This window comes from Pseudophryne corroboree (assembly GCF_028390025.1).
Source record: "Pseudophryne corroboree isolate aPseCor3 chromosome 3 unlocalized genomic scaffold, aPseCor3.hap2 SUPER_3_unloc_80, whole genome shotgun sequence".
Classification (NCBI taxonomy): Eukaryota; Metazoa; Chordata; class Amphibia; order Anura; family Myobatrachidae; genus Pseudophryne; species Pseudophryne corroboree.
Window position 1 is genome coordinate 83,894 of NW_026967575.1, and position 144,179 is coordinate 228,072.

The 144,179-nt window shown below is 45.9% G+C and overlaps 2 protein-coding genes across 2 annotated transcripts; one reads left to right on the forward strand and one right to left on the reverse strand.

Annotated features, from left to right (window-relative positions):
* Window positions 1–28,252: 28,252 nt before the first annotated feature.
* On the reverse strand, window positions 28,253–96,653 carry LOC134984794 (zinc finger protein 271-like). Its single transcript, XM_063950277.1, has 8 exons — window positions 96,577–96,653; window positions 92,152–92,300; window positions 90,728–90,958; window positions 88,849–88,927; window positions 88,629–88,730; window positions 82,553–82,900; window positions 69,617–70,981; window positions 28,253–30,480 (listed from the first exon to the last, which is right to left on the reverse strand). The coding sequence occupies exons 2-8, from the start codon at window positions 92,227–92,229 to the stop codon at window positions 29,423–29,425; spliced, it is 3,261 nt and encodes a 1,086-aa protein (XP_063806347.1). The 5' UTR covers window positions 92,230–92,300; window positions 96,577–96,653; the 3' UTR covers window positions 28,253–29,422.
* A 43,153-nt stretch (window positions 96,654–139,806) lies between these two features.
* LOC134984798 (zinc finger protein OZF-like) lies at window positions 139,807–142,233 on the forward strand. Its single transcript, XM_063950280.1, has one exon. The coding sequence runs from the start codon at window positions 139,845–139,847 to the stop codon at window positions 141,219–141,221; it is 1,377 nt and encodes a 458-aa protein (XP_063806350.1). The 5' UTR covers window positions 139,807–139,844; the 3' UTR covers window positions 141,222–142,233.
* Window positions 142,234–144,179: the final 1,946 nt, after the last annotated feature.

The following is a 144,179-nucleotide window of genomic DNA, read 5'->3' on the forward strand; positions in this document are numbered from 1 at the left end:
GCAGGAAAGGGGGTATTAGGAGAGGATGGGGGCAGTAGTGGGGGTATTAGGAGAGGATGGGGGCAGGAGAGGGGGTATTAGGAGAGGTTGGGGCTGCAGAGAGGGTATTAGGAGAGGTTGGGGGCACGAGAGGGGGTATTAAGAGAGGATGGGGACAGGAGAGGGGGTATTAAGAGAGGATGGGGGCAGGAGAGGGGGTATTAAGAGAGGATGGGGGCAGGAGAGGGGGTATTAAGAGAGGATGGGGGCAGGAGAGGGGGTATTAAGAGAGGATGGGGGCAGGAGAGGGGGTATTAGGAGAGGATGGGGGCAGGAGAGGGGTATTAGGAGAGGATGGGGGCTGGAGAGGGGGTATTAGGAGAGGATGGGGGCAGGAGAGGCGGTATTAAGAGAGGATGGGGGCAGGAGAGGGGGTATTAGGAGAGGATGGGGGCAGGAGAGGGGTATTAGGAGAGGATGGGGGCTGGAGAGGGGGTATTAGGAGAGGATGGGGCAGGAGAGGTGGTATTAGGAGAGGATGGGGCAGGAGAGGGGGTATTAGGAGAGGATGGGGCAGGAGAGGGGGTATTAGGAGAGGTTGGGGCAGGAGAGGGGGTATTAGGAGAGGATGGGGGCTGGAGAGGGGGTATTAGGAGTGGATGGGGGCTGGAGAGGGGGTATTAGGAGAGGATGGGGGCTGGAGAGGGGGTATTAGGAGAGGATGGGGGCTGGAGAGGGGGTATTAGGAGAGGATGGGGACAGGAGATGGGGTATTAGGAGGGGTTGGGGGCAGGAGATGGGGTATTAGGAGGGGTTGGGGGCAGGAGATGGGGTATTAGGAGGGGTTGGGGGCAGGAGATGGGGTATTAGAAGAGGTTGGGGGCAGGAGATGGGGTATTAGGAGAGGTTGTGGGCAGGAGAGGGAGTATTAGGGGAGATTGGGGGCAGGTGAGGGGGTATTAGGAGAGGATGGGGCAGGAAAGGGGGTATTAAGAGAGGATGGGGGCAGGAGAGGGGGTATTAAGAGAGGATGGGGGCAGGAGAGGGGGTATTAGGAGAGGATGGGGGCAGGAGAGGGGGTATTAGGAGAGGTTCGGGGCAGGAGATGGGGTATTAGGAGAGGTTGTGGGCAGGAGAGGGGGTATTAGGTGAGGTTGGGGGCAGGTGAGGGGGTATTAGGAGAGGATGTGGGCAGGAGAGGGGGTATAAGGAGAGGTTCTGGGCAGGAGACGATGGGGCAGGAAAGGGGGTATTAGGAGAGGATGGGGCAGTAGTGGGGGTATTAGGAGAGGATGGGGGCAGGAGAGGGGGTATTAGGAGAGGTTGGGGCTGCAGAGGGGGTATTAGGAGAGGTTGGGGGCAGGAGAGGGGGTATTAGGAGAGGTGGGGGCAGGAGAGGGGGTATTAGGAGAGGATGGGGCAGGATAGGGGGTATTAGGAGAGGTGGGGGCAGGAGTGGGGGTATTAGGAGAGGATGGGGCAGGATAGGGGGTATTAGGAGAGGATGGGGCAGGAGAGGGGGTATTAGGAGAGGATGGGGGCAGGAGAGGGGGTATTAGGAGAGGATGGGGGCAGGAGAGGGGGTATTAGGAGAGGTTGGGGCAGGAGAGGGGGTATTAGGAGAGGTTGGGGCAGGAGAGGGGGTATTAGGAGAGGTTGGGGCAGGAGAGGGGGTATTAGGAGAGGTTGGGGCAGGAGAGGGGGTATTAGGAGAGGTTGGGGCAGGAGAGGGGGTATTAGGAGAGGTGGGGGCAGGAGACAGGAGGGATGATAGGACATTACCTGGAGGATGAGGCGGCAGGAGAGATAACACCGTGGACAGAAGAATGTGTACCGGAAGTGGGCGGGGCGGTATTTCCGTAGGCTCGTCATCCTAGCGCATGGGATTATGGGTAGTGTCTACCACGGTAACTCAGCAACCAGAAGCAGCCCCGCCCACTCACTACCCATTGGGCGCCTCTAGTCACTATCACACTCAGCCACGCCCTCTCTCATTCTCATAGGCTGCAACACTCCGTCACTCATTTACCTCCAGCCCCGCCCTCTCACTGCCCATAGGACGCATCGTCTCGTCATAGAACCACACTGCCCCGCCCATTGGCTTCCGTATTCTATCACTCTCCTGCCTATTCACAGAGGCCACGCCTACTCTTTCAGTCAGTCACACCCAGCCCCGCCCTCTCTCCCTCTCATAGGCCGCAATGCCTCGTCACTCAACTACCTCCAGCTCCGCCCACAGAACGCAGCTTCCCGTCACTCAGCCATCATTAGCCCCGCCTACTCTCTAGCCCCGGCTCCCTGTATACATCTTTATCAGCGCTTGCTCAGACTAAGCCAACATGGCGGCGCCCATATGGAGCCGGGAACATGGCGCCTGCCCCGTCCTGATGCTGTGATGTGTATAATAATAATAATGGGTGATGTGTGGTCACAGCTGCTGTGTTACTGACCGGGCTGCAGCCACCTAGTCTTCATATCCCAGCACACACAGTGCCAGCCATGGTGGAGAGCCAGTGTGGGACTGGGGGGTGATGGGCCCAGTGGGGGGGATGTGGTGACAGGGGCCTATGGGAGGGGGGGGGGGGGGATGTAGTGACAGGGGTGCATGGGGTGAGTAGAGGCCCATGGGGGGAATGTAGCTATATTGGCCCTTGTATTGGCTGTCTAGTAACAACAAAGCACTGGAAGAGAGTGCCTAATGCTCAGCTTATTTATAGGAAGTGAAGCCACGGGATTGGCTAACCACTTACCCCAGTGGTACAGCATAAACTGGTCTCCAACATGGCCGCCTCCTGTGCTGCAAACACACAGAAACACTGCAGCCTACCTGATTCTCAATATTCCTGGTCTCCCAGAAGTCACAACATCCTCACTGCTGACCGCCCCGCCCCCTCCCTGCAGCCACACTAGCACCACAGCAGCCATACCGACAGTGGCCGGACCCCGGACCTCGCGGTGGTGAGTTCCCGCGCAATGTCCCCCTGCGGTCGCACAGCGGGCAGACCCCGGACTCGGCGGCAGTGAGTACTCACCTCATGACACATAGCAACCAAACCGGGGTCTAGCTTTTATCCTCTAATACAGGCATTCCCAACCACGGCCCTCAAGGCACACTAAGGGGCCCTACACATTCGGCGATGCGCCGCCGAGGTGCCCGACGGCCGATTCGGCCGACAAGCGAATCGGCGGCGGGAGGGCAGTGACGGGGGGAGTGAAGTTTCTTCACTCCCCCCGTCACCCGGCTCCGTAGACTTGCAGGCAAATATGGACGATCTCGTCTATATTGACCTGCATGCACAGCCGACATGGCCCCAGCGATGAACGAGCACGGGGCCACGCATCGTTCATCGCTGGGGACTCCACACTGCACGATATGAACGATATCTCGTTCATTAATGAACGAGATCGTTCATATCGTGCAGTGAAATCGCCTATAACAGTCCTGGTTTTAGTGATATCCAGGCTTGAACACAGGTGACTTAATTAGTAGCTCAGTTATTTTGATTTAACCATCTGTGCTGCAGCCTGGATATCACTACAACCTGCACTGTTGGTGTGCCTTGAGGACCGTTTGAATGCCTGCCCTAATAGGTGCTAGATAAATGGTAAGTAGAATCTGAATGGTTGCTATGGGCAACATCTCTACTTCTAAAAAGCCACACCTTAGTAAATATACCCCTTACTCATTACTCTGACAAGGTGAGACTACTTCTCTGACATCCTCCCATGAAGGGGCCAGGTGCAGTGAAACGCGTAATGTGAGTCACACACTACACAGCTGCTGCATATATGAAATACACTTCCATTTTACCGCTAAGATCTCTAAGAAACCACTTCTTGCACCCCGGTATCTGTGGTGGACTGACACCATACCTGTGCAAACTGCAGAAGTCTGCCTCCCACCCTGGTGTCCCACAGGTGGAGGCCCGCGTGGTCAGGTGGAGGGTATGTCTTCTGATTTGGAAATCGGACGTCTGGCTGCCCAGGCATGTAACGGTTTTGATTGAAACAGTTGATTGAAACTGTCTGGAATAAGCTTGTCCTTTTGCTTTGACCTGGGTCTGAAAGGACCGGAAAGCAGAGGATTTCGGTTTAGAAGTTGATGTTGAGAGCAGAAACACTGATTTAGAAGCTACTAAGATGGACACTATTTTCTCCAATTCCATTCCAAACAGAATATCTTCAGCAAAGGGAGGGATTCCAACGTCTTCTTGGATTCTGAAGCCCTCTTCCAGGGCCGTAGCCACACTGCTCGGCTGGCTACTACTGAGGTAGCTGAAGCTTGGGAAGCTTGTAGGCCTGTATCTAAGGCTGCTTATTCCAACTAGGCAGCTGCTTGCCTTATATTTGTTATATAGGATAGCTGTTCTCTTGTGGCGTTGACCGAAAGACTATCCTCTAAATGTGTCCACCCAGCCTGCAACAGCCTTGGCCACCCATGCTAAGGCCATAGCTGGTCTTGTAATTGCCCCCGTAAGGGAAAAATGGATTTAAGACAGGTTTCAACTTTTCTGTCTGTCAGGTCTTTCAAAGAAGACTTTTATGGAATAGGCCAGTGATGGGGAACCTTTGGCACTCCAGCTGTTGTTGAACTACACATCCCAGCATGCCTTGCTACAGTTTTGCTATTTGGCCATGCTAACACTGTAGTAGGGCATGCTGGGATGTGTAGTTCAACAACAGCTGGAGTGCCAAAGATTCCCCATCACTGGTATAGAAATGTGGAAGTGCGCACTAGACGTGCCACATGAGCATCAACTGTGGGAGGTAGTTCCCATTAAGCACATTCTACCGGTGGAAGAGGGTAAAAAGAAGCCATTTTCTTTGGCAGTGTAAACCTCTTATTTGGTGTACCCCATGCTTCCTGCATGATTTCAGTAAGCTGATCTGATTGCGGGTATTCAGCTAAGACTGGAGTCTTAGACTTTGATGGTGGCTCCTGTTCTTCTATTGTCAATATGGACTTTACCACGTGAATCAATGCGGGCACATCCACTGAGACAATCTTCTTCACCTGAGGGGGACTCAGGGAGAGAGGAGACAGCCTCATCTTCTGATGACATCTCACATCCTGAAAGCTGTGTAGACTGAGGACGGTGTCAGACGTCTACGTGCTTTCCCTTCCACAGACTTGTCATCCTGTAACATCTGCTGAAAGGCCGGTCTGAGCCAAATCCTGGACTGAATGTGAGAACACATCTCCCCATGGAGGCTGTGGAGGAAACCCTGTAGCTGGAGGTATAGCAGGTGTAGCCAAGTGATCCGCTATACGCGTCAAAACCTGCGCAAAAGAAGCCACCCAAGGTGGTTGTTGTACTGGTGCTGATTCTAGGCGAGAAGCAAGTTGGTCAGCTTGATTTAGTTTAGGAACATAACAATCCAAAGGTTTGAGAGGGACAGAAAAGAGATATAATACGTATATATAACAACATAGTATTAAAGTCAGACAGCAGAACTAAGCACAAGTCACAAACAATGCGATAAACTATACAACTGCAATGGGCACTTACTCAACTACTCAGCACCACAGGGGTAGGTAGGAGTCAGAGCTGTATAACCTGGCCCTTAGGAATGGTATGCAGGGAGGCTAAACCCAGCGTTCCTGAAGACATGCTGTAACAAATTTCACCTAGAGTATATTGTCGCCCAGTGAATATCTGCAACAGATGCGTCATCTGCATGTGACACCCATCACTGGTATAGTAATGTAGAAGTGCGCACTAGACGTGGGCAGGACGCATAATTATATACACGGGGCAGGACGCATAATTATATACACGGGGCAGGACACATAATTATATACACGGGGCAGTACGCATAATTATATACTCGGGGAAGGACGCATAATTATATACTCGGGCAGGACACATAATTATATACTCGGGGCAGGACACATAATTATATACACGGGGCAGGACACATAATTATATACACGGGGCAGGACACATAATTATATACACGGGGCAGGACGCATAATTATATACTCGGGGCAGGACACATATTTATATACACGGGGCAGGACACATAATTATATACACGGGGCAGGACACATAATTATATACACGGGGCAGGACACATGATTATATACACGGGGCAGGACACATGATTATATACACGGGGCAGGACACATGATTATATACACGGGGCAGGACACATGATTATATACACGGGGCAGGACACATAATTATATACACGGGGCAGGACACATAATTATATACACGGGGCAGGACACATGATTATATACACGGGGCAGGACACATAATTATATACACGGGGCAGGACACATAATTATATACACGGGGCAGGACACATAATTATATACACGGGGCAGGACACATAATTATATACACGGGGCAGGACACATAATTATATACACGGGGCAGGACACATAATTATATACACGGGGCAGGACACATAATTATATACACGGGGCAGGACACATAATTATATACACGGGGCAGGACGCATATTTATATACACGGGGCAGGACGCATATTTATATACACGGGGCAGGACGCATAATTATATACACGGGGCAGGACACATAATTATATACACGGGGCAGGACACATAATTATATACACGGGGCAGGACACATAATTATATACACGGGGCAGGACACATAGTTATATACACGGGGCAGGACACATAATTATATACACGGGGCAGGACGCATAATTATATACACGGGGCAGGACGCATATTTATATACACGGGGCAGGACGCATATTTATATACACGGGGCAGGACGCATAATTATATACACGGGGCAGGACACATAATTATATACACGGGGCAGGACACATAATTATATACACGGGGCAGGACACATAATTATATACACGGGGCAGGACACATAATTATATACACGGGGCAGGACACATATTTATATACACGGGGCAGGACGCATAATTATATACACGGGGCAGGACACATAATTATATACACGGGGCAGGACACATAATTATATACACGGGGTAGGACACATAATTATATACTCGGGGCAGGACGCATAATTATATACACGGGGCAGGACGCATAATTATATACACGGGGCAGGACGCATAATTATATACACGGGGCAGGATGCATAATTATATACACGGGGCAGGACGCATAATTATATACACGGGGCAGGACACATAATTATATACACGGGGCAGGACACATAATTATATACACGGGGCAGGACGCATAATTATATACACGGGGCAGGACACATAATTATATACACGAGGCAGGACACATAATTATATACACGGGGCAGGACGCATAATTATATACACGGGGCAGGACGCATAATTATATACACGGGGCAGGACGCATAATTATATACACGGGGCAGGACGCATAATTATATACACGGGGCAGGACGCATAATTATATACACGGGGCAGGACGCATAATTATATACACGGGGCAGGACACATAATTATATACTCGGGGCAGGACACATAATTATATACTCGGGGCAGGACACATAATTATATACACGGGGCAGGACACATAATTATATACACGGGGCAGGACACATAATTATATACACGGGGCAGGACACATAATTATATACACGGGGCAGGACACATAATTATATACACGGGGCAGGACACATAATTATATACTCGGGGCAGGACACATAATTATATACTCGGGGCAGGACACATAATTATATACACGGGGCAGGACACATAATTATATACACGAGACAGGACACATAATTATATACACGGGGCAGGACACATAATTATATACTCGGGGCAGGACACATAATTATATACTCGGGGCAGGACACATAATTATATACACGGGGCAGGACACATAATTATATACACGAGGCAGGACACATAATTATATACACGGGGCAGGACACATAATTATATACTCGGGGCAGGACACATAATTATATACTCGGGGCAGGACACATAATTATATACTCGGGGCAGGACACATAATTATATACACGGGGCAGGACACATAATTATATACACGGGGCAGGACACATAATTATATACACGGGGCAGGACGCATAATTATATACACGGGGCAGGACGCATAATTATATACTCGGGGCAGGACGCATAATTATATACACGGGGCAGGACGCATAATTATATACACGGGGCAGGACGCATAATTATATACTCGGGGCAGGACGCATAATTATATACACGGGGCAGGACACATAATTATATACACGGGGCAGGACACATAATTATATACACGGGGCAGGACACATAATTATATACACGGGGCAGGACACATAATTATATACACGGGGCAGGACACATAATTATATACTCGGGGCAGGACACATAATTATATACTCGGGGCAGGACACATAATTATATACACGGGGCAGGACACATAATTATATACACGGGGCAGGACACATAATTATATACACGGGGCAGGACACATAATTATATACTCGGGGCAGGACACATAATTATATACTCGGGGCAGGACACATAATTATATACACGGGGCAGGACACATAATTATATACACGAGGCAGGACACATAATTATATACACGGGGCAGGACACATAATTATATACTCGGGGCAGGACACATAATTATATACTCGGGGCAGGACACATCATTATATACACGGGGCAGGACACATCATTATATACACGGGGCAGGACGCATCATTATATACACGGGGCAGGACGCATAATTATATACACGGGGCAGGACGCATAATTATATACACGGGGCAGGACACATAATTATATACACGGGGCAGGACACATAATTATATACACGGGGCAGGACACATAATTATATACACGGGGCAGGACGCATAATTATATACACGGGGCAGGACGCATAATTATATACACGGGGCAGGACGCATAATTATATACACGGGGCAGGACACATAATTATACACACGGGGCAGGACGCATAATTATACACACGGGGCAGGACACATAATTATATACACGGGGCAGGACACATAATTATATCCTCGGGGCAGGACACATAATTATATACACGGGGCAGGACACATAATTATATACACGGGGCAGGGCACATAATTATATACACGGGGCAGGACGCATAATTATATACACGGGGCAGGACGCATAATTATATACACGGGGCAGGACACATAATTATATACACGGGGCAGGACACATAGTTATATACACGGGGCAGGACGCATAATTATATACATGGGCAGGACGCATAATTATATACACGGGGCAGGACACATAATTATATACACGGGGCAGGACACATAATTATATACACGGGGCAGGACACATAATTATACACACGGGGCAGGACGCATAATTATATACACGGGGCAGGACGCATAATTATATACACGGGGCAGGACGCATAATTATATACACGGGGCAGGACACATAATTATATCCTCGGGGCAGGACACATAATTATATACACTGGGCAGGACACATAATTATATACACGGGGCAGGGCACATAATTATATACACGGGGCAGGACACATAATTATATACACGGGGCAGGACACATAATTATATACACGGGGCAGGACACATAATTATATACACGGGGCAGGACACATAATTATATACTCGGGGCAGGACACATAATTATATACACGGGGCAGGACACATAATTATATACACGGGGCAGGACACATAGTTATATACACGGGGCAGGACACATAATTATATACACGGGGCAGGACGCATAATTATATACACGGGGCAGGACACATAATTATATACACGGGGCAGGACACATAATTATATACACGGGGCAGGACACATAATTATACACACGGGGCAGGACGCATAATTATACACACGGGGCAGGACACATAATTATATACACGGGGCAGGACACATAATTATATACACGGGGCAGGACACATAATTATATACACGGGGCAGGACACATAATTATATACACGGGGCAGGACACATAATTATATACACGGGGCAGGGCACATAATTATATACACGGGGCAGGACGCATAATTATATACACGGGGCAGGACACATAATTATATACACGGGGCAGGACACATAATTATATACACGGGGCAGGACACATAGTTATATACACGGGGCAGGACGCATAATTATATACACGGGGCAGGACGCATAATTATATACACGGGGCAGGACACATAATTATATACACGGGGCAGGACACATAATTATATACACGGGGCAGGACACATAATTATACACACGGGGCAGGACGCATAATTATATACACGGGGCAGGACGCATAATTATATACACGGGGCAGGGCACATAATTATATACACGGGGCAGGACACATAATTATATACACGGGGCAGGACACATAATTATATACACGGGGCAGGACACATAATTATATACACGGGGCAGGACACATAATTATATCCTCGGGGCAGGACACATAATTATATACACGGGGCAGGGCACATAATTATATACACGGGGCAGGGCACATAATTATATACACGGGGCAGGACACATAATTATATACACGGGGCAGGACACATAATTATATACACGGGGCAGGACACATAATTATATACACGGGGCAGGACACATAATTATATACACGGGGCAGGACACATCATTATATACACGGGGCAGGACACATAATTATATACTCGGGGCAGGACGCATAATTATATACACGGGGCAGGACGCATAATTATATACACGGGGCAGGACGCATCATTATATACACGGGGCAGGACACATAATTATATACTCGGGGCAGGACACATAATTATATACACGGGGCAGGACACATAATTATATATACGGGGCAGGACCCATAATTATATATACGGGGCAGGACGCATAATTATATACACGGGGCAGGACGCATAATTATATACACGGGGCAGGACACATAATTATATACACGGGGCAGGACACATAATTATATACACGGGGCAGGACACATAATTATATACACGGGGCAGGACACATAATTATATACACGGGGCAGGACACATAATTATATACACAGGGCAGGACACATCATTATATACACGGGGCAGGACACATCATTATATACACGGGGCAGGACACATAATTATATACACGGGGCAGGACACATAATTATATACACGGGGCAGGACACATAATTATATACACAGGGCAGGACACATCATTATATACACGGGGCAGGACACATCATTATATACACGGGGCAGGACACATAATTATATACACGGGGCAGGACACATAATTATATACACGGGGCAGGACACATAGTTATATACACGGGGCAGGACGCATAATTATATACACGGGGCAGGACGCATAATTATATACACGGGGCAGGACACATAATTATATACACGGGGCAGGACACATAATTATACACACGGGGCAGGACACATAATTATATACACGGGGCAGGACGCATAATTATATACACGGGGCAGGACACATAATTATATACACGGGGCAGGACACATAATTATATACACGGGGCAGGACACATAATTATATCCTCGGGGCAGGACACATAATTATATACACGGGGCAGGACACATAATTATATACACGGGGCAGGGCACATAATTATATACACGGGGCAGGACACATAATTATATACACGGGGCAGGACACATAATTATATACACGGGGCAGGACACATAATTATATACACGGGGCAGGACACATAATTATATACACGGGGCAGGACACATAATTATATACACGGGGCAGGACACATAATTATATCCTCGGGGCAGGACACATAATTATATACACGGGGCAGGACACATAATTATATACACGGGGCAGGACACATAATTATATACACGGGGCAGGACACATAATTATATACACGGGGCAGGACACATCATTATATACACGGGGCAGGACACATCATTATATACACGGGGCAGGACGCATAATTATATACTCGGGGCAGGATGCATAATTATATACACGGGGCAGGACACATCATTATATACACGGGGCAGGACACATAATTATATACTCGGGGCAGGACACATAATTATATACACGGGGCAGGACACATAATTATATATACGGGGCAGGACACATAATTATATATACGGGGCAGGACACATAATTATATACACGGGGCAGGACGCATAATTATATACACGGGGCAGGACGCATAATTATATACACGGGGCAGGACACATAATTATATACACGGGGCAGGACGCATAATTATATACACAGGGCAGGACACATAATTATATACACGGGGCAGGACACATAATTATATACACGGGGATGGACGCATAATTATATACACGGGGCAGGACACATAATTATATACACGGGGCAGGACACATAATTATATACTCGGGGCAGGACACATAGTTATATACACGGGGCAGGACACATAATTATATATACGGGGCAGGACACATAATTATATACACGGGGCAGGACGCATAATTATATACACGGGGCAGGACGCATAATTATATACACGGGGCAGGACGCATAATTATATACACGGGGCAGGACGCATAATTATATACACGGGGCAGGACGCATAATTATATACACGGGGCAGGACACATAATTATATACACGGGGCAGGACACATAATGATATACACGGGGCAGGACACATAATGATATACACGGGGCAGGACACATAATGATATACACGGGGCAGGACACATAATTATATACACGGGGCAGGACACATAATTATATACACGGGGCAGGACACATAATTATATACACAGGGCAGGACACATAATTATATACTCGGGGCAGGACACATAATTATATACACGGGGCAGGACACATAATTATATACACGGGGCAGGACACACAGTTATATACACGGGGCAGGACACATAATTATATACACGGGGCAGGACACATAATTATATACACGGGGCAGGACACATAATTATATACTCGGGGCAGGACACATAATTATATACACGGGGCAGGACACAATTATATACACGGGGCAGGACACATAATTATATACACGGGGCAGGACACATAATTATATACACGGGGCAGGACACATAATTATATACACGGGGCAGGACACATAATTATATACACGGGGCAGGACACATAATTATATACACGGGGCAGGACACATAATTATATACTCGGGGCAGGACACATAATTATATACACGGGGCAGGACACAATTATATACACGGGGCAGGACACATAATTATATACACGGGGCAGGACACATAATTATATACACGGGGCAGGACACATAATTATATACACGGGGCAGGACACATAATTATATACACGGGGCAGGACACACAGTTATATACACGGGGCAGGACACATAATTATATACACGGGGCAGGACACATAATTATATACACGAGGCATGACACATAATTATATACACGGGGCAGGACACATAATTATATACACGGGGCAGGACACATAATTATATACTCGGGGCAGGACACATAATTATATTCACGAGGCATGACACATAATTATATACACGGGGCAGGACGCATAATTATATACACGGGGCAGGACGCATAATTATATACACGGGGCAGGACGCATAATTATATACACGGGGCAGGACGCATAATTATATACACGGGGCAGGACACATAATTATATACACGGGGCAGGACGCATAATTATATACACGGGGCAGGACACATAATTATATACACGGTTCAGGACACATAATTATATACACGGGGCAGGACACATAATTATATACACGGGGCAGGACGCATAATTATATACACGGGGCAGGACACATAATTATATACACGATTCAGGACACAATTATATACACGGGGCAGGACACATAATTATATACACGGGGCAGGACGCATAATTATATACACGGGGCAGGACACATAATTATATACACGGGGCAGGACACATAATTATATACACGGGGCAGGACGCATAATTATATACACGGGGCAGGACACATAATTATATACACGGGGCAGGACACATAATTATATACACGGGGCAGGACACATATTTATATACACGGGGCAGGACACATAATGATATACACGGGGCAGGACACATAATGATATACACGGGGCAGGACACATAGTTATATACACGGGGCAGGACACATCATTATATACACGGGGCAGGACACATCATTATATACACGGGGCAGGACGCATAATTATATACACGGGGCAGGACACATAATTATATACACGGGGCAGGACACATAATTATATACACGGGGCAGGACACATAATTATATACACGGTTCAGGACACATAATTATATACACGGGGCAGGACACATAATTATATACACGGGGCAGGACACATCATTATATACACGGGGCAGGACACATCATTATATACTCGGGGCAGGACACATAATTATATACACGGGGCAGGACGCATAATTATATACACGGGGCAGGACGCATAATTATATACACGGGGCAGGACACACAGTTATATACACGGGGCAGGACACATAATTATATACACGGGGCAGGACACATAATGATATACACGGGGCAGGACACATCATTATATACACGGGGCAGGACACATAATTATATACACGGGGCAGGACACACAGTTATATACACGGGGCAGGACACATAATTATATACACGGGGCAGGACACATAATTATATACACGGGGCAGGACACATAGTGATATACACGGGGCAGGACACATCATTATATACACGGGGCAGGACACATAATTATATACACGGGGCAGGACACATAATTATATACACGGGGCAGGACGCATAATTATATACACGGGGCAGGACACATAATTACATACACGGGGCAGGACACATAATTATATACACGGGGCAGGACGCATAGTTATATACACGGGGCAGGACACATAATTATATACACGGGGCAGGGCGCATAATTATATACACGGGGCAGGACACATAATTATATACACGGGGCAGGACACATAATTATATACACGGGGCAGGACGCATAATTATATACACGGGGCAGGACACATAATTATATACACGGGGCAGGACGCATAATTATATACACGGGGCAGGACACATAATTATATACACGGGGCAGGACACATAATTACATACACGGGGCAGGACGCATAATGATATACACGGGGCAGGACACATAATTATATACACGGGGCAGGACGCATCATTATATACACGGGGCAGGACACATCATTATATACACGGGGCAGGACACATAGTTATATACACGGGGCAGGACACATAATTATATACACGGGGCAGGACACATCATTATATACATGGGGCAGGACACATAATTATATACACGGCGCAGGACACATAGTTATATACACGGGGCAGGACACATAATTATATACACGGGGCAGGACACATCATTATATACATGGGGCAGGACACATAATTATATACACGGGGCAGGACACATAATTATATACACGGGGCAGGACACATAATTATATACACGGGGCAGGACACATAATTATATACACGGGGCAGGACCCAAAATTATATACACGGGGCAGGACACATAATTATATACACGGGGCAGGACACATAATTATATACACGGGGCAGGACACATAATTATATACACGGGGCAGGACACATAATTATATACACGGGGCAGGACGCATAATTATATACACGGGGCAGGACACATAATTATATACACGGGGCAGGACGCCATGTCAAGCTTACATATCAAATGGATGAAAGTAGCATTGACTTTTTGGATGTAAGGATTTCTATCAACAATGCTCTGATTGGTACCACAGTATTCTCCAAACCCACAGATAGGAATACGTTCCTGCATGCCTCCAGTTGTCATCCAAGAGGGTTAAAATTTGGACTGCCATATTCACAAATGATCAGAATTCATAGGATCCAACAATAATATCAAGATGACCGAAACACAGATCGATGATTTGATTCAATGACTGGTTATGCGAGGGTATATCAAGCGGCTGATTGAGACCAAATATAAAAAGTGTTACAGATGGACCGTACCAAATTACTACATAAGAGCGCTACATAAGAGGCTAAATCAAAATTTCCATGGAAGAGTGAATTTAATGCCACTTCAGTAATAACAAACAGAGTGACTAAGAAAAACTGGCACGTGATTCAAACGGACAATAAGTTAGATCTACAATCTACAGACATCATGCCTTGCTACAAGCGAGCCAGGAATTTGAGGGACATCTTGGTCAAGACAGACATCTCCAATAAAAATCATCCCTATGATACTCGCCTGTTAGCTCCACTAAAAGCAGGATGCTTCAGATGCTCATGTACCACCTGTAGGCATCTCATCATAGGTGACACATTCTGTCATCCGCATTTGGGCTACAAAATTAGGATACAACATCACTTGACTTGCCAATCCACCTACGTGGTATATCAGATAGTTTGCCCCTGTGGCTTGTGTTACATAGGCAATACGATAAGAAAATTCAAGGAGAGGATGACCACTCATCGCTCTACTATTAGAGCAGCCTTAACCAATGGAACCAGCGACCAGCCGGTGGCACGCCACTTTGTGGAAGCACGGCACTCGCTTGCTAGCCTCAAATATCGAATGATCGATCATGTAGCCCCCAGAATTAGGAGAGGGGACAGACATCGAGCATTGTTAAGATGTGAGACAAGATGGATCAAGAAATTGGACGTCATCACCACTCGGGGTGTGAATGAGGCCGTGTCACTAGCATGTTTTCAATAGCCTGCACTATTATGTAGCACCTGATTCATTGACCCATTAGCTATCCAGTCATGAATCTGTTTTGCCAGTGTGTTTTCCCTCTAGTCCACTCATTATTAGTACATATAATTATATAACCTTATCCCACAACCTTTGGTCACTATAAGGCATCTACTATAGGCTCACATAGTTATATAGCTGCATTATTGAGCCATCCCCCATATATAGTATTTATTTTCTAGCCATTTAGCTGCCGTGAGACTTTTTGTCCATAGGCATGTATATCATGTGTTATAATGTGACTCCTATCTGCTGTCCTGTGTTACATTACTGTTATTTGTATCAGGGTCACTATCTCAGGTTTCCATGGTGACGGGTCTGCGGGATGACGAGTATAACGCATGAAGTATTTACGTCATCTCCCAGCGCCTCGGCCGTTGGGTGGGTCCTGCCAGACGGGCGCCGCTGCTGTTCACAATGGTGGGGATATAATGTGAATACATTGTTTGTTCTTGATTATCCTGATGACAATTTTCATAAATTAGAAACGTTGATACCTGCAAGTTTCATATACCTGAGGGCCGCACATCTGCTAGAATATATATATATATATATATATATATATATATATATATATATATAATCTGCCCTGTGTGTGATGGCTGGCCTATACGCCGTATATAATTATATATACCTGAGTGCTGTACATCTGCTAGATTATATATACACTGCTCAAAAAAATAAAGGGAACACTAAAATAACACATCCTAGATCTGAATGAATGAAATATTCTTATTAAATACTTTGTTCTTTATATAGTTGAATGTGCTGACAACAAACTCACACACAAATTATCAATGGAAATCAAATTTATTAACCCATGGAGGTCTGGATCTGGAGTCACACTCAAAATTAAAGTGGAAAAACACACTACAGGCTGATCCAACTTTGATGTAATGTCCTTAAAACAAGTCAAAATGAGGCTCAGTAGTGTGTGTGGCCTCCATGTGCCTGTATGACCTCCCTACAACGCCTGGGCATGCTCCTGATTAGGGAAGCCAATCCTGGGCCTTTTTTTCAATCCCGGGGATCGGGATTGAAAAATGGCCAATCCCGGGATTCCCGGGATTGGCTTTTAGATATGTGGCCGCCCCCTCGCCCCGCCCACCCGCACATATAACTTACCATATACCGAGGGCGGGTGGGGATCATCCTTTCATCGCTGCTGATGGCTTCTGACAGCGCAGCGTGACCTCTCACGCTGCGCTGGGGACCCGGAAGGAGGAAGCTGGGCAGCGTCTGAGCGTCCTGTGGACGCTCAACGCTGATCCCTCAATCCCCGGGATTGGAGCTTCCAATCCCGGGATTGAATCCCGGCCATTTTTGGGCCTAAATCCCGGGATCCCGCCGATCCCGGGATTGGCCTCCTTCTCCTACCAGACCTGGACTAAAGCATCCACCAACTCCTGGACAGTCTGTGCTACAACGTGGCATTGGTGGATGAAGCGAGACATGATGTCCCAGATGTGCTCAATTGGATTCAGGTCTGGGGAACGGGCGGGCCAGTCCATAGCATCAATGCCTTTTATCTTGCAGGAACTGCTGACACACTCCAGCCACATGTGGTCTAGCATTGTCTTGCATTAGGAGGAACCCAGGGCCAACCGCACCAGCATATGGTCTCACAAGGTGTCTGAGGATCTCATCTCGGTACCTAATGGCAGTCAGGCTACCTCTGGCGAGCACATGGAGGGCTGTGCAGCCCCCCAAAGAAATGCCACCCCACACCATTACTGACCCACTGCCAAACCGGTAATGCTGGAGGATGTTGCAGGCAGCAGAACGTTCTCCTTGGCGTTTCCAGACTCTGTCACGTCTGTCACATGTGCTCAGTAAGAACCTGCTTTCATCTGTGAAGAGCACAGGGCGCCAGTGGCGCATTTGCCAATCTTGGTGTTCTCTGGCAAATGCCAAACTTCCTGCACGGTGTTGGGCGGTAAGCACAACGACCACCTGTGGACGTTGGGCCCTCATACCACCCTCATGGAGTCTGTTTCTTATCGTTTGAGTAGACACATGCACATTTATGGCTTGCTGGAGGTAATTTTGCAGGGCTCTGGCAGTGCTCCTCCTTGTACAAAGGCGGAGGTAGCGGTCCTGCTGCTGGGTTGTTGCCCTCCTACGGCCTTCTCCACATCTCCTGATGTACTGGCCTGTCTCCTGGTAGCGCCTCCATGCTCTGGACACTATGATGACAGACACAGCAAACCTTCTTGCGACAGCTCGCATTGATGTGCCATCCTGGATGAGCTGCACTACCTGAACCACTTGTGTGGGTTGTAGACTCCGTCTCATGCTACCACTAGAGTGAAAGCACCGCCAGCTTTCAAAAGTGACCAAAACATCAGCCAGAAAGCATAGGAGCTGAGAAGTGGTCTGTGGTCACCACCTGCAGAACAACTCCTTTATTGGGGGTGTCTTGCTAATTGCCTATAATTTCTACCTGTTGTCTATTCCATTTGCACAACAGCATGGGAAATTGATTGTCAATTAGTGTTGCTTCCTAAGTGGACAGTTTGAGTTCACAGAAGTGTGACTGACATGGAGTTACATTGTGTTGTTTAAGTGTTCCCTTTATTTTTTTGAGCAGTGTATTATACACACACACACACACACACACACACACACGCACACACACACCACCCCCCCCCCCCAGAGGGGAATATGGAAACCAGAGGAAGTCACATGATGTAATTGCAGCTTCCTGACAGGCCACTGTATGGAAACCAGAGGAAGTCACATGATGTAATTGCAGCTTCCTGACAGGCCACTGCCCTCACTCCACTAAATGCACTGATATAAAATGTCTACCACTATTTACTTACACAGAGACCCCCCCCCCCCCCCCTGTAATGTCACCCCACTATTCACATGAGCTGTCACAATCACACATAGCCACAATCACAAGTACATACAGTCACTATTGGTGGTTCTGGGCTCCGGCCAGTTCAAGGGAAATCGCATAGTCACAATGGCAGCGTGTGTACCCACCTTTACACACCAGACGGGATATTTATACACAGCAACACTGATATTATGTGGACACAAAAGTAACAATACAAGTGACACAGTAACAGGAAATTGTTTCTGTCACCATAGCGACAATTATCTGGAAATAAGATAATACACAGACACATAAAAAGACTCAATGGAAATCTTTTGTTTTTAAACAACTTTATTTCATATCTTTAAAATATAGAGAAAAATCTGTGTATTAAACATTAAAAATACTTTACTCTGCACAACAGTCTATGGGGGTCATTCAGACCCAGTCGCAACAGCGGGCCGCAGCAGTTTGCTGGTGGTGGCAATATGCACATGCGCAGCGGCCGCGCAGACACAATCATTGCGGTCACATCCCTGAGGGGTGAACGCGGGAGGGCCGGTACCATTTTCCAGGGGCTGCATGATGTCACATCTGCGTTCATCTCTGATTAACACCCTATAAGCTTCCAGAGTGCACCTCATATCTCATCTTTTCCAAGTTACTACAAACGATATGAGATCGGCAGCAGCACTACTTTCAGGATTATTACACAGAACACACATAAAGGCTGACACAGCAAATAACAGTAACACACACAAGGGATTCATTAGAAATAAGGAAGCAGAATCATCATTATGTCTAATTATCAACTGGTTCTGTGCGGAACCCATACTGCCTCCAGCAGCCCCTGGTACTGCACTGTGACCACCCGCCCTGTCTCCCCCCACTACTGCCTCCGACCATCTCACCCACTACTGCCATCCACCCTGTCTCCCTGCACTACTGCCACCCGCCCTGTCTCCCTATACTACTGCCGCCCACCCAGTCTCCCCCCACTACTGCCACCCACCGTCTCCCCCCACTACTGCCACCCGTCTCCCCACCACTATTGCCACACGCCCTGTCTCATCCCCCTACTGCCACCACCCTGTCTACACCCACTACTGCCACTGTCATGTCTCCCCACACAACTGCCACCCACCCCATCTCCCCCCACTACTGCCACCACCCTGTTTCCCCATCACTATTGCCACCCGCCCAGTCTCCCCCCACTATTGCCACTCACCCTGTCTTCCTCCACTACTGCCACCGCACTCTCTCCCCCAATACTGCCATGCCCTGTCTCCCCCCCTACTACTGCATCCGCTCTGTCTCCCCCCACTATTGCCACCCATCTCCCCACCACTATTGCCACCCGCCCTGTCTCCCCAGACTGCCACCGCCCTGTCTTCCCCCACTACTGCCACCACCCTGTCTCCCCACACAACTGCCACCCGCCCCATCTCCCCCCAATACTGCCACCACCCTGTCTCCCACCACTATTGACACCCACCCTGTCTCCCCCCACTACTGCCACCCACCCTGTATTTCCCCACTACTGCCACCACACTCTCTCCCCAATACTGCCACGCCCTGTTCCCCCCACTACTGCCACCCACCATCGCCCCACCACTACTGCCACCGCCCGGTCTCCCCCTCGGACACCTTAGTGCTGCTTGGGGATAATAATAGGATTTTGGTTCTTACCAGATAAATTATTTTCTTTGAATCCAAAGGGGGCACTGGAGTACTCTTGGGATATGGACGGTGCATTAGCAGGGACAGGCACATTTAAATATTTAAATTATTAACCCTCCACCTCCTCCATACACCAAGGTACCTCAGTGTTTTTACTGAGCCAAACAGGAGCAATAGATAGGATGAACATTAGAGAATTACATATAACATTATAACATAACGGACAACGATAAAGTTGACACATAATGAAATGGACAACTGAACAGTTGACGCGACAATAGATAACAATCACCTTAACAATTGAGCAAGTTGGTGAGAATCCGTTACCATAAGATCTACTGAACTTACCACAAGACAGGTGAAACTGCCCTGGGTGGGCGTCCAGTGCCCCCTGTGGATTCAAAGTAAAGGATTTATCTGGTAAGTACCAATATCCTATTTTTTCATCCACTATGGGTCACTGGAGTACTCTTGGGACATACCAAAGTTTCCCCCTTGGGCGGGAGAGCTGTTTGGCACCTGTAACACTAGACAGCCAAAGCTAGATGCTGATGCCGCAAACGTATTAAACTTGTAAAAGCGCACAAACGTGTGCACTGATGACCATGTAGCCGCACGGCAAAGTTGCGTCATAAAAGCTCCATGACCTGCTCCCATGACGTTCCCACAGAACGCAAGGAATGTGCTGACACATGCAGTCGGTGTTAGACTAGCATGAAAGTGCACCTGACGAATGGTCAAGTTAATCTATCTGGCCAAGGTCTGTTTGGAAGCTGGCCAACCTATCTTGACTGCATCATAGAGAACAAACAACGTATCCGTCTTACGTACTGTTGATGTTTGGGCTACATAAATGCGGGGTACGCGTACCACATCCAATGTAGCTGGAGTTCATGCACCCTCTGATAATACCGGAACTATGATTGGTTGATTGATTTGAAAAGAAGATACTACCTTTGGTAGGAAAGCGGGATTCGTCCGAAGTTCCGCTCTATCATCATGAAACACCAGATACGGTGGCTTGCAGGACAAGGGAACCCAATTCTGAAACACGCTTTGCTGAAGCTAAGGCTAGGAGAAAAACTGTATTCCAAGTCAGAAACTTAACATCCACTTGTTGCAAGGGTTCAAAATTTGAAGACTGTAAAAAATCTAAAACCAGATTCAAATCCCATGGCGCTGTAGGTGGTATAAATGGAGGTTGTACTCTGAGGACACCTTGCAGGAAAGTGTGAACAGTTGGCAAAAGGGCCAAACGCCTTTGAAAGTAAATTGACAAGGCAGAGACCTGCACCTTTAGTGTAGATAAACGCAGTTCTCCATCTAACCCAGTCTGTAAAAATAGCAAAAGACGGGATAACTTGAAAGGATAACTTGAGGTCGGAAAATTCCGAGCTTCACACCACCCTATACAGGCATGCCAAATCCTGTGATAATGAGCTTCCATTACTGGCTTTCTCTTTCTAGCATGTAACATGGTTGGTATAACTGATTCTGGAATGCCCTCTCATCTGAAGAGAGTGGTTTCAACAGCCACCCCATCAAACGCAGCAGTGCTAAATCGAGGTACAGGAATGGATCCTGTTGTAGCAGGGCTGGACGTAGCGGGAGTGTCCACGGATTGTCTGCGAGTAGACCTCTGAGATCCGAGAACCACGCTCTCCAAGGCCAATGAGGCGCCACTAATATGACTATCATGGACTGTCATTTGATCCGCTTTAGCAACCGAGGAAGCAGTGGAAAAGGTGGAAACCGATACACGAGGCTGTACGGACACGTGATTGTGAGAGTATCCACTGCCACTGCCTTTGGATCTCTTGTTCTGGACACATACTGGGGTGTTTGATGATTTTGGCAAGATGCCATTAGATCCACCTGTGGGTAAACCCACCTCTGGAGTTAGGGCCCATTCCCCTTGATGAAAATCCTGACAGCTGAGATAATCCGCCTCCCAGTTGTCCACTCCTGGAATAAACACTGCCAACAATATCACTTGAGGATTCGAGCAACTTCCCGCATGGCCATGCGACTTTGAGTTCCTCCTTGTTTGTTGCTGTATGTGACGTCACGTTGTCTGACTGAACCTGTCGCAGCGTGTTGTAAATTGCCCTGAGTTCCAGGACATTTATTGACAGTAAACTTTCTTGTGAAAATTAAAATTAACTGCGCTTGTTATGTACCGTGCTGCACCTGGAGCCAGGAAAGAAACTACAGAGCGCACAGTCCCGCTGGACGCAGCGGGATCTGAAACGCTGCCAGCCCCGCCGGCCGCCGTGCGGCAAGAAACATCAAAGCCGCTAGCCTCGCCGGCCGCCGCACGGCAACACACATCAGAGCCACAGCGGCTTGTGAACATCCTAAGCGCAGGGAAAGGTAGGACACCTGCAAACCAGGTTAATAAAAACTCACTGTGCTGGCTACTCCACTACATATTCACTCAAAAGAGTGTAAACATTCTCGATTTAACCAAACTATTTCATTTACAGGTACCGCATATCTCTGTTAACATTTTTTCCTTTATACATAATTATTTATTTTTCATAGCGCTTTCCATTTTTTCATTTTAAAAGTAAACTTTCTTGGTCTGACCAGAGACCCTGAAACTGACAATTTTGGACCACTGCTCCCCAACCTCTGAGACTTGCGTCTGTCATCAGAATAATCCAATTCCAGACTCCAAATATTTTTCTTGCTGTGAGATTGTGTACTTGGAGCCACCAGAGTAGTGGTATTCTGGCCCTTGGAGACAGCCTCACCATCTGATGAATTTGTAAATGCGAGCCTGTCCACTGTGCGAGAACATCTAGTTGAAAAGGACGTGAGTGAAATCTTCCGAACTGGAGTGATTTGAAAGACGTCACCATCTTTCCTAACTAACTAATCCATAAAACCTTTTAGTCCGTGGACGCACGGCCAAAATACGGGTTATATTAAGTGTCATTTCACTATTTATTTTTTAATTCAGGTGATACATTGCAGCTGTATTTAATACAGTATTTTATTAAATAAATGTGTATACTTTTTACTAGGCTATATTGTGATTCATGTGGCATTTGAAACACTGTTTCATTAATAAATGTAATATTAGACTCTCCTAGCGCTCCCTTCTTTTGCTTTTTTTGATCTTATTGATAATCTGTTGGGACAGCCCGTCCACAACTGGTGAGCAGCTATCAGAGTTTAATTGGGTTTGTGTGTGCTGTGGAGCGCCGATTCAAAACCAATTTCTATGTTGAAGGAGTATCTGTTGAGACGGAGCTTTGATGAGAAGTACAGAACTATTATCACTCCCAGGGATCTGAGATGAGCTATCATCAGAGACATCCCCTTCGTGAACACCCGAGGTACTGACGAGAGGCCAAATGGTAGTGCCTGAAATTGATAATGGTTTTGTTGTACTGCAAACCTTAAGTACACCTGATGTGGTGGCCAAATTGGAATGTGTAAGTACGCATCCCTGAGATCCAGAGAAATCATGAATTTATGTGGCTCTAAACCTGCAATCACTGAATGCAGGGATTCCATCTTGAATCTGTAGTAAGCGATGTAGTGATTGAGCCCCTTTAGGTTCAATATCGGTCTGACAGAGACATCCAGCTTTGGTACTACAAAAAGACTGGAATAGTAACCTTGACCCTGTTGGTGATCTGGGACCGGAATCAAAACTGCTGACTCTACGAGAGACTGAATCATGGTCTACAGAACCGCCTTCTTGTCTCCTGATACAGGCAGACATGTCTTGAAAAATCGCATTGGTGAAAGACAATCAAACTCTAATTTGTAACATTTGGACACTAAATTGCGGATCCACCCATCTATGGATGTCTGAAACCACGCCAAATGAAACGTCTGAAGGCGTGCTCCCACTGTCACGATCCGGGTTATTACCCCCATTATTTACCTGCTAAGTGCCTTCTGAGACTGGCCCGGCGTTCCAGGCCTGGATTCCACCTGCGCTGTCTGCGGGCAGCGCACTGCATATCTGTGTCTCAAGGTTCTCCTCTCTGATTGCCGCAGCGCTGGCATGGCAATATTACACAAAACATCCATTTGTTTAAAGTTTGGCATCTCCTGCCCTCCGCGGCCATTACTGCCGATTCCCACATGTAAAATACAGACAGACTTTCCTTCCAGTTTCAAACATGGGCGCAGCCATGTTTGTTTTTTATCACGTTGTTTTCAGCCTATCCGCTGCAGTCTGGACTCTGCCTATATTATCCAGCCAATCCAGGCTCACCAGCTGGTATAAATATCCTGCTCCAGGGTTGGGTAAGGGTCAGTGCTTTGGTTGTCAATCCTTGCATACATGTCTCTCCTGTTTGGTGAATTCTCAGCTTGACTTTCCAGGTACTCCAGCTCCTGTGATTCAGCTTCTCCAAGAGACCGGCACCAATTACCTCCCTGCGGTGCAGCCTGACTCCTGCAGTGTTCCAGCTCTGCTTCCTGGCTATCTACTTCGATCCTGACATTGGCTTCCAGCTGTGGACCTGCTCTGCTTCCAGCGGTGTCTTGGTATTGTTGCTACTTCCATTATCTACAGCATCGCTCACTAGCCTCTGTGGTAAAGTGTCACTGGCTTCCAGCGCGTCACTTACATCACCCTCAGCTTCCAGCAGTGCTTGGTGTTACCATCTGCCTACAGCGGTGCTTCACGTCATCTCTAGCGGTATTCATATATCACTCTGCATCTCCTTCTACACAACATCGGACCACAGTATCCATCAATGTTCACCATCAAACTGTTGCTCCAGTGGTGAGTTCAGCACATCTTTCCTCACACCGGTTCCGTTCGGCAGTCTCTGGCAACTCTATCTACTTCACTTCAACCTCAGTGTATCAGTGCCTATCCCAGTCTCCTGTCTGCCACCTACTGGGCGGTACTTGCTGGTTCCTCATTACAGCGGTTAGCTGTGGCCACAGACTTTTCAACTCCGGATTTTGGCAAGGACTTTTGTCATCTTGTTCTGCATAGCCACAGTCTCAAATACCAGCTGCATTCCCAGGAACTGTACTGCATTTCATTCTGCACTCACTGTTGAAGATATCTCATTGCCAAGATATATACTGTGTGTTCAATAAATTGACTTTTATATTTTACTCCATTGTTGTGGTCACGCCTTTGGGTTGATGGTGTTCAAACATCCTGCATTTCTAGGAACCTAATCTTACCTCCACGGTTCACCTACACGCCAGCCCCTACATCTGAAGCTTCCCTAAGTCAGCCTCAGTTGTCACACCCACAACTGAAGATACGAGATGGGCTGGAAGCCCGTCATGCCACTGGCTTGTCGGTCGTCTTAGTGTCATGACGGTTAGTGGTTTATTGAAAACCACGTCATCTACCATGTCTACTGTGTATGGTTGTTTTTCTAGCATGGCCTCGAAAGGACTGAGGTCTATAGGATTTGAATGCTGATCCAGATAATTTACATTTAGGAACCTGTAAAGGCAATGGTAGGAAAACAGACTTTCTCCCCGTGGCCTGAGAAATCCATTTGTCCAATTCAGGACCAAACAACATCTCGCCAGCATAAGGCAATGCATCTATTCCTCATTTGGACTCTGCCTCCGCCTGCCAAGAATGCAGCCAAAGTGCACGTTGTGCTGCAACTTGTGAAGCTGAAAGGTGAGAACTAACCAGGCCGACGTCCATAAAAGCCATACCTAGATACTCAGCAGATTCACAGATGTTCTTCTTGTAGGCCCAACTTAAGCTGTGTTGCCCATGCAACTACAGCCTTGTTAATCCAAACTCCAACCAAAGCAGGTCTAAGCAACACCCCTACTGCTGTATACACTGACTTTAGCATAGCGTCTAGCTTACACTCTGATGGGCCTTTAAGCGTCATAGCAGCTGGAACTGGAATGGTTAACTTCTTAGAAAGTTTTGACACCAAGGAATCCACAGCCGGCCAATTTCACCATTTAGACGTCATAGACTCTGGGAACGGGTAACTTGACAGAAACCGTTGAGGCATAGAAAACCGTTTATCCGGATTCTTCCATGCTTCTGTTAACTGCTTATTCAGAGAATCTGAATAAGGAAAACACACCGGTGTTCTCCGTCTTTTAGCAAATAACACTTCATCATTTGAAAGAGGTTCTTCAATCTCCGTAAAATTTAGAACCTGATGTACTGACCGATGAGATTATCAATGGCCAGACTATCAGTAACCTCATTATCTGACTTCTGGCCCAATTCACCTTCCTCATGTTCCTCTTGAGCTATCAGGTCTGGCATTGAATCGTCAGAATGCAACATCGCTGAAACTGGTAAGTTATAAAACAAATGCTAACTATCTTTCGGAACTGAGCTAGACTTGGACTTTTGTAACCCTTGCAAAGCCCTAGACATCTCCTGAGCCCCTTCTGGTATTACCCTAGCCTCAGATCTATCCGTCTCACGCTCCTATCGCGCAGCTTCCAATTTTGATTGTAACCCAGACATTACCCAAGGAGGATCTGGGTATGGGTTCGTATTTGCAGTCGTATTTGCAAGACATACTGTGCATGCAGCAGTTCCGTCAGGTAACACACTCTCACAGACCTTGCAGCTAAGCTGCTTTTTTGATTTTGCATTTACCTTACTCATTATGTACACAGACAAGTAGACAAAAAACAGACAAGTCCCACGACTCAGTAAAAATGTAACTAAAGTGTGTATAACCCAGAAGTGCAGTGTACGTGGGACACACTATAATCAGTGAAACCTGTGCTGTACCGAATTCCTACTAACACCCCAACTCCTCCAGTGGCCGAGTGTTGTAGGACAGCAGCAAACTTCCTGCAAGAAGAACCAGGAAGTAAGGTTAAAATGGCATCCTGCCATGTGCATGCCTATACTCAAGTATAATAAAGCATGCAAGATGAAACTTATTACCATATTAACCGATATATATTGTGCTCAGCCTCCCCCCTCTCCTCCTTCTAAAGACAGACTCGCGGCAGCCGCCGTACTCGTGCTCCTCTCCTGAGCACCGACAAGCCAATTGCTGCAGCAGCAGCACAAACAATCCCGGACCAAAGCTTCTTAATAATCTGGCAAGGGATTGAGTGTAAAAAAGAAAAAATCTATGAAAAATAGAAAAACTGTGGAGAACTCCCCACGTGAGGTACCTTTGGGAGTATGGAGGGGAAGGAAGGTTACTAATTTAAATGTGCCTGTTCCTGCTAACTCTCCGTTCATATCTCGAGTACTCCAGTGACCCCAAGTGGATGAAAAATAAATTACCCATAGTGCATCTGGCAACCCAATTACAGCACTAGTGCCACCCACCCTGTCTCTCCCCTCTGACACCTCAGCACCGCTTGGGGATACTAGCCACAGATAGTGCCTCCGGCAGTCCCCACCACAGCAATAGTGCCATCCAACATGTCTCCACTCTGACATCTCAGAACTTCTTGAGGATTCTTGGAACTGCTGGTAACAGTCCATCTGCAGATGGAAGCAAGCTGGGCAGTAAGGAGGAAGACGCTGCTTCTGGTACCTTGGACCCCGGTCATGTAGGGCTGGGAGAGTCAGTAAGATTAATAGTCCCCATCTTACTGGCAGCCGGTGAAGGGAGTAGAGAATGGGTGTTATGTGGCAGGAACGGGCTGGTTAGGTAACAGCCTGGCTGCTGCATTCTGTACAAGCTACAAGCGGTGCAATTCTTTTGCTGGGAGACCCAGTTAGAGGACATTGAAGTAGTCTATGCGTGATTATACAAGTGTATGTATGACTGTAGGTAGATCTTCTGAGGGAAATAAGTGGTGGAGTCTGGCTATGTTCCTCAGATGACAATCTGATTGTGGCAGATACCTGATATCTAAGTGTCACTCCAACATCCAGGATACCAAGATTCCGCACATGATCAGCATTTTGTAACTCTGAATCCCCAAGCGTAAGTCTGGTTGCTTTGCAAAGCTGAGCTGTAGCCCTGCCCTTTGGTGGTGAGCTTCTATCATAAAGACCTGTTTCCCCAGGACTGAGTCACAGCCAACTGGCATCACCAACACCTGGAGCTCAGCTAGACAACCATTTAGGATTGGTACTGGGTACCTGGAGCAAAAGACAGGTCATCTGCATAGCAGTGGTAGATGAGGGCATGACATCTGAATATTTCACCCAGTGGTAGCATGTATACTGCAAAAAGCATAGAAGATAGGATAAGAACCTTGAAGAAAAACGCATGGCAATGATGAGTATACTCCAGAAGATTAAAATGGTTCCTCACCTAAGTGATGTCTGTTGTGTGCAACAAGAGCTGATTTATTTCTCAGAGTATGGAAATGGCTTCTCACCCGTGTGACTTCTCTGATGTATAATAAGACTTGATTTCTGGGTAAAACATTTCCCACACACAGAGCAATAAAATGGCTTCTCACCTGTGTGACTTCTCTGATGTGTAACAAGACTTGATTTCTGGGTAAAACATTTCCCACACTCAGAGCAATAAAATGGCTTCTCACCTGTGTGACTTCTCTGATGTGTAACAAGATGTGATTTCTGTGCAAAACATTTCCCGCACTCAGAGCAAGAAAATGGCTTCTCACCTGTGTGACTTCTGTGATGAATAACAAGATCTGATTTGTGTGCAAAACATTTCCCACACTCAGAACATGGAAATGGCTTCTCACCTGTGTGACTTCTCTGATGTATAACAAGACATGATTTCTGGGTAAAACATTTCCCACACTCAGAGCAATAAAATGGCTTCTCACCTGTGTGACTTCTCTGATGTGTAACAAGATGTGATTTGTGTGCAAAACATTTCCCACACTCAGAACATAGATATGGATTCTCACCTCTGTGACTTCTCTGATGTATAACAAGATCTGATTTGTGTGCAAAACATTCCCCACACTCAGAACATGGAAATGGATTCTTATCTGTGTGACTTCTCTGATGTGTAACAAGATCTGATTTGCGTCCAAAACATTTCCCACACTCAGAGCAAGAAAATGGCTTCTCACCTGTGTGACTTCTCTGATGTGTAACAAGATTGGATTTCTGTGCAAAACATTTTCCACACTCAGAACATGGAAAAGGCTTCTCACCTGTGTGGCTTCTCTGATGTGTAACAAGATGTGATTTCTGTGCAAAACATTGCCCACACTCAGAACATGGAAATGGTCTCTCACCTGTATGACTACTCTTATGTTTAACAAGATTTGATTTCCGTGTAAAACATTTCTCGCACTCAGAGCAAGAAAATGGCCTCTCACCTGTGTGACTACTCTGATGTTTAACAAGATTTGATTTCCGTGCAAAACATTTCCCACACTCAGAACATGGAAATGGTTTCTCACCTGTGTGATATCTCTGATGTGTAACAAAAGCTGATTTGTATGTAAAATATTTCCCACACTCAGAACATGGAAATGGCCTCTCGCTTGCTTTAACTGGCTGATGGGTTATAAGCTTTGTGTTCTGTGTAAAATAGTTGGCATCTATAGAACAGGGAAACACTGTATCTACTGTCAGAGCTGTAACAGATGCACCAATATCAGAGTGATCAGGAGAACATTTCCCAGGATCAGAGGGCTCAGCTGATAGAGCTGGATGTATAATTGGGGTAATGGGGTTATCTCCTGGAGAATCCTGTCTACTGTCATTATCTTTTATGTCACAATCCGGGGATAACATTAGATGTCCTTCTGAGATATTCCTGCTTGTGTGTCCATCTGCTGGAAATAAAATACATTATGGAAATGTGACATTTTCTGTAACAATATTAATCCTGTAAACAATAGGAGAAGACGACTCTCTGGGACACTTAATTGTAAATGTGTGTGTATAATAAAACATAACTTTTAATGAAGGCTTTATAATATTGTGTCTCAGACTATCATTGTGTCCACCCTCCTGAGAACACTCACAATAACAAATGTAATATTATAATAAGACTTAGATATAGCTCTCTCTTGTACTGGTAACTAACCATGAAGTATAAATGGAGATGTAGTCACTCGCCAAGTCCTATGTCACCACCAATGTAAAACAATGGATGGGAAACATATCGTATGAATTGGAGATTCTAGATGAACAATAACATCAGTCATATGAGCTGATGGATCAGAGAAATGTCTCCTAACGTTACTCCTGGAAGCATTGGTAAGGTAGCATTCCTTTATGTGTGTGCTCATACGCTGGTAAGCTTGTACATGTGTTACTCACCCTTATATAAGGTATATTGCTACAGCAGAGTAGATGTGGAACAAGGTACTTTACATGCAATACACCATATAATACCCTGTAATCATCATCTGCTAGGTTATAATACACTGTTACACCCCCATCATCAGTGTCTTACTTCTATACACTCAATAGTAATAAGGATGATGTGTGTACGGTAAGTATGATAGAGCATTACATATCAGAATCTATACCGCTGCCGCCATACTTCTGCTTCTCATACGTGTGCTACTGGCAGCAGTGAACATCTGAGTAAGAGTGCAGGGAAGACAGCTGAGTCTGATGAGAAAGAGATTGGATCTGCCTTTGCAAGGATGTACCACACCTGTCACCCCTGTTAGTATATAAAAGAATAAATAAGAGGGGCGTGGCCTGAGTTCATCCACATGTGATTTCTGGAGCTCTCCTCACTAAGTGGCTTCTTATCTACCCTACATGATAGCCCTCAGCCGCCGCTGGGACCAAGACCCAATCTATTAAGTCCCCCACTCCTGCTACCCTAAAGCTGATTGCTCTGCACACTCCAGTCACTGTTCACTGCCACAGACTAGCAACGCCGCTGAAGCCATGGGCTGAATTCTGGGGCTAAGTGTGCCCAGTGTTTCCTGTATTCTCTGTCCACCTGACTTGGAGTCGCTTTTGCCTTAGGTGGGAGCAAATGCTCTCCCGCTACTGCTAGGGACAGAACAGGCTGCCCACAGTCACCAGAACCCGGCAGAGATATTGGGAAGTGACGTGGCTGCCATTTTGGATCCTGGTGCCCGGCCATCGCATACTTTGCCTTCAATAAGGTTTAAAATTGATATAAGCTGCTACCTAACGGCTGGACCGGGGTCACTACACTAAATTGAAGCATTTGCCTGGAGGTGAAACTACCTTCTATTTATATGCTATCACTATAATTTACTTCCTCTCAGTCTAAATGCAGAGCCCAGTATCACGTATCGGCTGAGTACAGCTCATTACACTCTGATTACAACCTCACAGTATATTATTTTGTGGATTTATCCACTGAATATATTTTGGGGTATATGCAATTGCGGTCGAATTCCCGAAATTGTCGAATTTCGGGTCATTTTCGACCCCAAAAAAAAATCGCCTATGCAATTCAGTGCTTTCCGACCAAAAAATGGACTTTCACAATTCGACTTTTTGAAATTCGAATTTTTGCAAATTCGACTTTTCTGCAATGACACAAGTGCTGCAATTCGACCAAAGCATATTCAATTCAAGTTTGGAAATTCGACAGCAGTGCTTTTAGACAGCAAATTCGTCATTTTCAATCCGCCACACTTTGGAGGGTATCCGGTCGATGGATCGGCAGACGCTTGATCGACAATGCGAACATCGACCACGCAACATAGACAACATCTACATCGACAGTGTTCGAACATCTACAAACACAAGATCGACATCACACTAACATCGGCACACACTACATCGACAAACACTCACCATCGACAATACGTATACTCGATAAACAAAACATCGACACACAAATGATCGATCATGCACAACATCAAAACAACGTCAGGTCGACCAACAAATCATCGACATGTAATTGTTCTACAAACAAATGCATCGACCTACTGAAGATCGACCAACCATAGACAGACAAAACATAGATCGACATGTAATTGTGCAACAAACAAATACATCGACTTACTGAAGATCGACAAACCTTAGATTGACAAGTAATTGTTCGACAAACAAATACATCGACCTACAGAAGATCGACATACTATAGACCGACAATTTATCGATCGACATGAAATTGTTCGTCAAACAAATACATCGACATACATAAGATCGACAAACCATAGACCGACCACACATAGATCGACATGTAATTGTTCGACAAACAAATACATCGACTTACTGAAGATCGACAAACCATAGACCGACACTACATTTAATATATCGACATATAAATAGGCCAAGTATAGAAAAACACTCTACAGCGCTATCCCTGCCTAGCCCTTACATCCACCACCTACACAATACCCTGACCTGCTGCACATCTGCAACACCCTCCCCCCACACGCTATTCCCCACGATACCCTTCCAAAGTTAGACGCCGCCTCCATCCCCCCTAGTCACCCCGCTGCCCGTCTACATTTACACGCCTAGCTAGACACCCCACTACATTACGCGCCCCATGTTTCACCGTGGCACTACAAGTAACACAACGCCCTGGCACTGCTCCCCGCTCTGGTAGCACAGTCACACCCTTTAAGAAACACCCCACCCATGTCTGCCAGCACACCTGGGCACCCGGCTGCACATCTGCAACGCTGACACCCTCCCCCCCCCCCCCCGCGCTATTCCCCACGATACCCGTCCAAAGTTAGACGCCGCCTCCATCCCCCCTAGTCACCCCGCTGCCCGTCTACATTTACACGCCTAGCTAGACACCCCACTACATTACGCGCCCCATGTTTCACCGTGGCACTACAAGTAACACAACGCCCTGGCACTGCTCCCCGCTCTGGTAGCACAGTCACACCTTTTAAGAAACACCCCACCCATGTCTGCCAGCACACCTGGGCACCCGGCTGCACATCTGCAACGCTGACACCCCCGCTATTCCCCACGATACCCTTCCAAAGTTAGACGCCGCCTCCATCCCCCCTAGTCACCCCGCTGCCCGTCTACATTTACACGCCTAGCTAGACACCCCACTACATTACGCGCCCCATGTTTCACCGTGGCACTACAAGTAACACAACGCCCTGGCACTGCTCCCCGCTCTGGTAGCACAGTCACACCTTTTAAGAAACACCCCACCCATGTCTGCCAGCACACCTGGGCACCCGGCTGCACATCTGCAACGCTGACACCCTCCCACCTCCCCCCCCCCACACCCCCCCCCCCCCCCCCCGGCTATCACATTTTACAAACTCACAGTTACAGATTTAACATTTTTTTAAAGTATTCTCTCCTAAACTTTTCCATGATATCACCACTATCACCTTGGCATCATGTCCCAGACTTGCTATTCAGAATTCATTGTAAACTAATCCATTTAAGTTATAGCCAAACAAAGCTATTATTATGAACCTGTCTTTATTCTTTTTTTCCACTCTCATTAGTCTATTCTAAACAGGTTCATTAAATCACCACTATCACCTTGGCGTCAGGTCCAACATTTTTTTCCACCAATCTTTTCAAAATAATCGAATTAAGTTCCATCTAGACAAAGCCATTCTTCTGAACTTCTTTCAATTGTTTTTGGCCATTTTTTCCAAACGACTTAACTCATGGAACACATACGTCTCCAGTTACCCTTTTAGCATAGATAAGAAAAAGTCTGATTTTTATTATCCCAAATATATGCGCTGCCCTACTAAATTAAATACCAATTCCAATACAATCAATTATATATGCTTTCACATAAATATAATAACTCGTTTTACCCCCCAAAAAATCTGGTACAGTGCCCAGCTTTTCTTTTAATCGCAGAATATGCCGATATGATTGCCAGGCCAAACAACCATGCTTCTGCCCATTTATTGAAGAACTGTTCACCAGAGATTACGGACCCCATACACCTAGATATCTCTACACCCTGTCAACTTATAGACGTCTCCCGCTAATAGAGCTACAGCTGTCTCTGATTCTAACAGTGGAACTACAGCTCCCAGCCATCCCTTACAGCCACAAACTACACAAGCCCCTCTGTCCTCACCTGAACTGCTGCGCACACCTTTTTCCAAACACTATCACATCCATGTCCTCCCCGCGATAATGTGTCGCTTACACCTAGCCTCCTCCACACCCTGTCTACTCCCATGCGACCACCCGCTAATAGCGCTACCCCTGTCGAAAATTCTACCCATGGAACTCCAGCTCCCATCAAGTACTTATCACCACCTACACAATCCCCTCTGTCCTTAATCAGAACTGCTGCTCACCTCTTTTTCCCACCACTACTCCCTACCTTTCATCATCTTGATTATGGTTCCACTCCACCTGTTCGCAACTTCACCACGTCTACCTCCATACTCCAATAGTGCTACCCCTGCTGCTGCTGTCACACGTGTAAATATAGTAAAAAAACTAACCATTTCATACATACATGTGCCTCCTATTAAAACAAGCCCGAATAGCCATCCATTCACACTTTGCCCGAATATTTTTGAAAGTACAACTTCTGTAGCGCAGCGCAACGCCGTCCTTCCCCTACAAAGATTCTAAAATCGGTTTCTGTTGTCAGTGTATTTGTCCCATAAATATTATTTATATAAACTAAAAAGAATAAACTTTGTTTTTAACCAATGGTAGTAAAATATTTTATATCTAAAAACTGATTAACCATCCCTCTTTTTTTCTTTAAAACGTAGTCATCCAATAGGCAACCACTGTGTCTTAACTCCACCTACTTAAAATGGTTTAAAAGTCTAATTTTAAAGATACCTGCTACCATTATACGGAAAAAGTATTCTGTGGTGTATCCTTATACTATAGAGATTGATTCTACAATGGCAGCTCAACCGTCAATTCGTTTTGTTCCTTCACGGAGAGGAATGCTCTTGAATATAGATGGATATCTACTTGCCAAAAACAAGCAGCGCGGGGACGTGGTCTACTGGCACTGTACTGAGAAGGTTACAGGGCCTTGTTCTTGCTATGCCAAGACAACCATCGTGGCCGGAGAGCATCAACTCAACACACACGGAGAACATAATCATGCTCCTAAACCCGAGAAAACAGATGTGGCTATTGCTAAGGATGCTATAAAGCGACGTGCTCGGGACACCAATGACTCACCATCTCAAATAATTCAATCTGTTACCGGTGATATGCCTTCTACAAGTGCACCCTGTTTGCCTAACCGCGAATCTCTCCGTCAGTTAGTGAAAAGAGCCCGGAGAGAAGATTGTCCTCCAGAACCCACTTCCTTGGATGATATAGATGTCCCAGAACATTTGGCTAATATAGATGACATCAAGTTTTTGGGAAAGGACAGTGCTTTCCACAATGAAAGAACTCTTTTATTTTCAACAGAAGCTAACTTAAAAAAACTCCACGAAGCTTGTTGCTGGGTTATGGATGGCACATTCAAGACTTGCCCCACATTATTTCGTCAGATATATTCAATACATGCCATGGTTGGAACTGATGAAACAACACAACGTTTTGTTCCACTTGTATACGGATTGCTCAGTAGCAAAAGTGAAGATTGCTATACCCGTTTTTTCGAAGATCTTCAGGATTATGCACTTGAGTATGATATACAGTTTGCTCCGCTGTTCATTTTAACAGATTTTGAAAATGCTGCAATCCAAGCCGCAAAAAGAGTTTTTCCTGGCAGTACCCATAAATGTTGTTTATTTCATTTAGGACAAAACATTTGGCGTAAAATCCAGTCCTTTGGACTTGCCACACAATATGGACATGACCATGCTTTTTCAATGAAATTGAGGCACCTTCAAGCACTGGCTTTTCTTCCCTCAGATGAAATTCCACCTGCATTTGAGTCTTTAAAATCAGAGATGCCCACTAATGCAGCCCCATTAATGAACTATTTTGAGGAGACATATGTATTGGGACATATTCGAGACCGTACTAGAAGTCAAACAAGATCTCCGCCTATATTTCCCCCAAACATGTGGTCTGTTCACGAGAGCATGCGTGGTGGTTTTCAAAGGACACAAAACAAGTTGGAGGGCTGGCATAGGAGATGGAATATTGTCCTTGGAGAGAAAAAGCTTGGAGTTTACAAGCTTATTTTGTGCATGCACAAGGAACAAAAAGTGACTTCCAGTCTCTTAGAAAAAGTGACTTGCAATATTGCCAGAACACCCCCAAAAAGAGAATCCAAAGCTCGTGAAGACGCATTACAAAGATGTGTCTTACAACTTGGTACAGTGGATTTAATGGAATATCTACGTGCCATAGCTTTTAACCTTCAATTTGAATAATTTATTCTCTACTTGGCAATTGTAATATTTTCCTCCAGTTTTTTTACGTTTTTCAGTTATATAATTTATTTTTAAATTGTTAAATTTTTCTATAGTTTTTTTTGTATAATAAACATGTTATGGATCCAGACTACTGGTAAGTACCAAATTATAAATTAAATGTGTACTATGTAAATTATAATTAGCATGTACTAGCATAAAATGATATTATAATATTTTCCATAGCTGTTTAGTTTTTTCATATGTATTTTTTTAATGTTAACCAATTAATTTTAGCAACAAGGTTATTTTGATCAGTGAGAAGGGTTTATAAAAATTTGCAATATCATAGGTTTACTATGTAAATCAATCAGCTGTTTCCTTTAAATTCATATAATCTACCTGATAAAGGTTAGTTTCAATATAGTTTTTCCCCCCATGTTAAAATCCAAACTGCTAACTTTGTTACACTATTTTAACTTATTCAGCACAAAACCCCAAAGAGTAATAGTAGGAGATTGTCTACCCTACATATCAGACTGTATTTTTAAATCTTGATAATTTATAAAAAAATATAACTAAAACTGAAAAAAATTACACACCTATTTTACTAATTATTTTCTCCAGTTACGACTAATGAAACCGGACGGAATCATCTGCCACCAAACAGGAAGAAGAACGCTAAGCTCAACAACAGAGTCCTATGCGGTGATATCATTTTAATTTATTTCATGTTTCAATGTTAATGTTAATGTTTTTACAATTAATTTAACACGTTTTATCAACATAATCTTATACGTTTAAAAGAGTTATTAATTACAATATAGTTTTTAATCAATGTATGCTTCATTTCAGTTATCCAACATTTATGTTCTACAACATTTTACATTGTTGACGCTGTGTTTTGGGAATACATGCGCGTGTATGTATTTACAGTTTTTGGGCAATGATGATAGCGTCATTTGGCCAGATAGTTAAATCTATCAAAGAGGCAAATACTAGCTATTCTGAGCCCAAGCCCATACCCTATCTAAAATCATGCAATAAAATCTTTCTTTTTAATTTTAAAATGATATTTTTAAAATACAAACAATAATATATTCCAATAATTTTAGAAAATAATAATGTTGATTAACAATTACTAATAAAATTTATATAAAATAGATACACTATTTTAAATACTAGATTATTGTCCCTAACACAGGCACATAGTTAAAAATCTTGCGTCATACTTTATAGGTCACCATAACCTAACCGATATTTCCTGGCAAGGCGTGTTGTATATAGTTGAAGGAACATATAATTGTTAGCCATTGTAAATATTGAAATATCTTGTTATTTCTATGCAATCCAGAGTGCTGTACCACTATTTTCAACACAACTATACATACCTTGTACCAAAAACTACCCATTTGTGGTAATTCCAAGTAGATGGCAGCAGGAATTATGTTAGCAACTGGGCCAAAACATGTGTACTGCAGGGGAGGCAGAGAGAGTTAGATTTCGGTGTGTTGTGTTCAATCTGCAATCTAATTTGCATTGTAAAAATAAAGCTGCCAGGATTTACCCTGCACTTAACTAAAATAAAATAACCCACCCAAATATAACTCTCTATGCAAATGTTATATCTGCCTCCCCTGCAGTGCACATGGTTTTTACCAACTCCTTACAAATTTCCTGCTGCAATTAACTTGTAATTACCCCCCTTACCCAAAGATTTGCAATTCTCATCCCATTACATACCTCTATCTAATTATTACACATATTTTTATAAATAAATTGTATTAAAATACAAATATTGATATTAATACAAGTCAAAAATTATATTCTACAAAGCTTGGACTATCTATGTTAACATTTATCAAATTATTTGATAAATAATTAAGAATGAACATGCTGCTGTGTGACCACTAGACTTGTTTTTTATTTCAATTTTATGTACAATCCTGTCCAAAATTTCCCTTATTTTTCTAGATGAAATCACCCTATTGCAAATCGACGTTTTGTGATAAACAACATCCGTCATCTACGTGTGCAGACTGAGTGATTAACTGGGGAAGGTGCACGTGTCTCAAGTCCAGCGACGACAATATTTAAAGACATTGTACATTTAGTTCCACAGAGGAAATTCACTATTCCTGTTAATGCTTTCATCCCAATTGTATTATATATATATATATATATATATACACACACACACACACACACACACACACATATACATATATATATATATATATATATATATCATTCACAAATGGGTGGCACTCACGAGGACCTGTCACAGCGGAAAGAACTAACGAGAGAGACTGAGCTCTGGTAACGTTTCAGCTATATTCTAGCTTTCGTCAGACCCGTTCTGACGAAAGCTAGAATATAGCTGAAACGTTCCCAGAGCTCAGTCTCTCTCGTTATTTATTTCCGCTGTGACAAGTCCTCGTGAGTGCCACCTATTTGTGAATGATTTATACTGGCATGCAGCCATGAAAGGCACCGAGGCAGCTGCTAATAACACAGAGTGCCGTTCTTTTTGGATTATGTATATATATAATCCAAAAAGAACGGCACTCTGTGTTATTAGCAGCTGCCTCGGTGCCTTTCATGGCTGCATGCCAGTATAAATTATTCACAAATAGGTGGCACTCACGAGGACTTGTCACAGCGGAAATAAATAACGAGAGAGACTGAGCTCTGGGAACGTTTCAGCTATATTCTAGCTTTCGTCAGAACGGGTCTGACGAAAGCTAGAATATAGCTGAAACGTTACCAGAGCTCAGTCTCTCTCGTTAGTTCTTTCCGCTGTGACAGGTCCTCGTGAGTGCCACCCATTTGTGAATGATTTATACTGGCATGCAGCCATGAAAGGCACCGAGGCAGCTGCTAATAACACAGAGTGCCGTTTTTTTTTGGATTATATATATATATTAGTATTATTTTATTTTATAAATTCAGTTTTATGCACTCTGAAATAAATAATCAACATCACAGTGGTCCCCTTTGTCATTCCTTCTGTAAATTTCTAATTAATATTGTATTTTAAAATGCCATGCTCCAACATTGTGAAAATTAAATTTTAAATACAAAAGCCCTATAGGCAGTATATGTTAAATACAACAGAGATGAGATGATTTGCCATAGTTTAAAACCAAAAGATACTTTCAATGCCCCAGAAGTATACCTGGTTTTGTTGTATCCATGCTTTGCTACTGTCCACGTAATTTTATCATCCTGTCATCTTTACATAAGCGTCATTTCCAAGGCATGGCTAAGATGTATACTTTTACCGTTGTTGTGCCTTGAACACCGCATTGGTGAATGCCTTATATATTCCCAAATTCAAGATGTGTTAAGATTGTCAGTCATGTTAATTAAATGTGTATTATATGACAATATTAGATACACAAATTGAAATATTCCAAAAAATGTATTTAAAGTACAACAAATAAAACTACAACCACTTTGTAATAACACATAACATTAAGTTATACAAACATTTAAACAATTTATTTAAAGTTCTACAACAATTTTTTATTAAGACATAACAGAAAGTTAAACAAACTTACCAAAAATGTATTTAAATTATAACAACAACCACTTGGGAATAACACAATATAAAGTTATACAAATATTTAACATATCAAAAAATATAGCAAGTGCAGTCTGTCACATTAAAAAAATCTTTATTCTATTCAGATTAACTGTAAAGAGAAACTTAATTCTATACACGTTGTTTCTTGATAGTACCTAAAATCAAACAATGCTTAGAAATGTTTAACTCTATTTCTTAAGATATTATCCCTTTATTAACAGTAAATTATATAGTGTGTATGTGGTCATTGTCTTATATTTTCCAAAATCCCCTTACCAAACATTATTTTTTCATTCCCACAAATGGGTATCAACCCATGTTTTTTATCTGAGGTGGAAATGGTACAATGAACGGGCTCAGTACCAGCTTTGGAATTGATTTATTTTGAATCCAAATTTTAATTTTTAGAAGGTGGTAAGCCTGTTTTGAAAACTAAGTGAGGTAAGAATCATTGAAAGAACTGTCCTTCTACCCCTGTGCAGTACGATCTTTTACCAATGGATGTAGGACAGATGTCGGCCATATGTTATCCGTAAAATTAAAAACGTGGTCCCACCTGCCTATTGCTCAGGCAGTTGGGTCCACCGGTAGTCTGAAGGCTTTGAGTAAGCAGATTTTGAGTTTTGTTCCTGAAAACCAGTCGCAGCATTTTTCATATACTCCCCTCTCAAGGTAATAGAGGATGCAGTGTTTTTCTTTTATTATTTATTCATCCAAAATGAATGCAATATAGGGGCAGTATACGATTTCGTAGCCAGTATAGCTGTGGAAGGAAGATATGTATACTTACCCACCATTGCCTTAGTTACTCACTTATCGCTTTCAACCAAAAACATGGACTCACCTGTGAAGGGCAGGATGTACACGTTTCTCCTGTAGTCTGCTTCCGCAGTCTATTGTCTGTGGTAGTCTGTAGATGGTATCCTTGTGCCGCCATATACATAGTCTACAAGCTAATTGTTACGCCGGAACTGTACTCACCACTCTTCATATCTTCATGCTCTGTTAGGGGTGTTGTTTGTTCTTGTGAATAACTCCATCATGTGCTCCTTGTGTCAAGTCCAACGAAGCAGGCATACTGGTCCAACCCATTCTCCGGTCAAATACTAACCTTAAACTAATAAAAATCTGCTAAAATCCTCAGGAGCTCTCACACTTGTGAATTTCTCCTCCAGGCAGATTTTCTAAACAGTCTACTAGGAGCGACATAGAGGGATTAGCTAGTCAACACTACTAAAAAGCACATGGCTCCTAGTGGACCTGTCTATTGTCCATGGTACTAATGTTTACCCCAGTTTCCTCTAGGATGCAAGATAAAGTACTTTATTTTGAATCCTGAGGAATACAGGTAACCGAATGAGCCACTAACAGAGTGCATCTGCATGCTATGAGCATCTAGCGTGTTCATATAGCCTCACTGCTGCATACATAATGGATTTTTGTGGTTAATACTCTCAATTTTTTTTAAAACAGTTCCAACAATCAATGCTGGTGATCATGCGAGCATTGGATTACAGTTTTTGAAGTCCTAGTTTAGCTATGCCCCCATTTTTCCGCTTCTTTATTTGATGCCTGGAACAATGACTTTAGGGTTGATGTTTTTGGTTTTGACTGTAGAAGGCTTCTGTGCCGCAATGATCTTTTAGTTCCAAATTCTTCGGTTCTTCCATCATGGACGTTCTGCAAAAGGAGATTAAAATAGTAAATTTAGAGTTATTTTTCAATACAGCCATATCAATGTATAACCATGTCCCCTCATACCTCAACTTTTCACAACTTAGTTTTCTGCAAATACAGCATTTGACCATTTTGATGCTGTAATAGTAAACATGATTTTTTTATTAAATTGAAATAAGACTCCATGTCCTCCATATTTTTTCAGTAATTTGTATAATGTTGCTTATTGTTTAGATCACAGATTTTAGCCCTTGTAATAAAGATACAGACCCCCACCAAAAACATTACCATACTCTGCGTAAGACACTTCATCATCATTGTCAGCTTGCATCATATATGCCACAGTACGCATTGTTGGACTAATGGTAAGGGTCTCTGACTCTGGCTCTGGTATTGTCACTTAATCTCTATTCATCATGTCACCCATAGACTGAGTTAACTTTTTCATCTCTTTCTCAGTATGCTAAAATTTGATATAAATATTTGATATGATCCCTTTAATGGCATCTTTTTGATTAGTCCCTCTCGCCTGAGAATGTCTAATAGTTTTGTTACATTTACTATATTAACCCGAGGAATATAGACACTCTGCTGTGCATCAAACACATGAACATGACATTGTAATGTGAAGGGACACACGCACACACATGAAAATTGAAAAACACAATTTATCACAGAGCCAACATGGAACCACAGAACATGGATACCGCAACACCAACTTTTTAAAAATTACAAATCAGCAGGGTTGCTAAATCAAGTTAATTATATTTTTATTTCTATTCTACAATGCTCCCCCCCCCCATCCTTACTAAGAAGTATTGGTACCGCTGTGGAGCCAAATTTAGTTCAGGAGATGCGCTTCCCTGTGATGCCTGTTAGTGTAATCTGCCAAAATAACATTGCGCTTGCGAGATCAGTCACCTATCAGCGTGGAACAGTACCAGTAAGCCCATATGAGGTTGGCCTGTTCCACACAACCCTAAGTCCCACTAAGCATGCAGGCTTGTGTCAACCAGTCCTGCATGAAAAATGTGAAAAACAAAAGCAGATAATTAACAATCTTGCACAAGTGTGCCCGGCTCCTACGGTCAAATAAATAAAATTGCGTCTGTTAGTATGGGAATACAACAGGCATCCACCATACACTATTTACTAAAGTGCACAAGGCAAATATAGAACTGGTCCATACCCCGTAAAACTAATGTGTATCCATTATCTTCTGTGACTTAAGAAAAATCAGACTTATACGATGCAGCATACCTTGGTAGCTCTATGCCTGCATCATTATTCTGTTGTCTTCTCGGACTGGACCCTTCTCCGATTAGGTCTTGCCAGTTGTCGGTATGCTGTAAAGAAAAAAAGACACAGTCAGTTTATAAAAAAAACTACCTTTGCTTGTCACTAACTGTCCCTGACACCATTGCTGATCTCCTTTCCCAAACTTAGCACACCGCTACGGACAAATACCTAACTTGTTGGGGAAAAGAAAGAGGAAAAAGCTAGATGACTTACCCTTGGCAAGTCCTCCGCCAAGCTCTATGCCAGCCTCTGTGCTTGATTAGCGGACTGGACCCTTCTCCGGTTAGGTCTTGCCAGTTGTCGGTATGCTGTAAAGAAAAAAAGACACAGTCAGTTTATAAAAAAAACTACCTTTGCTTGTCACTAACTGTCCCTGACACCATTGCTGATCTCCTTTCCCAAACTTAGCACACCGCTACGGACAAATACCTAACTTGTTGGGGAAAAGAAAGAGGAAAAAGCTAGATGACTTACCCTTGGCAAGTCCTCCGCCAAGCTCTATGCCAGCCTCTGTGCTTGATTAGCGGACTGGACCCTTCTCCGATTAGGTCTTGCCAGTTGTCGGTATGCTGTAAAGAAAAAAAGACACAGTCAGTTTATAAAAAAAAACTACCTTTGCTTGTCACTAACTGTCCCTGACACCATTGCTGATCTCCTTTCCCTAACTTAGCACACCGCTACGGACAAATACCTAGCTTGTTGGGGAAAAGAAAGAGGAAAAAGCTAGATGACTTACCCTTGGCAAGTCCTCCGCCAAGCTCTATGCCAGCCTCTGTGCTTGATTAGCGGACTGGACCCTTCTCCGATTAGGTCTTGCCAGTTGTCGGTATGCTGTAAAGAAAAAAAGACACAGTCAGTTTATAAAAAAAACTACCTTTGCTTGTCACTAACTGTCCCTGACACCATTGCTGATCTCCTTTCCCTAATTTAGCACACCGCTATGGACAAATACCTAGCTTGTTGGGGAAAAGAAAGAGGAAAAAGCTAGATGACTTACCCTTGGCAAGTCCTCCGCCAAGCTCTATGCCAGCCTCTGTGCTTGATTAGCGGACTGGTCCCTGTGTCCGGCTAGTTTGCTGTTGTGGACGGCTCCTCCTGGGCTCCTGACGGCTCCTCCGGGGCTGTGGCATGCTCCTCCGGTGCTGTGGCATGCTCATCCTGGGCTCGGGCATGCTCCTCCTGGGCTCGGGCATGTTCCTCCTGGGCTCGGGCATGCTCCTCCTGTGCTCTGTTCCACATAACCGTCTGTGCTTGTTCCAACATCTCCTGCTGTGCTCTGTTCCACATCTCTTGCTGTATTATGGACTGCTCCAATTCTTCTGACCTTTGACGCTGCAGTCTCAAAACTGACAATGCTCTTTGGTAAGCCAGATCTCCTCTCTCTTCTTGAGCATACATTTCTTGATCAATTGATGTTCTGTTTGATGGTGTTGTGACTTCCGAACTTCGTTCTGCCTGCTGTGGTTGTGCGCTGTGCAATCTTCTTCCTTCGTCTGTCATCAGCTGCAGGCTTGTTGAAATCATGCTTGTGTTTAGGTTGCACTGTTGTTGCCACAGTAGCATGCTTTGAAGGCCTGTTCCAATCTGTTGGCATTGCAATGAAATATGTTCCAGAGAATCATTGTGTTGTCGACAGAGTTGTTCCTGATGCGATTCTCCATCCCGCTGTTCATTTTGTTGGGTGCTGATCTGTTCAATCTTCTGCTCCATGCTCTTGCAATGTCCAACCACCGACATATGTGCTGACACAAGTTGATCGTAGTATCGGGCCAGCGATATCATTGCGTCATTTTGTTGAACAACAGCTGTCTTGATATGGTCGATGTTCTGTTCCATGTTGTCCAAACGATTATTAATCCTTTGGCTTTCTTCAGCTCTACATTGGTCCATGTTCTTTAAAGCTTCCAGTATTAGATTGAGTGATGACTCTGTAATACAAGTAAATAATTTAGTTTAACAAATTACAGTTGAACACAATTAAACACTCCTAAATTGTAAATAAATATAAAATTGCTACCTCGTGGCGTAGTTTCCGGTGTTTTTGATTCAAGGACTTCTGGTACACTGCCTGAAGTTTCCATGTCCGGAATTTGCTCTGTTCTTTCAACAAGATTATGGTCTCCAATTGCAGGGTAGCTCTGTGAAAAGGACTCTTCTGGCAGTGTCTGTGGGTGCCCCTGTGATGAATTTTCTTCTGGAAGTGGCTGTTGGGATGATGTTTCTTCCTGCACCGTGGGTGGGTGCATCTGGGCTGATTCTGCTTGAAGTGTCGCTGCTTGCAGTGTTGAATCAATCGGCAATATTGTATGCTGTATCTGGGTTTCTAAAATGTCAATATAGATATATACAATAATTATAACCCAAAAATATGCAGTGCCAGAAATACAGACAGCTAAAGATACGCAAACAGTACAAGCTAGAGGTATATACCCATTGATAGATATACATGTACCAAAATTTATAATTTCATGTACAAAAACTATGCCTTACCGGTATCCTCAGCACCTCCTCCAGTTGTCGGATATCCAAAAGAAAGTCTTCTCTTTGCCTTAACTGTGGAATCTGTAATATTTATATAAAGAACATACTGTAGTTATTAGTTTTGTTTCCATACAAAATATTTTTTGAATATATATATATATATATATATATATATATGAAAATACGATATGTCCCTAACCTTTCTGCGATTTTGTTTTCTTCTTTGGCGTTGTTTCCATTTGTGGCGTGCTATGTTTTGTTGGCGTAGAATATTTTGTGGCTCCTTTTGAAAGAAATACGAAATTTAAATTTTTGTTGAAATAATTAGTTTTTTAAAAAGAATATTAAAAAATTAATTTTATAGAATTTTTAAAAATAATACCTTCGGCACTGGTTCCTGCCATTTCTTCCTGCACAAGTACGAAGTAGTTCTCCATCTTCTTTTCCCAATCCTTGTGTAATTTTTGCCCTTTTTGGATCTTGAGATTGACGGATCTTCTACAGTCGCGTAACCTTTTCTTGCAACTTTCGTTGCTTCGCTTGAACCCACCTCCCAAAGAAACTGATTCAGAGATTTCATTCCACGTCGTTCCCTTGAATCGGTGATGAACATTTCTTGCCGGCGATCCGAAAAGTTGAAAGGAGTGATGAACAACTTGATTGATTAGGGTGTCCGTTTCTTCATCTGTGAAGTTGGGTACCCTGCTGCTGGATTCTTCTCCCGAGTCCGCTTCTTCATGCGAAACTCTGCCATGGTCGGTTGGTGATGTTTGTTGCTGTCTTTCCGAGGATTCTTCTTCCTGTGCGGATAGAGAAAGCCTCCTTGCTTCTTCCTCGGACATCTCTGGAAAAAAAACTTAAAAAAAAAATAAAATCATACTAATATTAATAATAATAATAATAATAATAATAATAATTAGTATACTAGCAGTGCAACATACCCAAATTTTGCCAACCAGCTGTTACAAATATACACAAGTAATGAACCCCAGCAGTGCCAAATACAGAAATTATGCCACCCAGCAGTGCCAGATACTCAAATTATGCCACCCAGCAGTGCCAAATACATAAATTATGCCACCCAGCAGTGCCAGATACTCAAATTATGCCACCCAGCAGTGCCAAATACAGAAATTATGCCACCCAGCAGTGCCAGATACCCAAATTATGCCACCCAGCAGTGCCAGATACCCAAATTATGCCACCCAGCAGTGCCAGATACCCAAATTATGCCATCCAGCAGTGCCAAATACAGAAATTATGCCACCCAGCAGTGCCAAATACATAAACTATGCAACCCAGCAGTGCCAAATATAGAAATTATGCCACCCAGCAGTGCCAGATACCCAAAATATGCCACCCAGCAGTGCCAAATACATAAATTATGCCACCCAGCAGTGCCAGATACCCAAATTATGCCACCCAGCAATGCCAAATATAGAAATTATGCCACCCAGCAGTGCCAAATACAGAAATTATGCCACCCAGCAGTGCCAGATACTCAAATTATGCCACCCAGCAGTGCCAAATACAGAAATTATGCCACCCAGCAGTGCCAGATACTCAAATTATGCCACCCAGCAGTGCCAAATACAGAAATTATGCCACCCAGCAGTGCCAGATACCCAAATTATGCCATCCAGCAGTGCCAGATACCCAAATTATGCCACCCAGCAGTGCCAGATACCCAAATTATGCCATCCAGCAGTGCCAAATACAGAAATTATGCCACCCAGCAGTGCCAAATACATAAACTATGCAACCCAGCAGTGCCAAATATAGAAATTATGCCACCCAGCAGTGCCAGATACCCAAATTATGCCATCCAGCAGTGCCAAATACAGGAATTATGCCACCCAGCAGTGCCAAATACATAAACTATGCAACCCAGCAGTGCCAAATATAGAAATTATGCCACCCAGCAGTGCCAGATACCCAAATTATGCCACCCAGCAGTGCCAAATATAGAAATTATGCCACCCAGCAGTGCCAAATACAGAAATTATGCCACCCAGCAGTGCCAGATACTCAAATTATGCCACCCAGCAGTGCCAAATACAGAAATTATGCCACCCAGCAGTGCCAGATACCCAAATTATGCCACCCAGCAGTGCCAGATACCCAAATTATGCCACCCAGCAGTGCCAGATACACAAATTATGCCATCCAGCAGTGCCAAATACAGAAATTATGCCACCCAGCAGTGCCAAATACATAAACTATGCAACCCAGCAGTGCCAAATATAGAAATTATGCCACCCAGCAGTGCCAGATACCCAAAATATGCCACCCAGCAGTGCCAAATACATAAATTATGCCACCCAGCAGTGCCAGATACCCAAATTATGCCACCCAGCAGTGCCAAATATAGAAATTATGCCACCCAGCAGTGCCAGATACCCAAAATATGCCACCCAGCAGTGCCAAATACAGAAATTATGCCACCCAGCAGTGCCAGATACTCAAATTATGCCACCCAGCAGTGCCAAATACAGAAATTATGCCACCCAGCAGTGCCAGATACCCAAATTATGCAACCCAGCAGTGCCAAATATAGAAATTATGCCACCCAGCAGTGCCAAATACAGAAATTATGCCACCCAGCAGTGCCAGATACTCAAATTATGCCACCCAGCAGTGCCAAATACAGAAATTATGCCACCCAGCAGTGCCAGATACTCAAATTATGCCACCCAGCAGTGCCAAATACAGAAATTATGCCACCCAGCAGTGCCAGATACCCAAATTATGCCACCCAGCAGTGGCAGATACCCAAATTATGCCACCCAGCAGTGCCAAATACAGAAATTATGCCACCCAGCAGTGTCAAATACAGAAATTATGCCACCCAGCAGTGCCAGATACCCAAATTATGCCACCCAGCAGTGCCAGATACCCAAATTATGCCACCCAGCAGTGCCAAATACAGAAATTATGCCATCCAGCAGGGCCAGATACCAAAATTATGCCACCCAGCAGTGCCAAATACATAAATTATGCCACCCAGCAGTGCCAAATACATAAATTATGCCAAACAGCTGTGACATATACACAAATAATGAACCCAAGCAGTGACAGATATACACATTTGGCAAACAAACGGTGAAAAATACACACATTATGCCAGAAAGCAGTGCCAGATACCGACATCTCACACACTGCAGTAACAGATATACAAATAATGCCAATCAGCAGTGGCAGGGATAGCAGTTGGAAGAGATAATAAGAAACATGGGACAGTTTATTTAGCATGATAGTGTAATAGAAAGACAGAGTACATTTAGCTCAGCGCTTACCTATTAAGATGAGAAAAAAAAACTGGATTGGTCTTCTCCTCTTCGTATGAAGAATTCTTGTAACGGTCACTTCTCCAGAAAAGCTCTGATATGTAAATCAGAATCGCTAGAAGCCAATCACAAGACGCTAACAGACCGTATACAGCCAGTTAGCAGTCTCAAGCAAATGGCGCCTATGCAAGGGAGGGACAGAGTTTATATTCTGTGTAAAAGTGCGGGAACATCGCTCCTCCTTCAAATAGGAATCATGTAGTATTATTGGCTAATTTAGTGGCACCACTATACGTCAGGTTATACTGAACTGTTGATTTGTCTTATGTAGGAGTATATTTTATTGGTTGGATTTCAGCGCGAACGGACATGTTATGTTTTGATTGGTGTCATCAGTGATAGCATTATTTAAATCAAATTTAAAAAAACAAAACAGTAACCGGAATGTATCTTGGAACGTTGTCCGTGAACGGTTAATTTAAGCAAACTCTGCCATTATGGAGCTTGCAGTACTTATCGACGGGGATTATGTAGCTGGAGTGTTGGTGTAATTTTGGCACATATAGTGCAATGGGGAATGCTGGCTGCACCTCAGCACGAGAACGGGGTGACGTTCCGGTGTGCTGGGGCGTATAGGGGCAGTACACGGCTGTGGGGGAGCTTATGGTGGGAGAGGGGTAGATGGCTAGAGAGAGCGGTGTGCGTCTTGGGGTACATGGCTGGTGATAGCTGGTGTTCGGGGGACAGTTGGAGGGAGGCGTTGTGTTACTTGTAGTGCCACGGTGAAACATGGGGCGCGTAATGTAGTGGGGTGTCTAGCTAGGCGTGTAAATGTAGACAGGCCGCTGGGTGACTTGGGGGGATGGAGGCGGCGTCTAACTTTGGACGGGTATCGTGGGGAATAGCGGGGGGGGGGGAGAGGGTGTCAGCGTTGCAGATGTGCAGCCGGGTGCCCAGGTGTGCTGGCAGACATGAGTGGGGTGTTTCTTAAAGGGTGTGACTGTGCTACCAGAGCGGGGAGCAGTGCCAGGGCGTTGTGTTACTTGTAGTGCCACGGTGAAACATGGGGCGCGTAATGTAGTGGGGTGTCTAGCTAGGCGTGTAAATGTAGACGGGCAGCGGGGTGACTAGGGGGGATGGAGGCGGCGTCTAACTTTGGACGGGTATCGTGGGGAATAGCGGGGGGGGGGGAGGGTGTCAGCGTTGCAGATGTGCAGCCGGGTGCCCAGGTGTGCTGGCAGACATGAGTGGGGTGTTTCTTAAAGGGTGTGACTGTGCTACCAGAGCGGGGAGCAGTGCCAGGGCGTTGTGCCACGGTGAAACATGGGGCGCGTAATGTAGTGGGGTGTCTAGCTAGGCGTGTAAATGTAGACGGGCCGCTGGGTGACTTGGGGGGATGGAGGCGGCGTCTAACTTTGGACGGGTATCGTGGGGAATAGCGGGGGGGGGGGGGGAGGGTGTCAGCGTTGCAGATGTGCAGCCGGGTGCCCAGGTGTGCTGGCAGACATGAGTGGGGTGTTTCTTAAAGGGTGTGACTGTGCTACCAGAGCGGGGAGCAGTGCCAGGGCGTTGTGTTACTTGTAGTGCCACGGTGAAACATGGGGCGCGTAATGTAGTGGGGTGTCTAGCTAGGCGTGTAAATGTAGACGGGCAGCGGGGTGACTAGGGGGGATGGAGGCGGCGTCTAACTTTGGACGGGTATCGTGGGGAATAGCGGGGGGGGGGGGGTGTCAGCGTTGCAGATGTGCAGCCGGGTGCCCAGGTGTGCTGGCAGACATGAGTGGGGTGTTTCTTAAAGGGTGTGACTGTGCTACCAGAGCGGGGAGCAGTGCCAGGGCGTTGTGTTACTTGTAGTGCCACGGTGAAACATGGGGCGCGTAATGTAGTGGGGTGTCTAGCTAGGCGTGTAAATGTAGACGGGCAGCGGGGTGACTAGGGGGGATGTAGGCGGCGTCTAACTTTGGACGGGTATCGTGGGGAATAGCGGGGGGGGGGAGGGTGTCAGCGTTGCAGATGTGCAGCCGGGTGCCCAGGTGTGCTGGCAGACATGAGTGGGGTGTTTCTTAAAGGGTGTGACTGTGCTACCAGAGCGGGGAGCAGTGCCAGGGCGTTGTGTTACTTGTAGTGCCACGGTGAAACATGGGGCGCGTAATGTAGTGGGGTGTCTAGCTAGGCGTGTAAATGTAGACGGGCAGCGGGGTGACTAGGGGGGATGGAGGCGGCGTCTAACTTTGGACGGGTATCGTGGGGAATAGCGGGGGGGGGGGAGGGTGTCAGCGTTGCAGATGTGCAGCCGGGTGCCCAGGTGTGCTGGCAGACATGAGTGGGGTGTTTCTTAAAGGGTGTGACTGTGCTACCAGAGCGGGGAGCAGTGCCAGGGCGTTGTGTTACTTGTAGTGCCACGGTGAAACATGGGGCGCGTAATGTAGTGGGGTGTCTAGCTAGGCGTGTAAATGTAGACGGGCCGCTGGGTGACTTGGGGGGATGGAGGCGGCGTCTAACTTTGGACGGGTATCGTGGGGAATAGCGGGGGGGGGGGGAGAGGGTGTCAGCGTTGCAGATGTGCAGCCGGGTGCCCAGGTGTGCTGGCAGACATGAGTGGGGTGTTTCTTAAAGGGTGTGACTGTGCTACCAGAGCGGGGAGCAGTGCCAGGGCGTTGTGTTACTTGTAGTGCCACGGTGAAACATGGGGCGCGTAATGTAGTGGGGTGTCTAGCTAGGCGTGTAAATGTAGACGGGCAGCGGGGTGACTAGGGGGGATGGAGGCGGCGTCTAACTTTGGACGGGTATCGTGGGGAATAGCGGGGGGGGGGGAGGGTGTCAGCGTTGCAGATGTGCAGCCGGGTGCCCAGGTGTGCTGGCAGACATGAGTGGGGTGTTTCTTAAAGGGTGTGACTGTGCTACCAGAGCGGGGAGCAGTGCCAGGGCGTTGTGTTACTTGTAGTGCCACGGTGAAACATGGGGCGCGTAATGTAGTGGGGTGTCTAGCTAGGCGTGTAAATGTAGACGGGCAGCGGGGTGACTAGGGGGGATGGAGGCGGCGTCTAACTTTGGACGGGTATCGTGGGGAATAGCGGGGGGGGGGGGGGAGGGTGTCAGCGTTGCAGATGTGCAGCCGGGTGCCCAGGTGTGCTGGCAGACATGAGTGGGGTGTTTCTTAAAGGGTGTGACTGTGCTACCAGAGCGGGGAGCAGTGCCAGGGCGTTGTGTTACTTGTAGTGCCACGGTGAAACATGGGGCGCGTAATGTAGTGGGGTGTCTAGCTAGGCGTGTAAATGTAGACGGGCAGCGGGGTGACTAGGGGGGATGGAGGCGGCGTCTAACTTTGGACGGGTATCGTGGGGAATAGCGGGGGGGGGGGGAGGGTGTCAGCGTTGCAGATGTGCAGCCGGGTGCCCAGGTGTGCTGGCAGACATGAGTGGGGTGTTTCTTAAAGGGTGTGACTGTGCTACCAGAGCGGGGAGCAGTGCCAGGGCGTTGTGTTACTTGTAGTGCCACGGTGAAACATGGGGCGCGTAATGTAGTGGGGTGTCTAGCTAGGCGTGTAAATGTGGACGGGCAGCGGGGTGACTAGGGGGGATGGAGGCGGCGTCTAACTTTGGACGGGTATCGTGGGGAATAGCGGGGGGGGGGGTGTCAGCGTTGCAGATGTGCAGCCGGGTGCCCAGGTGTGCTGGCAGACATGAGTGGGGTGTTTCTTAAAGGGTGTGACTGTGCTACCAGAGCGGGGAGCAGTGCCAGGGCGTTGTGTTACTTGTAGTGCCACGGTGAAACATGGGGCGCGTAATGTAGTGGGGTGTCTAGCTAGGCGTGTAAATGTAGACGGGCAGCGGGGTGACTAGGGGGGATGGAGGCGGCGTCTAACTTTGGACGGGTATCGTGGGGAATAGCGGGGGGGGGGAGGGTGTCAGCGTTGCAGATGTGCAGCCGGGTGCCCAGGTGTGCTGGCAGACATGAGTGGGGTGTTTCTTAAAGGGTGTGACTGTGCTACCAGAGCGGGGAGCAGTGCCAGGGCGTTGTGTTACTTGTAGTGCCACGGTGAAACATGGGGCGCGTAATGTAGTGGGGTGTCTAGCTAGGCGTGTAAATGTAGACGGGCAGCGGGGTGACTAGGGGGGATTGAGGCGGCGTCTAACTTTGGACGGGTATCGTGGGGAATAGCGGGGGGGGGGGGGTGTCAGCGTTGCAGATGTGCAGCCGGGTGCCCAGGTGTGCTGGCAGACATGAGTGGGGTGTTTCTTAAAGGGTGTGACTGTGCTACCAGAGCGGGGAGCAGTGCCAGGGCGTTGTGTTACTTGTAGTGCCACGGTGAAACATGGGGCGCGTAATGTAGTGGGGTGTCTAGCTAGGCGTGTAAATGTAGACGGGCAGCGGGGTGACTAGGGGGGATGTAGGCGGCGTCTAACTTTGGACGGGTATCGTGGGGAATAGCGGGGGGGGGGGGGGAGGGTGTCAGCGTTGCAGATGTGCAGCCGGGTGCCCAGGTGTGCTGGCAGACATGAGTGGGGTGTTTCTTAAAGGGTGTGACTGTGCTACCAGAGCGGGGAGCAGTGCCAGGGCGTTGTGTTACTTGTAGTGCCACGGTGAAACATGGGGCGCGTAATGTAGTGGGGTGTCTAGCTAGGCGTGTAAATGTAGACGGGCAGCGGGGTGACTAGGGGGGATGGAGGCGGCGTCTAACTTTGGACGGGTATCGTGGGGAATAGCGGGGGGGGGGAGGGTGTCAGCGTTGCAGATGTGCAGCCGGGTGCCCAGGTGTGCTGGCAGACATGAGTGGGGTGTTTCTTAAAGGGTGTGACTGTGCTACCAGAGCGGGGAGCAGTGCCAGGGCGTTGTGTTACTTGTAGTGCCACGGTGAAACATGGGGCGCGTAATGTAGTGGGGTGTCTAGCTAGGCGTGTAAATGTAGACGGGCCGCTGGGTGACTTGGGGGGATGGAGGCGGCGTCTAACTTTGGACGGGTATCGTGGGGAATAGCGGGGGGGGGGGGGGGGAGAGGGTGTCAGCGTTGCAGATGTGCAGCCGGGTGCCCAGGTGTGCTGGCAGACATGAGTGGGGTGTTTCTTAAAGGGTGTGACTGTGCTACCAGAGCGGGGAGCAGTGCCAGGGCGTTGTGTTACTTGTAGTGCCACGGTGAAACATGGGGCGCGTAATGTAGTGGGGTGTCTAGCTAGGCGTGTAAATGTAGACGGGCAGCGGGGTGACTAGGGGGGATGGAGGCGGCGTCTAACTTTGGACGGGTATCGTGGGGAATAGCGGGGGGGGGGGGAGGGTGTCAGCGTTGCAGATGTGCAGCCGGGTGCCCAGGTGTGCTGGCAGACATGAGTGGGGTGTTTCTTAAAGGGTGTGACTGTGCTACCAGAGCGGGGAGCAGTGCCAGGGCGTTGTGTTACTTGTAGTGCCACGGTGAAACATGGGGCGCGTAATGTAGTGGGGTGTCTAGCTAGGCGTGTAAATGTAGACGGGCAGCGGGGTGACTAGGGGGGATGGAGGCGGCGTCTAACTTTGGACGGGTATCGTGGGGAATAGCGGGGGGGGGGGGAGGGTGTCAGCGTTGCAGATGTGCAGCCGGGTGCCCAGGTGTGCTGGCAGACATGAGTGGGGTGTTTCTTAAAGGGTGTGACTGTGCTACCAGAGCGGGGAGCAGTGCCAGGGCGTTGTGTTACTTGTAGTGCCACGGTGAAACATGGGGCGCGTAATGTAGTGGGGTGTCTAGCTAGGCGTGTAAATGTGGACGGGCAGCGGGGTGACTAGGGGGGATGGAGGCGGCGTCTAACTTTGGACGGGTATCGTGGGGAATAGCGGGGGGGGGGGAGGGTGTCAGCGTTGCAGATGTGCAGCCGGGTGCCCAGGTGTGCTGGCAGACATGAGTGGGGTGTTTCTTAAAGGGTGTGACTGTGCTACCAGAGCGGGGAGCAGTGCCAGGGCGTTGTGTTACTTGTAGTGCCACGGTGAAACATGGGGCGCGTAATGTAGTGGGGTGTCTAGCTAGGCGTGTAAATGTAGACGGGCAGCGGGGTGACTAGGGGGGATGGAGGCGGCGTCTAACTTTGGACGGGTATCGTGGGGAATAGCGGGGGGGGGGGGAGGGTGTCAGCGTTGCAGATGTGCAGCCGGGTGCCCAGGTGTGCTGGCAGACATGAGTGGGGTGTTTCTTAAAGGGTGTGACTGTGCTACCAGAGCGGGGAGCAGTGCCAGGGCGTTGTGTTACTTGTAGTGCCACGGTGAAACATGGGGCGCGTAATGTAGTGGGGTGTCTAGCTAGGCGTGTAAATGTGGACGGGCAGCGGGGTGACTAGGGGGGATGGAGGCGGCGTCTAACTTTGGACGGGTATCGTGGGGAATAGCGGGGGGGGAGGGTGTCAGCGTTGCAGATGTGCAGCCGGGTGCCCAGGTGTGCTGGCAGACATGAGTGGGGTGTTTCTTAAAGGGTGTGACTGTGCTACCAGAGCGGGGAGCAGTGCCAGGGCGTTGTGTTACTTGTAGTGCCACGGTGAAACATGGGGCGCGTAATGTAGTGGGGTGTCTAGCTAGGCGTGTAAATGTAGACGGGCAGCGGGGTGACTAGGGGGGATGGAGGCGGCGTCTAACTTTGGACGGGTATCGTGGGGAATAGCGGGGGGGGGGGGAGGGTGTCAGCGTTGCAGATGTGTATTGTGTATGTCAGGCATGTCCAAACTGTGGCACTCCAGGTGTGGAGAAACTACACATCCCAGCATGCACTGAAACTATATTGGCCTATATTTACATGTAGATATCTTAGATATGTTATCTGTCAAAGTAATTAGTGTCGATTTTACTTTTGTCGATCTTGTGTATGTCGACCTATTACATGTCGTGCAATTTAAGTGTCGATCTAAGTTTTGTCGCACTTAGTTATGTCGATCTTGTGTATGTCGACCTATTACCTTTCGAACCTTTTAAGTGTCGATCTAAGTTTTGTCGCCCTTAGTTATGTCGATCTTGTGTATGTCGACCTATTACCTTTCGAACCTTTTAAGTGTCGATCTAAGTTTTGTCTACCAAATGAGTGGTCGGTCTAACACATTTCGAACTAAAAGATGTTCGATTTAATGGCAGTCGGCCTATTTAATGTCGAACTAGTTACTGTCGATCTTAATCCATGTCTAAGTAAACTATTCGATAAAGTAGCTGTCGATCATTTGTTATGGTCGATCAAATACATGTCGAACTAAAGATACTGCCGATATACAGACAGTCGATGAGTTGTGTTGTTCGAACTATCGTGGTCGTTCAAAACATTGTCGCACAAACGGATGCCGATAAAACGAACCACACCCCCCGTCTATACCTCATAGTACTAAAATGGACCCCAGAATCCTCTAGGACGTAAGAAAAATATGTATACACTAGAAAAGCGGCAACTAAGAGGAGACATTAATATCTACAAATATGTAAAGGGTCAGCACAAGGAGCTAGCAGCGGATTTGTTTATTAAAAGAACTTTGTATAGGATACGTGGGCACTTGCTGAGGTTAGAGGAGAGAAAATTCCGTATACAATGTAGGAAAGGGTTCTTCACGTTAAGGGCAATAAAAATTTGGAACTACCTGCCAGAGAAGATAGTAATGGCAGACTCTGTAAATGTATTTAAAAACCGATTAGACAAATTTCTAACTGGAAAGGGAATCCAGGGTTATAGCATTTAACACAGTGACATTAAACTGAGAGTGGTAAGAATCATTGTTGTCAATTGGTACTAAGCCATTACATCAGCAGGTACATTATAATATGATCAGCTGATCACAGAATACAGGTTGAACCAGACGAGCATTTTGCCTCTTTTCAACCTCACTAATTATGTAACTATGTAACTATTACCTTATATAGGAGTTTAACCGTATTCAGACGCATAGCAAAAGAAACAACAGTAATAATTATTAGACTCGTATGCATCCAGCACTTATCCAACTATTCATACTCAAAAGGTAGATAGAGACTTAGTGCTGTAGTACCCGTGCTCAGTAGAATGTGATACAGGGAGACTCATCCCGCTTCCAGGACTGATCAATACATTAGCAAACGCTGAGTGGATCCAGACGCTAATAGTGTACACACTCGCCTCGTGAACCTACAGTGAACACAGACGCCTATGTTACGACTGGGTCTTTTTAGATACACAGCGTCTCAGGCGAAATCGGGAAAATGGTTCATGGCGGACTCGGATGAAACTGGTCATGAACCGGGGGGAGGGGTGAACAGGGGAGCATCTGACTCCCCACTGGTGACATCAATCCCATACTACCTCAGGAGCCTATGATCCCTAAGGCCTAGCGCTGGTGCACCCTAGGTGGCAGCAGCATTAGTGACTGTTTGGTAGTCTCCTCCAAAACAGTGCGGCTGTGTCCGTGTTCCCCCTCTAAGCAGAACCGATGCCTTACCTTCTCCCCATGCTCCAGCCACAGCCTGATAACTTCTGCTGGACTTGCTAGTATATCCAACACAGACGCCTGCCAAAACAGCACTGTACTCATGGGTAAGCGTTGTCACGACCCGGCGGGGAATTGTTGGAGCGACTCTTTCTAAGGTAGGTGTAAGACGCTTTTTAGAAAGATCACTCAAGAAAAATAGACTATAGAAATAAAATAAGAAAGCTTATGGCTGCTAAAAACCAGCAGCTCTCTGACCATGGTCTGGCTCCTGCTACACCAAACAAAAAACTGATTTGCCTGAGCCAGGAGGTGGGGACATATGGACGGGCCCACTGCATGCTGGGAGGCCAAAAGCTTTGACCGTTTGGTGCAAATCCACTGTCGCGTCATCATATCCCAATGTTATCCTGTGGATAACCTGTGGACCCTGCAGGAGAAAAAACTTGCAGCAGCTGGGATAGAGTTACATGAAATGAGGAGCTGGTGCAGCTGGTTAATGAGCTGGAGGAAATCACAGGAACTATACAGCAGCTGCAGCAAATAGAGTCAAAAGTTATCATAATGCTGCTTCCATTGACCTGTCTGAGGCTGGCCGGGATGCTGATGCAAAAGGAGATCCAAGCAGGTGGTGAAGGAAACCTGCAGAGTTCCAGCCTAGATGTGGAAAGCTGTTGAGGGTAGATCTGCTGGCAGGTGTCAAAGTGCCAGATGTGGCAGCTTCCAGGTACACATTGTGGATCCGGTGATGGCTGTGGTCTGTCAGGGTCCGGTCTAGGATTGGCCATCAACCATTGATGATCAGGAATCATTGATGGTCTACCTGATGATACCTAGTTTTACCATCAAGGAAGTTACCCACCATTGATAGTAGCTGTGATGATACAGAGTTCCAAATCACTCAGGCACAGTGGTAGATAAAAAAACAACGGTGGTTTATTGAACAGAATGGGCTATAAACAGCTCAGCACACCTCTGTAATCCAATTCCACATGAAAATTCCCACCACAAACTCCTGACAGAACATCACTTCTTAGTCAGAGAGCATAGAATCTCTCCTTTCAACTCTGGTTAGCTCTACTAGTAGCTTCATATAGCAGGGGTGTGTGTGACATATTTGTCTAAGGATCTTACAGCATTGGAATACAATACATATTCTAACCAAGGTGATTACATCAGCCAGAGAGCCACAATGTCTGGTCAGCTCACTGTTGGACAATAGGGAGTAAACAAAAAGGGACAATGGTACCTTATATGACTCACCGTTTAAGTGTCCACTGTGGTGGTAGTAAACAATAGAAAACCAGGTCTAACATGAATACTGTTAGGCGCCGAGGGTCCGCCCGTCAGTGCGGCCCGGCGCCTAGCAACTAGGGACGCCGCAGGCAGACAGCCGCCGGCTCCCTAGCAACGCTAGACGCCGGGCGCACGGAGCCGCTCAGACCATAGCAACGGGGACGCCACTGTCGGACCGCGTTCCCCGTTGCTAGGTCTAATTAATCAGTTCATTTGTATCCTGGCCGTGCAGCATGCAGCTGCACGGCATGATGATTATTACCCTGTCTGGATCCTGATTGGAGGGTTCCCAAATAAAAGCACTCTCAGGACTTCTCACAGACGCCGGTAATAGCTTCCTGTTTGCTGTGTCAGTTACAGAGAGTTTCCAGTCCTGCTCAATCCGGTTGTTCCTGTCCTCAGTGATCTAGTACTTGGAATTTGTCATCTATTCCTGGAGTCCGACCGAGCACCTTTAACATCCTGTGGTGTTCGTGAGTCGCGGCGTAGCCGTGTGTTGCGGCTTGACCGCTTACTGTTTATTATTTAGTTTCATTGTGTTCCGGAGCTTTTGCGGAGGATTCCGCTCCCACAAATCCACTCTGGTATCCAGCGGTGCTGGATAGGAGTAACGGATCAGTGGATCTTTGGTTGTCCTTTTCCCTGGCGGTTTGTCCGCACATACTTTTGGTTTAAGTTAGATAGCTTGTAGCCCCTGGCCTGGTTGCTTAGTCAGAGGGCCCCTTGTTATCACCCTGTCTCGGATTTCCCTTTGTCTCCCATTAAGACCTGAGGGGGCATCGGGGTTGGGCAGACATAATCCGCCCTTCGAACGCGGCTGCCATGGGCTCAAGCAACCATAGTCTCGCAGGGGATTTCTGATAACACGGGCGAGACAACGGAGTTAGGGCGCCAGGGGTTACTAGGCTTTCCTGCTCCCGTAACCAGCATATCTTTCCAGTACTCAGACCTCTGCCATAAGATCTCCTCTGGTCTGGAGTACGGGAATCATAACATTATTACCGGCCAGACTAAAATTTAAAATTAAACAGGATTTAATTTTTTCCCTTATTCAGTTGGAAGATTTGTCGGCCTCATGAATCCCACCGGTGTTGGGCCAAATCCTGGCCAGCTTCTAGTTAGCCAGATTCAGGAACTTACTCAGATGGTTCAGGATCTGTCCCTTCGGGTGAGGTCACAGGAAGATCTGTTACGGACTTCCCCGAGGGTCATTCCTGAACCAAAAATGCATTTGCCTGACCGTTTTTCTGGGGATAGGAAGCAGTTTTTTAATTTTAAAGAGTCTTGTAAACTTTATTTTCGTTTAAGACCAGTCTCCTCAGGTACGGAATCTCAGCGGGTTGGAATTATTATTTCTTTACTTCAGGGGGATCCCCAGACCTGGGCTTTTGGTTTAAGAACAGACGATCCGGCATTATTGTCTGTAGACGCCTTTCTGGGGTCTTTAGGGCTATTGTATGACGACCCTGATAGAGAGGCATCCGCCGAGAGTCAGTTGCGTGCTCTCAGACAGGGTAGGAATCCCGCAGAGATTTATTGTACGGAGTTTCGCCGTTGGTCGAACGACTGTGGATGGAATGACCCAGCCCTGCGCAGTCAGTTTCGCCTCGGCTTATCCGAGTCTATAAAAGACAGTCTTCTTCAGTATCCCGCTCCTGAGACTCTCGATAAACTCATGGAGCTCTCTATTAAGATTGATCGTCGTCTCAGAGAGCGGAGGGCTGAAAAAGGAGCATCTGTCGGGTCTACTCCTTGTGTTTTTTCCATTCCTGTGGACATAGAGGAGCCCATGCAGATAGGCCTCTCCAAACTGTCTCCTGAAGAAAGAACCAGAAGGCAAAATTCTGGTCTTTGTTTATACTGTGGAGGTAAGGGACATTTTGCCCGTAATTGTCCGAACAAGTCGGGAAACGCCTCGACCAAGTGATTTGTGAGGGGGTTCACTTTGGTCTGCAGCTTATCTCCTCAAATAATTCACTGTTAGTCCCAGCTAAAGTTTCCTTTGGCAGCCTCTGTTCCTCGGTCTCGGCTTTTGTGGACAGTGGAGCTGCAGGGAACTTTATGGACTTAACATGGGCCAAGGCATTAGGTATACCTCAGTTAGCCTTGGGTAGGTGTATCACCATGCATGGTTTAGATGGGAGTCCCTTGTCCAATGTGGTTATTTCTCTCTGTACACCCCCTGTTCTACTTTCGGTAGGAGCTCTGCATTCTGAAAAGATTGAGTTTTTCCTTACCCATTGCCCAGCAGTTCCAGTGGTTCTGGGTCACCCTTGGCTGGCCTTTCATAATCCCATCATTGATTGGCAGTCGGGGGAGATCTCACAATGGGGTACCATCTGTAGTAAGGAATGTATTACGTTTCCCATCAGAATAGCTGCTGTCATTCCCGCACCCATTCCTGTGGAATACCAGGATTTTGTTGATGTATTTTCCAAAGGCAATGCGGACATTCTGCCTCCCCATCGGCCTTATGATTGTGCTATTGAGCTAATTCCTGGTGCCACTTTGCCTAAGGGAAGGTTATATGCATTGTCCGGACCAGAAACTGTGGCCATGAATGAGTATGTTAAAGAAAGCCTAGGGAAAGGATTTATCAGGCCATCTAAATCCCCTTTAAGTGCAGGCTTCTTCTTCGTGGAGAAGAAGGATGGTTCACTCAGACCTTGCATTGACTTTAGAGCCTTGAATAAGATCTCAGTAAAAAATACTTACCCTTTGCCGCTGATTTCTGTCCTCTTTGATCAGCTACGTTCGGCTGTGATTTTTTCTAAGATTGACCTGAGAGGAGCATATAACCTCATCCGAATCAAGTCAGGGGATGAGTGGAAAACGGCATTCAGTACTCAGTCGGGTCACTATGAGTATCTGGTTATGCCATTCGGCCTGTCTAACGCTCCGGCAGTTTTCCAGGATCTCATTAACGATGTGTTCCGTGAATTTCTGGGAAGATTCGTTGTAGTCTACTTAGACGATATCTTGATATATTCTGACTCTATAGAACAACATGTTACCCAGGTGCGTCAGGTTCTAAAAAAATTACGTGAAAATCACCTATATGCCAAGCTGGAGAAGTGTGAATTTCATGTCACGGAGGTATCCTTTTTAGGGTACATCATTTCCCCTCGGGGATTCTGTATGGAACCAAAGAAGCTCCAAGCCATCCTTAGTTGGGCGCAACCCACCAACTTAAAAGCAATTCAGCGCTTTTTAGGGTTTGCGAATTACTATAGAAGATTTATTCACTCTTTCTCCGACCTAGTTGCTCCCATTGTGGCACTGACTAAGAAGGGAGCAGATCCAACCAACTGGTCACGTGAAGCTGAGTTATCTTTTCAGGCCTTGAAACAAGCCTTTGTCTCAGCCCCAGTCCTCAGACATCCCAACCCAGAATTGCCTTTCATTGTTGAGGTTGATGCCTCGGAGGTTGGAGTAGGGGCTATCCTATCTCAGAAGGATCCGCATTCTCTTGAACTACATCCTTGTGCCTTTATGTCCAGGAAATTCTCATCTGCTGAATCCAACTACGATGTTGGTAACCGGGAATTACTGGCTATTAAATGGGCTTTCGAGGAGTGGAGGCATTGGCTTGAAGGAGCCACTCATACCATTTCTGTTTTGACTGATCACAAAAATCTTCAATACATTGAATCAGCTAAACGGCTGAATGCCTGGCAAGCTCGTTGGGCTTTATTTTTTTACTCGTTTCAAGTTCATTATCACCTTCAGGCCAGGTTCCAAGAATACCAAGGCAGATGCCCTGTCACGCAGTTTTCTTCCAGTTCAAGATAACAGTCCAGTTACTCCCATACTTCCGTCTTCAGTCATTCGGGCAGGCCTCACACAAGATTTATTTACCCAGTTAAAGCAGCTTCAACATCAAGCTCCTGGGAATACTCCTGCTGGTCGTCTTTATGTCCCTGAGTTTTTGAGAGCAACTGTTTTGACGGAGTTTCATGATAGCAAGGTTGCCGGGCATCCGGGGATCGCTAAGACTTTGGAATTAGTTTCCCGCTCAGTATGGTGGCCTGGTCTTTCCAAAGACATTAAGGAGTTTTTTTTTTCATGTCAGGTCTGTGCACAGCATAAAGTTCCCCGTTCCTTGCCTATCGGTCAACTTATGCCCTTGAATGTTCCTCTTAGGCCATGGTCTCATATTTCCATGGATTTTGTGGTGGACCTCCCTCTGTCAGCCGGATGCCGAGTCATATGGGTGGTAGTGGACCGTTTTAGCAAAATGGCCCATTTTATTGCTCTTCCCCGATTGCCATCTGCCCAGGGATTGGCAGTCTTGTTCCTCCGCCATGTTTTCAGACTCCATGGGTTACCCACTGATATTGTTTCTGATCGGGGTCCACAATTCATTGCACAATTTTGGAAGTCTTTTTGTGCCTCATTAAAGATGAAATTATCTTTAACGTCTGGCTACCATCCCCAATCCAACGGGCAGACTGAGCGAGTTAATCAATCATTAAAACAATATTTGCGTTTGTACTCGGCCAAACTCCAAAATGACTGGTCTGAGTTTCTTCCGTTGGTGGAGTTTGCTTACAACAATGCCTGTCATTCCTCCACCAATGTGTCTCCATTTTTTACAGTTTTTGGTTTTCACCCCAGAGCTAATTCCTTTTTTCAACATTCCTCTGTCTCCTCGCTGACCTTGACCTCTCATCTCAGACTCATTTGGAGAAAAGTGCACCTTGCTCTCAGAAAAGCGGCATTTCGGGAGAAAAAAATTTCTGACAGGCTCCGGCGGCCGTGCACTTTTAAAGTAGGAGATAGGGTATGGTTGTCGACTCGCAACATTAAACTTCGACAAACCTCAGCCAGATTGGGCCCTAAATTTATTGGACCATTTCATATTATAAAGAAAGTCAATCCAGTTGCTTTCCGGTTACGTTTACCAAAAACTTTACGGATCGGAAATACCTTCCATTGCTCCTTGTTGAAACCATATGTTTCGTCCAGTAGATTTCCTCGCAAGATCTCTCAGGGGAAATCACCAATAGATGTACAGGGTCAGCAGGAGTTCTTGGTGGAGAAGGTTCTCGATTCCAGGTTGTCCCGGGGAAGGCTTTATTTTTTGGTACATTGGAGAGGTTATGGTCCAGAAGAAAGGTCTTGGGTCCTGGATGAGGATCTCCATGCCCCAAGGCTTAAAAAGGCATTTTTTCGAGAATTTCCTCAGAATCCTGGCCTTAGGGGTTCCTTGACCCCTCCTCAAGGGGGGGGTACTGTTAGGCGCCGAGGGTCCGCCCGTCAGTGCGGCCCGGCGCCTAGCAACTAGGGACGCCGCAGGCAGACAGCCGCCGGCTCCCTAGCAACGCTAGACGCCGGGCGCACGGAGCCGCTCAGACCATAGCAACGGGGACGCCACTGTCGGACCGCGTTCCCCGTTGCTAGGTCTAATTAATCAGTTCATTTGTATCCTGGCCGTGCAGCATGCAGCTGCACGGCATGATGATTATTACCCTGTCTGGATCCTGATTGGAGGGTTCCCAAATAAAAGCACTCTCAGGACTTCTCACAGACGCCGGTAATAGCTTCCTGTTTGCTGTGTCAGTTACAGAGAGTTTCCAGTCCTGCTCAATCCGGTTGTTCCTGTCCTCAGTGATCCAGTACTTGGAATTTGTCATCTATTCCTGGAGTCCGACCGAGCACCTTTAACATCCTGTGGTGTTCGTGAGTCACGGCGTAGCCGTGTGTTGCGGCTTGACCGCTTACTGTTTATTATTTAGTTTCATTGTGTTCCGGAGCTTTTGCGGAGGATTCCGCTCCCACTAATCCACTCTGGTATCCAGCGGTGCTGGATAGGAGTAACGGATCAGTGGATCTTTGGTTGTCCTTTTCCCTGGCGGTTTGTCCGCACATACTTTTGGTTTAAGTTAGATAGCTTGTAACCCCTGGCCTGGTTGCTTAGTCAGAGGGCCCCTTGTTATCACCCTGTCTCGGATTTCCCTTTGTCTCCCATTAAGACCTGAGGGGGCATCGGGGTTGGGCAGACATAATCCGCCCTTCGAACGCGGCTGCCATGGGCTCAAGCAACCATAGTCTCGCAAGGGATTTCTGATAACACGGGCGAGACAACGGAGTTAGGGCGCCAGGGGTTACTAGGCTCTCCTGCTCCCGTAACCAGCATATCTTTCCAGTACTCAGACCTCTGTCATAAGATCTCCTCTGGTCTGGAGTACGGGAATCATAACAAATACATTATCTAAAGTTGTAACAGATAACGTAACACAATTGCATATATTAATATTAAGGTTGATTTAAACACAATATTGGGTGAGCAGTAATGGACATGTTATGGAGAATGAGGAAACAGATGAATGTATAGGGATAAAAAGTACATATCTGACATGAGAAATGAGGCATAGCTATATTGTCACAGACCTCTCATTTCCTCACAGTAACCATGGGCCAGATGTTATTTCCCATCATTTACAGACTTCTGTCGCTGCACCGAGATGCTAGGCTGTCAGCCAGTAGCCCTGCACCGCTCCGGCTCTTACATATAGTGTGCTGTTCCAGCTGGGAATGGGATGTCCCATCCACCTCACTGACGTGACAGGCTCAGCTGTCAGTCATGCAGCCCCACTGCGCCCACTCTCTCCATACTCATACATACATGTCTTTCTGGGAGTGTCTCATCCTGGTTGTCAGTGAGACAGTGTCTCTGGCATGTCACAATCCGGGTATCTGGACGTCATTACTTACCATTCAGATGTCTCCTGAGGCTGGCTCAGCGTTCCAGGGACGGATCTCGCCTGCATTGCTGATGTCCATACTGTACATCTCCCTCCTGTCACTCTAAAGCGATGTCACAAGCGGCTTCATGTTAAGTCTTAGAATGGCGTCTCCAGCCCTCCGTGGCCTCTGCCGCCGTTCCTGTGTTTCCAGTATACAGATTCATCAGTGTGGCGTCCCATGCCTGCCGCGGCCTCCGCTTTCATCCATGTGGTTCCAGTATGCAAGTGGTCAGTGTGGCGTCTCCTGCCCTCCGCGGCCTGCGCCGCCATTACTGCTGAATCTCCACATGGTTTCTCAAACTAGCTTTCCCTCCAAGTGCTAACATGGGCGCAGCCATGTTGGTTTCTATCATATGCCTCAGTTTCCACCAATCCGCTGCTCTACTGGAATCTGCATAATTGTTTAGCCAATGCCTGCCTTGCTGCAGGTATAAATATCCTGTGCCTGAACCAGGAAATCGTCAGTGCTTTGGTTGTCAAACCTTGTTTCCAGTCTCTCTCTCCTGTGGTTGTTTTTCCAGGTTTCCAGCTCCTGTCTCCAGCCTCCACTAAGAGACCCGCACCAGCCTACCACCTGCGGTGCAGCCCGACTCTGCAGTCCTCCGTGACTACTCCAGTTTCCAGCTACAGATCCATCTGCTTCCAGCAGAGATCAGCTTCTCTTAAAGTGCCGGTGCTTTTCCTGCAGATTTCCACAAACCACCGGTACCAGTATTTCATCGCTCCCAAGCTTCATATGATCATTTGGCTGGTACCATCCAGCATCCACTCCGTGTTAACACCTGACTGGTTCCAACCAGTACCCACAACAGCTACTTCATCAACAGCGGACCAGCTTTCCGAGGAACATCAGCTGGTGTGTTCCTGGGCTATTCTCACTACTACAGTCGGGCCTGGTAAGGACTTTCCATCTCAAGGACAATAAGAACTGTACCTAATTCTACCAGAGCCCTGTGGCCATTGCCAACCCGTAGTACCCAGGAACTGTGATATACTTACTGTTGATTATAATATTTATTTTACCACTGCTGTGACACATGGAGCTTGTTTAATAAATGATTATTGACTTTTACTTTGGTTGTCGTGGTCACGCCTTCGGGCAATCTTCCTACGTGTAACTTACATGTCCAGGGGTCTGATTCAACCTCCCAGGTTCCACTACATCTCAGCCCCTACAACTGAGGCTTCCTCCCATCAGCTCAGGCCCTCAGTTGTGACATGGCACAGCTGTGTAATCATGATGTGAGTGTGTATGCTGAGTAGTGAGTACTGCTAGCAGCAAGCCTCACAGCTTAACTGCAGTGTAGCAGTGTGGTGGGTGTGGGGGGAAGGGAGAAGGGGGTTGCTACACCAATGAGTCAAGGAATGGAGTAGTTGGATGGGACTCACACAGCAGGTGGTGAAAAGCTTAAAAATGAGGAGTGGTTGTAAGGGGAAGGAACTGGTAGGTGTAGAAGGGATTACTGAAGGTAAGGACTCTCAAGGAAAATTAGAGTGGGATCCCACAGGTACCAAAGTGGGTAAAGAGCAGCTTTTAGGAAGGAAATAGGTAAGACAGACCCTGTGTTTGACCCTTCTTTACCTCATGCAGGGTCGATCTTTGGACTCTCCAGTTCCTCAGGGGGCTATGGATCCTTTTTGCCCACTACCTGGCAGTTCTGTGGTCATCTCAGGCCATGAACCTCCCAGATGCCAGGCCTCCAGATAAACATGAAATGGTCATGGAGATGGTCCTGGGCTCTGTGAAGGAGGAGGTGGAAAAAGCAAAGGAAAGTTGTGTCCCTTCTGAAGGAGCAATGGTGGACATTGTGAATGGTGAAGGGAAGGTTTTGTGGGTGAAGAGGGAGTTATGCCATATATACCAGAAGCATGGGTCTTCAGCCTAGATGATGTGCCACCATTAATGTGGATTCTGTCTTGTCCGGCCAAGCTTGATTTACGGGCTTTGTAATTTTTTTAAGCAGGATAAAGGCTTAGTTTTTTTTATTTCTGCAGTAGACTAGAATAAGCCCAGACAGTCCCACTTCCATTATACCACCTGAAGGTGACGGTCAGTGACCACCGTGCCATCACTAACCTGTATGCTTACACAAAACAGAATGATGGAAAACTTACACGGTTTCTTTACATCTTCTGGGGTCCACTCCGAGATTAGACATTATGGCGTAATTACTCAGACGGGAATATAAAACAGAATAAAAAATAAAAGCTTTAATGTAATAATTAGATGCAAACAAAAGCTTTTATTATGAAATACAGAGGAGTATCCGCACCATATAGATGTAACATACAACAAACCACCGCAGATGGAACCCGGGTGACTCTAATGCACATGGCAATGTACAGGGTATATATGGACAGGATCTTGTATCAGAAAACACTCAGCACTTCTGATCAAGATGAGTGTCTGCAACAAGTTAGGCAAACTAGAAGTGAAAACACGTTCCAATGGCCGCCATATTGTCGTGCAGCAATACAGATTGTGGAAACTGGTATTAGACATTCACATTTACACAAAGCACAAGATACAAAATAAACAGCAGAAAAAAGACCTAAGCCTTTGGGATGTATTATTTAGGAAGTAAATAGAGATACATTAATGAAAAGCGTGAGTAACAGTCATCAGTCTGCTTGTGAAGGTCTCTAGAGTGGAGGCCTCTTGGACTGTGCAAGGCAGTGAGTTCCATGGTCAAAGCTAAACGTTCAACCCATAAATGAATGACAGGAGATTCTTGGTACTGCTGGTAACAGTCCATCTGTAGAAGCAAGCAAGCAAGCAAGCAGGGCAGTAAGGAGGCAGAAGCTGCTTCTAGTACCTTGGACCGTGTAATGTTGGGCTGGGAAGGTCAGTTAGCCAATTATGAAATAGATTTGTCATCTTACAGGCAGCCGGTGAAGGGAGTAGAGAATGGGTGTTATGTGGCAGGAATTAGCTGGTTAGGTAACAGCTTGGCTGCTGCATTCTGTACTAGCTGCAAGCTCTGTAATTCTTTTGCTGGGTGACCCAGGTAGATGGCATTGCAGTAGTCTATGAACTTCTGAGGGAATCAAGTGCTTGATTCTGGCTATGGTCCACAGATGAAAGAACGAGGATTTGTATGTGGCGTATACCGGATGTCTGTGTCAGCCACATACCAGGACAACACAAAGATTCAGCACATGTTCAGTATTTTGCAATTCTGAACACCAAAGCATAAATCCAGATGGTTGGTAAAGCTTGTCCTTTATTCGGGAGCTTCTATTATGTTTCACAAAGACTGAGTCACAGCCAACTGGCATCATCCACCCCTGGCGCTCAGCTAGACAACCATTTAGGATTGGTATTAGGTTCTCAGTACATGGTGCAAAAAGCAGGTCATCTGCATAGCAGTGGTAGACCAGGCCATGACGTCTGATTATATCACCCAGTGGTAGCATGTATATTTTATAAAGCATAAGAGATCGGATTCACCCTTGAGGAACATTGGACGACAGTGATAATTATACTCCAGAAGATGTAAATGGTTCCGTACTTGGGTAATGTCTAATATGTTCAACAAGAGCAGATTTATTTCTCTCACAGCATGAAAATGGCCTCTCATCTGTGAAATCGCTGATGTTTAACAAGAACTGATTTCCGTGCAAAACATTTCCCACACTCAGAACAGGAATATGGCATCTCACCTGTGTGACTTCTCTGATGTCTAACAAGATGTGATGTCGATGAAAAACATTTCCCACAATCAGAACAGGAAAATGGCTTCTCACCTGTGTGACTCCTCTGATGTCTAACAAGATGTGATGTCGATGAAAAACATTTCCCACACTCAGAACAGGAACACGGCTTCTCACCGGTGTGACTTCTCTGATGTATAACAAAATGTGATTTGCGTGCAAAACATTTCCCACACTCAGAACAGGAAAATGGCATCTCACCTGTGTGATTTCTCTGATGTATAACAAGATGTGATGTCGATGAAAAACATTTCCCACACTCAGAACAGGAATATGGCTTCTCACCTGTGTGACTTCGCTGATGTATAACTAAATGTGATTTGTGTGCAAAACATTTCCCACACTCAGAACAGGAATACGGCTTCTCACCTGTGTGACTTCTCTGATGTATAACAAGATGTGATTTCCATGCAAAACATTTCCCACACTCAGAACAGGAATATGGCTTCTCACCTGTGTGACTTCTCTGATGTATAACAAGATCTGGTTTCGATGAATAACATTTCCCACACTCAGAACAGGAATACGGCATCTCACCTGTGTGACTTCTCTGATGTATAACAAAATGTGATTTGTGTGCAAAACATTTCCCACACTCAGAACAGGAATATGGCTTCTCACCTGTGTGACTTCTCTGATGTATAACAAGAGCTGGTTTCCGTGCAAAACATTTCCTACACTCAGAACAGGAATATGGCTTCTCACCTGTGTGACTTCTCTGATGACTAACAAGAACTGATTTACATGCAAAACATTTCCCACACTCAGAACAGGAATATGGCTTCTCACCTGTGTGACTTCTCTGATGTATAACAAGATCTGATTTATATGTAAAACATTTCCCACACTCAGAACAGGAATACGGCTTCTCACCTGTGTGACTTCTCTCATGTCTAACAAGATATGATTTAGATGTAAAACATTTCCCACACTCAGAACATGGGAATGGCCTGTCACCTGCCTTAGCTGGCTGATGAGTAATAAGGTTTGTGTTTTGTGTAAAACATTTGGCATCTACAGAACAGGGAAACACTGAATCTACTCTCAGAGCTATAACAGATGCACCAATATCAGAGTGATCAGGAGAACATTCCCCAGGATCAGGGGGATCAGCTGATAGAGCTGGATGTATAATTGGGGTAATGGGGTTATCTCCTGGAGAATCCTGTCTACTGTCATCTGTTATTTCAGAATCCAGGGATAACATTAGATGTCCTTCTGAGATATTCCTGCTTGTGTGTCCATCTCCTGGAAATAAAATACATTAATATATAAAATGAGTAGACAAGACCAAGGGTGTTACAGGATACAATATATAATTCTATAACAGACATTTTTACCTGTAATCATTGCTTTTATGTTTATTAAAAAACAAAAAAAGCTAGGATGCTTAGACTGGAGCTTGATCAACACTGAAAGCTCATGTGGGATTACTAGAGGGGACGTGGACGCTCATGTGGGATCACTAGAGGTGACGTGGACGCTCACGTGGAATTACTAGAGGTGACACGGGCGCTCACGTGAGATTACTAGAGGTGACACGGGCGCTCACGTGAGATTACTAGAGGTGACACGGGCGTTCACGTGGGATTACTAGAGGTGACACGGACGCTCACGTGGGATTACTAGAGGTGACACGGACGCTCATGTGGGGTTACTAGAGGTGACATGGACGCTCATGTGGGGTTACTAGAGTTGACATGGACGCTCATGTGGGGTTACTAGAGTTGACATGGACGCTAACGTGGGATTACAAGAGGTGACACGGGCGCTCACGTGGGATTACTAGAGGTGACACGGGTGCTCACGTGGGATTACTAAAGGTGACACGGACGCTCACGTGAGTTTACTAGAGGTGACAGGGGCGCTCACGTGGGATTACTAGAGGAGACAAGGACGCTCGCGTGGGATTACTAGAGGTGACACGGACGCTCACGTGGGATCACTAGAGGTGACGTGGATGCTCACGTGGAATTACTAGAGGTGACGTGGATGCTCACGTGGGATTACTAGAGGAGACATGGACGCTCATGTGGGATCACTAGAGGTGACACGGACGCTCATGTGGGATCACTAGAGGTGACACGGACGCTCATGTGGGATCACTAGAGGTGACATGGACGCTCATGTGGGGTTACTAGAGGTGACATGGACGCTCATGTGGGGTTACTAGAGTTGACATGGACGCTCATGTGGGGTTACTAGAGTTGACATGGACGCTCATGTGGGGTTACTAGAGGTGACATGGACGCTAACGTGGGATTACAAGAGGTGACATGGACATTCATGTGGGATTACTAGAGGTGACATGGACACTCATGTGGGATTAGTAGAGGTGACATGGACGCTCATGTGGGATTACTAGAGGTGACATGGACGCTCATGTGGGATTACTAGAGGTGACATGGACACTCATGTGGGATTACTAAAGGTGACATGGACACTCATGTGGGATTAGTAGAGGTGACATGGACGCTCATGTGGGATTACTAGAGGTGACATGGACGCTCATGTGGATTACTAGAGGTGACACGGACGCACATGTGGGATTACTGGAGGTGACATGGACACTCATGTGGGATTACTAGAGGTGACATGGACGCTCATGTGGGATTACTAAAGGTGACATGGACGCTCACATGGGATTACTAGAGGTGACACGGACGCACATGTGGGATTACTGGAGGTGACATGGACGCTCATGTGGGATTACTAAAGGTGACATGGACGCTCATGTGGGATTACTAGAGGTGACATGGGCGCTCATGTGGGATTACTAGAGGTGACATGGACGTTCATGTGGGATTACTAGAGGTGACATGGACAATCATGTGGGATTACTAGAGGTGACATGGACACTCATGTGGGATTACTAGAGGTGACATGGGCTTTGCAATAATAAAACAGCAAAGAAGAGACAGTGCTGTCCTGTTTGCGCACTAATAAATAATATATAACCTTTATTAAGTACAGTAAAGTATGTAAGATAAATCAGTGATATATTAAGCACAAAGGTAAATGTATAAAGTTGAATAAAGTAATAAAGAAACAAGTGTATTTGTTGTTAAACATCGGCATGTATATTATATTGGGGGATAATTGATTCAGTGCTGGTAATCCTGTTCAGTAAGAATATATTAATATATTACACCCATACGAGGATGGGATAAATTACACATTTAATAACATTGTGGCAGAGTTTCCTCCAGCGGTAATCTCAATGTAACATCATACTGTATGTATAAACATTTTATGGGGGGGGGATTCAGTTCATCGCAAAAACTCCCTAACCAATTAGCCGCAAAAAGTTATTGGTGATAATTCTCCATAGGTTTTTTATTTTGCTCACAAATGTCTGCGCACTGAGCAGTTGTGCGGTGTTAGGAGGAACTTATTTGAAATAAGATTTTAAACCTACCGGTAAATCTATTTGTCCTAGTCCGTAGAGGATGCTGGGGACTCCGTAAGGACCATGGGGTATAGACGGGCTCCGCAGGAGACATGGGCACCTAAAAAGAACTTTTCCTATGGGTGTGCACTGGCTCCTCCCTTTATGCCCCTCCTCCAGACCTCAGTTAGAGAACTGTGCCCAGAGGAGATGGACACTACAAGGCAGGATTTAAAAATCCCAGGGCAAGATTCATACCAGCCCACACCAATCATACCATGTAACCTGGAACATACATAACCAGTTAACCGTATGAACAACAACAGTGACGGTCAAAAACAGACTCCAACTGTAACATAACCCTTATGGAAGCAACAACTATATACAAGTCTTGCAGAGTTTCCGCACTGGGACGAGCGCCCAGCATCCTCTACGGACTAGGAGAAATAGATTTACCGGTAGGTTTAAAATCTTATTTTCTCTTACCTCCTAGAGGATGCTGGGGACTCCGTAAGGACCATGGTGTTTATACCAAAGCTCCCAATCGGGCGGGAGAGTGCGAATGACTCTGCAGCACCGACTGAGCAAAAGCTAGGTCCTCGTCAGCCATGGTATCAAACTTGTAGAATTTAGCAAAGGTGTTTGACCCCGACCAAGTTGCCGCACGGCAAAGCTGTAATGCCGAGACGCCTCGGGCAGCCGCCCAAGAAGAGCCCACCTTCCTAGTGGAATGGGCCTTAACCGAATTTGGAACCGGCAATCCAGACACAGAATGAGCCTGCTGAATCGTATTACAGATCCAGCGAGCAATAGTCTGCTTCGAAGCAGGTGCGCCAATCTTATTAGCAGCATACAGGACAAACAGTGCCTCTGTTTTCCTAATTCTAGCCGTTCCGGCTACATAAATCTTCAAAGCCCTGACTACGTCCAGGGACCTGGAATCCTCCAAGTCACTCGTAGCCACAGGCACCACGATAGGTTGGTTCAGATGGAATGAAGAAACCACCTTAGGCAAAAATTGAGGGCGTGTCCTCAATTCCGCTCTATCCACATGAAAAATCAAGTAGGGGCTCTTGTGTGACAAGGCCGCCAATTCTGACACTCTCCTTGCCGATGCCAAGGCCAACAACATGACCACCTTCCAGGTATGAAATTTAAACTCAACCCTGTTAAGTGGTTCAAACCAGTGTGATTTTAGGAACTGCAACACCACGTTCAGGTCCCACGGTGCCACTGGAGGCACATAAGGAGGCTGGATGTGCAGCACTCTCTTTACAAACGTCTGGACTTCTGGAAGAGAAGCCAATTCCCTCTGAAAGAAAATCGAAAGGGCTGAAATCTGTACCTTAACAGAACCTAATTTCAGGCCCATATCCACTCCTGTCTGCAGGAAGTGGAGAAAACGCCCTAAATGAAAATCTTCCGTAGGGGCGTTCTTGGTTTCACACCAAGACACATACTTTCACCAGATACGGTGATAATGTTTCAATGTTACCTCCTTCCTAGCCTTTATTAAAGTAGGGATGACCTCCTCCGGAATCCCCTTCTCCGCTAGGTTTCGGCGTTCAACCACCATGCCGTCAAACGTAACCGCGGTAAGTCTTGGAATATACAGGCCCCCTGTTGCAACAGGTCCTATCTCAGAGGGAGAGGCCAGGGATCTCCTGTGAGCATCTCTTGAAGATCTGAGTACCAGGCCCTTCGAGGCCAGTCTGGAACAACAAGTATCGTCTGTACTCTTCTTCGCCTTATGATCCTCAACACTTTTGTGATGAGAGGAAGAGGAGGAAACACGTAGACCGAGTGGAACACCCACGGTGTTACCAGGGCGTCTACTGCTACTGCCTGAGGGTCCAGAGACCTGGCACAATACCTCCGAAGCTTTTTGTTGAGGCGTGACGCCATCATGTCTATTTGAGGAATTCCCCAAAGACGTGTTATGTCTGCAAAGACTTCTTGATGAAGTCCCCACTCTCCTGGATTGAGATCATGTCTGCTGAGGAAGTCTGCTTCCCAGTTGTCCACTCCCGGAATGAAGACAGCCGACAGAGCACTTCCGTGATTTTACCGCCCAGCGAAGAATCCTTGCGGCTTCCGCCATCGCGACTCTGCTTCTTGTCCCGCCTTGGTGGTTCACATGAGCCACTGCTGTGACATTGTCTGATTGAATCAGAACTGGTAGGTTTCGAAGAAGACTCTCCGCTTGTCGAAGGGCGTTGTATATGGCCCTGAGTTCCAACACATTGATGTGTAGACAGGACTCCTGGTCTGACCACGGCCCCTGAAAATTTTTTCCTTGGGTGACTGCTCCCCATCCTCGGAGACTCACGTCCATGGTTAACAGGATCCAGTCCTAAATTCCGAACCTGCGACCCTCCAGCAGGTGAGCACTTTGCAGCCACCATAGGAGAGACACTCTGGCCCTTGGGGACAGAGTTATTTTCCGATGTAAGTGCAGATGCGACCCGGACCATTTGTCCAGAAAGTCCCATTGAAACCTCCTCGCATGGAACCTGCCGAAGCGGATGGCCTCGTAGTCCGCCACCATTTTTCCCAGAACTCGAGTGCATTGATGAACTGACACCCATTTCGGTTTTAGCAGGTCTCTGACCATGTTCTGGATGTCCTGGGCTTTTTCCAACGGAAGAAAAACCTTCATTTGTTCCGTATCCAGTATCATACCTAGGAACATTAGTCGAGTTGTCGGAATCAACGGTGACTTTGGTAGATTCAGAATCCAACCGTGTTGCTGGAGCACTCTCAGAGAGAGCGTTACACTGTTCAGCAATTTTCTCTCTTGATCTCGAATTTATCAGGAGATCGTCCAAGTATGGGATAATTGTGACTCCATGCTTGCGCAGGAGCACCATGATTTCAGCCATTATCTTGGTGAAAATCCTTGGGGCCGTGGAAAGACCAAATGGCAACGTCTGAAATTGGTAATGACAATCCTGTACAATGAATCTCAGGTATTCCTGATGGGAAGGATATATGGGGACATGAAGGTACGCATTCTCTATGTCCAGTGACACCATAAACTCCCCCTCCTCCATACTGGCTATAATCGCCCTGAGCGATTCCATCTTGAATTTGAATCTTTTCATGTACAGGTTTAGGGATTTTAGATTCAAAATAGGTCTTTGTGTAGGAGAAAGGAATAACCCAGAGTTCTCGGGCACTTGGATATGGGGTGCTCTGTCAAGCAGCAGCCGTAAAAAACGGGAAGTCACTCCCACAGTAGATATACAAAAAAAAGCAATCGAGGCTGCGCTAGATTATTACATAAAACAAAAATAATATCTGATAATTCAATGTTTAGTTAAAAATGAATGTATTTAATATGGGAATATAAACCATCAATGGTAGTTCCAAATAATGACATTAAAAAGTACACATGGTAGAATAAATAAAACCAGGGTTACCCATAGGCCAGGAATATAGGTGGTATTGAATTAGGAAAGTCAGTTCCAGATTTGTTCCCCCAATAGTTAATATGTCCAGCAACTACAGATTTAGGAGGTGTATATATCCAAAATTGTGGCTTTTACCGCTAGAGGATAAGTTGCTCCAAGGTGGTAAATGGTGAGCTCCTCATGCAGTGCGGTGGACAAAGTTCAACAGCTCAGCCAAATAAGACACCTTCCGGTATGGATCTTGTGCTGGAATGTAGTAGGGGATGGTCTGGACTTTTTAGCAAGAGTTCCTGGCGTGAAAAAGCTGCCACCCCAGTGCATCCAGTAATGGATAGGGCCGAAATCTGCACCTTTATGGACCACTTGCATTCAACATATGCCACATGTCCATCCATTCCTGAGTCGGCACCACCGACGGGGACACACCACTCATTTGCTCCACCTCCTCCTTGGAGAAGCGTTCCGCCTCAGACATGTCGACACGCATGTACCGACACCCCCCACACACAGGGATAAACCTATAAGGGGACAAAACCCCAACCAGGCCCTTAGGAGAGACAGAGAGAGAGTATGCCAGCACACACCCAGCGCTTAATAACACTGGAAAAAATAAATGACCAGATAGCGTATATATATATATATATATATAAATATATATATATCCAATTCCCACTCACTGCGTTACCAATGTGCCCCCCAGCAGGGGAGAGACCGGGGAGCCAGCGTCCTCATGCAGCTTCTGTGGAGAAAATGGCGCTGGTTAGTGGTGAGGATCAAGCTCCGCCCACCCGACGGCGGGCTTCTGTCCCAGTGCAATTGTAATAAAATGTCGGGGGATTCTTGGATTTACTGCCTCCGCAGCCTAATCATACTCTTTGTGCATCAAACTTTGGGGATTATTGCTGCCCAGGGCGCCCCCCCCCCCCCCTGCACCCATCAGTGCTGCCTCTGTGTGTTGTGTCTGGGAGCAATGGCGCGCAGCGGTACCTCACGAAGATCTGAAGTCTTCTGCCGCCTGAGATGTCTTCTATCTTCTCATACTCACCCGGCTTCCATCTTCCAGCATCTGTGAGGAGGACGGCGGTGCGGCTCCAGGACGAACCCCAGGGCAAGACCTGTGTTCCGACTCCCTCTGGACCTAATGGTGTCCAGTAGCCTAAGAAGCAGAGCCTATCAGTTAAGTAGGTCTGCTTCTCTCCCCTCAGTCCCACGATGCAGGGAGCCTGTTGCCAGCACGACTCCCTGAAAATAAAAAACCTAACAAAATTATTTTTCCACAGAAAACTCTGGAGAGCTCTCTGCAGTGCACCCATTCTCCTCTGGGCACAGAATCTAACTGGGGTCTGGAGGAGGGGCATAGAGGGAGGAGCCAGTGCACACCCTTAGGAAAAGTTCTTTTTAGGTGCCCATGTCTCCTGCGGAGCCCGTCTATAACCCATGGTCCTTACGGAGTCCCCAGCATCCTCTAGGACGTAAGAGAAAAAGGCTTTGTAGATGTTTACTACTGTATTGTCTTACTGACCTATAGTTTCCTACTGTATTGTCTTACTGACCTATAGTTTCTTACTGTATTGTCTTACTGACCTATAGTTTCCTACTGTATTGTCTTACTGACCTATAGTTTCCTACTGTATTGTCTTACTGACCTATAGTTTCTTACTGTATTGTCTTACTGACCTATAGTTTCCTACTGTATTGTATTACTGACCTATAATTTTACTGTATTGTCTTACTAACCTATAGTTTCCTTCTGTATTGTCTTACTGACCTATAGTTTCTTCTGTATTGTCTTTACTGACCTATAGTTTCCTACTGTATTGTCTTACTGACCTATAGTTTCCTACTGTATTGTCTTACTGACCTATAGTTTCCTTCTGTATTGTCTTACTGACCTATAGTTTCTTCTGCATTGTTTTACTGACCTATAGTTTCCTTCTCTATTCTTACTGACCTATAGTTTCTTCTGTATTGTCTTACTCATCTAGTTGCCTTCTGTATTGTCTTACTGACCTATAGTTTCCTACTGTATCACTGTCTTACTGACCTATAGTTTCCTACTGTATCACTGTCTTACTGACCTATAGTTTCCTGTCATACTGACCTATAGTTTCCTACTGTATTGTCTTAGGGCCCTACACACTAAAAGATTATCTGTCCAATCTGGCTGATTGGAAAGAAAATCTGGCAATGTCTGGGAGCAAATGGCAATTTACTATTTGCTCTCAAAGATTGGAAAACAGACAAAAAGGGACTTTCAGACAAATTGGTTACATTTGTTTCATTAAACCAATTTATCTGAAGTGTGTTTGTCCATTTTCTTGATTTTGGGAGCAAATGGTTGATTGTCATTTGCTCCCAGACATTGCCAGATTTTCTTTCCAATCAGCCAGATTGGACAGATAATCTTTAAGTGTGTATGGCCCTTTACTGACCTATAGTTTCTGACTGTATTGTCTTACTGACCTATAGTTTCCTACTGTATTGTCTTACTGACCTATAGTTTCTTACTGTATGGTCTTACTGACGTATCGTGGCTTACTGTAGTCTTACTGACCTATAGTTTCCTTATTTTTTGTCTTGCTGACCTATAGTTTCTTCTGTAATGTCTTACTGACCTATAGTTTCCTTCTGTATTGTCTTACTGACCTATAGTTTCCTTCTGTATTGTCTTACAGACCTATAGTTTCCTACTGTATTGTCTTACTGACCTATAGTTTCCTTCTGTATAGTCTTACTGACCTATAGTTTCTTCTGTATTGTCTTACTGACCTATAGTTTCCTTCTGTATTGTCTTACAGACCTATAGTTTCCTACTGTATTGTCTTACTGACCTATAGTTTCCTACTGTATTGTCTTACTGACCTATAGTTTCCTTCTGTAATGTCTTACTGACCTATAGTTTATTCTGTAATGTCTTACTGACCTATAGTTTCTTCTGTATTGTCTTACTGACCTATAGTTTCTTCTGTATTGTCTTACAGACCTATAGTTTCCTATATACATAGTTTTCCTGTCTATGTATGGTAGGTATGGAAGGGATACCTACCATACATAGACAGTATATATAAGCCTCAGCCTCTCCCTTCTGAAAATGATAATGAATAAGGTGTATGTGTGGATACCATGCACATGTAACTGATTCTATTTACAGGAAACAATAGGGAGAGCCCACGGCTGTCTGGCAGTGTTCTAGATGGTAAAGTATTACACATATGAATATATTTCTTCTAAATAAAATATTTTTCACCCTGATTGATATAATACTGATAGTAAGAGAATTCAGTCAATAGTAATCTTTCTTTTAATTAATTAAGATCCATATATATGAATTTTTAGTGAATAGTTATTAAAGGTTATATTTTAATTGCAATTAAGTTAACAAGAGTGCTCCCTAAAAGGAAGTTTACTTCTTTCTTTCCGGACCGCTCTTCTATGCAGAAGGGAAATATCTGCTGTTTATTGAGAGATGCTCCCTGTAAGGAATTTACCACTTGCAGCTGAAATTGCAAAAGACCCCTCCCCTTGCATCAGGTAAATTAATGTCTCCTATGATTATGACTTCTCCCTTTAAAGCCATTTTAGTGATGTCCAACAATAGATTCCTGTCCAAATCCTGCCCCAGGCTACGTGGTCTAGAGATCACCCCAATGCGAATAATGTCCTTTTTCCCGGTTTCTGTGGTGACCAAAAGGGCCACAGATTTGTCTTCAATATTTTGTATTAATTGAAGTAGCATTTATGCTTTTTTCCCACATACATTGCTACCCTTCCTCCTACACTGACCATTCTATCCTTCCTAAATAAATTGTATCCTGCTATAGCTATGTCCCAGTCATGATTCTCATTGCACCATGACTCTGTAATTGCCACAATATCCAGGTTATCCCTGGTCATTATCACAATTAGCTCTGGAATTTTGTCTCCTAAGCTCCTAGCATTTGCACACATAGCTTTAAGAATTATGTCTGTGCATCTGTTATTAGTAGCCATGTCCAGACAGTACAAAATAAATGACAAGCTTAAAGTTGAAATTACCTGTTTGGTGATGTTGCTCTGTATTTGGTATTTGTTTTTTTAACTAATCAGGAATCACACTCTGTCCTTTACACCACGACTACACCTCGCTAAATGTAAAGATATAAACCTGACCACAAATGGCCAAATAGGTCTACTATATACAAGGAGTATAAAAAAAAATCATTTAACAAAATGAAGGTTATTTAATAAAAGGTTGCTAAACTGAGAAATTTAGATCCCATACAAATTAGGCACTCCACAAAAAACACACTACTACTTATATATGATCCCTAAAAATAAACTTCTGCTTGTTACTTTTTTATTTTTTTTTATTTAATATTTTTATTAAGTCGAGTAAACTGTTACAATACAGACAGGAGATGACAACTCTGAATAAATATTGAATCACATACATGTTATCCCGTGGAGGGGTAACCCAATATAACAAGAACAAGGGAGTACGTCAATAATGACAGATGTATATATCGACTACAATTTTTCTGTGTTTAAACAATGATAAACATAAAGAGGAAAAGTAGTAAAAAGAAAGAAGAATCTGAGGAGGAGACAGATAGAGTGGGAGAAAGAGAGGGAAGGGGGGGGAATGGGAGAGTGGTGGATCGTCAGAGAAGCTAGCAGGGTGGGGATGTGCCTTGGAGGGCAATACCTCCCTGGTACAAACCATGTCAACTGTCCAACCAAGGACGGCATAGCATCTCTTATATTTATTATGACCTTTTGGTATAGGTTAATGCAACATACCGCATCACATTACATCACACCCCTGAGGTGGAGGGTGTAATAAAGATGAACCATGGTTCCCATATCCTCCTATATTTGTCCGATCTGTCATGTAAGGATGCTGTAATTTTCTCCATCGTGGAGATATGCCAAATTTTAGCTATTAGCATGCTCCTAGGGGGGGTATTGTTTTTTTTCCAGTTCTTAGCTATAACACAGCGGGCTGCATGTAAGATTTGAAGTACTAGGCTGTTTGCATGGCTATCTAAATTGGGTAAGGGAAGGCCCAGCAGGGCTGACCATGGGCCCAGGGTTATTCGTGAACAGAAGATAGAACTAATGAGAGATTCCACCTGAGTCCAGAACATGTGTATTTTTGGGCATGACCACCATATATGTTTGAAATCTCCGGTTTGGCCGCATCCACGCCAACATAGTGGAGAGGACCCTGGAAAAATCCTGTGCAGGGTCGCAGGGACCCGATACCATCTCGTGTAGACTTTATAAGAATTTTCCTTTGCCAAGGAGGAAATTGAAGACTGAGCTACTTTTTGTCTAATGGTTTCCCAGGAGTCTTCGTTGGGGGGTGGGCCTAGGTCCTGTTCCCACTTACTTTCATGGGGGAGTAGATTTACTGCCTTCAGGGAACGTAACAAACCGTAGAGTATGGAGATAATACCCTGCCGCATGGGAGAGTAAATACAAAGACGCTCCAAGGGGGTAGGCTGGCGAAAAACCTGGGATTTGGGAAGGGAGCTTAAAAAGGAGCGGAGTTGTAAGTATTCATATACTACAGGTTGGGAAATATTATATCTGTCACTTAGCGATTGAAGGGAACGCCATGAGGACCCATCTATAAAATCAAACACCAGACACGGGCGCGGGTCCAAACGGAGCCACGAGTGGGATCGCAATGTAGAGCCTGGGGGGAAATCCCGGTTATCCCAAATGGACGTGATGGGTGAAGGGAAAGTGGACAGGCCGTAATGTCGAATGCAGAAAAGCCACAGGGAGCAGGTGAGTTTTGTTGAAGGGATACAAGTATGCATAGACCGTAGTGGCTCTGCTTGTTACTTTTAATAACACTATAGTGATGTGTGTAATAACTCTCTTCATCTGATGTTTGTCATGGATAACCTTGTGTTATAAACACCCAACTGAAAACAGGGCTGATGGCGGAGGAGGGTGAAGAATAAGAGATTGCTGTAGTGACTGAGCAATGAGAATATGTGACTTCTGTAATAATTGTTTATTACTCACCTGTGCTGATATCTGTAGGGATCTCCTCCTCCTTACACTGCTGATCACCCCTCACATACGTCTCTTCTTCTCCCTCTGTATCTTCTGTCATCATATCAGTCGCATACGTATTTTCTTCTCCCTCTATATCTTCTGCCTTTATATCAATCACATACGTCTCGTCTTCTTCCTCTATATCTTCTGCCTTCATATCAGTCACATACATCTTTTCTTCTTCCGCTGTATCTTTTGCCTTCATATCAGTCACATACGTCTCTTCTTCTCCATCTATATCTTCTGCCTTTAGATCAGTCACATGTGTCTCTTCTTCTCTCCTTATATCTTCTGCCTTTATACGAGAAAGACGTTCTACCTAAATAACCCAAAAAAAGATGATTTTGGTACTTACCTATAAATCCATTTCTCTAAATCCTCTAGGGGACACTGGAGTCTTATACAGTAGGGGTGTGAAGCTTGCAACCGGAGGTGTGGCACAATCTAAAATTAGCATTGTCTGCACAGCCGGCTCCTCCCCCTTCACATCCCTCCTCCCTCAGTTTGAAAAATTTGACTGAGAGAATAGGACATGATACTATAGTACTTGGCGAGGAACCAAACCGTACAACAAAGCAAACAGCATCCAAGAAACTCTTAACAGAAAAACCAACGCTGTTTGCACGAACTGTTTGAACAAGAACTTTGAACACAGCAGGTTGACGGCACCGAGGCGGGCATCCAGTGTCCCCTAGAGGATTCAGAGAAATGGATTTGTCGGTAAGTACGAAAATCCTCTTTTCTCTTTCATCCACTAGGGGACAATGGAGTCTTATACAGTACGGGACGTCCCAAAGTTATTCCCAAGGGAGGGAGTGCTGTCGATGGCCTGCAAAACTAAACGTCCGAACTTAGAATCTCCGGACGCCATGTATCAAACCTGTAAAAGTTTGCGAATGTGTGGGCTGAAGACCACGTTGTCGCTGTGCAAAATTGAGTAGTGGAAGCACTTCGAATAGCCGCCCATGAGGCACTCACTGATCTGGTATTATGAGCACCAGTCTGAAACGGAAACTGCTTACCACAGGAAATATTAGCTTGCCGATTGGCAAAGCTATTCCATCTAAACAAAGACTGCCTAGATGCTGGCCAACCATTCTTTGGACCAAACCAATGGTCCAACCTTCTAAAGGACGACGTAACTTGTACGTATATTCGTAAGCTCGGACAACATCCAAAGACACGTCCCCATCTGCGAATCCCTGAAAGGATGGGACCACAATCGGTTGGTTTACCTGAAACCCCGAAACGACCTTAGGAAGGAAATCCGCTCATATACGGAGTTTGGCCTTATCCTTCTGGAAAATTAACAAAGTACTCTAACCTAATAGGGCTCCTTACGCCGAAACCCTTCCGGCCGAAGCTAAGGCAAGAATAACATGATCTTCCAAGAGAGATATTGCAGGTCTGTTCTTTCCAACGGCTCAAAAGATGGAGATCTCAAAAATTCCAACTACAAATCAACTACAGTGGGAGGACGGAATGGAGGTTGTATCCTCAGAACCCCCTGTAAAAAGGTTTGAACCTCTTCTAAGGACGCTAACCGCTGTTGAAATAGGATGGAGAGAGACGAAACTTGAACCTTCAAGGAACCTAGTCTTAGTCCTTCATCTAGACCAGCTCGAGTGAAAAGTAGAAGTCTGGGTAAGTGGACATTCGTCGAATTCTACCCATGTTCCTAACACCAGTCCATGTACTTCTTCTAATGTCTGCAGTCGTACATGGGTGTCACCGGCTTTCGAGCAGCGATCATCTTTAAGAATAGCCATTCTTGGTATCCCTCTCACTCTTAAGATCCGGGTCTCAACAGCCACGCCATTAAACGTAGCCTGTTCAGGTCTGAGTGGAGGAACGGCCCCTGATATAGTCGGTCCTCCCTTCGAGGTAACCGCCAAGGGTCCTCCGCTAGTATCCCCCGTAAGTCCGAGTACCGACCTCTACGGGGCCAACTTGGTGCTATGAGAATTGCCCATACTCGCTCTCATATTACCCCTTTTTGGAGAATTCGGGGTATGAGTGTGAAAGGCGGAAAAATGTAAACCCTTCTGTAACACCAAGGAAGTGTCAGCGTGTCCACTTCCTCTGCTGCTGGATCTCTTGTCCTGGACACATACCTGGGCAGCTAATGATTTTGTCGAGACGCCATCAGGTCCACCTGAGGTAGACACCATCTACTCACCATCATGTCGAAGATCTGTGTAAGCACCGCTCACCTGGATGCAGTCCTGGCGACTGTGATAATCTGCTTTCCGGTTCACTGTTAACCACTGACTATATCTTCTGCTAAGAGAAGCGATTTGTAAACTGTTTCTCAGTTCGAGAATGGTTATGGGTAACCCGCTCTCCAGTAAAGTCCATTTGCCCTGAAAGTGATGGGTCTCTAGGACAGCTTCCCCAACCTCTGAGACTGGCATTTGTTGTGAGAATCCTCCAATACTAAATTCCAAATTCTTGCCTGCTGCAAGGTTTTAGTGGAACGACCACCCAATTAAGGAGATCCGTATCTCTTGTGGCAATCGGATCCTTCGATGCAGGAGCCAGTGTTACCCTGGTCCCTGAGCAGTAACGTTCATTGGGAATGGTCGTAAGTGAAGTCAGCTGTACTGGAGAGCCTCGAAAGACGTCACCATCATCCCGAGAAGTTGCACAGAGAGGTGAAGGGAGACCGTCTGTGTCCTCAGTACCTGAGTCACTAGCCTCTGTAGGTCCTGGATCTTGTTCTCTGGTAAGAAAGCCCTCAATCTTACTGTGTCCAAGAGGAGATATAGGAATGGAATACGTTGCATTGGTCTGGGGTTAGGTTTCTGGAAATTCACCATCCACCTATGTTGAATGAGAAGTTGATAAGATGTCTGAGCATCCTTGATGAGCCGTTCTTGAGAGAAGGCTTTGATCAGGAGATCGTCTCAATCCTGCCACCATTACTGCCATGATCCTCGTAAGAGAGTCCTGGGGCTGATGATAGACCGAATGGTAGGAGCCTTCATTTGGAAATGATCCTGCACCAGTGCAAATCTTAAGTAAGCTTGGTGGGGGGTCCAAATCGGGATATGCAGGAATGCATCCCTTATGTCCATGGATACCATTAACTCTCCTGGTTCCAAACCTGCAATAACTGACTGTTATTTAATGAGCGTCCTTTGAAGCCTGGCACAGATAAGCAGCTAATTCTCCAATATGCTCTGCTACTGAGAAACCTCCTCCATGCTACCTATTCACGCCCAGTCCATGTGACAATGTGCTGGTACAAAAATTGCTTTTGATGAAGTGCGACCTGACATATCCTTTAAGGTGGTCACGCTAGGCCTAGGTGACATTGCCTTGTTTGAAAATGCCCAGTAGGCCATTTAACCATTACACTTCTTGATAAAGGATTCTTAAATTCAAACCTCCTTGGCACTTGAAAGCGTTTATCAGGCTGCTTCCAAGCATTCGCCATCTGAGTCTGGAGAGTTCTAGGAATATGGAGCACTACTGGCAACGATTGTGGGATACGAATCAATCGAAAACTCTCTGTATCCTTAACTTCTTACTCCCTGAAGTTTAGGGTCTTTATAACCACTTCTATAAGGGAATCTAAACTCCTGATCTAAGACAGACTTAAGTATCTTGCCTCTTTATCTATAATAAGACCTTCTTCCTCTTTCGTGTAAGATGAGGATGGTTCTCTTAATCGACTTGTTCGCATTTCTTTATGCTTGCGCAGGAGGGATTAATTTAAATCAGAAATTCCTCCATAGTCTTTGAGAATCCCTCAGTCCTTTCCGACTGCTGTTTGCGGGATTCTGACATTTCCTTTGAAATACCTGTTAGGGCTTGCTCCCATGACCTTGGCGGAGCCTTCCTCCCGTGCTGGACGCCCTTAACTAGACAGGCAACGCATACCCGGGAGCCGCTCACCCTTGCTCATCTTACTACATTTTGTGGAAACATAATAAGTCTTAGTGTTGGTGGTAAGTGCTTTTGACATTTGAAGCCGTACCCCATAGAGCGCTCCTCAGTGCTTCCCCCCTTTATAATAGGAACAGAAAGACGGTAACGGGTGATAGGAGTAAAGGTACACTGGATCCCCCTAGCTGGATCTTTCTAAACACTACAAACAAAACAAAAAATAACAATTTATAATAATAATATCACCAGATACACCCAACTGTATTTCAGTTCTGAGGTCGGGGTTGTGATCCAGTCGTTCCCATCATTTCATCGGGATCTTTTGTTTAGAAGTCCCTTGAAAATCTAAAGCATAAAAATGCCTGTCAGAATCCATTGAAAATCCATTGCAGCAGAGTCCTAAATACAAATGTCCAGTAGAGGGAGCAGTTGCTCTATTATAATAACCCGTCCCTCTGCTCTGACCGGCCAGGAAGCCTGTCTATTCTAATGGTAATAACGCCTGAGAGAGTCCTAAATACAAATGTCCAGTAGAGGGAGCAGTTGCTCTATTATAATAACCCGTCCCTCTGCTCTGACCGGCCAGGAAGCCCCTCTATTCTAAAGGTAATAACGCCTGAGAGAGTCCTAAATACAAATGTCCAGTAGAGGGAGTAGTTGCTCTATTATAATAACCCGTCCCTCTGCTCTGACCGGCCAGGAAGCCCGTCTATTCTAAAGGTAATAACGCCTGAGAGAGTCCTAAATACAAATGTCCAGTAGAGGGAGCAGTTGCTCTATTATAATAACCCGTCCCTCTGCTCTGACCGGCCAGGAAGCCCGTCTATTCTAAAGGTAATAACGCCTGAGAGAGTCCTAAATACAAATGTCCAGTAGAGGGAGCAGTTGCTCTATTATAATAACCCGTCCCTCTGCTCTGACCGGCCAGGAAGCCCCTCTATTCTAAAGGTAATAACGCCTGAGAGAGTCCTAAATACAAATGTCCAGTAGAGGGAGCAGTTGCTCTATTATAATAACCCGTCCCTCTGCTCTGACCGCCCAGGGAGCCCGTCTATTCTAAAGGTAATAACGCCTGAGAGAGTCCTTTTGGCGCCTCTATTCGGCCGCCATTTATTTAATAAATATATATTACCAAGGCTCTCTGGGTCCTTCCTAGGGTCACTCTACCTCCTTAACAGCTGCCCCAGGCCGGACTTACTAGCAAGAGGATCAGTTTCTATTAATTTCCCCCTTTGTCGTCACACTCAGCCCTCCGCTGGCGGCGGGAAGGGACGAGAGATCATCTGAGCGGGCGGTGGACGCACTTCCCAAGCGCCCGTAGTGTGTGTGATGCTGCTACTGACAGGCGCGCTGTGTCTCCCTCCGCTGGCAGTGGGAGAGGGCGAGAGACCATTTCCGCTGTATGTGAGGATGCCGCCGCTGACAGCCGCAATGCGTCTCCCTCCGATGTAGAGGGGGGGGGGGGGGGGGGGGAGCTGGCCAGGGAATGTTTGAGCCCGCGCTGTGTGTATAAAAGAAGTGGGGGCGGCGGGGGAGCTGCGCTGCTAGTCTGCCAGGACATAAGTTACAGGAAGCCTGGAGGCAGCAGCGTGCACACTGGCCAGATAATAATAATAATAATCATTTTTTAAACCTCAAGTTGTGGGAATTGGAAGGAGTCTGCTAACAGCCTCTGCCTTTCTATCTAAGGCCCATATTACCCACCAGTACTCACTGCCCATGGAAATGCTGACTCTGTGCTCCGGATTGTCCATAGAGAGATGCAGATCCCTTTATATGGGATCATTGTCTCTCTAATTCAAAGGCTTTTGTCCCCCTTTTCATTAGGTTGACGCAGCCTGAGTTTTCTGTAATGTTACCTCCTAGGCACAATTTTTCAAACTGAGGGAGGAGGGATGTGAAGGGGGAGGAGCCGGCTGTGCAGACAATGCTAATTTTACATTGTGCCACACCTCCGGTTGCAAACTTTAGACCCCTACTGTATAAGACTCCAGTGTCCCCTAGTGGATGAAAGGGAAATACAATGGCATTTGCATAATGTTTGATTAAACTGAGGTGAAACAGTATAATATCAGTGTATAATACACACAGCTCCTCTACACAACATATAGTGACAGTCACTTTGGTATATTGGTGAGACCCTAAATCCCACCTACCTGATCCTCCTGTGGGATCCTGTGATTCTCCTCTGTACAATCCTGGGAATACAGAGGACGGGGACATCTCTCTGGGGTATCTCTGTTACTGGGCCCATCTGTAGGAGACACACAGTGACTGAGTACAGTGTATATATGTGATTATCAGGTGATGTGTGTATATAGAGACCCCCATACCTGCTCTACCCTGTACAATACATGACAGTCTGCTCTTACCCAGTGATGTGAGGGGCCGGTGATTCTCCATCATCACGTCCTTGTACAGACCCCTGTGTTCCTCTATATACTCCCCCTCCTGCATGGAGACATAGACAGTGACATCCTGACACCTTATAGGAACCTGACACACACAGTGATACAGTCATCACCCAGACACATCCCCTGGTGTTACTGTATAATGTCCCATTCCCAGCAGTCACCTCTCCAGTCATCACCCAGACACGTCCCCTGGTGTTACAGTATAATGCCCGATTCCCATCAGTCACCTCTCCAGTAATCACCCAGACACGTCCCCTGGTGTAATTGTATAATGTCCCATTCCCAGCAGTCACCTCTCCAGTCATCACCCAGACACGTCCCCTGGTGTTACTGTATAATGTCCCATTCCCAGCAGTCACCTCTCCAGTCATCACCCAGACACGTCCCCTGGTGTTACTGTATAATGTCCCATTCCCAGCAGTCACCTCTCCAGTCATCACCCAGACACGTCCCCTGGTGTTACTGTATAATATCCCATTCCCAGCAGTCACCTCTCCAGTCATCACACAGACACATCCCCTGGTGTACTGTATAATGCCCCATTCCCAGCAGTCACCTCTCCAGTCATCACCAAGACACATCCCCTGGTGTTACTGTATAAAGCCCCATTCCCAGCAGTCACCTCTCCAGTCATCACTCAAACACATCCCCTGGTGTTACTGTATAATGTCCCATTCTCAGCAGTCACCTCTCCAGTCATCACCAAGACACATCCCCTGGTGTTACTGTATAATGTCCCATTCCCAGCAGTCACCTCTCCAGTCATCACCCAGACACGTCCCCTGGTGTTACTGTATAATGTCCCATTCCCAGCAGTCACCTCTCCAGTCATCACCCAGACATATCCCCTGGTGTTACTGTATAATGCCCCATTCCCAGCAGTCACCTCTCCAGTCATCACCCAGACACGTCCCCTGGTGTTACTGTATAATGCCCCATTCCAAGCAGTCACCTCTGCAGTCATCACCCAGACAAATGCCCTGGTGTTACTGTATAATGTCCCATTCCCAGCAGTCACCTCTCCAGTCATCACCCAGACACATCCCTTGGTGTTATTGTATAATGCCCCATTCCCAGCAGTCACCTCTCCAGTCATCACCCAGACACATCCCCTGGTGTTACTGTATAATGTCCCATTCCCAGCAGTCACCTCTCCAGTCATCACCCAGACACATCCCCTGGTGTTACTGTATAATGCCCCATTCCCAGCAGTCACCTCTCCAGTCATCACCCAGACACATCCCCTGGTGTTACTGTATAATGTCCCATTCCCAGCAGTCACCTCTCCAGTCATCACCCAGACACATCCCCTGGTGTTACTGTATAATGCCCCATTCCCAGCAGTCACCTCTCCAGTCATCACCCAGACACATCCCCTGGTGTTACTGTATAATGTCCCATTCCCAGCAGTCACCTCTCCAGTCATCACCCAGACACATCCCCTGGTGTTACTGTATAATGCCCCATTCCCAGCTATCACCTCTCCAGTCATCACCCAGACACATCCCCTGGTGTTACTGTATAATGCCCCAGTCCCGGCAGTCACCTCTCCAGTCATCACCCAGACACATCCCCCGGTGTTACTGTATAATGTCCCATTCCCAGCAGTCACCTCTCCAGTCATCACCCAGACACGTCCCCAGTTGTTACTGTATAATGCCCCATTCCCAGCAGTCACCTCTCAAGTCATCACCCAGACACGTCCCCCGGTGTTACTGTATAATGCCCCATTCCCAGCAGTCACCTCTCCAGTCATCACCCAGACACATACCCTGGTGTTACTGTATAATGTCCCATTCCCAGCAGCCACCTCTCCAGTCATCACCCAGACACATACCCTGGTGTTACTGTATAATGCCCCATTCCCAGCAGTCCCCTCTCCATTCAGCAGCTGAATGATCTTGTTGGTGAGTTCCAGGATCTTCTTGTCATTGTGTCTCTCATGTGTCAGTGAGTGAGGTGGAGGCACCGTGATTGGGCTCTGGGTTCTTCTCAGTCCTCCTGATACACGGGGATGGCTGATGGGTGTCTCACACCCATTGGATGTCTTCTTCACTATTGTGTAATCCTGTGTAATGGTGGAGACATCAAATATCAATATATACACTCCCAGATCCTCACCTCCCCAGTCATGTCCCTGTATTATTACTATAGATATAAGTGACGTCACTGTGAGGCTCCAAGACCCCCTCACCTCCCCAGTCACATCACTGTATCATTAATATAGATATAAGTGACCTCACTATAACGCTCCGATTCCCTCACCTCCCCAGTCATGTCCTTGTATAATTACTTTAGATATAAGTGATGTCACTGTGAGGCTCCAAGACTCCCTCACCTCCCCAGTCACATCACTGTATTATTACTATAGATATAAGTGATGTCACTGTGATGATCCCAGATCCCCTCACCTCCCCAGTCATGTCCCTGTTTTATTACTATAGACAAAAGTGACATCACTGTGACGCTCCCAAACCCCTCACCTCCGCAGTTATGTCCCTGTATTAATACTATAGATATATGTGACGTCAACGTGATGCTCCCAGATCCCTTCACCTCCCCAGTCATGTCCTTGTATTATTACTATAGATATAAGTGATGTCACTGTGACACTCCCAGATCACCTCACCTCCCCTGTCATGTCCATGTGTTATTACTATAGATATGTGACATCACTGCGTCGCTACCAGATCTCCTTCCCTCCCCAGTCATGTCCCTGTATTTACTATAGATATGTGATGCCACTGTGACGATCCCAGATCCCCTTACCTCCCCAATCATGCCCCTGTGTTATTGCTATTGATGAGTGACGTCACTATGAAGCTCCAAGATCCCATCACATCCCAAGTCAAGTCCCTGTATTATTACTATAGATATACGTGATGTCACTGTGATGCTCTGATTCCCTCACCTCCCCAGTCATATTCCTGTATTATGACTATAGATATTAGAGATGTCACAGTGACGCACCCAGATCCCCTCACCTCCCCAGTCATGTTCCTGTATTATCACTATAGATATAAGGTCACTGTGACGCTCCCAGATCCCCTCACCTCCCCAGTTATGTTCCTGTATCATTGCTAAAGATATAAGGTCACTGTGACACTCCCAGACCCCTCACCTCCCCAGTCATGTCCCTGTATTATTACTATAGATATAAGTAGTCACAGTGATCCTCCCAGATCCCCTCACCTCCCCAGTCATATCCCTGTATTATTACTATAGATATAAGGTCAATGTGACGCTCCCAGATCCACTCACCTCCCCAGTCAGCAGGTAGATGATCTCCAGGGTGATATTTATTATCCTCTCAGTCCTGTGACTCCTGTCCTTGTCCATCCTCGGTGAATCAGAGAGAATACAGAACGTGTGATGTGTAATAAAGTGTCCGTTCCCCACAGCTGGAGTTCCTGGAATAAATATAATACATAAAACATATTGCACATGTAACATAGTAAATATAAAATAGAGTGGCTATTAAGTCTCCTATTTCCCCACAGCCATAGAGTCCTGGTCAGTGTCTACGAGGTTCCTGTGACCCAGCCCCATAAGGCTGTACTGCATAGTGGGACTGATCTAGAGTGTAGCGCTATTGTGGGAGGAGTCACAATGAGCTGATGTTCGGTACACCGCTCATGTGCACGACCCGTACGGAGCATGTGCTCTATGTGTCCTGAGTTGTCAGACGAGTATGGCTGCAGCCATGAAGTGGTGTAAGCGTGAGAATTGGTTGTGAAGGGACAGGGTCTCATGAGAGAAATTTCATGGCCTCATTCATGGAGCTGCAGCGTACAGTCACCGTGACGTCAGGTTCCACACATCCAGCCGATGGTGTAGCAAAGGTGGCAGGAGACAGGCATGGGGTGGCAGGAGACAGTCAGGGGAAAGGTGGCAGGAGACAGGCATGGGAAAGGCTGCAGGAGACAGGCAGGGGAAAGGTTGCAGGCGACAGGCAGGGGGAAGGCGGCAAGAGACATTATTTGTTCTCAGGAGATTGCATAATTTCTTAATAATTTGTAATAAAAGTTAAGTTTTATTCTTTGAGAATATCTCATTATTTCTTCACAAGAGTGCACCCACAAAGAAGTCTACTTTCTTTCTCTTGTCACTGTGGCACTCCCAGGTCCCCCTCACCTCCCCAATCATGTCCCTGTATTATTACTATAGATATTAACGATGTCACTGTGACATTCCCAGATCCCCTTACCTTCCCAGTCATGTCCCTTTATTACTATAGATATAAGTGATGCCACAGTGACGCTCCCAGATTCCCTCACCTGCCCAGTCATGTCCCTGTATTATTACTATATATATAAGTGATGTTAAAGTGACACTCCCAGACCCCTCACCTCGCCAGTCATGTCCCAGTATTACTACAGATATAAGTGATGTCACTGTGACGCTCCCAGATCCCCTCACCTCCGCAGTCATGTCCCTGTCTTATTTCTAGATATATAAGTGACGTCAGAGTGACTATCCCAGACCTCATAACCTCCGCAGTCATTTCCCTGTATTATTTCTATATATATATAAGTGACATCAGAGTGACTATCCCAGACCTTTTCACCTCCCCAATCATTTCCCTGTATTATTACTATAGATATAAGTGATGTCACAGTGACACTTCCAGGAGTGTGATATACATTTGCTTCATACTGCTCCAATTATCATCTGTTACACATGCCAGGGATATTATGGTCCTTGCTTTAATATATCCTAGAATTTGAGCAATATTTTCAATTCCCACAATTACATATAATAAAATTAATAATAACAATAATAATAATAATAATAACAACGACACTAAAGGCTGCACCCCAGTATAAAAATAACACTAGCTACTAATTCTTTATAATATTAATAATAGGACAACAAAGGTTGCTCCTCCTGTATAATAATAATAATAATAATAATAATAATAATAATAATAAAAGGACACCACAGGCTACTCCACCTGTATTATAATATAGTGTTCACTCTAGGATATTTTTAGGGCAGGGTGCTGAGCATTGAAGAGGGCACATTTTTATTTTGAGGGGCACACAAAGCATAGCGTATATGTTTATAGTTTTTGTACATACATTTTGCCTTTAGTAAATCATATACCCATACAAACATACATATAAGACCCCTAACATCTGTACTGAGAAACATACTGTATATGTCCAGTCTTCTATGTGTTATAAAACAGAAAAGTTATACAATGGGTTAAAATATATAGGAAAAAAATAATTCTGTTCTACTGGGGAAATACTGTAAGCAGTACATGCTCACTGCTTACCCTGTTCTTTCCCTCTTTATCAGAGTGCTGTGTTATTACAGTGCCTCCTCTGCCATCCAGTTCACTAAGGATAGAAATTGTGTTCCAGTTTCAGAGGTGGGCAAGGAGCAGACGACAACATTGTAACCTGCGCTCTGACTGCTGCATTCTGTATACAAGGGGGCGATTTCTGGTCCTGCAGGGTGCACCGAGACAGGGCAGGGGGCAGCACCCTGCTGAGACAGCCTAGAAGGAACACTATAATAACAGGACACCACAGGCTGCTCACCCTGTATAATAATAATAACAGGACACCACAGGCTGCTCACCCTGTATAATAATAATAATAATAATAATAATAATAATAACAGGACACCACAGGCTGCTCACCCTGTATAATAATAACAGGACACCACAGGCTGCTCACCCTGTATTATAATAACAGGACACCACAGGCCGCTCACCCTGTATAATAATAACAGGACAACACAGACTGCTCACCCTGTATAATAATAACAGGACACCACAGGCTGCTCACCCTGTATAATAATAACAGGACACCACAGGCTGCTCACCCTGTATAATAATAATAATAATTACAGGACACCACAGGCTGCTCACCCTGTATAATAATAACAGGACACCACAGGCTGCTCACCCTGTATAATAATAATAATAATAATAATAATAATAATAATAATAATAATAATAACAGGACACCACAGGCTGCTCACCCTGTATAATAATAATAATAATAATTACAGGACACCACAGGCTGCTCACCCTGTATAATAATAACAGGACACCACAGGCTGCTCACCCTGTATAATAATAATAATAATAACAGGACACCACAGGCTGCTCACCCTGTATAATAATAACAGGACACCACAGGCTGCTCCCCCTGTATAATAATAACAGGACACCACAGGCTGCTCACCCTGTATAATAATAACAGGACACCACAGGCTGCTCACCCTGTATAGTAATAACAGGACACCACAGGCTGCTCACCCTGTATAATAATAACAGGACACCACAGGCTGCTCACCCTGTATAATAATAATAATAATAATTACAGGACACCACAGGCTGCTCACCCTGTATAATAATAACAGGACACCACAGGCTGCTCACCCTGTATAATAATAATAATAATAACAGGACACCACAGGCTGCTCACCCTGTATAATAATAATAATAATAATAATTACAGGACACCACAGGCTGCTCACCCTGTATAATAATAACAGGACACCACAGGCTGCTCACCCTGTATTATAATAACAGGACACCACAGGCTGCTCCTCCTGCATAATAATAATAACAACAGGACACCACAGGCTGCTCAACCTGTATTATTATAATATTATTATTATTATTATTATTATTATTAATAACAACAACAACAACAACAACAACAGGACACCACAGGTTGCTCCCCCTTTATAATAATAATAACAGGACACTACAGGCTGCTCCCCCTGTATAATAATAACAGGACACCAAAGGCTGCTCCTCCTGCATAATAAAAGGACACCACAGGCTGTTCCCCCTGTATAATAAAAAAATAACAGGACACCACAGGCCACTCCCCCTGTATAATAATAATAACAGGATACCACAGGCTGCTCTCCTGTATAATAATAACAGGACACCACAGGCTGCTCCCCCTGTATATTAATAATAATAACAGGACACCACAGGCTGCTCCCCCTGTATAATAATAATAACTGGACACCACATGCTGCTCCCCCTGTATAATAATAATAATAATTACAGGACACCACAGGCTGCTCCCCCTGTATAAAAATAACTGGACACCACAGGCTGCTCCTCCTGTGTAATAATAACAGGACACCACAGGCCACTCCCCCTGTATAATAATAAAAATAATAATAATAAAAGGACACCACAGGCTACCCCCCTGAATAATAATAACTGGACACCACAGGTTGCTCCCCCTGTATAATAATAATAACTGGACACCACTGGCTGCTCCTCCTGTATAATAATAATAACAACAGGAAACTACAGGCTGCTCCCCCTGTATAATAATAATAATTACATGACACCACAGGCTGCTCCCCCTGTATAATAATAATAACTGGACACCACAGGCTGCTCCCCCTGTATAATAATAATAACTGGACACCACAGGCTGCTCCCCCTGTATAAAAATAACTGGACACCACAGGCTGCTCCTCCTGTGTAATAATAACAGGACACCACAGGCCGCTCCCCCTGTGTAAAAATAACAACAGGACACCACAGGCTGCTCCCCCTGTATAATAATAATAACAGGACACCACAGGCTGCTCCTCCTGTGTAATAATAATAACAGAACACCACAGGCCGCTCCCCCTGTATAATAATAATATCTGGACACCACATGCTGCTCCCCCTGTATAGTAAGACGCCATTACCTGATCTCCACGGACCCTGGGAGACTGCAGCAGTCGATGAAAACTCACTTCCTGCATGTGGACCGCACAGTCCGGAAGTAAGGTGGAACGCACAGGCAGGAAGTAGGGCATGATTGGCAAAGGCTGCTTACTGGTTACTGGGTCCTCCCCTACTACACCCCGCCCACAGCCCCGGCCTATGTAATGAATGTTAACCCACATGTCCTCAGTTCAGGAGGCCGGCGGCCATTTTGTTGTAGACAAGTCCGGCAGCAGCAATAGGTTCCCTGGCCTTATAGTGACGTCAGAAGCGGCGGCCATTTTCCCCTGATCTGAGCTCCGCCTTCCTTCTATCATTCCCACAAGGCAGCAGGAGCAGAGAGCAGCCATTGCTGTGTCTGGCAGCAGGTAATGATATTATTATTATTATTCTATAGGCTGAGCAGCTCTGGTGTCAGGTTCTGTACTACAGGGGGAGCAGCCTCTGGTGCCTTGTTATAGTGCAGCTGGAGCAGCTTCTGGTGCTGCATTATCCCCGTACAGGTGGCTGACACTCTAGTGTCCTATTACCGTAATGCAGGTGGCGCAGACCGTGCCGTTACTGTAATACAGGTAGCGCGGACCCCACCATTACCGTCATACATGTGGCGCAGACCCCGCCTTTACCGTAATACAGGTGGCGCAGACCCCGCCTTTACCGTAATACAGGTGGCGCAGACCCCGCCTTTACTGTAATACAGGTGGCGCAGACCCCGCCGTTACCGTAATACAGGTGGCGCAGACCCCGCCTTTACCGTAATACAGGTGGCGCAGATCCCGCCGTTACCATAATAGAGCAGCCTGTGTACTGTCATAGTATACAGGGGGAGTGGCCTGTGTTGTCATAGTATACAGGGGGAGTGGCCTGTGTTGTCATAATATACAGGGGTAGCATCCTGTGCTGTCATAGTATACAGGGGGAGCGGCCTGTGTTGTCATAGTATATAGGGGGAGTGGCCTGTGTTGTCATAATATACAGGGGTAGCATCCTGTACTGTCATAGTATACAGGGGGAGCGGCCTGTGTTGTCATAGTATATAGGGGGAGTGGCCTGTGTTGTCATAATATACAGGGGTAGCATCCTGTGTTGTCATAGTATACAAGGGGAGGGGCCTGTGTAGTCATAACTTACAGGGGTAACATCTTGTGTTGTCATAGTATACAGGAGGAGCAGCCTGTGGCATCCTACTCTACAGGGGGAGCAGCCTGTGGTGTCCTGTTGTTGTTGTTGTTGTTGTTGTTATTATTATTATTATACAGGAGGATCAGCCTGTGGTGTCCTGTTATTATTATACAGAGGGAGCAGCCTGTGGTGTACAGTTATTATATTTATTATATTTATTATACAGGAGGATCAGCCTGTGGTGTCCTGTTGATATAATGCGGGAGGAGCAGCCTGTGTTGTCCTGTTGTTATTATTATACAGAGGGAGCAGTCTGTGGTGTACAGTTATTATTATTATTATTATTATACAGGGGGAGCAGCCAGTGGTGTCCTATTATTATTATACAGGGGAAGTATTATTATTATTATAATTATAATACCGGGGGAGCAGCCTGTGGTGTCCTGTTGCTGTTGTTGTTGTTGTTGTGGTTGTTGTTGTTGTTGTTATTATTATTACTATTATGCAGGGGGAGTAGCCTGTGGTGTGCATTGGTGTTGTTGTTATAATTTTACAGGGGAGCAGCCTCCAGCGGCCTAAGAAGCGGTAATAACCCTTTTCGGGACTGTGCAATCAGCTCCTAAGCCTGTATATTCTGCCTAAACTGGTGTCCAGTTATTTAAAAGGAACGGACATTTCTGGTTCACTTATTCTGCCGGTGGTCACATTCACTTTTAATTGGTTATTAATCAGAGTTATTAATAAAATTTTTAATCTGTTTTCATTCAATCCATCTAATTTTTTAATTTTTAGTATTAATTGAATTCAGCGCTGCTATTATTGGTTTTCTTTTTGTGTATGCTTAGGTATCAGGATTGACTAATCCTGTTATATAGCAGCAGCCTTAGAACAACAGCCCATATTGCGCCCGAGTACCGTTCTTGGTAATTTCCATTATACAGGAGGAGCAGCCTTTGTTGTCCTATTATTACTATTATAAAGAAGGAGTAGCTAGTGGTGTCCACTTATTATTATTATTATACAGGGGGAGCACCCTGTGGTGTCCTGTCATTATCATTATACAGGGGAAGCATGCTGTGGTGTTCTGTTATTATTACTATACAGGAGGAGCAGCCTGTGGTGACTTGTTATTATTATTATTATACAGGAGGAGCAGCCTGTTGTGTCCTATTATTAATATTATAAAGAAGGAGTAGCTAGCGGCGTTCACTTATTATACAGGGTCAGCAGCCTGTGGTGTCCTGTCATTATTATTATACAGGGGTAGCAGGCTGTGCTGTCCTGTTGTTCTTGTTGTTATTATTATTATTATACAGAAGGGAGCAGCCTGCTGTGTCCTATTATTATTATTATTTTGCAGAGGGAGCAGCCTGTGGTGTCATTTTATTATTACTATAAAGGGAGAGCAGAATGGGGTGTCCTGTTTGTTATTAGTATAATACGGGGGGAGCAGGTTTTTGTGTATGGTTATTATTATACAGGGACAGCAGCTTGTGGTGTCCTGGTAGTATTATTATTATTATTATAATACATTTGGAGTGGTGGTGATGACACAGTGATTTCACTTATATTAGTAGTAATAGAGGGACATGAGTGGGGGAAGTGAGGGGGATCTGGGAGCATCACATTGACATCACTTATATCAATAGTAATAATACAGGAACATGACTGGGGAGGTGAGGGGATCTGGGAATGTGACAGTGACATCAGTTATGGCTATAGTAATAATACAGGGACATGACTGGGAAGGTGAGGGCATCTGGGAATGTCACAGTGACATCACATATATAGTAATAATACAGGGACATAACTGGGGAGGTGAGGGGATCTTGGAATGTCACCATGACATTACTAATTTCTCATACATCCTAGAGGATGCTGGGGACGCTTCAAGAACCATGGGGTATAGACGGGATGCGCAGGAGACATGGGCACTTTAAGACTTTGAATGGGTGTTAACTGGCTCCTCCCTCTATGCCCCTCCTCCAGATTCCAGTTTAGATTCTGTGCCCAGTGAGACTGGTCACACACAGGGGAGCTCTACTGAGTTTCTCTGAAAAGACTTTATGTTAGGTTTCTTATTTTCAGGGAGCACTGCTGGCAACAGTCTCCCTGCATCGTGGCACTTAGGGGAGAGAAGCAGACCTACTTTTGTGAGTTTCAAGGCTCTGCTTCTTTGGCTACTGGACACCATTAGCTCCAGAGGGTCTAATCGCTAGGTACGCCTAGATGCTCGTTCCCAGAGCCCGCCGTCACCCCCCTTGCAGAGCCAGAAGTCCGATACTTTGCCCAGTTACTACTCCCGGAGATCGACACGAATACTGTTTCTTATGTCGACCATAATGTTTCTCTATCGTCCTAGTGGATGCTGGGGTTCCTGAAAGGACCATGGGGAATAGCGGCTCCGCAGGAGACAGGGCACAAAAAGTAAAGCTTTTCCAGATCAGGTGGTGTGCACTGGCTCCTCCCCCTATGACCCTCCTCCAGACTCCAGTTAGATTTTTGTGCCCGGCCGAGAAGGGTGCAATTCTAGGTGGCTCTCCTAAAGAGCTGCTTAGAGAAAGTTTAGCTTAGGTTTTTTATTTTACAGTGAGTCCTGCTGGCAACAGGATCACTGCAACGAGGGACAGAGGGGAGAAGAAGTGAACTCACCTGCATGCAGGATGGATTGGCTTCTTGGCTACTGGACATCAGCTCCAGAGGGACGATCACAGGTACAGCCTGGATGGTCACCGGAGCCGCGCCGCCGGCCCCCTTGCAGATGCTGAAGTAAGAAGAGGTCCAGAATCGGCGGCTGAAGACTCCTGCAGTCTTCTAAAGGTAGCGCACAGCACTGCAGCTGTGCGCCATTTTCCTCTCAGCACACTTCACACGCAGTCACTGAGGGTGCAGGGCGCTGGGGGGGGGGCGCCCTGGGAGGCAAATGTAAACCTATATACTGGCTAAAAATACCTCACATATAGCCCCCAGAGGCTATATGGAGATATTTAACCCCTGCCAAACTTCACTAAAGAGCGGGAGACGAGCCCGCCGGAAAAGGGGCGGGGCCTATCTCCTCAGCACACAGCGCCATTTTCTCTCACAGAAAGGCTGGAGAGAAGGCTCCCAGGCTCTCCCCTGCACTGCACTACAGAAACAGGGTTTAAACAGAGAGGGGGGGCACTAATTGGCGATATAAATATATATAAAGATGCTATAAGGGAGAAACACTTATATAAGGTTGTCCCTATGTAATTATAGCGTTTTTTGGTGTGTGCTGGCAAACTCTCCCTCTGTCTCTCCAAAGGGCTAGTGGGGTCCTGTCCTCTGTCAGAGCATTCCAGGTGTGTGTGCTGTGTGTCGGTACGTGTGTGTCGACATGTATGAGGACGATGTTGGAGGAGGCGGAGAAATTGCCTGTAATGGTGATGTCACTCTCTAGGGAGTCGACACCGGAATGGATGGCTTATTTAGGGAATTACGTGAGAATGTCAACACGCTGCAAGGTCGGTTGACGACATGAGACGGCCGACAAACAATTAGTACCGGTCCAGGCGTCTCAGAAACACCGTCAGCCTCAGTCGGTCGACACAGACACAGACACGGACACTGAATCCAGTGTCGACGGTGAATAAACAAACGTATTCCTCATTAGGGCCACACGTTAAGGGCAATGAAGGAGGTGTTACATATTTCTGATACTACAAGTACCACAAAAAAGGGTATTATGTGGGAGTGAAAAAACTACCTGTAGTTTTTCCTGAATCAGATAAAATAATAATGAAGTGTGTGATGATGCGTGGGTTTACCCCGATAGCAAATATTGGCGTTATACCCTTTCCCGCCAGAAGTTAGGGCGCGTTGGGAAACACCCCTTAGGGTGGATAAGGCGCTCACACGCTTATCAAGTGGCGTTACCCTCTCCTGAGACGGCCGCACTTAAAGATCCATCAGATAGGAGGATGGAAAATATCCAAAAAAGTATATACACACATGCAGGTGTTATACTACGACCAGCTATAGCGACTGCCTGGATGGGCAGTGCTGGGGTAGTTTGGTCAGAGTCCCTGATTGAAAATATTGATACCCTGGACAGGGACAATATTTTACTGTCGTTAGAACAAATAAAGGATGCATTTCTTTATATGCGTGATGCACAGAGGGATATCTGCACACTGGCATCACGGGTAAGTGCTATGTCCATTTGGGCCAGAAGAGCTTATGGACGCGACAGTGGACAGGCGATGTGGATTCAAAACGGCATATGGAAGTTTTGCCGTATAAAAAGGGGAGTTATTTGGAGATTTGGTGGCCACGGCTACAGCCGGGAAATCCACCTTTCTACCTCAAGTCACTCCCCAACAGAAAAAGGCACCGACTTTTCAACCGCAGTCCTTTCGTTCCTTTAAAAATAAGAGAGCAAAGGGCTATTCATATCTGCCACGAGGCAGAGGTCGAGGGAAGAGACTGCAACAGGCAGCTCCTTCCCAGGAACAGAAGCCCTCCCCGGTTTCTACAAAAGCCTCAGCATGACGCTGGGGCTTCTCAAGCGGACTCGGGGACGGTGGGCGGTCGTCTCAAAAATTACAGCGCGCAGTGGGCTCACTCGCAGGTAGATCCCTGGATCCTGCAGATAATATCTCAGGGGTACAGGTTGGAATTAGAGACAGATCCACCTCGCCGTTTCCTGAAGTCTGCTTTACCAACGTCCCCCTCCGAAAGGGAGACGGGTTTGGAAGCCATTCACAAGCTGTACTCTCAGCAGGTGATAGTCAAGGTACCTCTTCTACAACAAGGGAAGGGGTATTATTCCACTCTATTTGTGGTACCAAAGCCGGATGGCTCGGTAAGGCCTATTCTAAATCTGAAGTCCTTGAACCTGTACATAAAGAAGTTCAAGTTCAAGATGGAGTCACTCAGAGCAGTGATAGCGAACCTGGAAGAAGGGGACTGTATGGTATCCTTGGACATCAAGGATGCGTATCTCCACGTTCCAATTTACCCCTCACACCAGGGGTACCTCAGGTTCGTTGTACAAAACTGTCACTATCAGTTTCAGACGCTGCCGTTTGGTTTGTCCACGGCACCTCGGGTCTTTACAAAGGTAATGGCCGAGATGATGATTCTTCTTCGAAGAAAAGGCGTATTAATTATCCCATACTTGGACGATCTCCTAATAAGGGCAAGGTCCAGAGAACAGCTAGAGATGGGATTAGCACTATCTCAAGAGGTGCTAAAGCAGCACGGATGGATTCTGAATATTCCAAAATCCAAATTAATGCCGACAACTCGTCTGCTGTTCCTAGGGATGATTCTGGACACGGTTCAGAAAAAGGTTTTTCTTCCCGAGGAAAAAGCCAAGGAGTTATCCGACCTGGTCAGGAACCTCCTAAAACCAGGAAAGGTGTCTGTACATCAATGCACAAGAGTCCTGGGAAAAATGGTGGCTTCTTACGAAGCAAATTCCATTCGGCAGATTCCATGCAAGAAAGGGATCTGTTGGACAAATGGTCAGGGTCGCATTTTCAGATGCACCTGCGGATAACCCTGTCTCCAAGGACAAGGGTATCTTTTCTGTGGTGGTTGCAGAGGGCTCATCTATTGGAGGGCCGCAGATTCGGCATACAGGATTGGATCCTGGTGACCACGGACGCCAGCCTGAGAGGCTGGGGAGCAGTCACACAAGGAAGAAACTTCCAGGGAGTGTGGTCGAGCCTGGAATAGTCTCTTCACATAAACATTCTGGAACTAAGAGCAATCTATAATGCTCTAAGCCAGGCGGAACCTCTGCTTCAAGGAAGACCGGTGTTGATCCAGTCGGACAACATCACTGCAGTCGCCCATGTAAACAGACAGGGCGGCACAAGAAGCAGGAGTGCAATGGCAGAAGCTGCCAGGATCCTTTGCTGGGCGGAGAATCACGTGATAGCACTGTCAGCAGTGTTCATCCCGGGCGTGGACAACTGGGAAGCAGACTTCCTCAGCAGACACGATCTTCACCCGGGAGAGTGGGGACTTCATCCAGAAGTTTTCCACATGCTAATAAACCGTTGGGAAAGACCAATGGTGGACATGATGGCGTCTCGCCTCAACAAAAAACTGGACAGGTATTGCGCCAGGTCAAGAGATCCGCAGGCAATAGCTGTGGACGCGCTGGTAACACCTTGGGTGTACCAGTCGATGTATGTGTTTCCTCCTCTGCCTCTCATACCAAAGGTATTGAGAATCATACGGCAAAGCGGAGTAAGAACGATACTAGTGGCTCCGGATTGGCCAAGAAGGTCTTGGTACCCGGAACTTCAAGAGATGGTCACGGACGATCCGTGGCCTCTACCTCTGAGAAGGGACCTGCTTCAACAGGGTCCCTGTCTCTTTCAAGACTTACCGCGGCTGCGTTTGACGGCATGGCGGTTGAACGCCAGATCCTAAAAGGAAAAGGCATTCCAGAAGAAGTCATTCCTACCTTGATTAAGGCAAGAAAGGAAGTCACCGCGAAGCATTATCACCGCATTTGGCGGAAATATGTTGCGTGGTTCGAGGATCGGAGTGCTCCGACGGAGGAATTTCAACTGGGTCGTTTCCTACATTTCCTGCAATCAGGATTGTCTATGGGTCTCAAATTGGGATCTATTAAGGTTCAAATTTCGGCCCTGTCAATATTCTTCCAAAAAGAATTGGCCTCAGTCCCTGAGGTCCAGACTTTTGTCAAAGGAGTACTGCATATACAGCCTCCTGTGGTGCCTCCGGTGGCACCGTGGGATCTAAATGTAATTTTAGATTTCCTCAAATCCCGTTGGTTTGAACCACTAAAAGATGTGGATTTGAAATATCTCACATGGAAAGTGTCAGATTGTGTTTGGTCTGTGTCCCCGGAGGGGGCGCTAGTGGGTCAGTGGAGGTGGAAGGAAGGAAACGAGGAGGTTGAATAACGTTCCTGCGCATGAGCGCAATGGTATTTTTATTAAGCAGATGTTATAACAGTATTGCAGCAGAAATAATAATAACAGATGAGAAAAAGTCAATCACTCAGTGTAATAACTGAAAGTCTATGGCAATGGATGACAAATGAATTTGAGAAATAATATCCGGAAGTATAAATCAGAAGAACAGAATGATAATGAGATGGTTCTGGCTTGGAAACCAGTGCAGGGTTTTAAAACAGGAAACTTAGGCAGTAGATGGAAATGGCAAACCTGAGCATAAGCAGGAGTCCGACTCACAGTGCAGGTGATGAGGCACTGGCAGCAGCAAGCTGTATCACAGGTGGAGGAATGAACACACCTGGAGTCAGTCTTCAACTGCAGGCTGAAGCACACAAGGTGGTGATGAGTGTGAGGCCTTATGCAGGTTGCAGGTATTGCTGAGCCTTGAAGTTCCACGGAAGATTGCAGAGTAACCAGGAGTATAAGTTCTTTAGCAGAGAACCAGGAACTCAGGAGAGACAGGAACCGATCCTTTCATGTAGGTCGCTGGAAAGACACAAAGTCCAGGATGCCTGTGAACTGAACCTGTAGCCTCTTATATACCCCATGGTGCGCAGGGATTGGATGAGTGAAGGAAGAGTGGGTGCGGCCACGCACCGGATTGGCCGCAGTATACTGGCTATTGCAGACTGTCATGGCGGCGCCCACGCCGCGGCCCAGCGGGGACGCGGCGCGCTACACGCCCGCTGTCTCAGCAGTGCTCCCAGGATCTTGATGATGTCCCATGGCAGGGGCATAGGCGACAGGTGACCGCAGGGAGCCAGGACGGAGTCCGCAGCGGCGGACGGATGTCAGCCTGGTAAGTCGATTCCTGACAGTACCCCCTCCTTTAGGGGTGGACACCGAACACCCACGTGGCTTGGAGGGATGAGTGCTGTGGAAAACACGAACCAACCTAGGAGCATGGACATCAGATGAATTCACCCAGCTTCTCTCCTCTGGGCCATAACCGCACCAATCGACCAGGTACTGGAGACGTCCATACCGGCAACGGGAGTCCAGAATCTTGTTGATCTCAAATTCTACGCCCCGCTGAGTCCGAATCTTGGGACCTGCTGGAAGAGTATTCTGAAAGCGGTTTAGGACTAAAGGTCTGAGGAGAGAAATGTGAAAGGCGTTAGGTATACGAAGTGAAGATGGTAATTTCAACTTGTAAGCCACTGGGTTGATGACACTCTCGATAGGGTAAGGACCAATGAAGCGTGGTGCAAACTTCATGGATGGGACCCTGAGACGAAGGTTGCGGGTTGATAACCAAACCTTGTCCCCAGGTTTCAAATGGGGAACCGCACGTCTCTTGCGGTCGGCAAAGACCTTGTATCGACTGGAGGCTTTTTTGAGGGAAACATGAATTCTTTTCCAAATGGATGAAAACTGGGTTAGAGCAGTAGTGGCAGCAGGAACATCCATAGGAGGGAGTTCTTGGAATTCAGGTACACGGGGATGTTGCCCATATACTGCGAAGAATGGTGTCGTCTCAGTAGCAGTATGGTATCGAAAGTTATGGGCAAACTCGGCCCATGGAAGCAGATTGAACCAATCATCCTGGGAAGATGACACATATAACCTTAAAAAAGTCTCAAGTTCTTGATTGACTCTCTCTGTCTGCCCATTCGTCTGAGGATGGTATGATGACGAGAATTTCAATTTAACCTGCATGGCAGAACAGAGGGCCCTCCAAAACCTCGCTACAAACTGTACCCCCCGATCAGATATTATTTCAGAGGGTAACCCATGTAGGCGGAAAATCTCCTGTAAGAAGATTTGGGCAAGTTTCGGGGCAGAAGGGAGACCTTGGAGAGGAACGAAATGAGCCATCTTGGTGAATCTGTCTACTACAACCCAAATGGTATTATGTCCCTGAGAAGGAGGAAGGTCAGTGATAAAATCCATGGATAGGTGAGACCAAGGACGACTAGGGACAGACAAGGGTTGTAACTGACCTGCTGGAGATTGACGAGGAGTCTTGTGCTGCACACATTTAGGACAGGATGCCACGAAATCCTGGATGTCCATTTTCATCTTTGGCCACCAATAAGACGCAGAAAGGAACTTGAACGTCTTCAGGACACCAGGATGACCAGTGAACTTGGATTGATGGGCCCAAGATAGCAACTTGGGACGGAGCTCTGGGGAAACAAAAGTCTTACCAGGAGGAGGAGCTGGGGAGACTTGAGAGGCAGCGAAAACCACGGGACTCAGGATGGAATGTGGCACAGAGTCAGATGTTCCTTCTTCAGATTCCATGGATCGGGATAATGCGTCGGCTTTCACATTCTGTGAACCTGGGCGGAAATGAAGCTTAAAATTAAAACGTGAGAAAAACATAGCCCACCTGGACTGGCGAGGGTTAAGGCACTGGGCTGCTTTTAAATATAGCAGGTTTTTATGATCCGTGAAGATGTTAAACGGATGTTTGGCCCCTTCTAGGAGATATCTCCATTCCTCGAGAGCCAGCTTGATTGCCAGTAACTCTTGATCTCCCACGGAGTAGTTAGCTTCTGCAGGAAGAAACTTGCGAGAATAGAATCCACACGGGTGGACTTTCCCATCAGATCCCTTCTGGGAGAGAACAGCTCCAACCCCAACTGTAGAGGCATCTACCTCCAACTCGAATGGTCTGTCGACATCTGGCTGTGACAGCACTGGAGCAGACATAAAGGCTAGCTTGATTTTCCGGAAGGCTGCCAAGGCTTCTTCTGACCAGTTGGAATGATCTGCCCCTTTCCGAGTCAGGTTGGTAATAGGAGCGATGAGAGTGGAGAATCCTCGAATAAATTTTCTATAGTAGTTGGCGAAACCCAGGAACCGCTGGATAGATTTGAGGGAATTTGGAATGGACCAGTTGGCAATGGCTTCCAATTTCGTCGGGTCCATCTGAAGATCCGATCCGGAAATTATATAACCCAGGAAGGGTATAGAGGGAACTTCAAAGGTGCATTTAGATAGTTTCCCGTAGAGACGGTTCTCACGAAGACGTCGGAGAACTTCACAGACTTGTAGGCGATGAGATGGAAGGTCTTGAGAAAAGATAAGAATATCATCTAAGTAGACAACGAGGTACTTATACAGAACATCTCGAAAAATTTCATTCACAAAGTGTTGGAATACCGCTGGAGCATTACTCAACCCAAATGGCATTACCAGATATTCATAATGGCCATCTCGAGTGTTGAAAGCCGTTTTCCACTCGTCACCACTCCGGATTCTGATGAGATTATAGGCACCGCGGAGATCTAACTTGGTGAAGATGCGGGCCCCCTTAACTCTATCAAAAAGTTCGGTAATGAGTGGTAAAGGATAACTATTCTTGATGGTAATGTCATTGAGACCCCGATAGTCAATGCATGGACGCAGTCCTCCATCCTTCTTTTTGACAAAGAAGAAACCTGCACCAGCGGGTGATGATGACGGACGGATGAATCCTTTCTGAAGATTCTCTCTGATGTAATTACTCATCGCCTCTGTTTCAGGAACAGATAAAGGGTAGGTGCGCCCCCTGGGTGGCTTCTTGCCAGGAAGGAGATCGATGGGACAATCCCATTCCCTATGGGGCGGCAGAATATCAGCAGCCTTTTCACAGAAGACGTCTGCGAAGTCTTGATAAGCTGCTGGAAGACTTAGCTGTGACTTTACTTCGGTAGACTTAATGGGACACACTTGGGCTAAGCAGGATTGATGACAGTGTGAACCCCATGAGGTAAGCTGCAACGTTGTCCAGTTGAACTGTGGGTTATGTAGCTGGAGCCAAGGCATGCCCAAGACAATCTCCTGGGTGGCTTGAGGGATGACCAGGAACTTGATCAGTTCTGAATGGAGAAATCCAACTCCCAGAACCACTGGGGTAGTTTGATGTGAAATGTTCCCCTTAGAGATTCTACTACCATCCACAGCAGTAATGTATACAGGACAAGAAAGTTCACAGGTAGACAGGCGAAATTTATTTACCGCAGCTTGGGTGATAAAATTTCCTGCAGCACCGCAGTCCACTAATGCTGACGCAGACTGGAGCCCAACGGAAGTTTCTAGCGTCACTGGAAGAATGAGGTCTTGTTGAGAAGGAGCTTGACTGAAAGATCCTAACTTGACTCCTCCCTTACAAGTCAGGATCTGGCGTTTCCCGAACGCATCGTGCAGGAGTTAATTTGATGGCCCGCAGCAGCACAGTATAGGCAGAGCCTCTCACGTATTCTTCTTGCCCGCTCTTCAGGAGATAGGCGGGACCTATTTATCTGCATAGGCTCGTCAGAAGAGGGAGACTGGAACTGTACAGGAGGTATGAACCTTGGTCTGCGAGACTCACTCCGAGCACGTTCATTATTGCGTTCGCGGATGCGAGAGTCCAGCTTAATACACAGGGAGATCAAATCAGGCAGTTGAACAGGAATGTCACGGGTTGTCAGTTCGTCCTTGATCCGATCCGAGAGTCCGTGCCAGAAGGCTGCTACCAGAGCTTGGTTGTTCCACTGGATCTCTGCAGCCAACGTCTGGAACTGGATGACATATTGTCCCATGCTTCGGTTACCTTGACGAAGTTGGATCAGGTCTGCCGAAGCTGATGTTGCACGACCAGGCTCGTCAAAGATCCGTCTAAAGGTTGACACGAAGTCTGAGTAGTTGTTGATCAGAGGGTCAGCACGTTCCCACAGAGGAGACACCCAACTCAGAGCAGAACCAGAGAGCAAGGAAATGATGTAGGCAACCTTGGACCTTGGCGTGGGAAAGTTATGTGGCAATAACTCAAACTGTATTTCACACTGATTGAGAAAGCCGCGACATAATTTAGGACTGCCATCATATTTGCTCGGCACGGGCAGGTGCAGACGTGACACTGGAGCTGATGCAGCCGACGTAGAAGAATTTACAGCACTGGCAGGTGCTGGAGTAACTGGAACAGTAGGTGAGAGTACACTAGGCAGGGATTGCTGCAGTGTATCCAATCGGGAGGACATCCCTTGCAGAAAGTGAAGCATCTGCTGCTGCGCAACCTCTTGACCATCCAGACGGGAGACCAGATCTTGCAAGGCCTCTGACCCCACACTCCGTCCACCATCCGAGTCCATCGATCCTGGACTTACTGTCAGATTGTGTTTGGTCTGTGTCCCCGGAGGGGGCGCTAGTGGGTCAGTGGAGGTGGAAGGAAGGAAACGAGGAGGTTGAATAACGTTCCTGCGCATGAGCGCAATGGTATTTTTATTAAGCAGATGTTATAACAGTATTGCAGCAGAAATAATAATAACAGATGAGAAAAAGTCAATCACTCAGTGTAATAACTGAAAGTCTATGGCAATGGATGACAAATGAATTTGAGAAATAATATCCGGAAGTATAAATCAGAAGAACAGAATGATAATGAGATGGTTCTGGCTTGGAAACCAGTGCAGGGTTTTAAAACAGGAAACTTAGGCAGTAGATGGAAATGGCAAACCTGAGCATAAGCAGGAGTCCGACTCACAGTGCAGGTGATGAGGCACTGGCAGCAGCAAGCTGTGTCACAGGTGGAGGAATGAACACACCTGGAGTCAGTCTTCAACTGCAGGCTGAAGCACACAAGGTGGTGATGAGTGTGAGGCCTTATGCAGGTTGCAGGTATTGCTGAGCCTTGAAGTTCCACGGAAGATTGCAGAGTAACCAGGAGTATAAGTTCTTTAGCAGAGAACCAGGAACTCAGGAGAGACAGGAACCGATCCTTTCATGTAGGTCGCTGGAAAGACACAAAGTCCAGGATGCCTGTGAACTGAACCTGTAGCCTCTTATATACCCCATGGTGCGCAGGGATTGGATGAGTGAAGGAAGAGTGGGTGCGGCCACGCACCGGATTGGCCGCAGTATACTGGCTATTGCAGACTGTCATGGCGGCGCCCACGCCGCGGCCCAGCGGGGACGCGGCGCGCTACACGCCCGCTGTCTCAGCAGTGCTCCCAGGATCTTGATGATGTCCCATGGCAGGGGCATAGGCGACAGGTGACCGCAGGGAGCCAGGACGGAGTCCGCAGCGGCGGACGGATGTCAGCCTGGTAAGTCGATTCCTGACAGAAAGTGACTATGTTACTGGCCCTGGCATCCGCCAGGAGAGTATCTGAATTGGCGGCTTTATCTTATAAAAGCCCTTATTTAATTTTCCATTCGGATAGGGCAGAGCTGCGGACGCGTCCGCATTTTCTCCCTAAGGTGGTATCAGCGTTTCACCTGAACCAGCCTATTGTAGTGCCTGCGGCTACAAGCGACTTGGAGGACTCCAAGTTGTTGGACGTTGTCAGAGCTTTAAAAATATACATTTCAAGGACGGCTGGAGTCAGAAAATCTGACTCGCTGTTTATACTGTATGCACCCAACAAGTTGGGTGCGCCTGCTTCTAAACAGTCGATTGCTCGTTGGATTTGTAACACAATTCAACTTGCACATTCTGTGGCAGGCCTGCCACAGCCTAAATCTGTTAAGGCCCATTCCACAAGGAAGGTGGGCTCATCTTGGGCGGCTGCCCGAGGGGTCTCGGCATTACAACTCTGCCGAGCAGCTACGTGGTCAGGGGAGAACACGTTTGTAAAATTCTACAAATTTGATACCCTGGCAAAAGAGGACCTGGAGTTCTCTCATTCGGTGCTGCAGAGTCATCCGCACTCTCCCGCCCGTTTGGGAGCTTTGGTATAATCCCCATGGTCCTTTCAGGAACCCCAGCATCCACTAGGACGATAGAGAAAATAAGAATTTACTTACCGATAATTCTATTTCTCGGAATCCGTAGTGGATGCTGGGCGCCCATCCCAAGTGCGGATTATCTGCAATACTTGTACATAGTTATTGTTAACTAATTCGGGTTATTGTTTAGGGAGCCATCTTTCAGAGGCTCCTCTGTTATCATACTGTTAACTGGGTTTAGATCACAAGTTGTACGGTGTGATTGGTGTGGCTGGTATGAGTCTTACCCGGGATTCAAAATCCTCCCTTATTGTGTACGCTCGTCCGGGCACAGTACCTAACTGGAGTCTGGAGGAGGGTCATAGGGGGAGGAGCCAGTGCACACCACCTGATCTGGAAAAGCTTTACTTTTTGTGCCCTGTCTCCTGCGGAGCCGCTATTCCCCATGGTCCTTTCAGGAACCCCAGCATCCACTACGGACTCCGAGAAATAGAATTATCGGTAAGTAAATTCTTATTTTCCTGACTAGATCCATAAAATCAGCATTCAGTACATGTTTCATACACATTAAGAACGTATTAACGTCACTAGGAACCCTGCTGTTCCTGTCAAAGGGGATATTTATATATGAGTTTTATATTTGTGTGTATAGCTATATTTAAAGATATATATATATATATATATATATATATATATATATATATATATATATATATATATATACATATAAAAAATTATAATGAATGCTGAGGTAAAGTTATTCCTTCTCATGTGCTGAGTGGCCGTGACCAGATATTTTCAAATCCTCAAGAGGATTCCGAGTGTTTATTCTTTTCCCGCCGTGGATAGAATAAAGTGAGTCACCCCCTGTTCTGCATGGGGCCCTGTCACAAAGGATTGTATACAGGAAGATATGTGATACTCTAATTATGTGTCCGCCTGTACGTTGATTATACTTGCATTACGTGCGCATAGGGGAGTAGTTGTATGCAGGGTACTCCTGAAGTTGGGTAATATCTATAACATTGCAGCAGACTGCCGTGCGACCACAAGGGATATAGGACTCTTGGGTTAGCAGGCCAATTCCATGGTGGTCTCGACTAGGAGGGCGTTGTGGATTCACCAATGGAATGCTGAGGCTGACTCCGTGTAGAACTGGAGTCCCTTCCCTATGAAGGTAAAACCTGGATTGGGGATGGTCTTGTTAAGTTGATCTCGGCAGATTCCACTGGTAAGTCTACCTTCTTGCCCTATGTTCCCTCACAACGGTTGGTGATGCATTATTGTAGGATGCAGTCATTTCGACCGAATAGATACGGATTTCCCTTTCTTTGCAGTTAGAGGATGGTGAAAAGGTCAGAGGTCAGCAGTCTTTTCAAGTTTGCTGAAGCAGAAATCCTCCTCTGTTTCTGCCACATCCACCGCATGACGCTGGGTCTATCTTGCGGGAGTCTACACTGGTGGGACCACGTATAATACTCTTTAGTCAGTCCTGGAACGGACATGGACCAGTGAGTTTAAGAATAGAGTCCCAAGGGGGACATACTGCAGTTTCCAGACGTTTCCCTTCACCGATATTTCAAATAGACCTTACCGATTCTCCTGTGGATGGGGAGGTAGTATGCAACGCCATACAAGAGTTGTGTCAGGATCAGGTCATTGTCCTGCTGTCCCGGTCACAAAAACAAAAAAGCTGTTATTCAAGCTTTTTCGTGCTCCCTAGGCCGGACGGCTCGGTCAGAACAATCCTATATCTAAAATCCCAAAAATTTCTACTTAAGAAGTTGAACTACAAGCTGGAATCTCTCAGGGCAGGAATCTCCAATCTGGAAAAGGAGAAAGGGGGTCTAATTAAGGTTTCTTCCGCATTAGGCTTACCTGGGTTTGCTATTCAGGATTGTCATTACCAATTCACTGGAATGATGGCGATATGATGGTTTTCCTTCGATAGTAAAAGAGTCGTTATTATTCTGTACTGGGACGCTCTCCTGATTACGGCGAGGTCAAGAAACCAAGTGGTGCAAAACGTTGCATTCTCCCTGACAGTTCTTCAACAAAGTAGTTGGCTCCTGAACTTGCCAGAATCACTGTTGATCCCAACGACGCTGTAGTCGGCGTTGGAAATACTGTTAGACACAGAACTGTTGAGAGTTTGGCTTTGTCCCACAAGTGCCCCTATTTAATCTTCCATACGGATAGAGCGGAGTTGAGAACTTATCAGCAATTTTCTGCCAAAAGTGGTTTCGTCGTTTCACATGAACCAACCTATTGTTGTGCCAGTGGCTACTGAAGTCTTGACGGAATAGAAGTCTCTCAATGTGGTCAGAGCTTTGAAAATTTATGTCGCCAGAACGGCTCAGATTAGGACAACGGAGGCTCTGTTTGTCCTGTAGGATCCCAACAAGATTGGGGCTCCTGCTTCCAAGCAGACTATTGCACGCTGGATCTGTGATACGATTCAGCAGGCTCATTCTACGGCTGGATTAGTGTTACCGAAATCGGTGAAGACCCATTCTACCAGAAAGGTGGGCGCATCCTGGGCGGCTGCCCGAGGGGTCTCGGCATTACGACTTTGGTGAGCAGCTACTTGGTCGGGTTCAAACACCTTTGCAAAGTTTTACAAGTTTGATACCCTGGCTGATGAGGACCTCTTGTTGGGCCAATCAGTGCTGCAGAGTCATCCGCACTCTACCGCCCGTTCTAGAGCTTTGGTATAAACCCCATGGTTCTTGAAGCATCCCCAGCATCCTCTAGGACGTATGAGAAAATAGAATTTAAATACCGACTGGTAAATCCTTTTCTTTTAGTCCGTAGAGGATGCTGGGCGCCCGTCCCAGTGCGTACTGTATCTGCAGTTATTGGGTATGGTTACACACATGGTGTGTTGCGTTTAAGTCAGCCTGTTGCTGACGTTATTCATGCTGTGGCATGCGTTATGCTGTTATTGGTTGTGTTTACCCACAGGTTGTGTTATGCTTTATGTCAGCATATTGCTTCATATTCTTCATGCCGTCGGCTGGTGTTCTATTACATACTGGAGGTGTGAGCTGGTAAGATGCTCACCGTGGTTTAACAATAAATTATTTCCTCGTAATGGCCATCTTCCTGGGCACAGTTACTTAAACTGGAGTCTGGAGGAGGGGCATAGAGGGAGGGGCCAGTTCACACCCATTCAAAGTCTTAAAGTGCCCATGTCTCCTGCGGATCCTGTCTATACCCCATGGTTCTTGAAGCATCCCCAGCATCCTCTACGGACTAAGAGAAAAGGAATTACCGGTAGGTATTAAAATCCTATTATCTATAATAATAATACAGGGACATGACTGGGGAGGTGAGGAGATCTGGGAGTATTTACAGTGATATTGATGTCTCCCCCATTTAGCAGGACTGCACCATAGTGAAGAAGACATCCGGTGAGCGTGAGACCCCCAGCAACCATCCTCGTGTTGCAGGTGGACTAAGCCAGACCTAAAGCCCCATCACGGTGCCTCTACCTCACTCACTGACACACTAATACATAAGAGACACAATGACCAGAAGATACTAGAACTCACCAACAAGATCATTCAGCTGCTGACTGGAGAGGTGACTGCTGGGAATGGGGCATTATAGAGTAACACCAGGGGACGTGTCTGGGTGATGACTGGAGAGGTGACTGTTGGGAATGGGGTGTTATACAGTAACGCCGGGGGATGTGTCTGGGTGATGACTGGAGAGGTGACTGCTGGGAATTGGACATTATACAGTAACACCATGGTACGTCTCTGGGTGATGACTGGAGAGGTGCCTGCTGGGAATGGGGCTTTATACAGTAACACCAGGGGATGTGTCTGGTGATGACTGGAGAGGTGACTGTTGGGAATGGGACATTATACAGTAACACCAGGGGATGTGTCTGGGTGATGACTGGAGAGGTGACTGGGAATTGGACATCATACAGTAACACCATGGTACGTCTCTGGGTGATGACTGGAGATGTGACTGCTGGGAATTGGACATTATACAGTAACACCATGGTACGTCTCTGGGTGATGACTGGTGAGGTGACTGCTGGGAATGGGGCATTATACAGTAACACCAGGGGATGTGCCTGGGTGATGACTGGAGAGGTGACTGCCGAGAATGGGACATTATACAGTAACACCAGGGGATGTGTCTGGGTGATGACTGGAGAGGTGACTGCTGGGAATGGGACATTATACAGTAACACCAGGGGATGTGTCTGGGTGATGACTGGATAGGTGACTGCTGGGAATGGGGCATTATACAGTAACACCAGGGGATGTGTCTGGGTGATGACTGGAGAGGTGACTGCTGGGAATGGGACATTATACAGTAACACCGGGGGATGTGTCTGGGTGATGACTGGAGAGGTGACTGCTGGGAATGGGACATTGTACAATAACACCAGGGGATGTGTCTGGGTGATGAATGTGTCACTGTGGGTGTTAGGTTCCTATAAGGTGTCAGGATGTCACTGTCTATGTCTCCATGCAGGAGGGGGAGTATATAGAGGAACACAGGGGTCTGTACAAGGACGTGATGATGGAGAATCACCGGCCCCTCACATCACTGGGTAAGAGGAGACTGTCATGTATTGTACAGGGTAGAGCAGGTATGGGGGCCCCTATATACACACATCACCTGATAATCACATATATACACTGTACTCAGTCACTGTGTGTCTCCTACAGATGGACCCAGTAACAGAGATACCCCAGAGAGATATCCCCGTCCTCTGTATTCCCAGGATTGTACAGAGAAGAATCACAGGATCCCACAGGAAGATAAGGTAGGTGGGATTTAGGGTCTCCCCAATGTACCAAAGTGACTGTCACTATATGATCTGTAGAGTAGCTGTGTGTCTTATACACTGATATTATACTGTTTTACCTCAGTTTAGTCTGACTGTATGCAAATGTCATTATAGTGTTTGTTTGTTTTTTATAGGTAGAAAGTCTGTCTGATATTAAAACAGAAGATACAGAGGGAGAAGAAGAGATGTATGTGACTGATATAAAGGCAGAAGATATAGAGGGAGAAGAAGAGATGTATGTGACTGATATAAAGGCAGAAGATACAGAGGGAGAAGAAGAGACGTATGTGACTGATATAAAGACAGAAGATATAGAGGGAGAAGAAGAGACGTATGTGACTGATATAAAGGAAGAAGATATAGAGGGAGAAGAAGAGACGTATGTGACTGATATAAAGGCAGAAGATACAGAGGGAGAAGAAGAGACGTATGTGACTGATATAAAGGCAGAAGATATAGAGGGAGAAGAAGAGACGTATGTGACTGATATAAAGGCAGAAGATATAGAGGGAGAAGAAGAGACGTATGTGACTGATATAAAGGCAGAAGATACAGAGGGAGAAGAAGAGACGTATGTGACTGATATAAAGACAGAAGATATAGAGGGAGAAGAAGAGACGTATGTGACTGATATGAAGGCAGAAGATATAGAGGGAGAAGAAGAGACGTATGTGACTGATATAAAGGCAGAAGATACAGAGGGAGAAGAAGAGATGTATGTGACTGATATAAAGGCAAAAGATATAGAGGGAGAAGAAGAGATGTATGTGACTGATATAAAGGAAGAAGATATAGGCGGAGAAGAAGAGACGTATGTGACTGATATAAAGGCAGAAGATATAGAGGGAGAAGAAGAGACGTATGTGACTGATATAAAGGCAGAAGATATAGAGGGAGAAGAAGAGACGTATGTGACTGATATAAAGGCAGAAGATATAGAGGGAGAAGAAGAGACGTATGTGACTGATATAAAGGCAGAAGATATAGAGGGAGAAGAAGAGACGTATGTGACTGATATAAAGGCAGAAGATATAGAGGGAGAAGAAGAGACGTATGTGACCGATATAAAGGCAGAAGATATAGAGGGAGAAGAAGAGACGTATGTGACTGATATAAAGGCAGAAGATATAGAGAGAGAAGAAGAGATGTATGTGACTGATATAAAGGCAGAAGATATAGAGGGAGAAGAAGAGACGTATGTGACTGATATAAAGGCAGAAGATATAGAGGGAGAAGAAGAGACGTATGTGACTGATATGAAGGCAGAAGATATAGAGGGAGAAGAAGAGACGTATGTGACTGATATGAAGGCAGAAGATATAGAGGGAGAAGAAGAGACGTATGTGACTGATATGAAGGCAGAAGATATAGAGGGAGAAGAAGAGACGTATGTGACTGATATAAAGACAGAAGATATAGAGGGAGAAGAAGAGACGTATGTGACTGATATAAAGGCAGAAGATATAGAGGGAGAAGAAGAGACGTATGTGACCGATATAAAGGCAGAAGATATAGAGGGAGAAGAAGAGACGTATGTGACCGATATAAAGGCAGAAGATATAGAGAGAGAAGAAGAGATGTATGTGACTGATATAAAGGCAGAAGATATAGAGGGAGAAGAAGAGACGTATGTGACTGATATAAAGGCAGAAGATATAGAGGGAGAAGAAGAGACGTATGTGACTGATATGAAGGCAGAAGATATAGAGGGAGAAGAAGAGACGTATGTGACTGATATGAAGGCAGAAGATATAGAGGGAGAAGAAGAGACGTATGTGACTGATATGAAGGCAGAAGATATAGAGGGAGAAGAAGAGACGTATGTGACCGATATAAAGGCAGAAGATATAGAGGGAGAAGAAGAGACGTATGTGACCGATATAAAGGCAGAAGATATAGAGAGAGAAGAAGAGACGTATGTGACTGATATAAAGACAGAAGATGTAGAGGGAGAAGAAGAGACGTATGTGACTGATATAAAGACAGAAGATACAGAGGGAGAAGAAGAGACGTATGTGACTGATATGAAGGCAGAAGATATAGAGGGAGAAGAAGAGACGTATGTGAGGGGTGATCAGCAGTGTAAGGAGGAGGAGATCCCTACAGATATCAGCACAGGTGAGTAATAAACACTTATTACAGAAGTCACATATTCTCATTGCTCAGTCACTACAGCAATCTCTTATCCTACACCCTCCTCCGCCATCAGCCCTGTTCTCAGTTGGGTGTTTATAACACAAGGCTATCCATGACAAATATCACATGTAGAGAGTTATTACACACAACACTATAATGTTATTAAAAGTAACAAGCAGAAGTTTATTATTAGTGATTATATATAAATGTGTATATATGTATAAAATATAATTAGTAAAGTTTTTTGTGGAGTGCCTAATTTATATGCATTTTGTTAGATGATGCAGGTAAGAAATATTTCCTGCTATACAGTAGACCTGAGCTCACCAAATACAGTTCGTATGAGATTCAGAAATAAAATGAAATTTGAATCTAGAACTACAAGTAAAACAGATTAAAAGCTTATCACAAGTACATATCTGTATAATCATAAGACAAGCATTTTTCAATTGTCACCCTTACATGGGTGGGCTTGTTCTTATCCACTGCCAATTCACTCTAAATGCAAATTGCGTATCCGCCAACGTGTTTCGTCAATAGTGACTTCTTCAGGGGTGTTTTCTGTTAAAGGCTTTATCCTCAAATATCAGTTGTGTAGACTTGAAATAATTGTGTAACCTTCAGACGGTAATTGTGGACTTATTCATGATGAACACATTCCTAATTACTTGTGAATAATAGTTCCTGCTCTGTGCAGTTCTGAGGTTATGACTTTAGGGAATGTAATGGTCAGATCAAATATTGCTCAATCTAAGTAGCCTTACTACATACATAAATGTGTCTTGCATTACTATTTTAACTAAAAATAATAAACAGTGGCGTTTTAGTTCATGTATTGCTCAATGCATTTAAGCCTGCAGCCCCCGTCAAGGAACCCCACTATACTGCAGATCCTACTCTATTGCTCAAAATAATTACAATAAAAACAGCTATCACATTAGTGTTAAACTTTAGGTTTGCTCTCAGCGGCAGAACAGTGGCTGAAAGGCTTGGATAGGTTTTCAGAGCACCAGTCTGACGTGCCACCACATCTCACGTGGCCCTCCAATTCACCAGATCTGGGACTGTGGGACTGCTTGGCTGGGTCTGGCATAGCACTGTTTGTGCAGTTCCTGATGCGTTTGGAACGATTGGTGGTTGCTAGGCGCCCTAAATGCCTGTGGTCCCGATTTGTCATGATCTACTTTCGCCCACTGTTCTGCCGCTGATATTCTTGGTGTCCATGCTTCTTCCACTGTAGATGGATACTACTCACTGTCTACAAGGGATCACCAACAAACAAATGCCGGTCTCGGACAAAACCAGTGGCTCCCTTTTGCCAGTTGCATCACGTGCACGACCCATGGTTCCATCTGAAAAAGAAACAATATCTCAACAAATTTGCATTGTATCAATACCTCCATAGGTGTGCGCAGGGGTGGGGGGGTCCTTGTTGCGCACAGGCACCCCCTAATATTTGGCATCCCGATCTCACATGCCTGATGCAGCGATCGCCGAACAGGCTGATTATTGTCCCCTCTGCGCTGCACCCTGTCAGGACTGCATTACTGACCGGATGCTTGGGTTAATCAAGGGTGCCACTGCCACGGCTTTCAAACTCCCGGCTCCACCTCCATGTACAAAAACAGCGTGATGTGATGTGATTACATCATGCTGCTCGCACGCCCACCCGCCACATGCCCAACTCTCTCCTTCTATGCTATGCCAACGCCAGCCACTGATGAGGATCAGCATGCAGCCAGCGTTCCTCTTAGGAAGACAAATTCAATACTGGCAGGCGGTCGACGGCAAAATTGACACATCATTCGTTTTTTCAGCAGCAGCAGCAGCAGTACTAGTCTGTGACTGTCAGTGTCAGTGAGTGACTGACTTGTAAGTAAGCTGCTGCAGCTTGCAGGGGAAAGAGAGGGGGAGCCAGACCAGGCTGAGGAGGAGCAGTGTAATTGCAGTGAGTGGCATCAGGGGTGTTTGCTTGGTGCACACCACAACATCTGACAATGTATCTGCTTTATTAGGATTGGTACAGGGGTGGATATTTTATATTGCGTTGACCGTCAATAGATGGTGCTAGACACGCCCAAAAGGCTAGACACACCCCTCCGACGGTGCACCCCCTAATAAAATGTGCTGGACACATCTATGAATACCTCAGACATTCACAATGATCATGCAGTAGTTTTAGTGTCACCATCTACACGCATGTGCATGTCCCGTGTCGTTAATATACCCGGTGGAACCGTCCATGTCGCCATCCGTCGCTCACTCCAGCGCATCAAAGTGACGTCATCTGACACACGCTATACGTCCGGGGACACGGAGAGAACCTCGTCCACGTGACCTATAGTAACCAATGGGGACAAAAGTATCAAGTAACCTGCCAACAAAACAGTGTAACAACACCGATCAAATTCTATCCTCTTAGACATTTTATATATATATATATGTTCCTCTGGCAGGATCCACAGGTTATCCACAGGATAACATTGGGATATGATGACGTGACAGCGGAAATAGCACCAAACAGTCACGAGATTTGTAACAAACTGTCAAAGCTTTCAGCCTCCCAGTATGCAACGGGCCTGTCCATCTATCCCCGCCTCCTGGCTCAGGCAAATCAGTTTTTCTCCGGCTGGTTCCACAGGTTATCCACAGGATAACATTGGGATATGCCGGAGCGACAGCGGAAATAGCACCAAACAGTCACAAGCTTTCTGGCCTCCCAGGATGCATCAGGGCTCTTGCATATAATCCCGCCCACTGACTCAGTCAAATCAGTGTTTTGTTTGGTGCGACAGGAGCCGGACCATGGTCACAGGTCGCATACTAGAAGGAGTCGCTCCAACAACTCCCCACCGGGTTGCAACAATGCTTACCTTCGCGGTACAGTGCTGTCTCGGCGGGCGTCTGTGACGGATGTTCCAACAGGTCCAGCAGACGTTACCAGGCTGTGGCCGGAGCATGGGGAGAAGGTAAGTACATCGGTTTCCTTTTACTAGGGATTTCCGGACACAGCCGCACTGTATTGGAGGAGACTACAAACAGTGGTTGATGCGCCACCACTCTTAAGTGCGACAGCGCTATGCTTTAGGGACCATAGGCGCCAGGACTAGGTTCAGGCTGCGATCCCTAGAGTTTATGTCAACAAGGGGAGTCAGGCGCTCTCCTGGTCGCCCCTCCCCCCAGTTCATGACCAGTTTCCGTGCGTCTCCCGTCCATGAACTGATGGCCTCACTTCCGTCTCAGACGCTACAACGAGGGTACTCGGTCACAGCTTAGGCCGCTGCGGTTGTGTACACTAGAGTTTCTGCCTAGACCGGGTCGCAGACAGGAGCGTCTGCATACACTTATCATTCACTGAGCGTCTGTGTCCGTTATTGAGCGTCTGTGTCTCTCATCAGTTACCGGAGCGGTAGTGTACACTAGTAGTGTCTGAATCCATTCAGCGTCTTTCGAGCGTATTGATCGATCATGGAAGTGGGGTGAGTCTCCCTGTATCCCACTCTACTGAGTAAGGGTTATACAGTACTAAAATTCCTTCTACTTGTTAGTATGAATTGTTAATTTTGGTACATATTGCATATGAGGCCTGTACACTACTGTTGTTTTCTACTAAAATGTCTGAAAAACTTGTTATAATAGCTGTTAAAACATAAATACAGTAATTGTACTCCTACTTACTTGTAAAGTAATTGTTTGTGGTTGATTATATTCTCATATGACAGTGTTTAATATTTAACATGTCACTGACTGCTAGTGTGATTGCTGACTTTTATATGTTGTCAGTTTTATTCTGAACCTCAATTCAGGTGCACGGTTGTGGTCAGATTGATTTCACTTCTATATATTTATGTGTGTGTGTGTGTGTGTGTGTGTGTGTGTGTGTGTGTGTGTGTGTGTGTGATTCTCAGTCACAAATTGTGTAGTTGGTAAACACGGAAAAATTGACTGTCTGTGAGCGGAAAAAGTGACGAGGATAATTTATCAGGCACTCCTACATCCTTAACATGTTTATTTTGTAAAACGGGGAATTTAGAAGAATTGGAACAGTTTATTACTTATGATGGGTTATGTACAAACTGTTATGCGTATCGGCAAAGTAAAAAGCAGGCTCCGGTTCAACAACCAGTAGAACCACCATGAAGTATGTTCACGCAAACCTTGTCTGCAATATTGGACAGATTAACTCCTGCAGTTCCACCCCAGGGAATAGGTTACACTATTAACCCATACATGCAGCTCCCTCCTTATGGTTTGGTTCCAGTAGCTTCTACAAGTAGCCAGGCTGTTAGGACCAGGGTAGATACATCCATGTTACAGACTACACAAGATGATACAACAGATGAGGATACAGTGTATTCTAATACCCCATATGATGATCAGTCGGAGGGTTTTAGCTCAGAGGATATAGCTGAGCTTATTGATGCAATGAATTATATTCTCTCTTTGTAAGAATCAGCCAAGACAGTGTCAAAATCTAAAGCACCTGTGTGTAAATGAACAAAGACAGTTAGGACTGAATTTCCAGTATCAGAAGATCTGACGGAAATGATGGAAGAACCTTGGGCTACACCTGGTAAAAAAATATAAGATTCCGAAAAAATCGGATTCTTATTATCCTTTTCCAGCTGCGGATTGTTCAAAAAGAGAAGTTCCTCCTAAAATAGATGCACATGTAGTGCGACTTGTGCGTAAATCTGTTTTACCATTGCCGTCTACTTCACTGTCTGATGTTACAGATAGAAGAATAGATGGTTTATTGAAAAATATTTTTTTTTCTCTCGGGGGCTGTAATAAGGCCAGCTATGGCTTCAGCCTGGATGACGAGAGCGATGGTAGAATGGGCGGAGAAACTAGAAAAAGGCCTCTCCCCTTCCACAGGGGAGGCGGAATCTCTTTTAGGCCGTATAAAACAAGCTGCGCAATATTTGGAAGAAGCAGCAATTGATATGGGTACAATTGCTTCTAAAGCATCAGCCTTGACAGTAGCTGCTCGCAGAGCAGTTTGGCTACGTACTTGGAAAGCGGATGCAGAATCCAAGAAGGTTCTGGAAGCTCTGCCTTTCGCTGGTGATATTCTGTTTGGAAAACAATTGACAGATATTCTAGAATCGGAAGCTGAATCCAAGAAGGTCAGACTTCCGGTTAGTTATAACCCTAAGACTAGGGGTTAGAAATTTTGGCCATTTCGATGGCAAGGCAGAGCAAAAGGGAAAGAGGAACCTAAGCAGCCCCAGTTCAATAAGTCAACTAGGGGTAGGAAGCAGTGGGCCAATAGACGGCCGGCTTCCAAGCCAGAACAGAAGCCATCAGTCTGAGGGTACTGGCCTCCAGCTGGAGGATTCCAGGGTTGGGGGCTGACTCCTTCAATTTGCACATATATGGCAGCAGTCGACGACAGATGCTTAGGTGCAGAAGGTGATATCTCTCGGTTATGGTTTCCCCTTCAAGAGGCAGCCTCCTCAAAGGTTTTTTTGCACCAGTCCGTCTCGAATAGATTCGAAGGCAGTGCCCTGCAGGAAGCGGTTCAGAAACTGCTTCAGTCTGGTGTAATTATCCCAGTACCCCCGACACAATGGGGACAGGGGTTTTACTCCAATCTATTTTTGATGCAGAAGCCAAATGGGTCATTCCGACCCATTCTCAATCTCAAAATGTTAAACAAATACATTTGGTTTCCAAGGTTCCACATGGAGACATTATGCTCCATAGTTTTGGCCATGGAACCGGGAGATTACATGGTATCTCTGGATATACAGGATGCTTACCTACATGTGCCTATAGCACAGTCTCATCAGTGTTACCTCCGGTTTGCCATCCTCCAGCAACATTTTCAGTTCCAGGCTTTGCCCTTCGGGCTAGCAACAGCCCCCAGGGTGTTAACCAAAATTATGGTGGTTATGGCAGCTTATCTCCTCAAGCAGGGGATAAGAATATTTCCATACCTTGACAATCTTTTAATCCTGGCACAATCTCAGGAATTACTTTTGAGCCATCTTCAACAGACAATAGTTTGTCTACAAAGACACGGGTGGCTCATAAACTGGGAAAAGTCGTCTGAGTCCGTCACAACGGATGGTTCATTTGGGGGCCATATTGGATTCAGGTCTACAGAGAATTTTGTTACCATGGAAAAAGATATCGAAGGTGCAAGTAATGACTCTGGAGTTGCTACAGTCAGACTATATCAGTCCATGCAGCAATGTGACTGATGAGTCTGATGGTGTCTACCTTCGACATGGTGGAATATGCACAATTCCACTCCAGACCTCTACAGCATCTCATTCTGACCCGATGGAACGGAAGACATCAGACAATAAAAAGACAGATGATTAATCTTCCAGTAGACGTAAGAAGGTCTCTAGCTTGGTGGCTACAGACAGACCATCTAAGCAAGGGGAGACCTTTTTTGGGTAACGGATTGGCAAATCCTGACAACAGATGCCAGTCTTCAGGGCTGGGGAGCGGTGTTCGAAAGCCTCTGGTTCCAGGGAAAATGGACCATAAGGGAAAGTCGCCTGCCAATAAATCTGTTGGAAATAAGGGCCATATACATTGCTCTAGTTCAGGCAAAGGACAGTCTGCAAGGAAGACCAGTCCAGATCCGTTCAGACAATGCTACAGCGGTAGCGTACCTCAATCATCAGGGAGGAACTCACAGCAAAAGATTGATGGAGGAAGTAACTCACATACTAAGGTGTGCAGAGCTCCATCTCCCAGCATTGTCAGCAGTGTTTGTTCCAGGAGTGCTGAACTGGGAAGCGGATTTTCTCAGTCGACAACCATTCAGGAAACCGAATGGGCATTATACCCAGAAGTATTTCAGACCATAGTAAACAGATGGGGGTTGCCAGAGATAGATCTCATGGCATCCCATCTGAACAACAAAGTTCCGATATACGGATCAAAAACAAAGGATTCCGGAGCAATCCTTGTAGATGCACTGTCAGTGAATTGGGAGTTTTGTCTTGCATATCTGTTTCCTCCAGTCTCCCTGTTACCCAGGGTAGTGAGGAAAATAAAGCAAGCAAAGGGAGCCATAATTGTAATAGCTTGGCCCAGAAGGCATTGGTACACCGATCTGCTAAGGATGTCCGTGGAAGCTCCAATACTGCTCCCTCAACGTCCAGATCTACTAATGCAGGGTCCTTGTTATCACAGTCATCTGGATTGTCTGTCTTTGACGGCATGGCTGTTGAGACCTCTATCTTAGAAGCAAGAGGATTTTCAAAACAAGTAATTCAAACTATGCTTAGAGCAAGAAAACCTTTTTCAGCTCGTATTTATCATCGAATATGGCAAGCCTATACTCATTGATGTAGCGAAAGAAGTTTGGATCCAAGATCTTTTAAAGTATCCAGGATTTTGGATGGCTTCCTTGAGAGTTCAGGTATCAGCATTAACTTTATGGTTTCAGAAAAAGATTGCTGATTTACAGGATGTGCGTACTTTTTTTCAGGGAGTGATACACATTCAACCACCTTTTGTTCCTCCTGCAGTTCCCTGGGATTTGAATCTGGTTCTTAAAATCCTTCAGGGACCTCCGTTTGAACCTCTTAAGAGAGCAGATCTTAAATGGTTGACGGCTAAAGTTCTCTTTCTACTGACAATAGCATCAGCTAGAAGAGTGTCAGATTTAGGAGCACTATTGTGTAAGTCTCCTTTTCTGATTTTTTTTCCAGATAAAGCAGTTCTCAGAACTAGATCTGGTTATCTTCCGAAGGTGGTCTCAAAATTGAACCTTAACTAAGAGATTGTAGTCCCGATTTTTCAGGTATCGGGACTTTCTGCGGGAGAAGCGTCGCTGGACGTGGTCCGTGCGTTAAGAATCTACGTGGATCGTACTAGTGCCATTAGAAAGACAGATTCTCTCTTCATTCTCTACGGATTTCACAGAAGAGGATGGCCTGCTAGTAAACAGACGCTGGCAAGATGGCTCCGAATGGTAATTTCAGAAGCTTATTCTCGTGCTGATCTCCCTTTTCCGGCCAATGTCTCTGCACACTACACATAAGGTAGGTCCTTCTTGGGCGGCACAACATGGTGCTTCAGCAGAACAGATTTGTAAGGCAACCACATGGTCTTCCATTAACACTTTCATTAGACATTACGCCTTGGATACTTTTGCCTCTCATGACGCTAAATTCGGACGAAAGGTTCTCCTGTCTAATCAGGAGCGTACCCACCACTAAAAATGGCTTTGGGAATCTCAATGTTATCCTGTGCATAACCTGTGGACCCAGCCGGAGAAGTAGACGTTATGGTAAGAACTTACCGTTGATAACGTGATTTCTCCTATGTCCACAGGAATCCCACCCTGACGCACCTGATTTGAGGATCTTTACAATCACTAAACCTCTTCCCTCTTGTATGGAAGGGTGTGCATGTGTGTTCTTATCGCCTGAACAGGGTTCTACATGATGTTCCTGCCTAAATTGCTGTGGAAACAACTTATTTGACTGAGTCAGTGGGCGGGATTATATGCAAGAGCCCCAATGCATCCTGGGAGGCCAGAAAGCTTGTGACTGTTTGGTGCCATTTCCGCTGTCGCTTCGGCATATCCCAATGTTATCCTGTGGATACCTGTGGACATAGGAGAAATCACTTTATCAACGGTAAGTTCTTAGCATAACGTCTATTTTGTTTGGTGCGGCAGGAGCCATAAGTTTTCTTATTTTATTTTTATAGTATTACTAATTTTTTTGAGTGATCTTTCTAAAAAAGCATCTTATACGCACCATAGAGTCGCTCCAACAACTCCCCGCCGGATGGCGACAACGCTTACCCACGTGTACAAGTGAGGCAGGCACAGGTTCTGGTAAACCTTCATGGGCTACTTTGCACAGACATTATCCAATGTAGCTATTCCCTATTAACCCATACATGCAACATTCATTCTGAGGTTTATACACCTAGGGAATTGTCAGCCTCTCAAAACAGCAGGCTGAAAGGCTGGTGGTAAGTAAATCACATAGACATGATACAACATCTTCACAGTCTACACATGTTTTAGATGAGGATTCGTTGGAGGATGAGGACTCATTGCACTTCGGAAGGTCTGGACATACCTGACATACCTGAGCTAATTAGTTCTATGTAAGCCATTCCATCTTTAGAAAAGGCAGCGGAGCCTGTGTTAAAAACTATAAAAACTAAGACAACTGTGTTTAAACATCCAAAAACAGCTGATGGAAATTTTGGGTTACGCCCAGTAGGAAGTTAGAATTCCAAGCAATGGAATTCCAATTATCCTCGTCCAGTTGGGGACTGTTTAAAAAAAAAAAAAAAAGAGGTGGCTTCCAAAGTAGATTCGCAGGTCTTAGATTGGTCCGAAAATCTACATTACTTTTGTTTTCAACATCAATAAAAGATGTCACGGGGGTGTGGTCTGACTGGAAAAGCAGCAGAAAGCAGGATAAAGGAGCACCTGCTTATATAGGTCCTTTCTGCCTTTTACAGCTGTCATACGGGTTCTTCCAGGCCCTTTCTTGCCCCTCTGTGTGTTTTGACACCCCGGTGTGTAGGTTGCGGCCTACACCCGGATCCGAAGCTGCGGACTGAAGTTGTGCAGTGATCCCACCACAGACTGGACCTCAGCGAGGTAGCGCTGCTACTCACCATGGGTTGTGCGCCCTGTCCACTCTTGTGCCTAGCCGTGCTGTTGGAGCCGTGGGGAGAGGCTGACTGGGGATCAGCGGTGACCGCGGCGGGAAACACTGAGCGGAGCTGCTCTCCTGGCATCTGATGCGGCGCATACTACGGGGATTGGTGGCCGCAGCAGGGACGCGTCAGGTTAGTCAGCTCACCCGCCTGCAGCCTACCTTCTCCTACTGTCCGGCCGTTGAAGCCCTGAGTCGTGGCAGCGGGGAATACATGGAGCGCTTGCCTGTCATCACTCCAGCAGTGTCCGGGCATCTCCCCCTCTCCTCCTAACCCATGGTGCTATGGGGGAATCTGGCGGAGCTGTGAATTATAGAGGACATACACGTGGGGTTCCTACGCAGCCAGATACGCTACCCTGTGCCACTGTATCCTAGTACCCCCTCCTCTCCTGCCTTATTACTGACCTGGTTCACCCACCCAGTTTTTTTTTATTTGGACTTCCCTGCCAGAAGTGGTCATCTTGAAAACTGGCAATTTAGCCACATGCCCTCCTGAAACCATCCGCTTCTCTGGGAGCTACAGACACTGCCAGCCCATGATCAGTGCCCTTCACTACAGTCTCGGTGATTTCCGGCAGGGACTTCTGCCGCTGTGGCCCTACCTGGGCAGTAAGTGGTCACCTGAGCTGCTTTTATTATTATTATTGCCTGGCCCCCACTCCTGCTCTGTCGACTCTCTCTGGTGGCAGACTGTGCTGACTACATCCTCCGTACTGTTTGCTGCTGGGTTTTTTTTTACTCCTGCTCCGCTCAATCACCGTAAGATCCAATTAGAGCTCTTGGGGCATCAGTATAGCTACGGCGTAACAGTCCATGTGTCCAGGACAGTAGCAGGCTCCAGTTGCCGACTCCTATAAATTACTTTACCGCTCAAGGATGGCATCTTCTTGCTATTAGCCATAAACAACTGACCTCACAATGTTTCTGTAACCGATGGCCACTGGGGTCTATGCTCACTGATGTCTCCCTATTTCCACACTTCAATACTTCTGCTATGTCGCTACTGGCCTCCTGATCTTGTTCTCTAATCTCCGTAATGTTATGCTGAAGAATGGGCAGAACTGGAAAATCATCTCATAAGAAAGCTAAACCTCGTCCTCAACAGGAATCCTCTCAAACTGACTTGAAACCTTTTCTTCTTCCTAATCAACTAACATTGAGCCCCAGTCCTGATCATTCAGAATCTTCTCCCATCCCGTCTTCTCCTCCAAGTCCTCCCATGATGGCTTAAACCCATTGTTTAAACTGGTTGTTTAAACCGATGGCAAGCCAGGTGGGCTCTCTTCTTCTCTCGGTTCTCCTTTAAACTCTTTAACCGCCCAGGAACCTTATATCAAAGAGCAGATGAACTTTCTCGTTCTTTTCAAACGGATGATTAACTCAACTCCTCTGAGAAACCGTTTATTCTGAATCCAGCTTCATTTGCTTCAACTCGTACTGTTCCTCTACCTCTTCCAGGGAGAACTTTTGTAGCACAAAAATTTTGCAGGAAATTGCTTAAGTGGGCTCATTCTTCATTTTTATGGGTCATGCCGGTGGTCTTAAGACTCTCAAGTTCATTCAGCGATTCTACCGGTGGCCTCATCTTAAAACGGATGTCTTTGAATTTGTAGCAGCCTGTTCGAAGTGTGTTCAACATAAAAGTCCACAAGCATCTCACTCAGGTCTTCTTCATCCACTTCCAACACCTCAAAAGCCTTGGACTCACATCTCTATAGATTTCATAACCGATTTGCCAGTCTCCACAGGAAATAACACCATTTGGGTCATTGTGGAATGGTTTTCGAAAATGGCTCACTTCATACCCCTCACCAGTCTTCCCTCTGCTCCTCAGCTATCCCTCCTCAGCTATCCAAATAGTTTTTCTCATAGATTTTTCATTTGCATGGCCTTCCACAGGAAATAGTTTCTGATCAGGGTCCTCAATTCGTCGCCAAGCTCTGGAAAGCTCTCAGCTCTGTCCTAGGAATCAAGTTGAACTTCTCTTCAGCCTACCATCCCCAGACTGACAGACAGACTGAAAGAGTCGACCAAGATCTGGAAACTTTCTTACGGATGTTCATGTCCCCTGCTCAGGAAGACTGGATGGATTACCTCCCATTTGCTGAGTTTGCATACTATAACCTATATCATTCTTCTACCAATTCCACTCCTTTCTTCATTAACTATAGTTTTCATCCATGAGTTCCTTCCTTCTAATCTCTAACATCTCTTGAGGTTCCTGCTGGTGAATCCACTCTTCATCAGTTCACTAAGATTTGGAGACAAATTCATAAGGCGCTACTAAAGACTTCCCAGAAATAAAAGACCTGCGCTGATCGGAAACGTAGGGCTGTTCCTAGTCTCAAAGTAGGAGATCGTGTTTGGATATCCACCAGAAACCTCAGACTCAAAGTTCCTACAAAAAGTTTGCTCCAAGATTCATCGGTCCGTATCTTATTAAGAGTGTTGAATCCTGTTTCTTACAAGGTGAAACTGCCTTCCTATTTGAAAATTCCCAATGCCTTTCACATTTCTCTGCTAAAGTCTCCTATACTAAATCATTTTCGGGCAGCTTTCCCTTAACCTCCTAAGGTTCAAGCTGCTCAAAATGAGGAATTCGAGGTTCATAAGTTTCTTGACTTCCGCAAGAGTTGGGGTCATCTCCAGTGTCTCATAGATTGGAGGGGATATGGTCCGGAGGAAAGATATTGGGTGGCTGCAGAGGATGGTCATGCTCCAAGACTGAGTTGTGCCTTTCATGCCAAGAATCCCACTAAGCAGCGTGGGTGTTCGGAGACCACCCTAAAAAGGGGGGTACTGTGAGCATCTGTAGTCTTACCACCGGTTCTGGTCCCTGCGGCCTTCCTCTTAGCTGGCTGGTGTCGCTGCAATGGATAGGAACTACAGCAGCAAGGTCCTCCGGTGTGGCTGCCGGGTGTCTGGTGTCCAGGGTCCGGGTCCTGGTGAGCGGAGTATGGCAGCCGGAGGTGTCTGTTTCCAAGTGTCCTGTTGCTGGAGTGCAGCGTCTGGGAGGCTGAGGCCAGAGGTAGTGGCTGTGTGCTGGTTCCACATGTGTCCTCTGTGCAGGGAGCCACCATGTTGGAGACCAATCCAAGACAATAGGTATCCTATTTCACGTCCAGCCAATCCGGTACAGGCTTCACTTATAAAAAGGGGTTGATGCTTAGCTATGTTGCCTGTGCTTCAAGTTACTTGCTGCTGTAAGGTGCTCTGAACTCTGTGCTCCCAGGTTAACCCCTGGTATCCTAGTTCTGTTGTTTCCACCTAGTGGTCAGTTCTGTTATTGCAGTCCTTTGCTCCCAGTCCACCTGCTCTTATGATTTAACCACTGGGCCCTCTATCTGGTAGAGGGTCTCCATTTGCTGATGGTGCTCACAGTGATCCTCTCTTCAGCATTGTTTAAAAATCACAAGTAATCTCCATTCCATGTTCTTCAGCATTGTTTACAAATCACAAGTCACTTCTTCATTCAGTATTCTTCAGCATTGTTTTCAAGTCATGAACCTTTCGTCTTTCATAATTCACTCAGACTCCTCTCCTAGTCATTGTGTATGATTGAGGTCTCAAAACTGAATTCCTCTTTCTTCAGTGTATCATTCTCGGTCATTGACCTCATTGCCTACATCTTCGGGGCTAAGGCTTCAATCCATGAGTAAGAACTACATTCAGCCACCTTGTTTCCTTCCTTTGCCAATAGCTGCTCCCTCAGTCAATTATCAGTCGTCAGATCCCCAACTCAAGCCAAGTGCGACATGGAAGAAGGGGAATTCCTGGTTTCTCCGGATATTAAGGATGCGTATCTTCACAACCCAATATGGCCACCTCTTCAGGCTTACCTCAGGTTTGCACTGCAGGACAGTCACTACCAGGTCCAGGCCTTGCCTTTCGGTCTCTCAACGGCATTGAGGGTGTTATCAGGGGTGATGGCAGAGATGTTGCTACAACTCCGCAAGCAGGACGTGAACATCGTTCTATACTTGGATGATCTCCTCATAATGGCTATATTCAGAGCACCGTTGATGGAAAAGATCAGCCTTCCAACACTCATGGATCATGGGTGTATTCTCAATCTGCAGAAATCCCACCTAGAACCTACACAGAGGCTTCAGTTCCTGGTAATGATAGTGGACACGGTGTCTCAGAAGGTGTTCCTTCCTATGGACAAGGCAAAGATAATTCAGATGATGGTACGTTCCATTTTGAAGCTGGACAAAATCTCAGTACATCTTTGCATACGCTTACTGGGAAAGATTATGGCCTCCTACGATGAAATTCGGTACAGAAGATTTCATGCATAACCATTCTAGCTAGATCTGCTGAACAAATGGTCTGGATCACATCTGCACATGCGCCAGATGATATGCCTTTCACCAAATGCCAGGATTTCCCTCTAATTGTGGTTGCTGATCTTCCTCCTGGAGGGTCGACACTTCGGAATTCAGAATTGGATTCTGTTGACAATGGATGCAAGCCTCCATGGTTGGGGTGCAGTGACCCTAAGGGCTCAGTTCCAATGAAGGTGGTCTGATCAAGAGGTTTCCCTTCCGATAAAAGTTTTAGAACTCAGGGCGATTTACAATGCCCTCCTGCTGACCTCTTTATATCCTTCAGTATCAAGCCATACAGGTATGGTCGGAAAATGCACTAACTTTGGCGTACATAAACCAACAAGGAGGTCCAAACAGCAGAGCTGCAATGAGGGAGGTGTCAGATACTCCTCTGGGTGGAGCGGAATCCCAAGGCCATTTCTGCCATATTAATTCTGGGAGTAGACAATTGGTGAGCAGACTTCCTCAGTAGACACTATCTGCACCTGGGGGAATGGGGCCTCTACCCGCAAGTGTTTCAGCAGATATTTCATCGGTGGGGCTACCCGCAAATCGACTTGTTGGTTTCTCAGCTCACCAAGAAGCTTCTGCATTACTGTTCTGGGATCCACATTTTGCAGCAGTGGACACTCTGGTGACACCGTGGATTTACTAGTTGGTGTACTTGTTCCCTCCAGTTCCTCTAATTCCAAGAGTTCTCAAAGGACTTAAAGGGACAGGGTTCAGGCAATTCTGATTGCCCCAGACTGGCCCCGCAGGGCCTGGTATGTATACATTCTAGCCTTATTACTCGTAGGCCCCTGGCCTCTGCCAATTCAGGATGATAGTCTTACGCAAGAGCCGTTCGTCTATCCAGACTTACCACGGCTACGTTTGATGCAATGGAAGTATATTGTGAGGATTTTCGCCAGGAAAGAGATTCCGAGGCAAGGTTATCTCGACTATGCTCCAAGCCGGCCAGATGGTCGCATCGAAACATTACCATCACATATGGAAGAAATGTCTCTCTTGGTGTGAGGGTCAACAGTATTCTGCTGTGGATTTTCATCTGAGACATTTCTTGCACTTCCTGCAGGCTGTTGTGGATGTGGGCCTACGTTTAGGCTCCATAAAAGTTCAATTTTCAGCATTGTCTTTTTCTTCCTGGAAACAATTGGCTGTTCTCCCAGTGGTCCAGATGTTCTTGACAGGTGTTCTTCATATTCGACCACCCTTTGTGCCTTCCACAGTGCTGTGAGTTCTCAATTTGGTTCTGGCCTTTCTCCAGTCAGTTTGCTTGAACCTTTCCACAAGGTGGACATGGAGTATTTGACATGGCAGGCTATCATGTTGTTGGCCTTGGCCTCAGTGAGGATTGTTTTGGAATTAGGGGCCTTATCATGTAAGAGTCCTTATCTGGTGTTTCATGAGGATAGAGTGGTGCTTAAAACTCGCTAGACATTCTTGCCTAAGGTGGTGTCGGCATTTCATATCAATTGGCCGATGGTGGTTCTGGTTGTCACTGACACGTCTGTTACACCAATGTCCTTAGACGTGTTTCGGGCTTTGGAGATTTATGTCAGCTCTTTTCAGAAAATCAGACTCGCTTTTTGTTCTCTATGATGCCTCAAAGATTGGTTGTCCTGCTTCAAAGCAGTCTATTTTGTGTTGGATCAGGCTTACGATCCAACAGGCTCACTCTTCGGTGGCTTTGCCGCTGCCGAGGTCTGTTCAGGCCCACTCCACACGGTCAGTGGGTTCTTCTTAGGTGGCTGCCCGGTGGTGTCTCGGCTTTGCAGTTATGCTGGACAGCTACTTGGTTGGGTTCGAACATGCTGTAAAGTTTTAAAGGTTTAATACCTTTGCTATTGAGCACCTTCAGTTTGGTCAATCAATTTTGATGGGGTCTCAGCACTCTCCCACCCGGTTTGGAGTTTTGGAACTTCCCCATGGTACGAAGACCATCCCAGTATCCTATTGGACATTAGTGAAAATAGGATTTTAATACCTACCAGTAAATCCTTTTCTCATAGTCCATAGGGGATACTGGGTGCCCGCCTCTGTGCTTTGATATTTTCCAGCAAGAGTTGTTCTTGTGTGTTGTAGTTTGGGTCTGCTTTTGCTGTCCCTATTTTCAAGTTGTGGTTAGAGTTCCTATCCTCTTGTTATGTTGTGTGCTGATTCGTTCTCTCACCACTTTCTTGTCTCTTCCTCCTTTCAAAGTATGTCCATCTCCTCGGGCACAGTTTTGCTAGACTGAGTCTACAGGAGGGGCATAGTGGGGAGGAGCCAGTACACGCTGAAGTTTTAAAGTGCCAGGCTCCAGTGGACCCCATCTATACCCCATGGTACTAAGACAATCCCAGTATCCCCTACGGACTACGAGAAAAGGATTTACTGTTAGGTATTAAAATACTTTTTTTTCAGTATAGTAGGGCCATCCTCTGTTGAAGGTATCACTGCGAAGGCGCTGTGTCCCATTACAATAACCTTAGTAGGAAAGCCCCATTTGTATTGTACATTTCCTTGGGTGGAATAGACGCCTTTTGGCCAGCGTCACAGGAGAAATATCTGGAAATATCTACAGATTATCCAGGCACTCAGCTGTGGATGAGGAAGGCAAAGCAGCCTGGTTGGACTTTGGGAGTCTATGGATCCTATCAATAAGAAGGTCAGCGGCAGAAGCCTTTGGTAAAAGTTTCTGAAAAGAGGACCGTGGCATTATCATAAAGCTCAGCATTTGTAACAGAATCCGGAACGCCCATTATTCTGATATTATTTCTCCAAGACCTGTCTTCTAAATCAATGACTTTATCACGAATAGAGACCATGGCCAGTATTTACTAAAAATCCGAGTTTGTCCGATTTGTGTTTGTTCCCAATCCGGGAATTCACTAAGCACAAATCTCGGCAGTGTTTGGACTATTCGTAATGGTTTGAATGACAACGTTCAGAAATACGAATGAATAGACCATCGGTCAAACGTGGGTGTTATTTCATAGAATACGGGAATTCACTATTCATTCGTATTTGGGTGTTAGTCTCTGAGGGCTCAAGTGCGTGTCTATTTTTTTCCAAATCATTAAAAAAAAGCAGCAAAAAAATAGACCTGCTTTTTCCAGTCAAATATGGGAAAGGGTGTGTTTAGTGTAAAAACAGAAAAAAAATTGCGTGGGGTCCCCCTCCTAAGCATAACCAGCCTCGGGCTCTTTGAGCCGGTCCTGGTTGACAACATATGTGGAAAAAAATGACAGGAGGGCTGATAGCCAAGTGTAAAATAAAAGAATATTGTTTTTTGCACAAGAACTACAAGTCCCTGCAAGCCTCCCCCGCAAGCTGGTACTTGGAGAACCACAAGTACCAGCATGCGGGGGTTATACGGGCCCGCTAGTACCTATAGTTCTTCTGCAAAAAAATACCCAAATAAAAACAGGACACACACACCTTGAAAGTACAACTTTATTACATACATTCCGACACAAACATACTTACCTATGTTCACATGCCGACTCGGCCCATGTCTCGATGGAGATTCCAGGGTACCTGAAAATAAAATTATACTCACCTAAATCCTGTGTGTCGTGTCCTTTTGTAATAATCCAGGTACTTGGCAAAACAAAAAAACGGAAACCCGACCACGCACTGAAAGGGGTCCCATGTTTACACATGGGACCCCTTTCCCTGACTGCCAGGACCCCCCCCGACTCCTGTCAAAGAGGGTCCCTTCAGCCAATCATGGAGCGCCACGTCGTGGCACTCTCCTGATTGGCTGTGTGCTCCTGTAGTGTCTGTGAGGCAGCACACGGCAGAGAAACAATGTAGCGCCTATGCGCTCCATTGTATCCAATGGTGGGAACTTTGCGGTCAGCGGTGAGGTTACTTTCGGTCAACCGCTGACCGCAAAGTTCCCACATTATATCTCTGCCGTGTGCTGCCTGACAGACACTACAGGAGCACACAGCTAATCAGGAGAGTGCCACGACACACTGTCAAAGTCGAAAAATATCATAATGCATATGTCTTGTACTAACCCCATGCACATGCCCGCTGCTCGTGCACTCAGTCCGCCGTACGTGCACATATCCGCAATTTGCGTAAGATCGCTCCGGCGCATGATATGAGTATTTACGGCGGAGTTTGTGAGCGTGTAGCTTGTTATTAGAACACAGCATATCTAACCCAAATAGGGTATTTTGTAGATATGGTTCCCCTAGACCATGTCAGCGAGTATTATTAGTTTAAACAGTTCCTGGACAGAGAGATTCACCTTTGCATGATAGGAAGGGTCAGATAAAGGTTGGAAGGTGATGTCTAGTGTCCAGCTGTGGGGTATTTTGAGGGTAACATTCCGGTGTTAGTTAGAGAAAGATCGCTTGCTCCTGCGTATAGTTATGTACAAAAGTAGATTAACTGTAATTACTGTAAATTACATATGCGGCGGGAATCCAGAGGATACCACCCACAAGAGCAGTTGGAAGAGACATCGACTACCTTTTCAAATCCACCTATGACCTTTGCTGTAATGTAGAGACACATCTCTGTGTCCAATGAACAATGAGATTACAGTGACCATTATATTGTGTATGTATGTTGTGTATAAAAGGACCATTGTTGCCTGGCCGGTCAGAAGACTCTGAACGCTCTCTACCTGATGAGCGGAGGACCGAGTTCGGGTTGCGCTTGCGAATACTCTCACGTACGTACATTCTCTGTAGCCATTATTCTGTTTAGATTTATTTGTTAGTCTGTAGTGTATAACTTGTATTGTTTTACTTTTTTTGGAATCAATCCTCGGAGACCTTAGAACCCTGTGGTTTCAACAACAAACGGTGTTGTGTTTTCACTTTCCTGCCTGGGCTTTAAAGTAGATTAACCTGTTTATGGTGTATAAGCATTGTTAAGGTGTACGCACTGCGTGTACTTTATACCGCCAGCGCTACTTAAGGTTTAAAGGTATTACATCGTTGCAGTACTTTGCTGCTAAGGTTTAAATTATAAGCATATCATTACATTGTATCATTAACAAGGTTTAAAGGTTATCAATTGTGTGTGCGCTCACTGTGTGTACTCCATACACTCAGCGCAGCGTGCGTACGCCAAGTGCGTACCACGTGCAGGACTCTGTACACAAATAGCATACAAAGTGCATAGCACATGCACGTAGTCTAGCGGCCATAGCGGCTCAACTGTAATAGTGTACAAAGGGGTATAGCTTTGCGGTCTAAGATAATACCGGCATTATCAACACACACACACACACACAAAATGTCAGACACAGTTTCCCCCAGTAAAACAACAAAAAGGCTGCGCTTAGAGATGAATTGTCATAACAACTAATAAAATTTATTGTACTTAAAATCTGTCAGTTAAGACAATTAAAATGCGTGTACATTAGTTAAGATAACCTCTGATCATATTGTTAACAACACATGAGCCTGTTCCAAATTGGCCGTGAGATCCTGTATATTTGAAACCAAATGGATCCTGGGGCTATAGCATAGTCCCTGGGCTGGAAAATATGTCCCAACGCTGGAGGATTGGCAGTTCCAAAAAGATGCAAGATTTATGGAAAGTCCTCACCAGTATTGCGTGTGGATGAATAAAGTCCAGTCCTTAATTGTGGATATGGTTCCAATAAAGCGGTCTGTAGGGTCCACGGTGGTCCAAGCTGAGGTGATGGGCTGTAGTAGGTTGATCAGAGGGCTCACACCTGACGCGTTTCACAGCTTTGCTGCTTTCTCAAAGAACAATATGATCAGAGGTTATCTTAAGTAATGTACACGCATTTTAATTGTCTTAACTGACAGATTTTAAGCACAATAAATTTTATTAGTTGTTATGACAATTCATCTCTAAGCGCAGCCTTTTTGTTGTTTTATTGGTTTGCTATTCTATATTGGTGTAACTGACCTACCCACGCAGCTGCTGTACACACGTTTAATTGGAATCACACTCGCAGCGCCCTTTCCAACCTAGGTTGGCTTGTTCCACATTTTTTACAGTTTCCCCCAGAGTACCTTCAGAGAGTCACAGAGTATAAGGAGCCAGCCACACAGCGCCCCTGTAGGCAGTTATTATGATAAAATCCCGGCGCTGACTAACTAACCTTAATAGGGTACTCGGTACTATAATAACAGTCCCCCCCCCCCTCTTCCCTGTCTATAACACCCTGGTACCGCAGAGGTATGCTGGATTTATGTGGAGGGCAGCGTCCTGTTCCTATGATCTGCAGGGAGAAAATGGCGCTGGCGAGTGCTGGATCTGCTATGAGAGGAAGCCCCGCCCCTTGTAATGGCGCACGGCTTCCCGCACTAATTGTTTATACCGGCCTGAGGATTTTAGTGATAACAGGGGGATTAGCCCCTGTTAACTGCGTGACCAGTGTAGAGTTTATCCGCGCTGGCTCAGGACGCCCCTCAAAGCGCCTACACTGTGTGTTGCTGAGCCTTCCTGGAGCACAGCCTGTCAGAGCTGCGCTCCCACCCTTGTGCCGCCATACCCGCCGGCGACCCGCAAACCGGGTCACCGACGCTGTACTCAACACTTTCTCCTGGCTTTGTTAGGGGGTGGCAGCCGTGCTACGGGAATGAATAGCCGACCGTAGGCTTGTGATCAGCACCCTCAGGAGCTCAGTGTCCTGTCAGTGGAGTAGAGAACCATTAACTCTTCAAGACGGTTCCTTCCCCCTCCCTAAGTCCCACGAAGCAGGGATTCTGTTGCCAGCAGCCTTCCTGTAACCTAACTAACTCTAGAAAATAAAAAAATGAGGAAAAATCCTAGGAGCTCCCCTAGCTGTGACCGGCTCCTCCGGGCACATTTTCTAAACTGAGTCTGGTAGGAGGGGCATAGAGGGAGGGGCCAGCCCACACTATTAAATTCTTAAAGTGCCAGTGGCTCCCAAAGGACCCGTCTATACCCCATGGTACTAAATGGACCCCAGCATCATCTAGGACGTAAAATAAAGTAGATTATAACCTAGCAGATTATGATGATGATTACAGGGTATCATATGGTGTATTGCATGTAAAGTACCTTGTTCCACACCTACTCTGCTGTAGCAATATACGTTATATAAGGGGGAGTAACACATGTACAGGCTTACCAGCGTATGAGCACACACATAAAGGAATACTACCTTACCAATGCTTCCAGGAGTAACGTTAGACATTTCTCTGATCCATCAGCTCATATGACTGATGTTATTGTTCAGCTAGAATCTCCAAGTCATACGATATGTTCCCCATCCATTGTTTTACATTGGTGCTGACATAGGACTTGGCGAGTGACTACGTCTCCATTTATACTTCATGGTTAGTTACCAGTACAAGAGAGAGATACATCTAAGTCTTATAATAATATTACATGTGTTATTGTGAGTGTTCTCAGGAGGGAGGACACAATGATAGTCTGAGACAAAATATTATAAAGCCTTAATTAAAAGTTATGTTTTATTATACACACACATTTACAATTAAGTGTCCCAGAGAGTCGTCTTCTCCTATTGTTTACAAGATTAATATTGTTACAGAAAATGTCACATTTCCATAATGTATTTTATTTCCAGCAGATGAACACACAAGCAGGAATATCTCAGAAGGACATCTAATGTTATCCCCGGATTGTGACATAAAAGATAATGACAGAAGACAGGATTCTCCAGGAGATAACCCCATTACCCCAATTATACATCCAGCCCTATCAGCTGATCCCTCTGATCCTGGGAAATGTTCTCCTGATCACTCTGATATTGGTGCATCTGTTACAGCTCTGACAGTAGATACAGTGTTTCCCTGTTCTATAGATGCCAAATGTTTTACACAGAACACAAAGCCTATTAACCCACACACAGGTAAGGCAGGTGAAAGGCCAATAATATGTTCTGAGAGTGGGAAATGTTTTACATACATATCAGATCTTGTTATACATCAGAGAAGTCACACAGGTGAAAGGTCATTTCCATGTTCTGAGTGTGGGAAATGTTTTGCATGGAAATCACGTCTTGTTACACATCAGAGATGTCACACAGGTGAGAAGCCATTTTCTTGCTCTGAGTGTGGGAAATTTTTTACATGGAAATCAGATCTTATTACACATCAGCGAAGTCACACAGGTGATAAGCCATTTGCATGTTCTGAGTGTGGGAAATGTTTTGCACACAAATCTGTTCTTGTTACACATAACAGAATTCACAAAGGTGAGAAGCCATTTCCATGTTCTGAGTGTGGGAAATGTTTTACACAGAAATCAGATCTTATTGCACATCAGCGAACTCACACAGGTGAGAAGCCATTTCCATGTTCTGAGTGTGGGAAATGTTTTACACAGAAATCGAATCTTGTTACACATCAGAGTAGTCACACAGGTGAGAAGCCATTTCCATGTTCTGAGTGTGGGAAATGTTTTACACAGAAATCAGATCTTATTACACATCAGCGAACTCACACAGGTGAGAAGCCATTTCCATGTTCTGAGTGTGGGAAATGTTTTGAACACAAATCAGATCTTGTTAGACATAACAGAAATCACACAGGTGAGAAGCCATTTTCTTGCTCTGAGTATGGGAAATGTTTTGTACGTAAATCACATCTTGTTATACATTACAGAAGTCACACAGGTGAGAAGCCATTTTCTTGCTCTGAATGCGGGAAATGTTTTACACAAAAATCACAACTTGTTACACATCAGCACAGTCACACAAGTAAGAAGGCATTTCCATGTTCTGAGTGTGGGAAATGTTTTGCGCACAAATTAAATCTTGTTACACATCACAGAAGTCACACAGGTGAGAAGCCATTTTCTTGCTCTGAGTGCGGAAAATGTTTTACACAAAAATCACATCTTGTTAGACATCAGCAAACTCACACAGGTGAGAGGCCATTTCCATGTTCTGAGTGTGGGAAGTGTTTTGCACGGAAATCACATCTCGTTAGGCATCAGAGAAGTCACACAGGTGAGAAGCCATTTCTATACTCTGAGAAATAAATCAGCTCTTGTTGCACACAATAGACATCACTCAGGTGAGGAACCATTTTAATCTTCTGGAGTATACTTATCATTGCCATGCGTTGTTCTTCAAGGTTCTTATCCTATCTCCTATGATTTTTGCAATATACATGTTACCACTGAGTGAAATAATCAGATGTCATGCCCTCATCTACCACTGCTATACAGATGACCTGTCTTTTGCTCTGGGTACTGAGAACCCAGTACCAATCCTAAATGGTTGTCTAGCTGAGCTCCAGGTGTGGGTGATGCCAGTTGGCTGTGACTCAGTACTGGTGAAACATGTCCTTATGATAGAAGCTCACCAACAAAGGGCAGGGCTTCAGCTTTGCTACCAGCCAGACTTACGCTTGGGGGTTCAGAGTTACAAAATGCTGATCATGTGCGGAATCTTGGTGTCCTGGATGGTGGAGTGACACTTAGACATCAGGTATCAGCCACAATCAGATCCTCATCTGAGGAACATAGCCAGACTCCAGCACTTATTTCCCTCAGAAGATCTTCCTACAGTCATACATTCACTTGTATCATCACACATAGACTACTGCAATGTCCACTACCTGGGTCTCTCAGCAATAGAATTGCACCGCTTGTAGCTTGTACAGAATGCAGCAGCCAGGCTGTTACCTAACCAGCCCTTTCCTGCCACATAACACCCATTCTCTGCTCCCTTCACTGGCTGCCTGTAACATGGTGACTCTATTACATAATCTTACTGACTTTCCCAGCCCAACGTGTCCAGGGTCCATGGTACCAGAAGCAGCTTCTGCCTCCTTACTGCCCGGTTACTACCATCTGCAGATGAAGGACTGTTACCAGCAGTACCAAGAAACCCCAAGAAGTTCTGAGATGTCAGGGGGAAGACAGGGTGGTGGCACTAGTGCTGCAGTGGGGGCTGCCGGAGGCAGTGTCTGTGAGAATCTTGTCCTCAAGCAGCGCTAAGGTGTCAGACTGCGAGACAGGGCAGTGGCAGTAGTGGGGGAGACAGGGTGGTGGCAGTAGTGGGGGGAGACAGGGCGGTGGCAGTACTGGGGGGGAGACAGGGTGGGTGGCAGTAGTGGTTAGGAGACAGGGCAGTGGCAGTAGTGGGGGAGACAGGGTGGTGGCAATAGTGGGGGGAGACAGAGTGGTGGCAGAAGTGGGGGAGACAAGGTGGTGGCAGAAGTGGGGGGGAGACAGGGTGGTGGCAGTACTGGGGGGGAGACAGGGTGGTGGCAGTAGTGGTTAGGAGACAGGGCGGGTGGCAGTAGTGGGGGGAGACAGGGCGGGTGGCAGTAGTGGGGGGAGACGGTGGTGGCAGTAGTGGGGAGAGATGGGGTGGTGGCAGTGGGGGGAGACAGGTTGGTGGCAATAGTGGTTAGGAGACAGGGCGGATGGCAGTAGTGGGGGGGGAGACATGGTGGTAGCAGTAGTGGGGGAGACAGGGTGGTAGCAGTAGTGGGGAGAGACAGGGCGGGTGACAGTAGTGGGGAGAGACAGGGCGGGTGGCAGTAGTGGGGAGACAGGGTGGGTGGCAGTAGTGGGGGGAGACAGGGCAGGTGGCAGTAGTGGGGGGAAATTGCGGTAGCAATAGCGGGGGAGACAGGGCGGATGGCCGCAGTACAGTGTCAGGGGCTGCTGGAGGCAGTAAAGAGGTGTATGGGTTCCACACAGAACCAGTTGATAATTAGACTTAATGATTATTATGCTTCCTTATTTCTAATTAATCCCTTGTATGTGTTACTGTTATTTGCTGTGTCAGCCTTTATGTGTGTTCTGTGTAATAATACTGAAAGTAGTGCTGCTACCGATCTCATCATTTGTAGTAACTTGGAAAAGATGAGATATGAGGTGCACTCTGAAAGCTTATAGGGGGTTAATCAGAGATGATCGCAGATGTGACATCATGCAGCCCCTGGAAAATGGTCCTGGCCCGCCCGTGTTTACCCCTCAGGGATGCGGCTGCAATGTGTGTGTCTGTGCAGCCGCTGTGCATGTGCATTTTGCCACCACCAGCAAACTGCTGCACGACGCTATTGTGGCTGGGTCTGAATGACCCCCATAGGCTGTTGTGCAGAGAAAAGTATTTTTAAGTTTAAAATATAGAGAAAAATCTGTGTACTAAAGATATGAAATAAAGTTTTCCGGTGAGTATTTTTATGTGTCTGTGTATTATTTCCAGATAATTGTCACTATGATGACAGAAACAATTTACAGCCGGTACTGAGTATAACTGCTCTGTATGTGTATGTCACATGGTGTAGCAGTAATATGGATAATGTAGTGTTAGTGACACAGCCGGTACTGAGTATAACTGCTCTGTATGTGTATGTCACATGGTGTAGCAGTAATATGGATAATGTAGTGTTAGTGACACAGCCGGTACTGAGTATAACTGCTCTGTATGTGTATGTCACATGGTGTAGCAGTAATATGGATAATGTAGTGTTAGTGACACAGCCGGTACTGAGTATAACTGCTCTGTATGTGTATGTCACATGGTGTAGCAGTAATATAGATAATGTAGTGTTAGTGACACAGCCGGTACTGAGTATAACTGCTCTGTATGTGTATGTCACATGGTGTAGCAGTAATATAGATAATGTAGTGTTAGTGACACAGCCGGTACTGAGTATATCTGCTCTGTATGTGTATGTCACATGGTGTAGCAGTAATATAGATAATGTAGTGTGAGTGATACAGCCGGTACTGAGTATAACTGCTCTGTATGTGTATGTCACATGGTGTAGCAGTAATATGGATAATGTAGTGTTAGTCACAGCCGGTACTGAGTATAACTGCTCTGTATGTGTATATCACATGGTGTAGCAGTAATATGGATAATGTAGCGTTAGTGACACAGCCGGTACTGAGTATAACTGCTCTGTATGTGTATGTCACATGGTGTAGCAGTAATATGGATAATGTAGCGTTAGTGACACAGCCGGTACTGAGTAT

Coding starts and splice junctions, on each gene's coding strand:
- LOC134984794 (XM_063950277.1), bottom strand. CDS start 92,229: ATGGACAAGGACAGGAGTCACAGGACTGAGAGGATAATAAATATCACC. Junction 82,901..88,628: donor CCCACAGGAGGATCAGGTAG/GTGGGATTTAGG, acceptor TTATTTAGGTAG/AACGTCTTTCTCGTATAAAG. Junction 70,982..82,552: donor CCCTACAGATATCAGCACAG/GTGAGTAATAAA, acceptor TTTTATTTCCAG/GAGATGGACACACAAGCAGG.
- LOC134984798 (XM_063950280.1), top strand. CDS start 139,845: ATGTTATCCCCGGATTGTGACATAAAAGATAATGACAGAAGACAGGAT.